Source organism: Salminus brasiliensis, chromosome 13 (genome assembly GCF_030463535.1).
Source record: "Salminus brasiliensis chromosome 13, fSalBra1.hap2, whole genome shotgun sequence".
In the NCBI taxonomy this organism is placed as follows: Eukaryota; Metazoa; Chordata; class Actinopteri; order Characiformes; family Bryconidae; genus Salminus; species Salminus brasiliensis.
The window spans coordinates 24,030,097-24,174,275 of NC_132890.1; the positions used below are offsets into that span (position 1 = coordinate 24,030,097).

Here is a 144,179-nt window from a genome sequence, read left to right on the forward strand (position 1 = left end):
CTTCTGCTCTGTGTCCTCATTCAGGAGCAGGTCACCCTGCTATCCACGTTATCTGTGAGGCTCGCTCGCTCACAGTCCGGATTCTCTGGCTACCCACGTCCCAGCTAGGCGACCCTCGCTCACGGCAGCACGCTGAGGTTCCAGGTTTGGTCGGCCTAGCCCTTTTTGCTCAGTAGCTGTTCCCCCAGCTCTCCCCCCTTTGTCGTTATAGCACCGTTTGAGCGCAGTTTACATTAACCCCTGCCTGTAGGATTACTTTCTTTTCGCCTTTTGGTTTTCCCCCTAGCGCTAGCCGCCCGCGCCAGCTCAACTCCCAGTCCCAGGTTTGTTTTGTCTTGTTTGCCACGTTTGTGTTGTGTTTGCGTTTGTACTCCTTAGTTGCTGCATCATTTGCCTCGTTTTGCTCTTTTATGGATCCTTGGTTTTTGTTAATAAATCTGCTTGCTTTGAGACCATCTCTGCAATGTTCATCCCATCTTGGTCTGGCCTAGCATGCCATGACACCCTCACACTGATATTATATTTAAAGCATTTTTTATTGCAATAGATGTCATTTGCTGTTTGAGTTGTTGAACACATTTGGGTTTTGTGTTGGACAGATTCCCATCTCTGATTTTCATCATAAATTCTGTACTGCCGGCTTCCCTAACGCCCCCAAAATCTACTATTCTGTTCATCCCGTCTCTCTGATCTGTTTGAGTACTTTCCATTTAGAGCTACTACAACCTTTTCTGGACTTCTCTCTCTGTAACAGCTGAAGAATAGCAGTGTTCCTTGTACCCACACTCTGGTCTTCTCCTCAGCCCAGCTCCACCTCTCTCTCTGTTGTGCTGGATCCCAAACCACACAGTTCTACACTTTTCGCACGACCAGAGGTGACAGAATTACATATACTCCACTTCAAAAATACTTTAGTAAAAGTTGAAACATGATTTACATTTTCTTCACTTAAATGAAAGGACAACCCCTGTGCATAAATAATGGTTTGTGCTGGGACTGCAGATCTTTCAATCAGTATCACACAATTGTCATCACTGTCAGTTGTGTGTCATTGCGCCCTCCCCCGGGGTGGTCTCGAGACGCAGCCCGCAGGCTCACTTAAGGACTTGTGTTATGTTTCAGTATGTATGTGTGTTACGATTCAAAGACTCGGTTCATGTTCATTTACGTTCATGTGTGTTCCGTTTTTTGATTGCTCTCTGTCTCTTGTTTTAATCATGCATTTCACCTGAGACTGGGGGTACTTAAGGGGCCTCGACGCTCTGTTCGACGCTGAGAATTAAATGGTTTGGAACCATTTAAGCGCAGCTTTAGTTCTCCCCTGTTCTTTCCAGGCCCTGCCTGCTGGCCCTGCCTGCCTGCCTGCACTTCGTTCAAGCTCAGCTCCTGGAGTCCCCCAGTCTCAGGTGTGTTTTATGTTGGCCCTTTGATTTGTCACGTTTGGGTTTAGTTTGTCTTTGTGCCCTGTAGTTGCTGCCGTTTTGTCTCTCTTGCCCTCTTTTGTTTATCTAGTTCGGTCAATAAATTCCTTGCATTGGACCAATCTCTGCGAGTGTTCCTCCCTCTGTGTCTGGCCTAACCCATCATGACATTCACATTTATATTTTTTCATGTTTAACTAATGTACTTCAGCTCATTTTTATGCAGTTTCATATTTATCTCATGGATGGTAAATCTGGTTATTTATTGCTTCCTCAGCTGTGATTTCCAAAACATGTGATTAATACTAATAGTCTGTCCCTGTTTTGTCACTTAGGCCATAAGCTTGACAATTTTTCATTTTAATTTATTTTTATTTTTTGGCATTTCAGTTATATCAAATCAAACTTTTCAACTAGAAAAATAAAAATTATGCCACCCATCCAATATCAACAACCCCGCCTCTCTAGTTTACATTTTTTAAGCTCAGAGCAGCAGTTATTTACTGTTTTTAGGATTCAGCCTTTGCAAAAAAAAAGGTCATCACTGAAAATCTGCTTCTCAGACTATCATTATTATTATTATTATTATTATTAGAACTAATCACTATTAATCACTGTAAGCTCACTAGGCAGAGTGTTTGACTACACTACTTATAACAGTGAGAAAAACAGAAGATTAAACGCTAGTCTTACCAGACTGTTAAATTCAGTACAGCCCCTCAGCGTATCTGATAGAGCCTCCTTGACTACACACATCTCTGATACACCTCTGACACTTATTTAACAGGACAGATAACAACAGTAATCTGGGCTACATAAAGGTAGAGTCGAAGAAGACATTTGACTGTTTTGTTAAACATCACGATGCAGTAGAAACATCAGAACTCATTCGCTCAAACCCTTGGGACCAAAGACTGAACTTGAGGTGCGAGAGAGAGGCGTGCGACTGTGTTAAAGGTTATTTGTCAGTCCCGTTCATCACATTAACTAGTTGAATAGTTTCACGAACAATTATACTGGAAACCGAATCTCAGCTCTGTTCACACAAACTGAAGCTTTTGTCAGGCCCTCGTTCATTGTTGTTCGTGTTTGCTCACAGTTCACTCATGGTTCATGTGTTTCACCTGGGACTGGGAGTACTTAAGAAGTACTACTACCATCATGCTTTGCCGTGAATTGACTCTCTTGTAATATAAGTAAAGCTCTGTGAGTCCTCATGCGGTTCTGGTGTATTCAGGTCGGCTAGTGTTTTGGTTCATGTTCAAGAGTGATTTTCAGGCATGCAAGGTACGTTTGCTTCCTGCTCAGTTCACAAGGCGACCCCAGTTCTAGGCAGTTCTCTGCAAGGTTAGGTTAGGTTGGCCTTGTTCTTTGTTCTGGCTGCTGGTTCCCCAGCAGCAGCTACACTACCCTTCGTTCTGTTATTTACCACGTTGCCCAAGCACGGCTTGTGGCTTTCTGTTTGGTCCCCTCTTTGTTTATCCCTCTAGTTTATCTCCTACTTAGCTCCCTGCTCCTCACAATCCCAGGTTTGTTGTGTTGCCATCTGGTTTTGTCACGTTTGTATTCTGTTTGCTGTTTTACCCACAAACGCTGCACATCACGTTTCGTATTCCTTGGTTTTGTGTTTGGTTTCGGTTAATAAATTACCTTGCTTTGATTCTGTCTCTGCAAGTGTTCATCCTTTCAGGTCAGGCCTCACACGTCATGACAGCTTTCACAACAACACACAGATGCTTTAAAAAAATCTATATACGTACAGTAATTAAGTAAGTACTTACACTTCTTATGGTGATGCACTGGTTTTGGATGTGCTGTTTAGTGTAGTAGTGTGCCATCTGAGACACAGCCTTTGTGTTGGGCAGCACATAGCAGCAGGGGTGCTGCCAGGGATTTTGGACCCCATGAACAGATGTAACACTGCAACTGACATTGCTGCCAAAATAATAACAGGCCCTCAGTATCGCAAACCCCCCACTTACGGCGCCCCCCACACAGTGCTCCTGCATAGCATCAATGGTCTCCAGAATTCTCAGTAGTACTGGGTACCTAGTCTGAGGGGGGTAGGTTGATGATACTAATGAATCCCACTAAGTAGGTACCCAACATAAGCCTTTTTCATTTCAGCTAACCAATATACTGGATGATATAACATTTGTGCTCTATATTGTATGTACTATTTTGTGTGCGGTTATTGAGATGCTGTTGGTTGTATGAGACATACGGTCATTCATATGGACTGTAATGATATCTGGGAGATAGTATTAAGCTTTTCAATTTTCTTCAATCAGCTGAAAAATCTGTCTTAATTTCTGGCCAATTTTCTCTATTTGGAAAAGGAATTGGGCTTTTTAGCCAGTGCATAGTTGGCTCTGAAAGTCCTGCTCATCACACAAACCAGCTTTTATTGACATTTTTAAGTTCTTCCACTTCCTTCTTTAGGAAAGATGGGGTTCTTCCTTGTAACTTAGGCGCACAAGTCCTAGAAAATAATATATATTTAGTTATATGTTAAATATTTCTACAAAATGACTGAACTACCATCTGTACAAACCAGGCCTATCATACCAAGCCCAACTGTCCCCAGTGCTCCTTTAAAGTCAGAGTCTACTGTAAATCCATCTGTAATCCTCTAGATTAAAAATGGGTGGTTTAGGACTCTGTTGTTCTAAATATTAGGGGCATTATTAAGCATGGAAAATATGATCATCTTAAAATATTGGTTGAAAATGTACAATTTCTAATTTTGTTTTTTTTTTTTTGTCTGAAACTTAGTTTGAGATTTTGAGTGATTCTGAGGTAGCCTTCAGATGACCACAACCTCTTAGAATAGCTGTCTACACTAAAATAAAATATAGGTGATGCATTTGATGTACAAATTCTTTACTAATTTAACCCCTAAACCAGGTTCATGATTCAGTTAATAATCCTAAAGCGAAAAATGGAGTGCAGTGCTGCAAGGTTCAATTTTAGGGCCTATTAAAGTGATGCCCATTGTAATAGTAATAAAGTAAGGGTATGCATACAAGGTTTGAAGGGTTTAAGGGGTTAATAGGTCTTCATATGGTTCTTTATTGTTTGTCTATGACAGTTATTTATATTATTTTTAACATTGCATGTAAGAGCTTTTTTCGTATTTGCACTGTTATTAATTGCACTATTGATTTTATGTCCCTGAAAGTGTCTACTATACAAAATAATTGTTATTGTCGGGAGGAGTGTTGACCTCCTTCTGCTCCCTCCTCAGCTATTAATGAATCAGCTGCTCTTTTAGCTCTGTATAAAAAAATCAGTTATTATTCTAGATAATTTCAGCTTAAATTGCTGGTAGCTTACTAGGGTTCGATTCCAAAGCACACCACTCCACACCAATAAGAGTCCTTGGGTAAGACTACTAACTCTACATTCTTCTACCTGAGTGACATAAATATAATGTATATGTGTGTATATAGCAAAATATAACTATATTAAAATTAAAAATTCTGTGGCAGTTTTCATTTTTCACAGAGAATGATTGACCTAACCAGAGCAAACTTTAGTCTAAGTCACTCTAAGTCATCACTGATTGGTCTAATTTTAACAAACAGAATATAGAGAAAATCACTGACTCAGGAGTATTTGAGTTTGGTTTTAGTGATCGTTCCCCAATAGCTTCTGTCAGAAGCACTGGGATAAGAAAAACTGTGTCCACATTAAGTGATTAGAAGGAATTTTGAACATTTTAATGAGCAGGCCTTTTTCAATGATCTTCACTACACTGCTAAAATTCCTGATGTTGAATTAGCCTTTGACCATTTTGTAAATCTTTCAATTTAGCACTCAGTGAGCATGACCACTTTAGACATGCTGAATACGAAATAGGTTCTGTTCCTGTTTCTCAGCTGCGATAATAATATTGCTGCTCTTCTTGTTTAGTGCTTCCTGTTTTTTCCCTGCTATTTTAACCAGTTTGCATTGCTTTGCATGGAGCTACCGATTAGTAATACTTAGATGTAATAAAAGTCACAAAGCATAAGGGGTTAACTACCTCCAGCCATCTATTGCAATACCAACTGCTGCTGCCATGTAAATGTATATACAAATATACACCGATTAGAGTAGGTCTCTCTTGTATCGCCACAGCAGATCTAACTATTTAAGTCATGGACTCTGAAGTTGTCCTGAAGACATCTTGTGGCATCTGGCATCAAGACATTAGCATCAGTAGTGAGGTGGGGCCCATGACCCTGTCACTGTTTCACCGGTTGTCTTTCTTGGGGCACTTTTGGTAAGTACTGACAACTGCATACCATAAAACCTCACAAGACCACCTTGATGTTTGAAGATGATATGACATCACAGTTTGACTCTTGCCAAAGTGGCTCAGAGTCTTACACTTGACCATTTTTCTTGCCTTTAACACATCACTGTTAAAAACGGACTGTTTACTTGCTCTCTTATACATCCCATCCCTTGTCAGATGCCACTGTAGATGGAGATAATCAGTGTTTTTTTACTTCACCTGACCAGGCACTAATGTTTTGGATGATCGATGTAAATACATGGTGCAGCTCAGTGGCACAGCAGGTAGCATGTGTGCCGTACAGCCCCAGGGGCCTGTTTGGTGTGTTCTCCCGATGTTTGCATGGGTTTCCTTCAGGTACTCCAGTTTCTAGAGCTGCTAAATTGCCCCTAGGTGTGAATGGGTTTGTGTGGTGTGTGGCGATGGACTGGCGCCCAATCCAGGGAGTATTCCTGCCCAGTGCTAGTGGCTTTACCTGCAGCTTCAAATATGGATTGTATGGGCCTGTTTTTTTTTAACTGTGCTTTCTCTCTGTCTCTTTCTCTTTCTCTCTCTGCTGTATTGTTGACTGATATGAGGGAAATTGTTTACATGTATACAGAAATGTGCTGTTTGTCCTATGCAGGTGTTTACAAACATTTTGGTTACCTGCCATGTTGTGCCCACTTCCTGAAAAAAATGGACGAGTCCAGGCCATTTCAGACTCTGTCTTGGCTCGTCCCATGCTGTGAATTGATGCTAGAACATCATATCTCCACTCTGAGCACTTAGAGCTATTGTGATTTCTGTATAACCCTGGCTCAAATACAGATATCCACTATTGAGATTGGCTTGTATTTATTTGTACTGTAAAATGACTGAATTCAGAATATGGTCTATTAGATGGCACTGAAAAGAAACCTACACTATATGGCCAAAAGTTTGCTCATAGTTTTTTCATTGCTCCAGAGAATGCAGTTTCACTGCTCCACAGATTAATGCTGACTTAATACTCTTCTAGTAGGCAACATTTGGCATGGTGATCCTAGGCTCATGTGCAGTTGCTCCAGAGCATCGCATTACTGAACCTGAGAATGGCTTATATACATTTGTACTGTTAGATGACTGAAATCAGAATATGGTCCACTTAAAAACATTGCAAAGAAGCCTACACAATATGTCCAAAAGTTTATAGACACACTTACACTTAATTTCCCATGAAGTCAAGGGAGTTTGATATGAAGTTTGTCCTCATTTGCTGCACTAACAGCCTCTACTACTTTGGAAAGGCTTTAGGCTTTAGTTGTTGGAACATTGTAAGGATTTGATTGCATTGAACAAGAAGAACATCAGTAAGGACAGGTGCTGATGTTGGATGATTATTTCGTGCAACTCATCCCAAAGGTATTAGACGGAGCTCCATTGATCCGGAGAAGGCTGTTCCACTGCTTCACAGCTAGTAGGCTTCATAGGACATGTTGACTTAGGCTTATGTGCAGTTGCCCTAGAGCATCCCATTAGTGAAACTGAGACTGACGTGTCTGCATTTGTACTTGATAACACTGAAAAGAAACCAACACTACTGGTCCAAAAGTTTGCAGATACATGCTTATACTTCAAGGCCATTTGACAGGGGGTTTGTCCTCCTCTGCTGTAGCCTCTACTCTTCTAAGTAAGTTTTACATTAGATGTTGGACCATTGCTGCAAGCATTTGATAGTATTGAGCCAGAAGAACATCAGATGGTCAGGTCAGGTGAGGTCAGGTGTTAATGTTGATGATAAATCTGGCACTCCAACCCACTGCTGGCATGATGACCTTAGGCCTAGGCCTTGCAATTGCTTCGGACTGTCCCATTATATATAAACTGTGTTTGTAATTGAACTCATCTGTGGCTGAATTTCACGAATTGGAAGAAGTGTCTGGATACTTTTGGATATATGGTGTTGGTGATCTTTCTAAATGTAGTAAAATGTGTTTATGACATGTTGGATTGTGTTTTGTGTTTGATTTAGGCCCTATTTCAGTGAACTCCACGGGTGTTTTATGAACACATCTTCAGTCTCCAGCATTTACAGGTTTCTGGATACATTCGACTCAGCTATCTGTCGTTCAGACAAATTAAATTAGCGCAGAGCATTTATCTGTAGCTGGCAGGGCCCTGAGTCTGTCTGATCAAAAGGCTGGTGTGCCAATTCTCACATAATGCCTCGTCTCACAGTGTCAAATCAAATAAGCTGTTTGAAAAATGCTATAGAGGTTTTAATTATAGTAATGATCTCATCTCGCACATCAGCCAACCTGGCTGTTTCCAAAAGCAGATTAAAAAAATGGATCTCCCTCGCTGATGCTTTCTCGCTCAGAAGGAAGTGCATTGTAATGTACATTCCTGGAAATAGATTGATGAATTAATGTGTACATGAAAACTGTCAGCCGTCTGAACCATAAGCCCACTTTCGGTTCTCTAAACATTTATCAATGGATGGTTTTTCAAATAAATAAGCTTAGAGAAATTAACCTAAAGAACCTTTCTGAAGTTCTACACCAATGACAGGTATGCCCATGGCAGGACCATTTTCTTTTCAGGACTGGGGCTCTGTCCAAAAGGTATTCCGACATTATGCCCAATGATTTCCAGTAGGCTCCAGACTCACCATGATCCTGACCAGGAGGAAGCTACAGGGATGGATGGATGGATAAATATGGTCACCTGAAGAAAGGTCCCAAAGAGGTGATCTACTCCATTGTACTGCACAACTAACCCTTTTTAGAGTATGCAGTATGCAGTCCTTCCTTGATCATATCAAAGCTTTTACACACCACCAACCGCCCATCTCTTTTAACTCAGTCCTCTCAGTACCACATTTTTAAAAATTAGGGGGGTTCAAAGGGTTTTTAGAGTCATGCTGTAGAAGAACCACTTATGGTTCCATCAAGAGCCACGATTGTAATAGAGATGAGTGTGAAGGTTTGAAGTCAATTTATGTAAAGATTCTTTCCCAAGTTAAAGGTTCTTCACACTCATAGATCTTGCATACAATAACTGTTTACAGTAAACACAGTAAAGAGATTTGTGAGCATGAAGAACCTTCAAAAAAACGTTATATGAAGTGACTTTAAGCCCAGAAAGGGTTCTTTAAATTCTCATATTTCTTCACCAGTTCAAGAGAGTAGCTCAACTCATCAGAGGAGGCCTGGCCTTCTAGCTGAAAGCAAAAGCCACCTGATCTCCAGCCCAATCCCCCACACCCCCCCTCCTCCTCACAGTATGCTTTGTTGATGGAATGGTCCGAACTCCAAAGCCTACAGTGTTCTGAACAGAGAGTGCTGGAAAGAGCTGTATGTACAGCATAGATTTTGGGATGCCTTTCCTCACTTAGCATCCCTTTACATGAGAAGGTCTAACCGCAAACACTAAACATTGTTGGGTTGAAAATCATCCTGCAAAACAGTGGTGCATATTTTAAACACAGAAATGTAGGTGATGGCCAACAGGTCGAGACAGTCCCGCATGTGTCCGTCTATCCACACACTGCAGAGAAAGCAGCCTGAATCGTTCATCCCAGTGTGAAATGGACTCCGTGCATCATAATGTCATAAAGATCCACATTAGGCAATTACCCGTGCATTAACCCCCCCAGTGCAGGATGACAGCAGCCCAACACACCCTGCGGGACCTCCACACACGCCGCTGCCCCTTACAGCCACACACTTTAATTCACTTTTAACAGGCGTCGCATCCATTTGGAAAGCAGTACATCAGCTTCTGGCCTCCGCGCTCTCAGCACTCACAGCCATACACACTAATAACCACTCTACACACTACAGTACAGTTCCGGCTGAGGGGATCAGTGTGTGCACAACACCAGCGCTGAGACAATCCCTCCACACATGGTCTTCACTTTTACTGTTTCTGTTTCTGATGTTTATATATGCTTGTGGTGGCTATTAAAGCTACTTAGAATGCAGCATACTGTACCATATATCAATTTATAATGACAATGATGATGATGATTATTATTATTATTATTATTATTATTATTAGAAATAATACCCTGTAGAGAAGTATTGCCAATAGAATAGGGCTCTCTGGAGCAGATCACTATGAACCTATTAGCACCATGCCTAACACCAGATGGGGGCTAGAGGGGTATATTATTATTATTATTATTATTATTATTATTATTACAGCAGGACCAAACAATATTTACAAGATGCAAATATTATTACAATTAAATATCCATCCATCTTCACTATCCGCTACTTCCTGTTTAGGGTTGTGGCACGTGCAGAGCCTACCCAGAAGCACCAAGCACAAGTACAACAAACATAAATGGATAAATATAAATTTTGTAGTAATTCATGGTAGAACAATTTATTTTTAATTTATTTATATTTATATTTAATATTTATTGATATTTAAGATTAAGATTATATTTCAAGATTATTATTTCATTGATATTTCAAGTTTATTATTATTATTGTTATTATTATTAACATTTTATTGTTGTAATACAATTTTTTCTTATACAATATTGTAAATAAATGGTTTATTTACAATAACTCCAGTGCAGTGTGATCAAGCGCTGAGAAACTGTTTATCTGAGTCATTTCCCTTAAAACAAGCAGAGGACAAATTAATTTCCATCCTCTTGACGTAGAGCCTTTCAGCTCGTCTCCGTCTGAGTCAGAAAGATCATTTCAGCCGCTCTCGTCACTTCTGTGTCTCTTTATCTTCCTCCAAGACACAAAGAGACACACTACCGTGCACCCAGACGTTCGATAGGTTTCGATCGGTGGACTCTCGCATCTTTTTAAACCATCAGATTTGGAGCTGTCTAACATTTCTGTCTCTTATCAGTGTGAGGAGGCTGATTAGCATCACAGTGATGTCAGCGATCAAATCTTCTGATCAAGGTTTAATACAGCTATCACTGCTCCTCACACCAGCACTGCTCTGCGAGAGATTAACTGGGAACCGGTCGCTCTGTACCCATTTCTTCCCCTTTCTGTCTTCTTCTGAGCTTATCTTCACATTCAGACTCTCCTCTTCTGAGGCATCTGGCTACTTTGACGCCCGCCGGACCACCAAGCACGGTGAAAAATGACGCAGAGACTTCAGGCAGCCAGTCTTAGAAAAAGGGCAAATTTATTTAAAGCACTTTTGTCCCCTACATAGAAAAATATGATTGATTTGAGTCAACAATAATAAATAGAGTACCTCTTGCGGGCCCCGCTGACGTGTACAGTAGTACAATCAATATCCAGTTCACAATACAGCAAAGGCACAGGCATGTACTGCAGGTTTGTGCAGTCTACGCAGTGGAGGGATGTGAACAATGCAAGACGGATGAACATTAATGACTCAGTGGAACATCCCACATGGTGTCCTAAATTTACTCCTCCAAATACAATGAGGTTAACTGATCCATCCATGATCCGCCCACAGTTGCGTTCTTTCAAAATCAATAGTACATAGCAATATATCTGACCTCGTTAGAATGGAATGGCCAGGCTAGCCTAGCTAACATGTCCAGGTGGGGCCTGTATGGGTAGCTCATCTAAGAACCTGAACGCTTTGTCCTCGTGGGACCCCACATATGGATACCCACCGGGGTTAGTGATGGGAACAGGAGGGGTTGCCTAGATGGCTAGACAGAACTCATGTGAGATCAGGGTGGGCTGTAACAATAGGGCCCATGCCCACCTGGAAGCCACCTAGCACACGTTCCAACAATGTGAGCCCCATATGAGCATGTTGGCTGGGAGGTGACTAGCTTAACCAGCACCAGACCAGCATAAACCAGCAAGAACCACATGGACTTCAGCCTGGAATTCAGTAGCATAGCATTTTAAAAAGGTTTGTCCAATGTATGTCCAGTGACGGGACCAGGAAGGGTTAAACACTAGCCCCATCTGAGTTGTACACTGCACACTGGGTCTTCGATAGGAACCCACGTGGAACCTATCTAGCCAACATGAGCATGTTGGCTGGGCTGTTTATTAGATTGAATGGGATGTCTCAACAGTCTGAAAAACTTGGCCAGTCTGGAAACAGTAACCAGGATGTGGGGCTTACATGGGTGGAACATAGGATAGTTGGATCCCGGATAGGGAGGAGCTCTGAGAGGGTTTGTACATGTTTTGTAACTGTAACCCAGCCCATGCTTAATCCCTCCTGGTCCCATCACTGACCCTGGTGGGCATCCATATCTGAGGCCACCAACATGGAACCCGAGGACAAAACCTTGTTGTTCCCAGCTGGGCTACCCATACAAGCCCCACATGGACCTGTTAGCTGGGTAGCTAGAAAAGAATGTCCCTGTGGGTGAATCCTGAACAGATCAATTGGTACCACTTTGGTGGAGTTATCACAAAAATTGTAGATCTGTGTACCATGTTCTAGACTTTTTGATATAGATATATATTCTTTTGTAGTGAATTAGGTGCTTGCAACACAGTTTGACTGATACAGTAGTTTATCAGATTTCACCAGTAATGAATAAAGCAGTGTAAAATCAACAATTAATTCCAAAAGAGGGCAAAAAGCGGTTCTCCCCTTTGATGGTCCCTAATATGAATATCTAATTATGTAATTATGATGCCCTAAAAGTAGCTATTGTTTTTTAAATCAATATTTCTTAAAATGTATATTTTGGATATTGAATGATCAGAGTGAGTCTGAGGTGAAAGCTGCTGAAATCTAACCACTATGATGCTGGATATGGAATAAGCATGCCATAATATGTGGCAACTTTGTCAAGTGACAGTCATAAATGCAGCAGTAACGCACATCCAGACAACCCATCATGCCTAACAGAAAGCAAATACGCGCCGCATGGTTTTCTTTAGCGTCTGCAGTCGACAAGATATGAGATCTCCTTCAAGCATTCATTCACTCTCAGTCATCTAAGGTACTCTGTTTATGGAAATTAAAAAATAATGTGATTTCCCCCCCATATAGTCTCATAATCAAAACATATACTGTAGGCCAATGTCCATAATTCATTTATCATATTCTTTAAAAACAAAACAAAAAGTCATAAATATCTTAAATATTTGAGGAAATGATAAGGCTTCATTTGTTCCTCTTGTCTCATTGACCTCTTCAGCCTCTGGTCCAGCAGAAGAGGCAGTGCGAAGCTCACTTGTCTTCTCTCCAGCCCAGCTCAATGGACCCACCAGCTTGAACGGGTTCTCATCTTCAGGAGCAAAGCTACCCCATGCCCTGGACTGTTCCGTTTCAGTGGAGAAAAAGCCCTGATTGTCAAAAAAGCCTTGATCATAATCTTTGATGCTTTTAAGCAAGTGGTTGGCCAGACTTCCAACAATACACATACAGTAGACTTCACTTGGGGCCTGCTGAGCAGCAGCTGAAAAGTTTGGTCAAGTATCCTTTGTATGGGATTCTGAGTTTCTGAGGATTCAGAAACAAGGTTTAAAGCTCCAGCCCTCCTGCTCCCAGCAGAGATACAGGTGTGTGTGTGAGAAAAGGCAGTTCTGTAACTTCAGACCTTCAGACATTTTGGACATGTCAGCCTGTCCCAGAGCAGCATGTGGCCAAAAAAAGAGTTTAGATGTTCCTCTGAGCAGTGAGGTACTTCAGAGCAGCAGAACCATACTTTCGAGAAAGGTCTTGATGGAACTCGTCCTTCAGCGTCGTCAAGCAGTACCGGTAGCCTGGGCTGGAGCGGAACTTTGAGATGTCGAAGCTGGGTGCATGGGGCATGTGAATCATGAAGGCGTTTGGTAACACAGTCAGGTCGTACTCCTGCCAAAACATTAAGAGACCATTTAAATGATTGGTGAGGGATAGAACACACTTGCATTTTAAAGGACTACTGCAATCAGTCTCTAACTAACATGGACATTTTTTCAGATGTTTTCCATAGTATATAGGGCAGTTGCTGAATTCTGTCAGTACAGTTACTTTTGCTTTCCCTAAGATCATCTAATACAGTGGTTCCAAACCTTAGTCCCGGAGGACCCCCTGGCCTGCACAGTTTAAGGTTTACCCTGCTCCCAACAAACCTGGTCCAGCTAATCAGCTAATTTACAAGCCCTTACTGAGTTGAAGGTGGCATGTTGGAGCAGGAAACCACTAAACTGTACAGGACAGGGGCTCCTCCAGGACCAGGTTTGGGAAGCACTGCTTCAATGGCAATGCACAGTTAAACACACCTGAGAAAACCCCACCCACACTCAATAGTATTATTAATTCATTTTTGTTGTAGTTACATGGTATTGATATTGGTGGCCTAAAGGTTAGAGAACAAAGCTTGGGACCAGAGGGTTGCAGGTTTAGTTCCCTAGACTAGTAGTATGTGGGGTAGGGGAGTGCAAGAACAGATTCCTCCCTCAATGTTCATGGCTCAAGGTTGCATCCCGGCTGCTGAGTAACCTGTATCCCGGGTGCTGAGATGGCTCTGGGTGTGTGTTCTCACTCACCCCTATTCACTATTGCCACAGATGGGTTAAATGTGAAGGCAGAAATCGGTTTCTATGTGGTAATCCAGTGTTTTACAGATGTGACAGATAGAGATTAGTCTGAGAAGTGCTGGATTATAAAAACTTAAATCTTACCTGTGCATCGAGCTCCATGATATGGGAGACTTTGTTCCAGCCAAAGCCCACAAATCTCTGATCATATTCAGGGCAATCCCTCCTGACTACCACATAGGGCTCAAAATCTGCCTCCCATTCCACCTTGTAGGGTGTAGTGGCCGTCCTCCATTTGGCATAATTGGTTGGTGCATGACCCTTGGTCCAAACATGGTACCTGCCGGTTAAAAAATGTAAAAAGCTGTTTAGTGACCATATCTATTCTGAAAAGTGCTAGGTATAAAATACCCTCAACCAAACTGAACTGCACAATGAAACAGATAATACGTTAAATTATCTATAGTACTGGTCAAAAGTTTTAGAACACCCCCAATTTTTCCAGTTTTTATGGATGCAGTCCAGTGAATAAACTAAAACGGCACTGTCCTCAAATAGTACAAAAGAAAGAAAGCAAGCAAACTGCCAGAGCTTTAAATGGAAAAACTCTTAAAAGTGAAGCTCCTCTCTTTAAGGAAATACACAACAAACCAATTAAACACAATAAACAAATAAAGCCAGAGTGCAGTGAGTACAGTTTCCTACACCATAAAAAGACTCCTGGAAACTGAAGAGGTCTGGTACAGAAAGAGGCCTGACAGACTCAAATCCACAACAGCATCAGAAGACGATTTTCTGAGAGTCAACTGCTTGTGTAATTGTGTAAAAGCTGAACACTGTGCCAAGGCTTGAAGTTGCAGGTCTGACAGGAGGAGTGGCAGTTAGAAAGTCACTGCTACTGGACTACAAAAACACTGAAAACACTGGGGGTGTTCTAAAACTTTTGACCAGAAGTGAGGATTTCCAGAAGTGTTTCTGGAAATACCGTTTGTGGAATTTTTTTTTCGCACTGATAAACTGTGTATGAGGCTTACACTGTACCTGAAGGTGTAGAGAGTTCCCATGTCTAGCATGGACAGCAGTTCAGCTTTAGATTTGGGGAAAGACAGGCGATATCTCAAAGTCTCGAACGCTGGCACCACCAGAGCCTTTTTGGTGTTAGCCATGTCCAACTGGACAATGGATTTTCTGCATAAACAAAACAAATGGACAAGCAATACAGTCAGTACGTACTAAACTCTTAGTGTTCTGTTGTTTTCATCCAACAGTATGGGTAGCCCAACTGGGAACCAGACAGTTTTTCCTTGGATTCCACATTGGCCCCACATATGGAAGCCATATTAAACATGGGCCCCATCTGGGTTGTACACTGCGAACAGGGCCCAGATGGAACCCATGTAAGATTAAGGTGGTCTGTAAAGATGGGTCCCATTTGGGAAGTAAAAACACATGTACAAACCCCACAAACATAACATAACTAAGATCATAATTAATAAAGTTTAATGCAGAGTGAATAATTATTTACAAATGTCTTATTCAGATCTTAATAAACTCCTAATTTGTGTTCCCTAAAATAAAGTTTCACCATCAGTGTTATCAGAGCTACTCATTTGATTAGTTACAATATGCAGTCCGTCTTACCTGAGGTAATCATAGAGTCCATACATAGGCAGGAAGTCGATGTCAGTCAGAAAGACGTAAGGTGTTTTGGCGTTGCGTAGGGCCACATTCCGGACCAGGTTAACAGGGTAGAACTGGCCCTCTTTGTAGACGATATGATAGCCCACATTCTTGCGGTTTTTGAGGACCTCTGAGGCCTGGGCATACCTCAGGAACTGCTGGGCTTCAGCATCGGACATGTACAAAGCCAGGCTAATCGGCCCCTCCCAGTGTTTACAGATGGCTTCTAGCATCTGCAGCCTGAAGAAATACAGCAATTACAGTTTAATTCCAAAATGTAATAACCCCCTTTTTGAATGCTCATGAATCACAATGTACATGCTTTAAAAATACAGATGTTGAAGAGGTTCTTTGGAGCAAAGGCATAGAAGAACCACTTATAACTATTTAATGAGTGATTAAACCCCTTAGACCCTTTATGTATGCCCAGACATCTTAACTTTCATAACTACATAACTGTCAAAATTGACATTGGTTCCATAGGCCTTAAAATAGAACCTTGTGGGACTCCAAAAGATATGCAAAACTGAACAGTTACCCAATAATTTATAATGTAGTTTATGCATTAGGATCCATAACTAAACAAAAAACCTAGGGTACAAGAGGTTAAGGAACAATTTTTCAAATGAAATGTGTGAACACCCTGGTATGGAAGATCTAAAAAACCATAAAATGTAAATAATGTAAATAAAAGGTTCTGTATCAATTAGAGAACCATTCATTCAAGCCCTGAACTATTAAAAACATATATTTATAAAGGGCCCATATCAGGCAAATTTTTATTTTCCTTGATGTGGTATGTAAAAGCTATGATATTTTGAAAGTGTTTTGAAAAGGGCTGTTTTTGTGATGTCACAAAAACCAACCCATTCACATTCAGTATAGCCACCATTTCGGCCTACAGCAGTTTAGTCCCACACACTCACACTGAAGTTATATGGAGTGTTTTAGGCCAGAATGCTTTTTGAAAAAGGCAGTACAATACAGTGTAACCAGTCAGAACAGGGGTCATTTACATATATCAGTCTTAAAGGCGCAGTAAACAAACATTGCCTAGTTATGTAGTCATGTAAGTATCCTGACTGTATTTGGCACATAAACCCCTAAAAATATCATAAGTGGTTGTCCTAAAGGAAATAAATACAAGACAAGACATGAAACGTGATTTTAAAAATGTGTTCCTGCAAAGGAAACATGACATAATAAAGGCATATATATGCTATATCAGCTTATAACCATGTTAGACTCTTGCAATTGTACAAATCTTCAATTTACAGAGGCCAACCTGGTGGCCAGTGCAGGATTACCTATTCTCTAAGCTGTGCATCCAACTCAAATCAATACTACTATAGATTAACTCTTTAAGACTGCTCTCTTGAGGCTATGCTTTAATCTAATCTGACTGACTTGAGTGTGTCCACCTGTGACCATAAGCACTGTGGTCAGTCAGCGAGCTAGTCTTCCTCACCTGTCCATGGACAGCTGGGCCACCAGTGTGACGTCCGTGTTGTCCTCAGTGGACGTGTACTCATACTGCAGGAAATAGAGGTGTACACGGTGCACCATGATCCGCTCCCGCCGGAAATCATAGCACTGGTCATCTTCGTCCAGCTCCTCCAGCGCATTCTGGAGCTAAAAGAAAATTAAAAGTTATTAAACAAGTTTGAATGTTAGTTAGACTGAGGAGAGTGTGTGATGATTTAGGCTTAGCATCACAATGATTTTAAAGCTGTTATCTTAGAAAAATGCTAAACCTGATAAAAATGCTACCTAGCATTGCTTTAAAGAGGCACACTTCTGACAACAAACATGTCTTGACTGATGGGCAGGTATGACGGCCACCATTTGCCACCAGTAGTTTGGGAAAGTGCTAGGCAAGTTCATTAGGCTACTATTTGGGTTGAGACAAACCGACTCACCTTTGTACTCTCTGAGCTGGCCTGACTCGGACATCCAAAAAGTTCCCGCCGCAGGAGATTCCCATCATACTCAAGGAAAGTCAAGTAAAGATTGCGGAAAAATTCAACATGCTTGTTTTTCACTCGCAGCTTTTTAGGGGAGTTCCAGTGAATCACCTGCAGAATAAAAGTCAGCAAAATTGGAAAACATATATATATATATTTCACTGCCGTCCAATGAAAAACATATATCTCCATTTTGTCCATTTTTATTTTTCTTCATGGTTTGAACCCTGTAGCTGTACACTGTGTAAATAATTGGATGAATAGACCTATAGAAATGCTCTAAATGACTTTTATTCAAAATGAATATTTTTGCCATCTTGTGTAATATCATAATTTTAGAGATACATGTTTTTTCAGTGGACAGCGACGATATATAGCCAGGATAAAATATTAAATTCTTATTCAATTAAACTCCCTCACCAAAAGAACTTAATGAATAAGTGTTTGGAGAACCAATTTTGTAAATGAGATTTGTACAGAAATTAAAATGTTTACAGAACTTTCACTTCATGTAACTGTTCTAGGAAGAAGCCTTAAATTGGTACAGAACCTTAATATTTTTTGAAAAACCTTTCAAAAGTTCTCTCTTTTTCAGACATGGTTCTCAGGGAACGCAGCAGTACTTTCTAGGAATTACTTAAAGCACATTTGACACCACTGGCACCTTTTCTTTAGAGTGTACCCCTGTTTGTAATGTCTTAAGATTTAAAGCTCAATTACCAATATTATCTGGTGATTTATTAACAGAAAGGACACCAAATGTCCTTCATTCTTCTTGTGATTGTCATAAAAACAGACTTCAGTGAGAATCATATCAACCCTAATCTCTGTATTATTACCTTAAGGTCAGAGACTTCGGTGTAGCACTGTTCAGAGCGAGTGTGGTCTGATAGCTGAACGTTCCAGAAGCAGGGCAGCTGGTGTACCAGCACGGGGTTCTGCTTGATGAAAGCGTTGAATATGTCCTGCAAACATAGTACAAGATACATGATATATATATATATATATATATATATATATATATATATATATATATATATATAAAGAGGCAGGACTGTACAGCTGCAATCAAAATGATTCAACCCCCCAATCTGGCGGCAGCTTCCTCTTTCTGCCACGTTCATTAAAAGTGGCATTTTCTGTTGAATGTGGAGAAAGCACTTGTTATAGTAAATCTGTTGAGCTATTTAAATTGGTCTTGTTTGATTGGTTTATTGTAGACAGCTGAACGTTTGTACATTTTGCTAATAAACCTAATTACCAATGGGGGTTCAGTCATTTCCATTACAGCGGTATATAGTACTGTGCAACTGCTGGTGTTGAAAAAATGCACTACCATGCCTCGTAGAGGTACATGACTAATGGTGGCATGCATAACTGCCATTACTATGGCAGCAATGCTATTACACTGCCATAGTAATAGCATCGCCGTAGTAACAGCATAGTAATAGCCATAGAAATAGCATAACTGAAAGGTGGTTTTATTGTCAGTAAATGGGTGTGCATGGATTCAACTACAAGCACTAAGCACCCAGGCTTCCAAAAAGGTCTGGTTTATTCTGCTGAAAACGTAAAGGCTACACAACGCTCTGCTGACCACTGAGGTTTGCTGCCCTTGCTCTGCTGACCACTGAGGTTTGCTGCCCTTGCTGCAAGCAGAGACGTAATTTCCTGTTGTTGGTTGGTAAAGCTACTGAGACGCTGGTTAGAAAAACACAGTCAGAAGAGGAACAGAGGTTTGGGTGCTGATCTTCTCTGTGAACTGTGTGAACTTTGTGAACTGTTCGCTTCCACCAGCAGTTCACCTGATCTACGTTAATGAAGGACAGATTAGATAAACTAGGTGTTGGATGGGAACTGGAGCAATCTGATCTGATTTGATGGTCACAGAGATGTCTCTGGGATAATGAAGATAGGCTGCTAATGGCTCACTCACCTGGTCAGCGAGGGAGGTGGAGAGCATGCTCATTAGCTCTCTCTCTGCTGTTAGCCTCCACATCTGCTCCCAGCCAATCCTGCGCAGCCGCTCCAGATATAGCAAGATCACCCCTACAGAACACATCATTAAAAATGCTTAAAGTGTGTCTCAGTGAAAAATTAAATATATATAATATATATATTAATATATTTCTTGAGTAAAGTAGCAATCTGTCATATAAATAATTTTTAATGGAGAATTAACCACGTTTTCTATTCATTTAATATATGTTTAATATTCCCATGGAGTCACATGGAGCTTCATCACATCTTTCCAAAAAGTTCTGTTCAGCTTATAAGGTATAGACTATATACTAATCCTAACCCGTTTTCTACTAACAGGAAGTGATGAAGCGTTGCTATACCAACATACTGTAGATCATGGCACGTTCTCCAGCCACCACTGCCTCTGGACTTGCAACGTTATCCGCCATTTTTCTAATAATTGTTCCAGACATGAGTACCCCCCCCCTTTCTATTTTGCATTGCATTGTGGGATAATATTGTCCATTGTAACCACACTCAAAAACCAAGCACTGGTTCTGAGTCTGTTCTGACACTTTTATCTATACTACAAACATCATATTTATAAACTTATTAACATTAGTACACAATCGGGCACACCCCTGGTCATGTATGGCTGTAGCAATGATAGGGCCATTGGGGACTTCCGAGGGGATCCGATTTTAATCATGGCGGTTACGTGATTTCAGATGTAAATATTCACAGATTTTCTCCTCCTTACCTGTGTTGAATCCACGACCCAGAGCAGGCCAGGGTTTGTGGTTCTTCCAGAGATTACCCAGATACCAGTCGCTCTGATTCTCCACCAGTCCAATCACCTGTTTCTCTGGAATAAACACATCACTGTTCATCTGTTTCCCTCTCAATAAAGCGCACGGCTCTACAGAAACAGTCATCAGAGTAACTACCTGTGAACTTCCTAAAGATGGCCCACAGCTCGGCGATGTCAGTGGCGAAGGTAATGTCTGTATCCAACACGATGACCTTGGAGAGGTCAGAGGGCAGAGCTTTGGTCAGGGTGAGCTTCATCAGGCCATAAATTCCTGAATAGTGTTTATTAGGTATCCATGACACCTCCGACTGAATGGCAGAAGAGACAGACAGAAAGAGAGAGAGACAACAAATAAAATGTTATATCTTTTTTTTTCACTGTAATATATGCAATATATATAGTCGCTTTCATGCAAAATCCTTGTGTGTCCTTTTTGCTGTTGACATAATGTAAATCTGGCAGGTGTTCTTTACATTGTGACAAAATTTCATGATTAATGGATAAAAGTTTTTTTCCCTCTCCTGTAAAGAGAGAGAGAGAGAGAGAGAGAGAGAGAGAGAGAGAGAGCAGAAAGAGAGAGAGAGAAGGGGCAAAAAGATAGAAAGGGATAGAAAGAGAGTGTTTAGGGAGAGATAGAGATTGAGCAAAAGAGAGAGAACAGGAAGAGAAATTGAGTGAGAGAGAGAGCAGGGAAAGAGACACCGGATGAGACAACAGGGAGACAGAGATATGGAGAGAGAGAGAGCAGGGAGAGAGAAAAAGAAAGAGAGGGGAGAGAGTAGGGAAAGAGATAGAGATTGAGTGTGATAGAGAGGGATAGAGAGAGAGAGATAGTGGGAAAGTGAGAGAGTGAGTGACAGGCACACACTGCACATGCAGTGAATATGAAATATGTTTTTTGAATCAAGTACTTGTTTGCATAATTTTGTAAGACTGTGTTTGTGTGTGAATACTCTACACACACACACACGCCACACAGAGACACACTGAATAATTTAGAAGCGCAGCAGAATTCACACTCCACACCTTTAAAAAGAGAAACAGCCACACTGTCTCTTTAAATGCATGAAGTGAAATGAATAATTCTGTTTAGCTGCTCTTTGCAGCGAGGTTTCTGCTGTTCTCCTGCGAGAAAAGGTCTCTTGGGAATGCTGGAGCAAACGCAGCCTGACTGTTTCCACCTATAGCAGCATCCTCCAGTGGCTCTGAAGCCCCTGTTATGATCTAGTATACGCAGCATGTGACGCTTATATACAGAGAACAGGCATATCCGAGCTGAACTTCCACTAGCTTCTCAATCAAGGCTTTCATCAAGATGGCTGGCTGCGAGGGTCATGACCTGCTCGTATGTGTGTGTGTGTGTGCTGGTTTATGAGAAGTGGCTTTACCTTCAGTTCATCGGCGTCGTAGAAGCTGACCTGCACTGACGGCACCATCCACGACTGGAACAAAGTGCTGAGGATCTGATTGGCCACCGTGTCGGTGATGAAGTGAAAATGCAGAGGGTTTCTCCTGGAATTGAGAAGAAGAACATCAGTTCAGTGATGAAAGAATCTTCTGCAAGGGTTCTTTATTAAAAACAATGGTTCTTTAAAGAACTTAAAGACCTTAAAGAATCCAAAGAGCAATTTGAGTGATTTAGTGGTGATTTGATTAGTTAAATTATTCTTTATAAGCACCTCAACAGCACTGGGTTATAAGCTGCCATTGTTGGATCCTTGAGCAAGGCCCTTAACCCTCTCTGCTTCAGTAAGAACATGACTGACTCCTTTCGAACTGCAGCCAATGCTGCGTCACCGGGCTTGGAGGAAACAACCAGGAACCCAGCTCTGATGCATCTGCTAGCAGACGGCAGTTTCCAGCCAGCACACCTGAAGTGACGTAGGGGGCGAGAGCGCCATCTACCCACCCGGAGTGAGAAAGGGCACTTGTGCTATCTCGGACTCCGGCTGCTGATGGCAGGCAGCATGACCCGGGATTCAAACCAGCAATCCATGGGTCATTGTAGCGGCACCCTAGTCCTCTGGACCACCACTCTGACTTTTTAAGCTGGGATAACGTGAACCTGTGTGATTTTTTACATGTTTAAAATATTGATGCTGTCCAATGCAAACCATGTATCTCCAAAATGGTGATTTTACAGCTGATGGCAAACATTTTCCAAACTTTGAATGAAAACTAATGTAAAAAAAAAAGAGTTTATTCCAGGTGATTTATAGCATTTCTATTGGTCTATTCCTCCAGCTACAGGGTTTAAACTGACAAAACTGGAGAGCCATGTTTTTCATTGGACAGCAGCGATCTAAACATTTGATATTCATCTGAACAATATGGAGAGAGACTGGTTAAAATAACTAAACACTGAAGAAACTGGTTGTGAGTGGTATCACCATGGGCTCCAAAGGGATTTCTGGGGGCTTCAGAAAGAAGGTTGTAGACGTATATGACTCTGGGAAAGGATCTCAGAACAATTAGAAACCAGTCCAGTTCCACTGTCCACTAAATCATTTACAAGTAGAAAAATATTTACAACTGCCAACATCAGGTGACCAGGTCAGGTCATCATGGCAAATTGCATCCTGAAATGTCATCACAAGACATATGGGTAGTTCTCTAGCCACAGTTGATGTCAAAGTACAGCATCTACCATCAGTAGAGACCAAACAAACTTGATTTTCATTGGAGGAGTGCAAGAAGGTAACCCTTGCTGTCTTTCTGGTTGGGCTACAGATCTACATACAGGCCTCACATGACCTCATGTTAGCTGGGACTGTTCACTTGCTGCCTAACATAGCCATATCTTGACAGATTACAGTGCAGACAAAAATAATCAATGTTTTTCACTTCAGTACTGCCCGGTACTAATGTTACAGCAGATCTGTTTTCATTGGAGGAGTGCAAGAAGAAAACATTAGGACAAGAATCTTGAGTCTTGCCCTGATGTTTTTTTGACAGCTGATAAAGATCAAATGTCCATATGTTTAAATATGTTTAAATAGACACACAGTTTTCACTGGGTGTCCTAATTTTCCACCTGACTGTAAATATAAGATGTATAAATGTAATATATAAAATATATAAAAATATATATTAAAAAAATCCACTTTTGTCAAAGTGTTATTTATGCAAATATTCTTTAATACTGTTTAAAGAAATGTCCTTCTATGTTTTTAAAGCAAGCTTAGCAGTGTTACTGTAGGCAGCACAACTCCATTTACAGGGTCTCATAAAGCAAAGAGGCTAATGGGCTTAATTAAACATGGTGCTCCTCACCTGTGGAACAGGATAGACTTGACCAGGGTGACCACATCTCGGCTGGCGTTGTGACCCGCACACACACATGCGACATGAATCAGCTGTGTGCACAAAGAGAAAGAACGCACATTCAGCTTTTGCATGGCCAATGAAGAGCTAAAATATTAATATTGATATGAAAAAATATCTTCCCAGTCTAAGGCAACACCCATATCACAGTCAATCTCACCTCACACTTCTCTGCGGTGGGTGACCGTGCACACTCGCTGTGATTCGCTCGCTCCTCTGCAGTATTCTCCACGTCTTCTGGACCCGTGTCCGCCGACGCCACCCACTGCTGATTGCCATAATTGCCCTCGGCGGGCTGAGCGGCCAAGCCCTGCGACTGGCTGAGCTGGAGGCGTATTTGCCGGTTCTCCTCCTCCACCTCTCGGACCCGCGACTCCAGGACGTCTCGCTCCAGCAGCCGAGCCTCAGTGGACTCCACCACACACGGTGAGAGGAGCAGGGAGCGTCCGTCTAAAACACACATAAAGAGAGAAGAGTAATTAACCATGTCCTATTGTATTATAAGCAGTGTGTTTACCATAGTTAAGGGGTGTTATTTTCCATGTTGAACAATGGAACATACCAGACTCCTGACTTCCAGACTTCATGATAAGTAGTATCGAACCCACAACCCTGTCATCAATAACCTAGTTAAACACTGCCTGTTTTGCATATCCCAGGATATCCCCAATTTTTCAACATGCCAGGGTCAGAGCACCTCTGAAAGTGAGAGGGTTAAGGGCCTTGCCCTTAGCTTAGCAGACCTGGGCATTGAACCAATTGGGCCACCACTGCCCTAAGCAATCTAGAACATCCAGCCAGTGGGACGTTTTCAAATACATGAAAGTCCCACCTTCATTCCTGTAGACTGGGATTCTTGCCACTGCTGGTGAGCCCCTACAACCGTACACTTCAATACACAAGCAAATTTAGCTACTCCCTTCACACTATGACCTTTGGTATGCCCAAATGCAATCCCTCCTGTTTGCCCATTATTATCATCTGCATTGCCTCCAACGAGACATTTACTGCACTGTAGCACCATGACCCACAGGTATTTATAGCCCAATCATCCTTATGCAACGCCATCTGCAGGAGCCTGAAGTCACTACCATTTCAACCCCTTAAACAGCTTATGGCCGAAAGTGTTTTTACAACTTCTGTTACCATGACATAACCCCACCAGTTCGAACAGAAGTCCCTGTAGGTACTAAGCAATCTAAATAATGTGGCTTAGTGTGTGATAAGCCTTTCTGCGTTAAGGGGTTAAGCATGCAAGGGGCAAGTTTTTGGTCTGGGGAGGTTATGTTGCCTTTTAAAAACAGGCTTTGTAATATTAGATGGGAGCTTACATACAGATCTGGACAAAATAAAGAGTTTTTTTTCTTGAATTTGCATCTCTACATGTATGGCAGTCATTTTATTCCAGGCATTTCATCAAACAAAGCTGAGTTACCTGAATTTGCAGACTATGAATGGTATAAATTCTCCCAACAGCAATGTGAAAGACTAGTGGAGAGCCTGCCAAGACATGAGAGCTGTAATTGGAAGTCAAGGTTATTTCACTATAGTGATTTTTGAATGCTCTCAAAGTTTAAATATTAGTACTGTGTTAAATTTCAATAATTTTGCATTATAATTATTATAATAATTTCTTTGCATTTTTTGAGCAGTTGTTTTTGAACAGTTGTCCTTTCTGCAAATAAATGCTCTAAATTGGGGAATTGTAGTCCATGGTTTATGAAATACAACGCCAATGTTAATTTCCCTAAACACACTGCCTATAAATAGTAAAACCCGAGAAACTGATAATGTAGGGTCTCATTATTTTTCCGGAGCTGTATGTACAGCACTTTGGTCGGCTGTGTTTTCTTTTTGCCCAAAAGCATCTTGGTTCACCTTCGAGTAACAGCTAAGTGCATTTCCTGGGACCGTACACTCCGAATCATGCCTTATTTAATGTTGTGCTAAGTGAACTCAGTGCAGTGACAGGAATATTGATGGTCTAATGGTCTCTGATATTTAATCTGATTACTCCAGTGTCCCTAAAGGGGCTGTAAAATGTGATCTCCTGCTTATTTTGCTTTTAAGGCTTTTTCCTCACTGCACTGCTGACTTTCTAACACTACTCTCTGCTATGCTGGCAAGATTCATCAGCCTGTTCTCCTGCTTTCTTTCTCTTTATACAATTTATTGGTGTACACAGCCTACACACACACACAGCTGCCACCAGGCATCATTCCTTTTATTACCACAAGAGAAAGGGAGCAACTCTAGAGGTATTCACACTGCAAGAGTTCCAAGAGACTAAGTAACATAACACACACACAAACACACATACACACACTCTTGGAATGAAAAGAGCCTGGGGTTCAGAGGGGAATATTCATCTCTGTTTTGATTCTGATAAGAAATTACACAAACAAGCCTTGCAGTTCTCATCAGCGGTGTAACGCCACAGCAGCGCAGCTTCATCTGCATCACCGGCCCATTAACCACCCAAACCCAAACTGCACCTTATGCAAATGACTCTAATGAATTTAGCACTTATTTTCAGATTAACACTGACTCTCTAAAAGAGCGCTCCATCTGAATTCTGTTCTGAACACCAGCCTCACTCTCTTTCTCTCCCCCTCTACCTCTACCACTCAGGTGTAAACATCAACAACGCCGTCCTCATCTGTTTGCGCTCAAAACACTAATGGTGTTCAGCAGTTCTTTATTTATTTACTGTTTGTTTGTTTGTGCTGTTTTTTCTTTGTTGGAGTTCAGCTTTTCTCCTTAGACGCACTCTGTAAACTGGAGCGTGTGTCAGTGTGTGTGTGTGTGTGTGACTGAGAGAGAGAGAGAGAGAGAGAGAGAGAGAGAGAGAGAGAGAGAGAGAGAGAGAGAGAGAGAGCATTGTTTATGTTCAGGATTGTAGCTTTGAGTTTATATTAGAGACATTGGTATTGTAATTACTTAAGAAGCTGTGTAATGCATACAGTGTTCATATATGTGATCACAACAGTCACTGACATCAGCATGGAGTTACTTGCATTACTCACTTATAGCAAAAAGCTTTGTGTATATAGTAGTCAGTAGGTAAGTAGTTAGTAAGTAAGTACATAAGTAAGTAAGAGAATCAGTAAGTAAGTCACTTAATAAGTTTGTTTATTTGTTAGTCTGTTCATTGATGGTTTGCTGATTGGGTGGTTGTTTGCTTGGTTTGGATGGTTGGTTCATGGTTGTTTGGTTGTTTGCTTTGCTGTTTTCTAGGTTCTTCAATTGACTGGTTGGTTGTCTGATGGTTGGCTGGTTGTTTGGTTGGTTAAGGGTTGGTTGGTTGGTCGATGGTTGGTTGGTTGGTTGTTTGGTTGTTTTTTTGCTTGATTGGTTGTTTGGTTGTTTGTTTGGTTGGTTGTTTGGTTGTTTTTTTGCTTGATTGGTTGGTTGGTTGGTTGTTTTTTTTTTGCTTGATTGGTTGTTTGGTTGGTTGTTTGGTTGTTTGTTTGGTTGGTTGTTTGGTTGGTTTTTTGCTTGATTGGTTGTTTGGTTGGTTGGTTTTTTGCTTGATTGGTTGTTTGGTTGGTTGTTAGGTTGATTGGTTGTTTGGTTGGTTTTTTGCTTGATTGGTTGTTTGGTTGGTTGTTTGGTTGTTTTTTGCTTGATTGGTTGGTTGTCTGCTTGTCTGGTTGTTTGGTTGGTTGAGGGTTGGTTGTCTGTTTAGTTGTTTGGACCGTTAATGGTTGGTTGAGTGGTTGTTTAGTGGATGGTTGTTTGGTTGATGTGGTGTTTGTTGGTTGAGGGTTGGTTGATTGGATGAAGGTTGGTTGGTTGTTTGGTAAGTAATCTGGCTGTGATTGGTTGAGGGTTGGTTGATTGGATGAGGGTTGGTTGGTTCGTTGTTTGTTTGTTTGGTTAGTTGCTTGGCTGCTTGGTTGTTTGTATGATTGATTGATTGTCTTGTTGATTGATCTTTTAGTTGGTTGGTTAGATCTAAATGCAAATGGTTTGTTGTACTGCTGGGTGGATATTTGGTTGAGCAGTTTATTTTATTTAATGGTGAATATGATTGAAACAGACTGAACCAAAACTGTGTTTCGAGTTGAACTGAAGTAAAAACCTGGATTGCTCCAAGGGTCCTTGGGGACCAGGTTGAGAACCATTGATCTAAAGAACAGCATGGCTCTATAATCCTACTGAAGAATACCCTGTTTTTCTTTGTAACACTTTGTTTTAAAGTTTAGGCTGTAAATGGGTAAAAGTGTGAGGTACAAACTCCTATAAAAAGTGCTGTGAAAAACAACATCTAACAGATTTGCTTATGTGGTTTCTGCCACTCTATAACACTTAAAATTAAATATCTGTTAAATAACTGTTATCAATAAACATGGACTTAAGTATATGTTACCTTTGTAGCTTTAGTGCAATACTAAAAAAAGTAAACTAAATACACCACACATGTCTCAACTGTCTACACTTGGGATATGGAGACATTGGGTAAATTATTTGATATGATTTTTTTAATTCAGTGAAGAGGCTGCACTCACTCTCCAGGTTGCCCGCCAGCAGGTAGAGCCAGGTGAGCAGGACGACGAAGCTCAGAGATGCTAGCAGCAGCTTCAGCTTCCCTCTGCACGGACAGTGCATCCTGGGATGGTGAGGGTGGAGGGCCGGGCAGTGGGGAAGGGGGAGAGGGGGCTTCAGGTGGGACTCAGCCTCACTCTGACTCCCTGCAGCATCCTCTTACCTGCACATGGGGGACATAGGGAGGACACATTCATTATTGTTGTATTCAAACAATTCATACAGGAGCTCAGTTTATCAGTGTTTGGTTGATATCAAGGAGTAAATTAACATCTGCCCAGCTTGGATGCTGTGTAATAGACACTTTAGGTGAGAAAGGTTCTGCTTATCACCTAATTACAAACTTAACAGCATTGAATAACCTGCATAACAGGGTGGTATTACTGTATAGTGTAATTATCAGTGATTTTTACATAACATGCCAGCAAATATGTACTAATAAAGATCATAATGAATAAATATGTTTGTTTGACAGTTTGATTTGTTGTGAAACACAGCTCTAGAGTTCACAGGTTCTAGAGAGTGGTGATAAATAGAGTCAGACATCTGAAGAGCTTAATGCCTCTGAAAGCTCCAAGTTCAGCCATGTAACTCCTCTGCTGGGTTTCCTACACTGGCTTCCTGCAGCGACTTGCATCAGGTTCAAAACCCTGACGCTGGCCTACAAAGCCAAGAATGGACCAGCTCCTCCATTCTTAATGGTCAAATAGTCAAAACCAAGAGATCTGTACCAAGAGCCCTACAAACTGTAAGTATGGATCGGCTTGACCCACCATCCTTCAAGATGCATGGAAGACAATCATCCAGCCTTAGCACCTAAACGTCTTCAAGGTGTCCGAACGGTCACAGAGTCGCTTGCTGTCTTTAAATCCCGACAGAAGACCTGTATCTTCCCAGAGTATTAGGCAAAGTCTAGTGTATGTTGAGTGTTGTGTATCTAAGCATTCATACTGACTTTTGTACTGGTAGCATCTAGCCTGAGGTTGCTTTTGGACTTGAGCCTATACAAATTAGCTAAGGTTATTTCCAGAGTAAACAGAGAAGCACTTTTGTAAGTCGCTCTGGATAAGAGTTAAATGCTAAGTGCTTTAAATGTAAATGTAAAGGCTCCCTCACAAAAACTTTAGTACACTAAATGGTTCTGAATACACACCTATCTATTCATAGTAGGTGGATACGTGCAGGGTCGTGCCGCCAAATTGAGAACGAAATACAAGCATATATATTTAAATATACAGGTTTTAGTTTTGCTGACATCTCAAAAACATTGAATTTTACTGTGCCTTTAAGACTGATATATGTACAAGACCCCTGCTGGTACTGTGCCTCATTCTAAAAGTGGTCCTGATTGAGACACTCATCGTACCTGTAAGCCATCGCACCCCATCTCGTCCTCAACTCATCCCAAAAGTACTGGATGGAGCCCCATCATTCCAGAGAACACAGTTCCACTGCTCCAGAGCTCAATGTGTTGGTTTCCATGACATCACAGAAGCGCTGCTTGCCTGCTATTCATGTAAGGGGGGAAATTACATTTTTGATCTAACTATCGCTTTAAGTCCACCACAAGCTGAGCGCTCGTGCTGTTCTCTTCGCTCCGGGCTTTACGACACGCGCCTCTCACCACCCTCCCACAGACCCAAACACACCAGCACCACTGTTTACATCCCCCTTAATTACAGAGCACCCGGCAGGAGACCCTCCATCACTCCAGCAGATTAAGAGAGAGAGAGAGAGAGAGGATGAAAAAAAGAGGGAGCAAAGGGGGAGGGAGACAGAAAGAGAAAAGAGAAGAAAGAGAGAGAGAAAAGGAGAAAGAGAGAGAGAGAGTAAAAGGAGAGGGGGGGAGAGAGAGAGTGAAGAGGGAGAGAGAGAGAAAGAGAGACAGAAAAAATGAGAAAAACAGAGAGTAAAGGGGGTGGAAGCGAGAGAACAAGAGCGAGAGAAAAGTGGAGAAAGAGAGAGAGAGACGGTGAGAGAAAGAAAGAGAGAGAGAAGAGAAAAAGAGAGAGTACATGTGGGGAGAGAGAAAGAGAGAGAGAAGAGAAAGAGAGAGAGAGAGAGAGAGAGAGAGAAAAGAAGAAAAAGAGAGAGTACATGTGGGGAGAGAGAAAGAGAGAGAGAAGAGAAAGAGAGAGAGAGAGAGAGAGAGAGAGAGAGAGAGAGAGAGAGAGAGAGAGAGAGAGAGAAAAGAAGAAAAAGAGAGAGAGAGTACATGTGGGGAGAGAGAAAGAGAGAGAGAAGAGAAAGAGAGAGAGAGAGAGAGAGAGAGAGAGAGAGAGAGAGAGAGAGAGAGAGAGGGAGAGAGAGAAAGAGAGAGAAGAAGAAAAAGAGAGAGAGAGTACATGTGGGGAGAGAGAAAGAGAGAGAGAAGAGAGAGAGAGAGAGAGAGAGAGAGAGAGAGAGAGAGAGAACTTGTGGGGAGAGAGAAAGAGAGAGAGAAGAGAAAGAGAGAAAGAGAGAGAGAGAGAGAGAGAGAGAGAGAGAGAGAGAAGAAGAAGAAGAAAAAGAGAGAGAGTACATGTGGGGAGAGAGAGAGAGAAGAGGAAGAGAGAGAGTAAAGAAGAAAAAGAGAGAGAGTACATGTGGGGAGAGAGAAAGAGAGAGAGAGAAAGAGAGAAAGAAAGTAGAAAGGGGGAGTGAAGAGGAGAGAAGGAAAAAGGAGAATAAGACAGTGTGAAGGTGGATAGAAAGAAAAGAGAAGGAGAAAGAGAAAGAGAGAGTGAGGGACAGTGACAGAGCGTGAGAGAGAGAGAGAGAGAGAGAGAATGTACCTTGTCCTTTTTTTTTATTATGAGCTTAATTAATCATGCTTCAGTTTAATTAGACACTCGCCTGCAGGCAACAAGATTGGATGCTGCCAATAACAGAAAACATCACGTTTATTAAAAGAGGGACACTGAGGAGCGAGAGAGAGACATAGAGACTGAGAGAGAGAGAGAGAGTTAGGTTTCTGTCCGTGGGGGTGTGTGTGTGTGTGAGGTGCTGACTGTGCGCTGAGTGTTATGTTCATTAATAAAGGACTGAGTGAATGTGTGTGCACTGAGGCCTGTAAGCGTCTGGAACGCTGGGAGCTGGGCTGCAGTGTGTGTGTGTGTGTGTGTGTGTGTGTGTTTGCTGTCATACTACACAAAAACAACCTCGTTCAGTGAGTACTGATCACACACTCCAGCTCAGTGTGCTGCCTCCACTAAAAGCTGCTGAATCCCCCGTCAGGAGCTTTCAGCACATGTGGTTCAAACACTACTGAGGACCACAGTGATCCAGAATGGGACCGGAACGTTCGTGCAGCAGGTGACTTAGCAGCTTACTTAGCTTACAGCTTTCCAAAATACAGCAGCAGTCAAATGTTTGGACACACCTGCTTGAATGTGTGCTGATCCATCATTTTTAAAACATGACCATATTTTTAGCTTTTGTGATGGCATAAGGGGGGCCTACTCAATATTTGACAGTATATGTGGTACAAATGTTATGGCTGATTGGTGTATATCCTTACTGACGAGACTCCAGACCAGCTTAGACCATTTTAGCTTTGTCATTTTTTACATTCAGCCAAATGTTTCCTCCGACTCATGGCAAACCAGTCACCGCCTCTTTACAAACTGCTACCGATGCAACGGCATGGGCCAGCAAGCGCTTTTGCAGAAAAACGATGGGCACCCAGCTCTGATGCAGACACATCTCAGCTAGCAGACTCCCGTGCTGGGCAGCATCACACTGATGATGTCGAGAGGGAGAGAGAGAGAGACATCTACCCACCCAAAAAGTGCAAGGCCAATTGTGCTCTCTCTGGCTCCGGCTGATGATGGCAGGCTGGATTTGCATGTAAACTGTTGTAAAAATCGATGCTGCATTTCAATATATCCATGCTATCTTACACCCCGGCTAGTTAAGCATTAGCAAAACTGCAGTGTGTCCCTTTCTGTAAAATGGGTGATGGATAAAACTCTTAGCATTTAGCATGACATCACTGTGTCCAGCACATGATACTGCTTAAAACTGAACGTGAGGCAGTGTGTGAGTGCATCTTGTCCTTGAGCACCTGACTCTGTTTCTCCTGCCTTTGTTTGGCTTCCTTTCCACATGTTTGTTTCCTCACACTTGCAGTGTTACACTCTCTCTCAAGGCCTTTTCTCGTGTGCTGACTGTCACTTTTCCACCCACACACACACACACACCATCAAACAGACACACACAATTGCCTGTGAACATACACAGGACTTGCAACACACCCACTCTCAGACACTTCAGGGGCAGATGGACGAATGAGCTGTGGAAAAAGCAAGAGAGCATGGAGGAAACTTCAGAAGAATGCAGAGTTCAAGCATGGCACAGTGGCCCTGAGTGGAGACAGAGAAGCTAAAGCCATAACTGACTTACAGTGCAGCTAGAAAGCATGTGAGGCATTTAAGGTTTTTCTGTAGTTCTGCATAAATTTGACCTAAAATGTGATAAAATGTCCTTAAACTTGATTAAGAGAACCTAAATAAACAAACAAAGGGGGAAATCAGTTAAAAAACTTATCCAGTTAAACAAATAATGCAAAAATGTTTCCTTTTGTAATTAACTTATTTGATAAATTAATTAATTCATTCATTGATTCCGTAATTATTAATGTGTTTTTGTTCTCCCGTTGACTCAGGGGGCTATAACATCACTCACTAGGTTTCACTTGACCAAGGTGCCTGTGTTCAGTTATGCTAGATATGACATAGCACCGTGATTTCACCTGCCAAAGAATTTTCTCACTATGAGCCCAGCGCCCAGAAGCCTCTGATGATGTTACTGTGTGTGGGTTTGCATGATTGGTTCATTGATGAATTGATTAAAAGTTAAAATAATTATTTTTATTTTATTTATGCCTTTAGCAGCACTAAGTTCAGTAACTTTTCAGTAACTGTTAATCAATTTTGGCCCATTGTTGCTTTAACTTGAAATGCTCTTTTTTTAGGTCTTCCTACAACATTTATGTTGGTTTAAGGTCTGGACTTTCATTTGGCCATTTCAAAATGTCCCATTTCTTCTGCTTTAACCGTTTCGCAGTTGTGAGCTTAGGGTCATTGTCTTGCTGCATGGCCCACTCACAGTTAACCTTTAGTTCACAGACAGATTTCATGACATTTACCTGTAGAGAACCTGCTGGTACAATCCAGAAATCACAGGTCTAATAGCAACCGCAAGCTGTCCTGGAGCAGACCAAAATAATGATACTGCCACCCCCATGCTTCACAGCTGGGATGAGGATGTACTGCTTGTCATTTAAAGCAACACTATGCAGATGTTTTACCTTAAAATCAGCTTTAAAATTATTGTGATGTTCCACTGACCTGTAATAGGGACAACAGCATCGCAGTCATTGCTACTTCTAGCTGTATGTGGGCAGGAAAACTGTGTTTTTTGTAACATTGGATAACCTAACAGTCATATTTGTGTAAAATCTGGAAATATTACTTTAATATTACTCTGCATGTTTCTTTCACTTTAGATCCCACTTCTGTAAATGTGTAGTTTATTGGTGCCTCAAAACGTGAATTACACTTCCCGACTGTAGGGGGAGCCCAGGAGCAAGAAATGTACATTTACCATAGTGTTGCTTTAAAGCAAAAGGTTCTAAATATGTCCTAAATATAGACACTAACATCATCTTCAACAAGTAAATGAATGAATGACTTAAACTTGAATTGTAATTCATCACCCTAAACCACAGGAGAATAATAAATATCCACTTAAACCTGACATTGAAAAATGTAAGTTTGGAAATACAGATACAGATATTTTTAGCAGTAAACAAATACAGAAAGAGATAAAGATAATGGTCTAGCAGTAGCTGCACCCCCTAGCACCCAACTACACCCCCAGTGAGCAAAAAAAGGTTTAAAAGATGTGAACAAGACACAAAAGTGATTTGGTGCGGAGGCAAAGTTTATGACATGTCTCTTGAGGACGAGGAAAAGACCACTGTTTAGGTAGACGTCTTTACTGGACGCTAAATTTAGACCCAGCACTTCATTTAAAAGCATAAACAGGCTGCCAAGATAACTTTTAACTTGATTAACTGGCATCCGTACTTTGGTCAGAAATAACGGTGTCTTTTTATGGGCTAGTTTAGGTCAGGCCAGGCTAAATGTATCTAAAAATGAATCTAAATGCAGTGTATGTTAAATTATTTAAAAAAGAAACGAATATAAACTGCCTTAAATATCAGTCTTTCTCATTCTCTCCCCTTTCCTCTCTATTCCTTTTCCCCTTCCTACCCCTGGCCCTCCACAATCCCCCCCTTCCCAGTGGCTGCTGTCCAGTACAAAAGGTCAGCGGTCGTGATACCAACTGGTCAGGTAACCGCAATGTGGCCCTTTGCAGCCGGGGGGCGCCTTTCAACTCCTGCCAGCCTCCCGCCTCTTCCAAGAGCCCCTACAGCTAATTACCCCCGGCCTGCCTCATCTGTCCCCTAACGAAGTGGACATAACGAGGAAAGGCTCAGTGGGTGCTGATCACGGGAGGAGTAAGAAACAGGCGGAAAACACAGAGTCGGCCTCAATTCCTCACGCGTGTGCTCTCCTTTTATTTCGGCTCAGCCAAGTGAGAACTGAATGCATGTCATGTGACGAAATGAGCACGAATGCCAAACATAAAAAATTAAAATTATGAGAACGTTTGACTGGCATAGTTTTCAAAGGTCTGCATTGAATCTTGAAAATATGTCAATATTAGGTCTTCAGCAGTAACTAGAGCCAGGGTTCACAACCTTCAGCAACTCCTGGCCCACGCAGCCGATCGCTAGAGCTTCTGTGGCTCACAAGACTTGATCATTTAAATTGCAAACAAATGTAATAATCAATGCAAGCAATTTTTGGGGAATTTTGCTTGGATGTATAATCACACAACATAGTAAATAAACACAGCAACATAGCTTAAACTCTCTGACTGGATCCATTTATCCATAATGGTATTATCCATAAAGTAATGTTCAAGTTACACTGAAGTGAACACTAATGCAGCGTTCACACTAGTCACTCCAGCTTCCAACAAGAAAATGCAACAGCCAAAACAAACCCTAAATCTGTATGTTCCACTAAAATTGTTGAAAAATCATTTCCTGTATATGTGCAGAGATGCATCATACAAAATAGGAAAAGAAGAAACTGCGGTTATGGGGCCTATTACATTTACATTTACATTTACGGCATTTAGCAGACGCTCTTATCCAGAGCGACTTACAAAGTGCTTTGCTATTTACCCAAGAAAGAGCCTTAGTTAGTTAGAATAGACTAGTAATAGCAAAAGATACCTCCAAGCTTAGACATTACCAAACACAATACAATAAGGCGACCATAGAACTATTCGTCCAAGTACTCTCTGAAGAGGTGGGTCTTCAGTCTGCGTTTGAAGACAGCGAGCGACTCGGCCGTTCGGACATCCAGGGGCAGCTCGTTCCACCACTTTGGTGCCAGGACAGAAAAAAGCCTGGACGCTTGTCGTCCGCGGATTTTGAGGGATGGTGGGTCGAGCCGAGCCGTACTTGAAGCTCGAAGGGCTCTTGGTGCGGAGCGGCTTTTGACCATTGCCATCAGATACGGAGGGGCTGGTCCGTTCTTGGCTTTGTAGGCCAGCGTCAGAGTTTTAAATCTGATGCGGGCAGCTACAGGAAGCCAGTGGAGAGAACGCAGCAGTGGAGTGACATGGCTAAATTTTGGGACATTGAAGACGACCCGTGCCGCTGCATTCTGGATGAGTTGCAGGGGTCTGATGGTGCGCAGAGGGAGACCAGCCAGAAGAGAGTTGCAGTAGTCAAGTCTGGAAGTGACGAGAGACTGAACAAGCACCTGGGTGGCCTCTCTAGAGAGGAAGGGTCGAATTCTCCAGGTTTATCACCACACTCTTGAGAACAGGGACCAAAGAAATGCTGGTAAAACATTCCTAGAGCAGAAGCTGGACACTTTAGAATCCTGTGTCTATGATTCTGTTACAGATAATAAATGTAGAGCAGAAGCTGGTTGAAATTAGCTAGGAATTATATAGGCTACTGTATATCTCTGAGACCTGAGGAAAATGTAGAAGAGCGTCATAAAGTGTCATCGACTATAACAGTGTAGAACAGTGTCAGAAACCATGTAAGTCTGTTTGAAAGAGCTTGGATCAACGGAAGCAGGTGATGGATTTAATCATGAAGTTTGAATGACATTTGTTAGCACACATAGCCCTCCATTACTCTGCTAATTAGCCTCGTTGCTCCAGTGTTAAACTAAAGACGCAAACTTTAGACACCAAACACATCTTTTTGACTTAATTTTTCACTGAGTAAATATATTTTTTTACTTTAGAGAGACATTAGCCGCTCTGTCAGTCACTGTGATAACGGCCTAATGAGCACCAAAGGAACATGAATGACAAAGAAAGCCATTTAGTCGTCTGATAAGAGTGTTTGATTACACCGCATTGCATTAGCGAACAAGCTACTGTTTACCATTATCGTCTCGCACACACACACACACACTCTCTAAAGCTGACAGGAGTTCAGAGATCATTCTTAGGATTAAAGAAAACAGTCCTTCAAATTTCATAAAAATGACTTTTCCTTTTAATTCAAATTCAGTCAAAGTTGGTTTCTTCAGTTTTGGAACTTCATGGCTAATATAGCTAACAAGTAATGGAAGCTTTTTAGCAAATTAGCATTGAATAAACTCACATAAACTTCACAGCCTCCATACCCCATCTACTCCCTATGATACTACTAGTGCTGGGAGGATGAAGGCTAGGGAGGACAACAGAACCAACGCTTAGACTGTTGTGCCACCTTAGAGCACACTCTATGATGCTACCAGTGCTGTGAGGGTGAAGGCTAACACATACTACCTCCAAGACACAGGAAGTCATTTGCCATCATCATTTTGAACATTTGTTAATGCACCATCACTGGACAGCTAAATGGCCAACTATGCTGTCTTGGACTTCCACCCAGAGGACAACAGAACCAACGCTTAGACAGTTGCGCCACCTAAGTGCCCACCCTATGATGCTACCAGTGATGGGAGGGTAAAGTCTAGCACATACTACATCCAAGACACGTAAAGCCAGCTGCCATCATCTTTTTAAACATTTGTCATGGCAACAACATTGAACAGCTAAACGGCTGTCTTGGACTCCCACCAACAGAATCAACGCTTAGACAGTTGTGCCACCTAAGAGCCAACCTGTGTACATCCTTAATAGGTAAAGGGGGGGGGGGGTATTTCTGTAGTAAGATCAGCAGATCTGCCCACTCTCTCTGTTTAGTCTGGAGCACGTAACTCGAAAAATCCCCTCTCTCCCTCCCAGCCTTTTGCATCGGCACGTACAGCTCACCTGCCTGTCATCTCTCATCTGCTCTTCATTAACATTCCCTCACAGTGCAGTGGGCCAGGACACACACCTTTACCCATGAGCTCACACACATGCTGGGTCAGGCTTTGACTCCTCAGGGCCTGCCTTTTCCTGTTCATGCACTTTCACCATTATATCAATATCAGCAAACAATGAAGTTTGACCTTCTTTCACCTCCCGTTACCTTTAAATGTACATCTGTCTGCTAAAAAAAGGCCATGGAGCCACATTTAGAGAACTTTGAGGGGTTCTTTAAAGGTATCCTGAACTTAATGCTCAACCTAGGCTCCATATCCTGATCTGAACTGGTCGATTAGTTATCACAGACAGTCATTTCTAAACCTTTCCCTCCTCTGAAAACAACAGGAAATATCTCTTCTAATGGAAGTCAGTGGACAGTTGCCGCAGGATGTGCTCTTAGACTAAGCAAACCTACACCAGCAGGATTTCATGAGTAGCTATGAATGCTGTCACAGTCTGTGTGTGTATGAGAGGAACAGAAAGGCTAGAGAGAGAAAGTTGAGAGTAGGGAAGAGAGAATGAGGGAGAAAGAGAGAGAAAGAAAAAGGGTAGAGAGAGAGAAAAGTGGGGAAAGAGAGCGGGAGCTCCATAAAACTATGGAGAGAGAAGGTGGGGAAGAGAGAGAAGGGGTAGAGAGAGGGACAGAAAGGGAGAGAGAGGAAGGATAAAAAAACAGAGAGCTTGAAAAAGGGTAGAGAGCAACAGCAACGGGATAAAGAGAGAGGGATAGAGATAGAAAAGGGAAAGAGAGATAGCAAGAGATAGGACAGAGAGAAAGATGAAAGAGAGAGAGAGAGAGAGAGAGAGAGAGAGAGAGAGAGAGAGAGAGAGAGAGAGAGAGGGATAGACAAAGAAAAGGGGTAGGAGACAGAAAGTGGAGAAGAAGACAGACGCAAAGTGAAAGGGAAAGGGAGAGAGAGTGGGAGAGCAAGGATAGAGAGCTAGAACAACTGGATAACAAAGAGAGAAACAGGAAGGGGAAAGAGAGAAAAGGAGATTGGGAGAAGGGGGAGAGAGACAGGGGGAGAGAGAAAGATGAGAGAGAGAGAGAGAGAGAGAGAGAGAGAGACTGAGAAAAGGTGTATAGAGAAAGAAAGTGGAGAAGGAGTGATACAAAGGGAAAGGGAGAGAGTGAGAGAAGGTACAGAGAGAAAAAGAGTGTCCGAAAGGGTTGAGAGTGGGGAGAGAGAGAGAGATCGAGAGAGAGAGCAATAGAAAGGGGTTAGAGCGAAAGAGAGGATGAGAGAAAGATTAAGAAGAGAGCGAGAGACAGAGAAAAAGGTTGAACACCTAAAAAGTAGAGATGGAGAGAGCAGGAGAATGTGGGATAGAAGAGGTAAAATCCAAGTGAGAGAGTGAGAGAAGGTAGACAAAGGGTAGAGAGAGAGAGAGAGAAAATGGAGAGAGAGAGAGAGAGAGGGTGTATATGAACAGGACTAGCCGGGCAGCTTTAATGAGGATCTTTTGTTGAACAAGCAACAAAACAAAACGCTTAGGGCCCACTGGGATAAAAGCTCCAGTAAAGCAGGAATAACGGAGGGAGCGTCACAGAAACGCTGCGGAGGTAAAATATAGATGTGCAAAGACCACCAATGACATTTACACCCCCTCCCCTACTCATCTCATCTCATCTGCACCAGGGGATGCACATAAACCCCCCCTCAAAGCCCCAAGCATGCAACCTTCTGTTCATGATCCATACGATCCATACAATCTGCTCTTGCTCTCTCCTTTTATCTCCCTCCTTCACTCCTTCCCTCTCTCTCTCTTCTCAGCTGTCATTGGCCAGACTACATCCTGACCTTTAATGGGAATGGCAGTGACAGTGACCGACCCCTGAACCGGCTGAGACACGTGAGTTCATGCTTGCTGCTGTTTTAAGCACGGCCTTGCAGCTCTTCTCTTTCACTCTGTTGTTTGTTGTTGCTCTCCCCACCGCTCCCCTGCCTCTAAGTTTGGAAAAATCTGCAAGAGTCCCGATGTTGCAAGACCTAGGCTGACGACAAGGCCTATGTCAAAGATAATCAACAGTTTTAACCAGCTAACATTGTTTCAGTCTCATTATTTCTCAAGAATAAATCTATAATTTACTGCCCTCATGTCTCTAGAGTCTTCTGGTAGAACTGATAAAAGAGTGTTTTAGACGTTACTCAACTTGATTCAGTCAAAAGTTCTCCTAACTCAGATTTTTTTCCTATTGCATCTCAGTAAATGAGTAAATGAGCTGCAGCTGAAACTGATTAAATACTGTGTAAGATGTTTAGTCTGTGGCTTCTCCCCCTCAATTTGTTAACTGCTTATTCCCATCTGCAGTGGAGAGGCTTTCCTATTTTCAGACTCATGACCATGGTTGGTTGAGGTGTTGATGGGATTTGAACATACCTCCTGTCTCTTGACAAGCAGGCAGTGAGACAGTTGCGCCACTCTAGAGCTGTGAAACCATGCACATATCTAAGGACAGAAAAGTGAATTTACATGCTCACACACACAGGCAGACCAAAACACACCTAAAAAAACAATTGCTGCCACCATATACATCATAGAAACCATCTAGTAACACCCTACCAACCACCCATCTGCTATATGCATAATAAAAACACTAGCAACCATTTAAAACACTCAAGCTACCAAATTGGAAGCCACTTAATAACTACCTAGCAAAACTCAAGCAACCACTAAATACACAATAGCAACACTCTTGCATCTAAAACCCTCTAACAACTGCCCTAGCAACAAATTAGCAACCACATAACTACCTACCAAAACTCCAGAAACACTCAACACTCACCCTACCGGCTATCTAAAAACCTCTGTCAACCACATAGCAATACCCCAGCATAAATTCAGCAACCTTCTAATAACTGCCTAGCACAACACCAGCAACCACCAAATATACCATAACAATAGCCTAGCAACAATCTAGCAACAATCTAGCAATACCCTAGCAAAAAATAGGTAAGCACCTAACAACTAACTCGAAAACTTCCACAAACCTTTGAATAAACTATAGGAACAACCTAGCAACAGCTTGGAAACTATTTAAAACACATTAACAACCAACTAATAACTGCTAAGGGCTGTCCTTGCAACCATTTGAAATACCACAGCAACCTAGCAACCACCTACATATCAACCATCTACAACATACACCATAAAAAACAGCCAAGCCATCACCCTACCAATCATCTAAAACACTCTATCAATCACCTAGCAATTTCCTAGCAACAAACTGGCATCTCAGTTTGGTCAAAAATATATATAAAGTTCACCTTTACAAGTTCACCACACAATATCCTAGCAACAAATGCGTAAACACCTAAAACTACATGGGAAAACACCCAGGAATCTGCCACCCATGAATACATCACAGGAACAGCAACTGCTTAGCAATGTCCCTGCAACCATCTACAATGCCATAGCAACATAGCTATCTAGCTATCATCTAGTAACACCCTGCCAACCACTAAAGCAACCACTGAGCAATAACCTAGCAACGGGTTGGCAGCTACCAAGAAAAGTAGACAACCCCTCCAGCTACCAAATACACCATAGCAGCAATCTCAAACACCACAACATTCATGTAACTGCCTAGCATCCATCTAAAATACCATGTCAACCCTGCTTAGGAACTGCTTAGCAACAACATTGCAACAACCCAAAATACAGAATAGTAACATTGTGACTACCTGGAATAGCAAAGCAACTGTCTAGCAGAGAAACACCCACAAACACACACACCTACAAATACCAAAAGGAGAACAACAGCTGATATGCAAGGGTTAAACAGATTTATGTTGCTAAGTGACCGTCTCTAAACTTTCTAAGAGAGTGAAGGAGTGGACACTACGTCCAGTCACCTTAACAGCTCCTTCAGACTCCTCAGCTTCTTCTTCCTGTTCTGTCCTTTCCTTTAGGGCAGCGAGAGGAAATACAGGACTCCGGCAGGGCCGACACCACTGTGCTGCTGATGTCAATCAGACGGTGCCACAAAGTATGATAATGTGATTAAAGTGGGCTGGAATAATCTCTGTGGAGTGGACGCAGCATTAGTGCAGCGCTGCCCTTTTAAATGAGGGGCTTTTTAGCTGTGCATATAATCAGAGACAAGAACGCTCTGATTAAGACATAATCACCTCAATGCCCACACACACACTCCCTCTCACTCTCTCACACACACACATACTCACGAGTGCACAATCTACTAGGACTGTTCTACATACACTCACCAGGCACTTTATTAGATACGCCTTATAGCGCCATTATGTCGGTGTACAATTACAGCCTGTAGCCCATCTGTTGTCCTCTTTCCAATTCAGCACTGGTCAGATTCTGACCTCAGGACCACTGCTGATGTTATTTCGGTGGTGCACTGTTCTACTGTTTCACTGCAGCTACACTGTAGTTAAAAATGCACACTGCAAAACTAGTCACAGGAAAGTTACCACTTTAGCAACCACTAAATCCCCATACAACCATCTAATAACACCCTAGCAACCACCTGAAACAATTTAGAATACGCCCAGCAACTCCTTAGCAACAAATTGGCAGTCACCTTAAAAACTTAAAAACACCAACCACCCAATACACCATAGCAACCATCTAGCAACACCCTAGCAATTATGTAAAACACTCTATGAACCACATAGCAACGAATCGGAAGCCATCAAATAACTACCTAGCAGAACCCCAGCAACCACTAAATGCGCCATAGCAAAACCCTTCCAACCATTTAAAACCCTCTAACGGCCATCTAACAATGCCCTAGCAACAAACTGGCTACCACATAACTACCTACAAAAAAACCCAGTTACAGCCAAATATACTACAGCAATAACCTAGCAACCATGTAAAAAAAAACTTGCAACCACCTACAAACAAATTGCCAGTTAATTACGACCTAGCAAAACCCCACACAACCACCAAATACACCATAGCAACAACCTAGCCACACCCTAGCAACTATATAGCAACAAATCGGAAGTCACCTAATAACTACATAGAACAAAACCTGCAATCACTAAAGGCACCATAGCAACATTCTAGCAACACCCTAGCAACCATCTAAAACACCCAAGTAATCATCAAGCAACAAGATGAAAGCATGCGAATAACTGCCTAAAAAACCCAAGCAAACACAGCAACAATTTAGCAACATAACCCTAGCAACCATTTAAAAGACCATAACAACCACCAAACAACAGCCTAGTAATGCCCTCACAACCACATTAGACTAATGTGGAATGTAAATTCAGGAAATATTAACTTGATTTACTGATAAAGCCACTAACTAGGGTCCACCACCAATCCAGCCAAGAGCAGCTCTGCGGTCAGAAACTGACATGGATCATACCGATCTCTAACTGTACACTAGCTTTCCTTTAAAAACATGCACTGAATCCTGGCCTCGAGCATCAACAACACCAAACATACAGTACAATCAATACCAGTGTGTTTACACACTGAGTACACTTATAGACTGCAGCTCATCTGTTGACACACAGCATGTGTTCGCCATCCCCTTCATCGATAGTCCATTTCTGACCACAGAGCTGCTCTCCACTGGATGCTGAGGTAGTGGACCCACTGTTAACCTAGCAGCGATGTGTGTAAAAACCCCAGCAACACTGCTGTGCCTGATACACTCGTACCAGCACCTACACAGTGGCCCTATTAGGTAGGTGGAGCTCGTAAATTGGCCACTAAGTGGAGCTAAGCAAAGTAGCTGTTTCTAGTAAAGTGGCCTGTGAGAGCATTAATACAGAAAACAGGAAGCCAGACTGAGCACCTATTCTCAACCTAGACGCTTCTGATAAATGAGATGATATGCAGGGTAGATGCCTTGGGGAATGGCTTTTATGTGCCCAGCCACATGGGGGGGGCATAAAAACCCAAGCCCAAGCACTGGTAAAGTTGGATTGTTGGATTCTAAGATGCTTGGATCAGTCTCAGCAAGAACAGATGCTTCTGGTGAGATCTTGTGACCTAGATTGACGAATAAAGCTCAGTTCTAAATTTCTCCTTAACGTCCCAAGTCACATCACATCACATTTACATTTACGGCATTTAGGTGACGCTCATTTCCAGAGCGACTTACAAGGTTACTCGTATTACAGATGTGGGCCAATGTAGTGTTAGAGTCTGGCCCAAGGACACTTTGGACTTATTGGTGTAGCGCAGCACAGTCATCCAGACTGTGAATCGAACCCTCCATCTCCCACATGGTGCAATGTCTCATTGGCAGATAGTGGTGTTATCTGTTGCGCCACACCAACCACCCGTCAGCACTGATTTACCAAACCAGGTGTTGAATAACTTGAGCAAAAAAATCAAAAGGAAAGATCCAGTCGATCAGCCAAGACATGTTGAGCATCTGACATTGATTCTTTAGGTTGCAGAAGATACAACATCTAGGCTAACATTGCTAACAAACACTAGACTCAGACCATCACCAATCTCAGCATGGTAAACACATCCCAAACAAATCCTAATTTATTGTTATTATTGGTGAGTTGTGATTAGTTGGTCCAGTGTTGGTTAGCGATATTAGCCTAGCATCTCTCGTGCCAAGTTATAGAAGGAAAAAGACACCAAACATTGAACACATTTTTCACTGGGCAGCAGTACTTGGATTAATACCAGTTGAAAATGGTTCTGGTAATGGTGGTAAAATGCATGGCTCACCATTTAAGCCATGCAGAATTGTTTGCTTTTGACTTTTATAGACTAAAGACTGTGTTCACAAATGAAGACCTGTTCACGTTTTAAGCAGGTTGGTTTTTGGCATGAATTTGTGGAGATGAGATTGGTGATCGTCTAAGTCCAGTGTTGGTTAGCGACATTAGTCTAGCATTTCTCGTTCTAAGCTATAGAAGCAAAAGTCAGACACCAAACATTAAATAAAAAAACTGTCAAACTGTATTTGTATGATTTATTATGTAAACCCATTGTTACTGGCTGCGGTTCTTGGAATAATACCAGTTAAAAGTGTTTCTAGTTATGGCGGTAACATGGCTGCCCCACCATTCAGCTTTGCGGATTCTTTTACTTTTGAGTTTATAGTCCATAAGTGTTGGTTAGCGACATTAGCCTAGCATCTCTCGTTCTAAGCTATAGATGCGAAAATTAGACACCAAAACACAAAACAATAGAACTTTAGGTTCTGAGCAGGTTCAGAGACATTTTTGGAATACATTTGTGGAGATGAGATTGGTGACAGTCTACGTCCAGTGTTGGTTAGCGACATTAGTCTAGCATTTCTCGTTCTAAGCTATAGAAGCAAAAGTCAGACACCAAACATTAAACAAAAAAACTGTCAAACTGTATTTGTATGATTTATTATGTAAACCCATTGTTACTGGGCTGCGGTGCTTGGAATAATACCAGTTAAAAGTTAGCAGTTTTCAGTTATGGCGGTAACATGGCTGCCCCACCATTCAGCTATGCGGATTCTTTTACTTTTGAGTTTATAGTCCATAAGTCCAGTGTTGGTTAGCCTAGCATCTCTCGTTCTAAGCTATAGATGTGAAAATTAGACACAAAAATACAAAACAATAAAACTTTTGGTTTTGAGCGGGATGAGAGACGTCTTTGAGAGATGATAAGGAGATGGATGTTAGCAATGTTAGCCTAGCATCTCCTATTCTAAAGAAGCCAACGTCACACACCAAACATGTCTTGTGGATTGACTGCATCTGCGGTCAGTAATGAATTATGCTAATTTGATATTTCACCAAACTGTTGCTTAAAGCAGCAGCCTAGAAAATTACTATCCAGCTTTGATTGTAATAAAAAACCCAGCGAATTTCTACAAGTCTGGATCTCTTTGCCTGGATTGAGGTAAAGAAGGACTCCCCTCTGTGTTTCTAATAAACTGTCCGCTCAGTGGGCAGCCAGCGGCAGTCAAGATTCATTATCACAGAAGTCTCTGTGCTTTATGGATGCAGAAAAGCAGAAGTGGAAGAGTCTAGTGCCAAAACTCTGAGCCTCAAAGTGTCTTTTCCCATCTTTAAGCCACCAGAGGAGAACAGACAGCCTGTAAGAAGTGCTCTTCAGAGGCTTTGCACTGAGGGATCATGGGATATCAGTCATCCAGAGTCTGTGTGTGAGTCTGTCCATGAGTCTGATGCCGTGTGCATTAGGAGGCTAATCTTCAAAACCTCTCTCACTCCTTCTCCCTCTCTCCCTCTCTCCCTTCCTCCATCAGTCTCCTGCTCTCTCTCTATCCCTCGTTCTTCTCTTAATATCCCCTCACACGCTCCAGACGTCCCTTTGAGGCTTTAAAACCCAGCTAATCCCCCCCCCCCCTCAGTCACTCACTCTCTTACGCTAAATCTCGCAAATCAGTTTTACTCGTCTCTCAGCGTCTCAGACCCCACCAACCACCACCACACAAAAAAAGAAAAGAGAAAAGAGTAACACAACAGTTACATAGACATTACTTAGCAACACACAGATATTACATAGACACAGTTTAAATAAACAGGCATAAGTAACCATATGATAACACCATAGCAACCACCACAAAACACCATGAAATCAACCATATAGCAGTACCCTACCAACCACAGTGGGGCAGTGGTGGCTCAGCGGTTAGAGCGCCGGGATATCGATAACAGGGTTGTGGGTTCGATTCCCGGGCTCGGCAAGCTGCCACTGTTGGGCCCTTGAGCAAGGCCCTTTACCCTCTCTGCTCCCCGGGCGCTGGAGTTGGCTGCCCACCGCTCTGGGTGTGTGTGTACTCACTGCCCCTAACACATGTGTGTGTGTGAGTGTGTGTTCACTACCAGATGGGTTAAATGCGGAGGACACATTTCGCTGTACAGTCTACACTGTACAGTGACAAATACGTGCACCTTTATCCTTATCCTTTTACCACTTAACCACCAAATACACCATGACAACCATCTAGTAACACCCTACAAACCACTTAACCACCAAATACACCATGACAACCATCTAGTAACACCCTACAAACCACTTAACCACCAAATACACCATGACAACCATCTAGTAACACCCTACAAACCAGTTAACCACCAAATATACCATTACAACCAAGACAGATAGAGAGAGAGAGAGAGAGAGAGAGAGAGAGAGAGAGAGAAAACAGTATAAGAGAGAGAGAAAGAAAAGAGTGTGAGATAAACACAGAGAGAGAGGAATAGAAAAAGTTAGGAGAGGGAGAGAGAGAGAGAGAGAGAGAGAGAGAGAGGGGAAAGAGTTGGGGTGATGGTCTGCAGTACTGTAAAGTGGTGTGGGTCTCTCAGTAAGGAACGTCTCTGGGTCAGAGTTCACACCTCCTAATGTAAGAGTTCTTACTTCTTAAATACCATCAGTCAGCAGCACCACCCCTCCCCCTCCCCTCCATCTCTCCAAAACGCAGGAGAAATGCTAATGGAGCTGAAGAGCAGGCCACTCTCTCAGTGCCTTCAGCAATGCTGATCGTCTGCCAGATCTGATCTGAGCAGAGAAAGTTTACGGAAACAGATTTATTTTTATTGATTATTCGCAATAAATGGCTAATTGGCTGATTGCCAGCCATATAGTTACACACTAAAACGGTGCACTTTCTCAAGGGCTGCTGGGAGCTTCACGAATCCCTTCGGCGGAGGCCTCAACTACAGACTACGCCGCCCCTTCCTCTTAGGCTCCATCCACACGTATCAATGCTTGCATGAGCATGCTAGCCCTGTATGGGGCGATAGCACCCCATAAAGAGAGACATTAGGACGCCACAAAGAAGGGAGAAAACACAGAGGTTTAGTCCCAAATTACACACTACTCCCTATGTAGGGTACCATGGAGGTCACAAAATTACAGATTCTACATAAAAAAGAGATTTACAATAGAACAGTATTTACATTTATTCTCATAGCTAGAGTTATCTATGTGTAGACGCTGTAGTTTTATGACTGATGTAGATTTTGGATTCAGTCAAAAACATGCCAGCGTTTTCATAAAGCTCAGTTTCCTCCGTTTTCAGAAACCTCCACCATGAAGAATGTTTTCAAAAAGCTCTTTTTGTGTAGACGTGAGACAAAACCTCAGTTTTTCAGAATAACCCGGATATGCGTGGATGGAGCCTTATTCTGTCTTAAATAACGGAAATAGTTTAAAGGGCCAGTATCAGGAAAAGCTGAATTTTCTTTGTTTTTGACAGAATCCAAAACCTACAGCCTTGGCTGCCCTGTATATTTCATTGGTCTGACGAGACGTGCATTAGTGCACAGTGGGTTTTGGTTGCCACACAACAATGGGTTTGATTATAACAGCTATTAACAATTTTATTATTAAGTTATTTTAAACTTTTAATGCCAAAAAAACCCCACCAGTTTGTACAGAAGTCCCTGTAGTTACTGAGTAATACAAATTAGTGTGTAATAAACCTCAGAGTGTCAAGGAGTGTTAACCACAGCTTATGGTAAATCTATAGTCAATGAACATACAACACAAAAAACCTTCTTAACTTCCAATGGACGTCATTTTGAAGCATTTCTATTGGACATTATGACACAACATAAAGAACAACTGCCAAAAGGTGAATAATGAGAAAAGGTGCAAGGCAGCAATGACATGTATCATACTCGTACATTACATATGTCCACTAACTGTACCTATATATTTACTACATACGATATGTCCATAATGTATATGTATTTACCTGTCAATCAAAAATATCAAGAGTATATCTACTGCATGGTACCATATAGATACAAAGTATATACAGTATGCACATATTATTTATGTACATATCCTTTATGATGAATATATTGCCATATATCATACTTATTTACATATTTAACAAACAGGGTTCTTTATGGAAAGAAAAGAAAGGGACCCTTTTGAGTTTTAGTAGAAGTGCTTATTAGCAATGTGACAACCAGCCCCGGCCTTAAAATCCATTCAGAATGACGGGTTTTGGTAAATATGTAGACCTCAGTGCACAGCAAATATGCAACACTGGCCCTTTAAAATTTGTATTAATACTTATGTTAATGTTTTACTTACTCCTTAGATAAATACAGCCTCTATACACACACACACACACAGAGATACATACACCGCCTTTACCACAACTCTAACTGCGAGAGCGGACAGCATGGCCTACTGTGCGGCCTGCTCCAGCTTCTGGGCTACAGCTTCACACACACACACACACACACACACAACTCTGCGTAGCCCTTGGGGGGATAAAACACCTTTCTGTTCCCTATTAAAGCACAACTGTAGTAACACTGCATTCACACTGACAGAAGAATAGGGAAAGTAGGGCTGCAGTGAAATCTGGAAAAGCATAACAGAGAGAGAGAGAGAGAGAGAGAGAGAGAGAGAGAGAGAGAGAGACAAAGGCTGCATTCAAAGAGCAGAGAAAGGAGAGCACAGTAATCTTTACCTCAATGCAGCACCAATCCAGCTTTCCTTCTTTCTTCATTTCATTCTTTCTTATCCTCTCTCTCTCTCTCTCTCTCTCTCTCTCTCTCTCTCTCTCTCTCTCTTCGGTATAGTTGAGTAGAGCAGGTCGGACGACCGCTCTGACAGCTGAATGAAACTACAGACTGACCTGCAGAGATTTGGAGTCAATACAATTCGCCACTGGCAAACTTTGAACTTTCCTACCTTCCTCTAGGAGTGTGTCAGTGTGTGTGTGTGTGTGTGTGTGTGTGTTTGCTCCTCCCTCTCCCCTTTGCTGAAAGCATGCCTTGGCAGGTTTGCGTCTGGCTGAGGGATCAAAGACTCCTCCTTCACCTTTCTCTCTCTCTCTCTCTCTCTCTTTCTCTATATCTCTCCTTTCCTACTCCGTTACTCACCCTCTCTCTCCTTCTTAACTCCCTCTCTCCTTTCCATATCCTTCTCTCTCTCTATCTCTCTTTCTCTCTCTCTCTCTCTCTAATTTACTCTCTCTCTCTTTCCAATCCTTTTCCTTTACTCTCCTTTACTCTCTCCCCCTCCTTCTTTGTTGCATGGATTTTATTTGGGATTGGTGTGTGAGTGTGTGTTTCAATGTGTGTGTGTGTGTGGGGGGGGGGGGGGTATCTGAGGTGTCACCTTCCAAATGGCCTCAGCTGCATGACAAAAGTCAGGGGAGTGGTGGAATGCAGCAAGTACAAAGTCTACATCCAGCATTAACCTGAGAATCTCACAGTGCCGTCTGTGTGTGTGTGTGTGTGTGTGTGTGTGTGTGTGCACGCATGCATGTGTGTGGTGCAAAGAAGACTGTAAACAGTAGCTTATGCAGCACAGTTCAATCTTCTATTCTTATCAGACAGCTCTACTGTTATCTCCAGACCTGGACAAAAGTACACAGTTCTTTAAACATTTAGGCGACAGTTCAGCAAAAACTCCAGTTCACCTCAAATGCAGTCGATCAGCTGAGAGGCTGTCTGAAGTTTCCTTCTTTGCTTTTGCACTGAGGCAAGAAGACGTACTGTAAATGCACAAAACCACACAGTACTGCTAAAATCGGTGTTTTTATTTCTACATGTTGCCCATGCTTTTAGATGATGCTGCCAAACAGTGTCAGAAAGCAGACTGCTTAGGTCTGTATTAGGTGTGTTTTGTATGATGTCAGACACTTCTGCAAATTGTGCATTACCGCTCTGTCTCTTTGACAATCGCTTGGATAAAATGCAAAAAATCTAGAGTGGAAATGCGCAACGATGTTGGGGGTGACTATTGTTGGGGACTAACTGCTAAATTACTTCTTGCAATCATTTGCCTTGTAGCATTACTTTTTAGCTATATTAGCCTTGTAACTTTACTTATTGGCTATAGTAGCCTTGTAGCTTTTGTTCTTAGCTATATTAGCCTTGTAGCTTTTGTTCTTAGCTATATTAGCCTTGTAGCATTGCTTTTTATCTATACTAGCCTTGTAGCATTGCTTTTCAGCTATACTAGCCTTATAGCTTCAGTTCTTAGCTATATTAGCCTTATAGCATTACTTTTTCACTATACTAGCCTTGTAGCATTGCTTTTTAGCTATATTAGCCTTATAGCTTTAGTTCTTAGCTATATTAGCCTTATAGCTTTAGTTCTTAGCTATATTAGCCTTATAGCATTGCTTTTTAGCTATATTAGCCTTATAGCTTTAGTTCTTAGCTATATTAGCCTTATAGCATTGCTTTTTAGCTATATTAGCCTTATAGCTTTAGTTCTTAGCTATATTAGCCTTATAGCATTACCTTTTCACTATACTAGCCTTGTAGCATTGCTTTTTAGCTATATTAGCCTTATAGCTTTAGTTCTTAGCTATATTAGCCTTATAGCATTACCTTTTCACTATACTAGCCTTGTAGCATTACTTTTTCACTATATTAGCCTTATAGCATTACCTTTTCACTATACTAGCCATTGTAGCATTGCTTTTTAGCTATATTAGCCTTGTAGCTGTACTTCTGAGCTATATTTGCCTTGATGCATTACTTTTTAGCTATATTAGCCTTGTAGCTTTACATCCAAGCTATATTTGCCTTGTAGCTTTGCTTTTTAGCTATAAAAAGCCAAGTAGCTTTACTTCTGTAGCATTGGTGGTATAGTGGTGAGCATAGCTGCCTTCCAAGCAGTTGACCCGGGTTCATTTCCCGGCCAATGCATGGCTTTTGTGGTTGGTGTGGCGCAACAGATAACACCACTACCTGCAAGTGAGCTACCACACCACGTCACCCAGACTGGGGTTCGATTCCCAGTCTGGGTGACTATGCTGTGCTACACCAATAAGAGTCCTTGGGCCAGACTCCTAACACTACATTGGCCCACCTCTGTAATACAAGTAACCTTGTAGGTCGCTCTGGATAAAAGCGTCTGCTAAATGTCATAAATGTAAATGTAATATTAGCCAAGTAGCTTCAAAGGAAAAGTGTTTATGAAGTTTGTGAGTCAGACTATCTACTTCACCCCAAACCCCCCCAAAAATGATCTCTCAACTGCTGTCTGCTTTTGAGTGTGTGTGTGTGTGTGTGTGTGTTAGACACTAATGGTAAACAGTAGCTTGTTCGCTAATGCAATGCGGTGTAATCAAACACTCTTATCAGACGACTAAATGGCTTTCTTTGTCATTCATGTTCCTTTGGTGCTCATTAGGCCGTTATCACAGTGACTGACAGAGCGGCTAACGTCTCTCAGTGAAAAATTACCAGCACTGAACTGCAAATGTAGCTGATCAACCAAGACATGCTCGGTGTCTGAACTTCACTTCTGTAGTTTTGCACTGGAGCTACAAGGCTAATGTAGCTAATAAAATGTGGAAGTTGATGTATGCTAATAACGGCTAAATCAGGACACATGTTTTAAACTGTGTCAGGCTTTTCATTTATGCTTAATGCAGTGTTTAAGGTGTAGCGGGGGTTGATGGCAAATGGTTCACTGTAGGGACCATCTCAGATTTCTTTACAGTCGCCAAGCCATTTTATTTACTATCCAAAGCCACCCAAGAACCTACCACCACCATGTCTTTTTAGTTTTGTATGTAATATTAATGTAAATGCAATGATAAAATAAGAAATATATGATTTTTTGGGATGTTATGCTTAAAAAATAAGGGGAGTCAGTACAAACTTCTCAAACTATCATAACACTGTCATAGACATCAGAGAACATATTCATAAGCATTTCGTGTGATATCTACAGAGGCATTAAACCGTTCAGACTTCCGGTTCCATTCACCACCGGCGTGAACAGTCCTGACTGTGTAGGTTTCTGGAGAACGGAGCGTTTCACCACAAAACCCCACTCTGAGTGACTTTGTTCAGGGTCTCTCAGATTTGAATGGTGCCTCCTATTGAAGGGTGAGATCTATTCACAGGTGTCCTGTAGGATTTAGATCTGGACTCAGAACTAGGCCACTTTTTGAATTATGCTTTGAGTCCCCATGGCCTGGAAGACCCATGACCTCTGACAGAGGCCCAGCTTTCTGACACTGCGCCCTACTTTCCACTCCAAAATTCTTTGGTATTCTTCGGATTTCATGATGCCATGCACAACCAAAACCAAAACATCTTAGAACATCTTAGTCTCCCGAGTGTGTGTGTGTGTGTGTGTGTGTGTGAGTGTGTGTGTTTCAGACAGATGCTGTGAACAATCCTGACTGTGTAGGTTTCTCCAGAACTGAGCGTTTCACCATCACACCCCACTCTTAAAGACTTTGCTCACCTCTTAACAATTTAATGGTTTTAATGAATTTAATCAATCATTTAATGAATTCCGTCTTACGTGATTGCTAACAGACTTGCGTATGCTAACGGACGTTAGCAAAAAGTTAAAAACAGCAGCAGCCATCGCATGGAAGTCTGAATGGAAGTATGGAAGTCGTTCCTCAGTCCTGGTCCTGAAGGCACCCTTCCCTGCATACTTTTGTGATTTCCCTGCCTTAACACACCCCCTCCAACTCTGAAAGAGCTTATTCATTAACTGATTAGTTGAACCAGGTGTGCTGGGAGAAGGGACAGCAATAACCGTGCAGGGTTGAGAAACCACATAAGCCTAAGCATAGGTCTGTCGATGTATGATGTTGGCGTATGTCGATAGTAATGCAGTCAGCACCATGCTAATTAGTGTGATATATCGGAGCTGGCTTTACCTGTTAGCTGCATTAGCATCACAGCTCCTGATCAGTTGGAGAATTGGCTTTGGAGAATTTGTGAGAATATTTCATTTAAATTCACACCTTCCTGCAGATCATATTCAACTGCACTTTGCTTGAAATGTCATTTTTTTGAGGGGTTTAGATTTTTTGGCTTTTGAGCTCCCCCTACTGTTGTGGAGCATAATTCACTTTTACACCACTGCAGTAAATACAAATCATGAACAGCTGTACACGTGCATTTGTTGACAAGCAAGCGAGAAACCAAACACATATAAGTATAAGACATATGTGGACTGAGCGGCGGTGGAGTATTATTGCAGCATTTTACTCAAGAAGGACTTGCGCAGAGGTCCCTGTAACAGTCAGTGGAGCCTCAAAAAGATTCGGAAGCTAAATCTGCTACATAATGTCGCTTTAAGTCGTTAACACTATGGGCTGTTTCCCTCTGCGCAGTGTCAGGTCACATCCTCACGACACCAGGTTTGTTTTTCTCTTCAGGATAACAGCCTGCCAGACAGAGGCCTGATGGGTTAACACGTCTTGTTCTTTCCCCGTTAACAGTGTAAAGGTCACTGCACTGGTTGGGGGGTGGGGGGTCAGACACAGTGAGGGGGATAGGGAGATCTACTGACACTGAGCAACCCCCTGGGGGGGTGTTACAAAGTGCATAGGATAGAGTTTCTACAGCACCTGTTTAAGCTCCTCTCTCTCTCGCTCACTCTCTCTCACTTCACACACACACACACACACACACACACACACACAGTCGATATCTCACACACAAGGACAAAGACATATGTGTATTCTTTCTTCTCTTTTTCCATTCTTTTTTCTTTCTGTCCTTTCAATCGCCCTCCATCTAATTTCTCTGTCCCTCTCTATTTCTCATTTCTCTCTCACACACCACTCTATTTCTCTCTCTCTCTTTCTCTCTCTCTCTCTCTCTCTCTATTTCTCTATTTCTTATTTCTCTCTCTCACACCACTCTATTTCTCTCTCTCTCTTTCTCTCTCTCTCTCTCTCTCTCTCTCTCTATATTTCTCTATTTCTTATTTCTCTCTCTCACACCACTCTATTTCTCTCTCCACTCTCTCTCTCTATTTCTCATTTCTCTCTCTCTCCACTCTATTTCTCTCTCTCTCTCTCTCTCTATTTCTCATTTCTCTCTCTCTCTCTCTCTCTCTCTCCACTCTAGTTCTCTCTCTTCTTTGTTTCCTTTTCTCTTCTTTTGCTCGCCCTCCCCTCTTTCTATTTTCCTGTCCTCTCTTTCTGTCTTTGCCCCCCCCCCCCCTCTCTCTCTCTTTATCTCTCTCTCTCGCACTCTCTCTTACACTCCGGGGATGTGCAGCAGCTGGTGATGTGCACTCCTCAGCTTTAGTTGCCAGACGTTTCCCGATTGTGTGTGTGTCAGACAGACGCCTCAATCAGCTCAGCATTCTACTATCCCACACATACACACACACAGTGTTCTGCAGTCAGCAGCACAATGCAAGCGTGGCCTTCGGGGTGCATTTCTTAAACCCTGAAAGCAGAACATGTATAGCAGTGCATTATCTCTGACCCAACTGCTGTAAACACACAGCACATACCGTAAACAGGAACTCACACACCTACTGTCTTCAGCAGCAGAGCTCCGGAACCTTTTAGCCTAGTCTGCATGGGTTACCCTGCTATTTCAGAAAGCACAAGTTTCCTACACCTCTTTACTGGACTTTGGGACCACTCTTCTTTTGCCGACTGCTCCGGGTCTCTCACATTTCAAGGGTGCCTTCTCCCAACTGCTGTTCTGAGCTCTATCCACAGGTGTTCTGATGAACTTAGATCTTCACTTCAGAACTCAGACATTTTTTGAAGTATGCTTTAGGTCCCCATGACCTGGAAGACCCATGACCTCTGACAGAGGCCCAGTTTCCTGACACTGGACCCTACTTCACACTCCAATTTACCAAAAAAGAAAAAGTGGTCTTATCTGTCCACAGAATGTTCTCCTGAAAAGACTGTGGCTTCCTCAGGTAAGTTCTGGCTTCTCTTTGCTGACAGTGGGATTCTCCTAGGCCTCCTACCATAGCATCCATATACCAAATACCAAAGCATGGATAAGTGCAGGGGTGCCAATATTTTTCTGGCTAGTTAAAAAAGAACCGAAGACATGCTGGTCTTTGAGTTAGGTGTCCATTAAAAGAACACTTCAGCATTTAACTTTCATCCGCTGCCTCTGACGCATAACATCCCTTAGCATGGACCATCATTTCAACACATTTGGCTGAAGCAACTGTCCCCTGAAAGATGTTATAAATGAATTTCAAGTGAACAGGTAAACCCCAAGTGTTATAACCAATGTAATGACAAAGTAACTACTATTAACTCACTGTTACAAATGGATCGCAATAGTACAGCTCGGGTAATTACACATGAAGGACCTTCATGTAGTTCTGACTCATGTAATTACACAAGTGTAACTCAACAGCTGTTACAGCATAGTCTCATTTATGTGGTTATGCAGGTGTAATAAGTGGTAATTGCTTCTCTTATTACAGCTATTAAGATGGACTTTTGTAACTGTTAAGTCAAAACTGAAGGGGCTACACATTTGTAATTACACAAGCTTGAACTGCTGTAATGCATTTGTAACTAGAAATGTATTACCAGTAGTTACACTGTTATTACACAGACTTAACTGTAAGTGTGTAACTATACAGTTATTAAATACACTGAATACTAACTGGGGCCAGTTTGATAACTTGAAACATATTTCTTATAACTTCTTGTTGGGCAGCTGTTTCAGCCAAACATCCTGAATTTATTGTCCATGGTAGTGGATGGCTTTATGGTAAAAGTGATTAATCACATTCCTTTGAATTTTAATCAAACTACTGCTCTTGATATCTGCTAATTTAATGTAAAAAAAAAAACCTAACACTTGATTGGTTTGTTTTTTAGAGTGTATTTTGGTCCATTTGTCATGAAATCCAAACAGCTGCTGCTGCTTTCAAATGATGAACGTCTTATGACAGCAAAGACTGATAACCCACAGTAAGAACACCCACAAGCCAAGAATCAACATTCCTGAGGTGTTTGCTTGTTTGTGTGTGTGTGTGTGTGTGTAACAGAGATTATACTATCAACCACAGTAAAAACTAAACTCCAACAAAGATCTGCTCAGGTCAAGAGGTCATGAGCTCCATGCAGACCCTGCACTGTGATTGGCGTGTGTTTTCTGTGTTCTGTGTGTGTGTATGTGTGTGAGTGTTTGTGTGCATGTGTGCATGTCCATTTCTCCTTATATTTCTATATTTATATGTATTGTTCTAATATGCTTTTAAACCTTTCCCAGACTCATCTACAACCTTCTTTCTGTGGGCCTCAAAGAGCTCTTTGGATCTGGCCATGGTGATCTCACTCACTTCAACAATCACAACCAAGCCACACTAAACATATGAAGCCACAACGGTACACTATTCACTATGTAGTGCATAAAGTAACAACAGGTAGTGTACAAACAATGTCGTTTGGTTCGAAGATTAAAGACACTGAGCTGGATTTTTACAGTTGTAGGGAATAGTGAACAGGGCACAGTTTCAGACACAGCTTGAGGTTCAAATAAGACAGGCTCCTCCAGAATCCTCTCTAGCCATGTTCCAATCTGATTCTAAATCTAGACTATCTTTTTAAGAGAAATAAATGTGGGGATGTCTATCTATTAATTATATATTAATATTTGATATATGAAGTATTTCAATTAATTAATATAATTCCTCCATCTCACAATCTTATTCAAATGAGGAATAATGTCCAATTAAATGTGTCAAATTACAAAACAAAAAGAAGCTCTCTTCCGCACACACACAACAAACTGATGAGAACTGTCCACCTATTTAGCTCTGACAAGTAAAGGTCAGGAATGGTCAATAGTTTTGGGGCTGCTGCACATCACTACACTGTCAGCCCCCTATCTACAGCTCCAGATAGCTTTTCTAAATGGACAAGCCCACAATCACTGTATCTCCTGCGTACATCCTGTGTCTGCTCTCTATCTGATAGACAGACAGGCAGCATTCACAGAAATGACTGAAATAACTCACACTCACAGTCATTTCACTTCCAGAGTCGTGGCAGATGGAACTCACTCACTTTCTCAAACTCTCGCTTTCTCCACATGACAGGCCTTCATTCAGCGTTGCCCAATCACACTCCAGGGAGACCCTAGGCCTGGTGCATTTGAAGTTTCCTCTAAAGTGTGACACACCTGATTCAACTGAACCCTTACGACCCAGCTGAGCCTTCGTGTTACTTGGTTCTTTAGGGAAAGTTGCTGGTCGTCTCAATGCAGAAGCTAAGTTAGTGGATAAACACGCTGACAAGGGAACAGAAGCCACATAACGGGAGGAGAAAATAGAAGATTTTTTTATTAATATTATATTGCTCACATTTTTGTGTGTATGTGTGTACATGCGTGTGTGTGATGTGGAGTGAAGGGTTTCTAGCATGTGGTTTGGCTCTAGGGGGTATGGTACATTGCCATAGGTTTGACAGGCTTAAAGACATGGACGGTTCGGACAACAATGCTAATGTTGCTAACACTGAATGAACATGAATAGCCAGGGATTAGCATTATTTGAATGCCTTAATGTGAATAGGTTGCTAATAGCATACATTCATTTATTGTTAGCGAAATTAGCACGTATGGTAAGGTCTTTACTGTAGCAGTGACTGCCTGCCAAAGTTACACATATGCTTCTAAACGCAACATATATAGAGTCAATCTGTGCACCTGGACCACAGTACCTTACTGTGTATCTACATTATTCTCTCTCTCTTTCTCTCTCTCTCTCTCTCCATCTCTCACACATACACACAAAAAAATCAGCAAATCAGACTAAGACAAACAACACCTTGCCTTATATCAGCGGCAAAATACATAAATAAATAAATATAGCAAAAAAAAACTGCCCACATCTCACTGTGTGGAAGCAAAAAGCACAGTGATGTATAAAAAGCCCAACAGGGAGCCAAGAAAGGTTTATCTCCCCCGACTCCTACGCTCTCCGAATGGATATCTGGAGTGACCTTTTCAAATTTAAGTGTAAGTGGATGTTTAAGAGGGACGGCTTTTGTTCCACATTACTGAATGCTGCTTTTTCTTCTCTTGTTTTTTTTTTTTTTTTTTTTACGGTGAAGGATGCATACCAACAAAACAGGCTCAGCACTGCAAGTCAATACTTCTATTAACAAGCTCTTAAAAGCCAGGCTGTTTATGAATAGGAGACTGTGGCCTTGAAGGTCAAAGAAACTTTAGTTAAAGTCTCACAAGCCCTAAATCTATATTCTTACATTGTCTGTGCCATGCTGCTCAAATAATTACTGAAATGCTTTTCCAGAGTAGGACCGAGCGCCTGTGCCATCGACCCGAGCCGGAAAGGTACAGCATATGTATGGAGATTGTTATTGTTTTATAAGATTTCTGGACATGTTTGGTCCATATGAGGAGAACATACCAGTCAGTGTTTGTATAAGAGGCAGCTTGCACCTTGTGCTTCATCTCACTGCCCTCCACCTGCCTTAAATAGTAGTCTAATCTGGACCGTAAATCCAGTTTCTGGTCCTGGATTTTGTTTTTGCTGGGTGTTAAGGGAACAGTACATGTGAATGATTGGCCACTTAGTGTCACACCTACCAACCTGCCAAGGATTAAAAAGTCCAGGACTGGAAACTGGATTCAAGGCTTAGATTTGACGTCGTTCCCATTTTCAAGCTGTTGCTAGGCCGTTGCTCTAGCGAGACTATGGTTGCTAGATGGGTTATATAGTGTCTTAAAATGGTTACTATGGTCTAAAAGGTGATTGCTAGGGTGGTTGCTAGGCACAGGTGGTAAATTTTACACAGGAAGTAAAACTTCTCCCTAGGAACAGCCTTTACAGCTCTGCTGCTGCTTTAGCCATAGACCGTTGGAACTAGGTGGTTGCTAAATAGGTGGTATAGTGTTGCAAGGTGGATGCTATGGTATTTCAGGTGGCTGCTATGGTGTTGCTAGGCACAGGTGGTAAATGTTGCACAGGAAGTAAAACCTCTCCCTAGGAACAGCCTTTACAGCTCTGCTGCTGCTTTGGCCATAGACCGTTGGAACTAAGTGGTTGCTAAATAGGTGGTATAGTGTTGCAAGGTGGATGCTATGGTATTTCAGGTGGCTGCTATGGTGTTGCTAGGCACAGGTGATAAATTTTACACAGGAAGTAAAACTTCTCCCTAGGAACAGCCTTTACAGCTCTGCTGCTGCTTTAGCCATAGACCGTTGGAACTCGGTGGTTGCTAAATTGGTGGTATAGTGTTGGTGGATGCATGGTGGATGCTATGGTATTTCAGGTGGTTGCTATAGTGTTGTGTAGTGGTAGCTGGGTTGTTGCTACGTGGTTTCTAAGCAATTGCGACAATATTCCAGATGGTTGCTTTACTATCTCAAACTGTTGCTAGGGCGTTGCCAAGTGGGTGCTACGGTACCTGCTTGAAATAAGAGGGCACACAAACCTTTGCACCTCATTTATTCCTATGGGGGATAAAACAATCTGTCTGGCTTAAGGATTTCAAACACAAACTGTGCATCAGCACATGAGCTACAGTCTCTAACTGTACAGCAGCACAGTGGAGCTGCAAGGGAGGGGTTTCTGATAAAGTGGCCGATAAGTGGATGTATCACTCTCAGCTACCTGTAGCACCACTTAACCTGAGAGGGAGTTCTTCTTGGAATCCGGAGAAAAAAACCCTGAAAGCCGATCCTTCCCAACGGAGCACAAACATGCAGTCATCCATCATTCGCCAACAGGCTTGTCCACACACAAAGGCAGAAATAGGCCGAACCACTCCTACACTCACACTCAGCAGCCTGTGGGCTGTACAGGAGTCAGAGAGCAACACTGGTGCGCTCAAGGCTCTTTCGGCAGTTTATTAAGCGGTTTCTGTTGGAGTAGATTAATAAGCAGTTTAGGTGTGATTTGCTTCCAGACTGAAAAAGATTAATTTCCTGTGCATGCAGAACTGACAATGGTGGCACAGCAGTTAATGTGCAAAACGAACATTCAGAGCTTTGATTTGATTGTGTGTGTGTGTGTGTGTGCATTTTTGGGGTGTGGTAGAAAGAGTTCAGTTGGCCTGTAAATGAAACTGGCAAACCTACTTGTGTTGCCAGGTGGTTGCTATGGAGTTGCTTATTGGTTTCTAGGGTGTTAAGTTGCAGTTAATATGCAAAAGGAATAGTCAGAGACTGGAGTGTGTGTACGTATGTGTGTCTGTGCCTTTTTGGGGTGTGTTGCGTGAGTTCAGGAGCTGTAAGATGAAAAACCATGTAAATTGAAACCATGGTAATGGTAATATGGTAAGTGGTTGCTAAGGTGTTGCTAGGTGATTGCTATTATTCTGCTAGATGGATGCAAAGGTATCCCAGGCGGTTGCTAGTGTGTTGCTAAGTGGTTGCTATGGATGGTTGTTGGTGGTTGTTAGGGTGTTGGAAGGTTGAAATTAATGTGCAAAAGGAAGTCAGAGCCTTGAGTGTGTGTGTGTGTGTGTGTGTACGTTTGTGCCTTTTTGGGGATGTATTGCAGAGATGTCAGGAGCTGTAAGATGCCCTGTAAATTGAAACTGGCAAGCCAACATGGTATGGGGTTGCTAGGTAGTTGCTAGGTGGTTACTCTGGTGTTGCTGAGTGTTTGCTGTGGTGTTGCTAGATGGTTGCTAAGGTGTTGCTTAGTGGTTGTTAGGGTGTTGATAGGTTGCAATTAATGTGCAAAATGAATATTCAGTGTGTGTGTGTTATGGAAAGAGTTCAGGAGCTTTAACATGTCCTGGAAATTGAACAGACAGGCATATTTGGTATGGGGTTAGGTTGCAATGATTTTGCTAGATGGCTAATGTGGTATCCCAGGTGGCTGCTATGGTAAATCAAGTGGTCGATAGATGGCTACTACAATGGTATCAGGTGGTTGCTATGGTATTCCAGATGGATGCTATAGTCTTGCCATGTGTTTGCTAGACGAGTGCTATAGTGGTTGCTAGGTGGTTTCTATGGTGCTGCTTAGTGGTTGCTAGGGTGTTGCTAGGTGGTTGCAGTTAGAAACGATGGTGTGCAAAAGTAATATTCAGAGCTTTGCGTGTGTATGTGTGCAGTTTTGGGATGTGCTGAAAAAAGCTCAGAAGCTGTAGCATGTCCTGTAAATTGAACTGGCAGGTCTACAAAGCCCTCTTTTTCCTCCAGTGAAGCACGCCAGTGAGGGGCTCACTGTTTGAACTTTGCTTGAATTGATCTGAGATGCATTCCAGACCAGTGGTCTCCAGGACTGCATTAACCCCTAGAAGCTGCGGTTAGCATCAGGGATAACTAAAGTATGCTGTAATTCTTAAGCAGTTCATGTAGTGTAGTAGGTAACACTCTACTACACTACGGGGTGGCAGGACAATTCTAAAGGCCTGTGAGTGAAAGGGCCCCTAAAAAGCAGAATTATTAGAGTTGTGGAGCACCAGTGTAATATACTACAATCACTGTGCAAGACTCCTAACTCTACATCCTCCTACTTGTGTCACATGATACAAATGTTATACTGCTCCGAAGCAGAAATCACTGGCAGAACAACCCTCCCTGAAGCTGTTCCATGCGATACTGTTAAAATGGGATACTTCTACTCTTTACTCAGAAAGATGGACATTGGCGGATACTTCATTTACATATTTTAATTACTTATTTTGTTTGCAATATTCATAAAAATGATGCTCTTGGCTGATTCTGTATTTGCATGGAATAAATTCAGCAGTCAGATTCAAGCCTCTGGATCTCCTCTCAAGGTCGATACCCTTGGCTGGTCAGAAGTTACTGTTGCTGTTGTTGTTTTTATAACCATTACTGTTGTCATGTAAAGAAATAGAGCAATATTCACCCACAAGCCTCCTTAAAATGAATGAATTGAGTCCTTCTCTTAGTTTACCCAGTTTAATACCCTGTATTAAGGAAACAAACAAAAAGCAAAGCATGAAAACTATGTGAGCTTTTTTAATCCATCAGGAAGCATCAGTAGAATGTACTTATCTGTTTATTGTCACATGTTGATAAGAGTAAACCATTAAAAAATAGGCCACATGTGAGGAAGGCTGCATTTTACGGATGCTACGTCATAGAAGTCTATTCCAAAGTGAAGAACATTTTCGTGGTGCTGTTCCTCAAAACTGCTGCAAGCGTAGGCTGCATTTTTGCGCTATATCTGAAGGTTTCTTCACTTTTAAAATGGTTTTAGAATTATATTTAAAACATAAAAAATGGTTTCAGAATTATAATTCATTTCCATGAATAAATCAAAAAGCACATTAGTTTCACACCACAACCGCAAGAGGTGGGAGCTTTCCAATGCCGAGACCACTCAGCCTGGTTAGACTGTTCCATTTGTGTGACCAGTAGGCTACTAAAAAAGAGTCTTCATAGGACAGTCCTACCGAGGACCTTCCCAACCTTGGCTGCAGCCTAGGCTTTGGAATGCAGCAAGTATTATTATTAATACATTTTTAATGTTTTTACTCAATCAAACATAAACCTGTTATTGTACCTAAATTCTGTTAAGATGCTGCCTGTTCATGTTGGCACCACCTCACCACTATCTATGTGCTGTTTTAGCCTTTTTCTCTTTTAGCCATAAACCTACTGTCAAAGTGCTGTTTACTATTTTCAAAATTCTTAAATGGTGCACCTTTCCTTACACAGGAATATAACCAAAAAGATGGAGCACCATGATCTAAGACCCCGTTTACACCTGATCACTTCATGTGACAAGTATCTGGATTGTCTCCTGCTAAGATTTTAGCCACATGCATTTACACCTGTCTCCGCTTAGTCAGACTGCAAATCTGGCTTGTTGTGTGGCAATGATTACAGGTGATTCGCTTGGACTGGAATGGGTGTGGGCTGTCGAATGCGTCTTGGAGAGATGGATGTGTTTACACTGCTATAACAAGTGGCTCAAATGTGGTCTCTCGGACTACCTCCTGAATTGAGGCCTGAAAATGAGGCCTAATGCACTATGCCTAAGCTAGCCTAAACAAATATTTGAACAGGCTATAGAGCTCACATGATACTGATACTGTCTGGGACACAAATCCAGAGTTTAGGATCCGTATAAGACACACATTGTCCACCACACGCTCTGTGAGAGATCCTAGAATAGTGTACAGCTTTACTGACTCAAGCTGACCCCCCTGAGACGTGGCCTGAACCTGCTGCAGTCTGGAGGAGGTGGGTTTAGCTGAGTGATAAACGATCAGAGTGGAGTTTATTTCATTAAAAAAGCAGCAGAAAAGAGGAGGGAGGAGAAAAAGCAGAAGCTCTTCGGCACTGAAGAGCTATTATGTATTTTGTGGAGTCCTCCAGCGGCATCTGAGCAGCTGGGAGAGGAAGTATTTCCTCAGGCTGAGGGAGTGGAGGGTGTGTGTGCGTGCGTGCATGTGTGTGTGTATGTGTGTGTGGGGCTGAAGCAGCTACTCCAGGGCACTGAGAGCCGTCCATTAGGAGCGCATGAATCATGGCTCATGAGCCTGCTCTCCACTCCCCTTCAAAAACAGACCCATCTCCAGCGGCTCCTCTGAACGAGCCGCCACAATCTCTTTCTGCCAGAGATGGCTCTGGAGCAAACCGGCGCCGCCCTGGGACACTCTTTAAGAGTTGCCCGCCTCTTCCCTGCCTCTTCCCCTGTGGAAAACACTGTTAATCCCCGCTGTCACCACAGAGGAGCTCCTCCAGGCTCAGAATTAGAGTTCGTACCAGACGGGACGAGGGAAAAGCCGACACAATAGCCGACACAGAAACGTAGCCAGCTGTTAATTTCACGGTGGCTGCAGATCCCTTCGATTTGGCCAGGACACATCTTCCCTCTGAAAGCTGGGTTTTAAAGGTATCAGGTCCATGCAACTAGTTGGAAGAGGAGTCGTGTACCTGTACTTACATGACGTCACAAAAAACCTGGTAGTTTCTTGGTAGTTTTTACACTGTTAAAAGTATAAGTTCCTTGAGGAACTTGTGTTAGGAGTTCTTTAATTTGAAACTGTGAAAGAACCTCTTATGGTGCTTTGAAGAACCATTAAGGAACAATTATCTTCTAAAAAACCTTTTCATGAAGGTCCCTAAAAACACCTTAAGAGGTTCCTCCACAGTTTCAAATCCACCTCCAAAAGCTTGCAGTGGTGTTGCTAGATAAGTTATGTAGTACTGGAAAGTGGTTGCAATAGTGTTGCTAGGTGGTTGCTATAATGTTGCTAGATGGGTTCTATGGTAACCCAGGCAGCTGCTGTGGTGTTGTTAAATGTTTGCTTAGAGGGGTGCTCTAGTGTTGCTAGATGGTTGCTTGGAGGATACTACAGTGTTGATAAGTGGTTACTACAGGGTTACCTGGTGGTACCCTCCCCTTGACAGGAGCCATTGGAGCCAGAGAACTTCACTTCTCCTCTCAGTGTTTTTTAAGTTAAGGCCAGTAATGATACAGCTCAACCCTGCTGTCCCAGAGAAGCACCTAGGGCTCAGAATTAGACTAAGGACAACTGCGATAACCAATACAGAAATATTCCAGTGTATAAATTTCACTCTATTCAGCCACAAAACTGTTGAATTGTTGCACATCTTAAGGTTAGCTTCACCACAATGTGCTTTTCTACACCCTGAATAGCAAAAACTGGCAAAAACAATAGACTAACTATGTGATTCAGCTTGCAGGCAGCTGGGGTTTTATTGGCCAGCAGTGCCATTGTTACCTGTCTTAGCCCAGTTTTTATATTAACACAAAGCGACCAGTAAAGTTGCAGTTAATCCCTGTTGTCACCAAGGAGGAGCACCTCCAAGGCTAGGAATTACAAAGGACATGAGAAACATTGCTGCTGCCGAAACTAATAAAAAATACCGCCACTGTTACCAGGGCCCTTCTGTTCACATCCAGTATGTACTATGTTGCCGCTGTAATGTCAAAATTTTTTTGACACCATTTGAAACTATCAACTGCCTTTTAGACTGTGTGAATATTTAATGGTGAATGGACCAAAACGAATTATTCAGAACGACTTTGAATAAAATAAAAAAACTTACATTGACTTACATTACTTGGTAACAATTACTATTGGTGAATACTGAAGGATGGAGGTAAAAAAAAAAAACAGAAATGTCTGTTGAAATAATTTGAAAATCCTGTTTTCCTCTGAGTAAAAAATTAGGACACCCCCACATTTATTTATACTTAAAGTGTCTAATATTAGATTCAGGTGCAGAACATCAGCTGCAGCTGATTAAAACATCATTAGAGGGGATTTTGAAGGAGCCTGTCTTATTTAACCCTGACATTTAGTTTGATTTGCTCTTGTTGGTAAAGTAATTGTTATTACCATGGTGACATCCCAAAAAAAAGAAATGTGTAGATGCATATGAGTCTGGGAAGGGATTTAAAAAGAACACTTTGAGCTTAGAAATTAGCCGTTCAACAGCAGACCACCTCAATCAGAGCAAGTCTAAAGTCCTTGGTTACCCACAGTTCTCTGCATACATACAAAAAAACATGAAAGTTGTGGAAAATGTATACAAATGTTGTTTTTAATTTATAATTAGAATTAATTTGCCTATGGAAATAAAAAAGCAGACAAGTTTCGCGCCGTAATTGCAAGAGACGGGACCTTTTCTGTGACGCCATCACTCAGCCTGGTTAGACTGTTCCATTTGCGTGATCAATAGGCTACTAAGAAGAGTTTTCATAGGACAGTCCTACAGAAAACTGGTCATACCGCGGCCACAGCTCATATATAATCTAAACATTTTGTTTTAAAGCAGCAGTATGCGAGAATTCATATGATTTGCTCTTGGGCCCCCCCTACAGTTGAGGAGTAAAATTCACTTACGCCACTGCAGCAAATACAAATCATGCTTTGAGCGCACATTAATGGACAGCTTTTTGACAATTTAAGAGATACAGAAGCGGCATCTGAAGTAGATGAAGCGGTAGAAATGTGGACTGAGGTGGTAGAATAATATTACAGGATTATACACAAATATGACTGTCAAGAGGTCATGTGGAGCTCTACCCAAGTTCCATCGTTCATCATAGTGTAGTAGTAGTTCCAGACCAGAGTGGCGATGACAGAGACGCCATTCTCCCTGTTACAGTCAGTGGAGCATCAACATGATTATTAAGCTGATGTTTTAAGGTGAAACTATATAAGGCTGCTTTAATGGACTTTGGTGCAGTTAATCCCTGCTGTCACCAAGGAAGAGCACCTCCACCTTCTTTAGAATGATGCTTTTTATGAGACAAATTCAGACAGAAGACACCACAACAGTCACCACAGAAATGCCAACATGGAATTCTCTGTTGCTTAGGCTCAGTTTAAAAAATGGGCAAAACAGGAAGCTAGCTGCAGCAAGCTAACACTGAAGCAGCTAGATTTTTACTAGGTAGCAGTGCCATGCACACTTTTGTAGCTTTTATTTGAGCACATAGCAACAAAAACGTCGGTCTGAACATCTAATATTTATGCTAAGAATGTTTTATTGGCATTCACTCAAAGAAAAGCGTATTATTTGAGACAGCTAGTTAGCATATTTGCTAATGTATTGTTATTGGCTAGTCAGGGTTCACAGGGTTCAACACAGTTGGCTAAGCAGTTGCACCATTTGCTGACAACGCTAAATGCGGTTTCAGAGATACAAACGTAGCTAGAGTAGCTAGCTAATGGTATACATGTTATAGCATTATGTGCACGGGCTTCGTGTCTGATAAGGTCGCCTTAATGCTCGTTCAAAAATGGATATTAGTAGCCAAATGGCCTCAGATTAGATAGACTCACAAGAGTGAGCCATTCAATAAGTGTGTGTTCAGCACTTCTTTTACCCACTCACACACACAAACACACAATAATCATTGTGGGATAGCCAGTAGGCTGACTGAGTCACAGGTGAAGGGGCAAGGGTCAGGCCACTAAAGCACCGTCAGCCTCCCGAGTGGCCAGAGCTTCAGATTGCTGACCCGCTTTTGTTTTCCTGGCCTCCCCTAACGCCTCCCCTGCAGCTCCAGCCAAACCTCCGCCACGTCCCTAAAGCCTATTGTCCTCTCACAGCCTTTCTGGAGCCAAGGGCAAGCCGAAGGTCAGAAAAACACAGCAAAATACATGGCCTGACACAGATGCGAAGGTGGCCAGAGATAGCAAGCAAATCAACAGACATGAGGGCTTGTGCAGTTTTTACGTTTGTACCAGGTAGCTAGTGATTCAAAAGGGGTTGAATAGCTGTTGTTTATCATAGTTAAAAATAGCAACAACAACAACAACAGTAGTTATGATTTAATTTTAAATACATTATATCCATATCTTGCTACTAGTGGCTGGTGTTGGATATGTTTTGCATTGCTATAACCTTTAATGAATTGCAATGATCTGGATTATCTCTTATGGAATACTTCCAGACTAACAGTAGCCAGGTTTCCATCCAGCAAGCAGAATTACCAAGCTTGCAGACCAGCATGACCATCAAGACCCTATGCCCATGCTGGTTGACCTGTATGACCAACCCAACTACACTGGTCAAGCTGACCAATGCTGATAGACTAGCTAGTCCATTAAGTTCAAATAGACATACTCTATTGTGGTTAAGAGTTAAGGGAGTCAACCAGTTTAACCAGCTGACATTGCCTAGCCTAGATGACCAGCTTTTTAACCATCTTGACCAACCAATTAGTAAGTATTACCAATTCTACCAGCAAAGGCTTCTTGTTTGTTTAAATATAGATGTGTTGTCAATCGGATAGCATGCCCATGTGGGGCCTGGATGGTTAGCCCAGCCAGAACCAGAAAGTTCTGTCCATGGGTTCCATGTTGGTCCCACATATGGATGCGCACCAGGGTCAGTGATGGGACCAGTAGGGGTTAAACATGGGCTCATCTGGGTTGGACACTGCACATGGGGCCTAGATGGAACCCATGTGAGATTGGAGTGAGCTGTAATGATGGGGCAAACTGGTTTCAGTAGCAGCACTTGTATGAACCCATTCAGAGCCCATGCCCACCTGGAACACACCTAGCCTACATTCATCCCATGCAATGCCTAGTTCCATACTTTCGCTTTTATTAAAACTATATTTAGACATTTAAGCTACTTAGTTGCATCAAGAACCACATTTGTAATACAGATGTGTAAGAGTGAGGAACCTTTAATAAGGTTCTTGTCAAGGTTCTTTACCAATTTAAAGGCTCTTCACACTCACGCTTCTCTATTACAAAACCTTTATTTGTAAGCGTGTATCTCTTGGGCTCTTTACACTTTTGTTAGCTGACTAGTCAATACACCAACTAGTCTAAGCTACTCCTAACACACATTGCTGAGGCTTCCCTTTGTGGCAAAGAATGGGAAACATTATTTGATGGATATTCTGAAATACAGCAAAAAAAAACACTCTCCTCAGCAAGCCTGGTCACTGCAGTGAGGAACACTGCACACATCTGCTGCTGAAAGCGAACGGGCCGTGAATTCCAACCTGAACGTGGTAAAAGCACCCGTACAGAGAGCACAACAAGAGGCAAAATGTGGACTCTGAAGGGTTTAATGGGCAAGTACCCAAACCCATTACCATGGATAAAAAGAAAACAATGTGTGATAATCAATATTTCATGAGTGCGGCTAATGCATCCTTTTTATAGGTTCTGGATATGAATGTCAGGGCTTTGCTTGTTTACTGTTGAGTGGGGGAAACATTCGCTACAGCAGAACTTAAAGAGAGGCTGAAGCAGAGGCTCAGAAAAACCTTTTAGAGCGATGTGGAATATCTTGTACCCGAGCAGTCGCAAAGTATAAAACGCTGTTCGCTCATGACTTCGTGACTTTCCGGAACTGCGGAAAGAAGACGTCTTTAATGACTTACCAGAACTTTTCTTCTCTGAAGCCACAGTTTAGGAAGAAAGCTCTTGCTCGGCTCCGTCAAACCTAGACCAGAGGAGAAAGACACACTGTGTGAGAACAGTTCCACCTGTTTGTCTAAGCATTTGCTCAGATACGCCTCCACAAGTAAATACCCCTGAAGTGACGTAGTAACAACAACTTCTGCTGAAGGCCAGGGGGACTCTTTCATGTCTCTATGATGTTTGTGGACTCAGGCATTTCATTCAGATATGTACACATCACTTTTCCAAGTTAATTATGGGTGCTAAAGGCTGTGTTTGAGTTCATCCATGTGTCTCTCTGTGTTAAACCGTGTGCCAGGCCACCTTGGTCGCGCCCCTTTCCCAGGGGTTGACCCCTTAAAAAGCCTGTGGCCCGCTGGTGAGCCGAAAGTGTTATTACAAACTTCTATTACCAAAGAAAAGCCCCACCAGTTTGTAAAGAAGTCCCTGTAGTTCCTGAATAATACACCTTACTATGTATTGAATACTATATAGCTCCTCCCGTTCACAAATCACAACTTTTAAACGTGTCTTTCAGGAGCTTTGGCAGACTACTCTGGAACCTGTGGAAAAGTCAAGCAGCTAAATAACAAAAGCAACTCCAGTTCCCATATGTTGTCCACTCATGTAGCTATAACACGCTTATAACTGCTTATGAATGAAAAAAATGCCTTCTTTCAGGTCAGATTTGAACACTTTCAGTTCAGTATTTGTTCAAATTTGACCTTACACCCACTCTTAAGAATGGCGATGCCATAATTAACCATGTTTGCATGGTTGTTTATAGAATCAGAAGTGGTACTTTTATGGCAACAAACCATTTAAAGCACCTTCATATTTAGATAGTACCCTGGTGTTTAGATGGTATCATATATTTTCATGGTCATGAATATTTCCATGGTTACACTAAACCCATTTCAATGGGAATGTTCTATACATCAGTTTCCCTGGTTTTACTAGATTCATTTCCATAGTTACACTAAACCCATTTCCGACATTACACTACACTCTGTTAAATGGTTATGCTAGAAAGGTTTCCATGTTTACACTAGAACCATTTCCATAGTTACACTAAAGCCATTTCCAAAGTTAGACTACATCCTTTCCCTTTATTATACTAGACACATTTCTATGGTTACAACAGATCAATTTTCATGGTCACACTAGATCCATTTCCAAGGTTACATTACACCATTTTGGATGCTTTAAATATTTCCATGGTTACACTAAACCCATTTCTGAGGTTACACTAGACCCAGAGACCCTTTTTCATGGTTACACTAGATCCACTAGATACTAATATCCATTACAACAATTGATATGGTTACATTACACCCATTTCTGTGATCCTTCATATTTAAGATGGTATCCTAAAAAGAGTGTTTAGGGAACCTGTAAGCCAGTTTTAAATAACATTTTGAGACTAATACTACCAACCAATCATAGCTTGAACCCCATAGCCTATTTGAGTACTGTTGCTGACCATGCGTTTTGTTGCATTAAACAACGCTACAGATCCAATCCAGAGCTCCCGGATTCATCACAAATGCTACTTTTAATGACGACTGCAGTCTCAGAATTATTCAATCCATCTATGACAAGCGTCTTTAGTACTTAGTTTTGCTGCTATAACCTGCTTAAAACATGATACATAACCAGACACCAGTTTCTGTCAGCGTTCCTTAGGACTCTTAACCTATTCCTCATGGCCAGTGGCAGTGGCCATTCTTGGTTTTGCGTGCTGCAACCGCCTTCTTCAAATCCCACCAAAGATTTTCAAGTCAGACGACCACTCCAGAATCTTCCAGGACTTCTTCTGAAACCAAGCCTTGGTGGACTTTGAGGTATGCTTGGAATCATTGTCCTGTTGAAAGGCCCAATGACGCCCAAGCTTCAGCATCCTCACAAAAGGCATGATGTTTTCTCCTGGGATTTCCTGATACTTGATCAAATTCATCTTATCCTTCAGGTTTCTAGTGTTTGAGGAAGCAAAGCAGCTCCAAAGCATCACTAAGTCACAGACAACAAACCCCTATCCAGTCCAGGTATTTGCTGTTTTATCTCAATCACACCTGATGCAACTAGTGAAGCCTTTAATTTGCCATCTGATTTGCAAGTTTGTGCTCTTATGAAGGATGCTATTCAGAGGGCTACATAATTCAGAGACTGCAGCAGTCATTAAAAGTGGCATTGCATTAGTGGCGTTGAGCTGTTTTTAATTGATCTTGTTCAATTGTTTTTTTAGAAAAATGTGAACAATTTTGATCACAACTGTACTGTACTGTACTGTAGTCTTTATGTAGAGCTCTCACAGTAATCCTCCCCACACGAAACACGGGAGTGAACACTGTGACTGTTCCAATCCGCCCACAGGCCCCCGAGCCTGGATCATTATGTAAAAACGTAGCTTGGCTCAACTTCCTTCCCAAAAACTTTTGATTAAATCTTATAATGTCTTACTGGAGCCCCGCAAAGCACAGCATGAACCACGGTTAAGAAAGTGAAATCTAGCAAATCTCATTTATTCTAAAGAGAGTCTTTATGTGACCATCCATCCTGGCCACTGCATATAGCCACTGTTGTAGACTATCCCCATTATATTAGCTGCTACATGAAAGCAAATTCATACTTATTTTGAGAGTTTGACAACAGTTTTCTTAGATTAACACCTAAAGTGTGTGTGTGTGTGTTGGGTTTTTTCTCTCTTGCTTCTTCTCTCATTCATATGATTATGCTACACCCATTTCCATGGTTGTTCAACACCCATTTCAAGGTTACATTTTAACAATCCTAAGGATACACTACACCCCTTTCCAAACTACATGTTCCGAATTTCCAGAGTTACCCTATACTCATTTCCATGGCTACACAACATCCACCCCTATGATAATGCTACATGTATTCCCATGGTTGCATCACACCCATTTCATGGTAATGTTTTACCATTCCAAGTCCATGGGTATGCTACAACAATTTTCCATGATTGCATTTTACCATTCCTATGGATACACTACACCCATTTACGAACTACATGCGAACTACAACTGAATTTTCGCAGTTACGCTACAAATATATATATGGCTACACTACACCCATTCCTATGATTATCCATTACCATAGTGGTATTACACCCAGGTCTCATGGTTATGCTACACCCATTTTCCACGATTTAATTTTACCATTTCTATTGATACACTTTTTCTGAATTTCCACAGTTATGCTATACTTATTTCCATGGCTACACTACACCCATTCCTATGATTCTGCTGCACCCATCCATATGATTATGCTACATGCATAATCATGAATGTTTCACACCCATCTTTACAGTAACATTTCACCATTCCTATGTATACACTACACACATTTCTGAACTATATTTTCCAAATTTCCATATTGATGCTATACTCATTTCCATGGCTACACTACATCTATTCCTATGATTACGCTGCGCCCATTCCTATGATTACGCATTACCAGGGTTGTATCACACCCAATTTCTTGGTTATGCTGCACCCATTTTCCATGATTGCATTTTACCATTCTTATGGATACACCATACAAATTGCCAAGGTTACATCATACCCATTCCTATGATAATGCTACACCCATGGTTACCATATACTTATATTCATGGCTACATTACATGTATTCACATATTTATTGCACACTGTTTCTATTGGTTACACTATTCCCATTTCCTATGGTTACATTATAGTAATTACAGTGGTTTTGCTAAAAGTAGAGCATTCTGATATGCACCATTACTGGCTGACATTTATTACAATAAAGATAAAGAGGCAAAGACATTTAGCTGGCATTTACACTGAAGTTAAAGCTCTGTTGTCTTAAGTGGTACTCTCGCCCCTACCGCTAAAGATAGGCCTGCATAACATCCACAGCAAGAATTAATGTTGTTAACGTATGCAAAGAATAGCTCTCAGTTTTCAAAGAAACATTGGATGAGGTGTTTGTATGTTGAGCTGTAGGAAAAACCAATGTTAGCAAAGCAATGTTAGCAACCAAATGTGGTTCTTCTATGGCCCTGCTAGAAAACATCACTTTTCAGCACCTTTAATTTTAACAGGGTGTGTGAGATTTCACTCCCTTCAGGATCTCAGTGGGAGTGCAGAGCAGATCTCACGCAGCTGGGGAAGGGGGTGATAATATCCCCCCAGACGATGGCCTAGAGAGTGCTTTAGCACAGCAGGATGGGGAGTCAACAGGGGTCCTGTGTTATATCTCCCATTCTGCTCTTAATTGCTCTGTGAACGCCCCTGTTTGAGCGCAAACAGCTCAATCAGGTGTGATTACAGTCCCATACTGATGGCACAGCATCAGAAGCCCAGGGGAAACCAACGTCTTTTGATAGAGAGAGGGGCCGCCTCGTCTGCTGCCCTAAAGGTGGTATGGGCAAAAAAAAAGGAAAAAATGGGGGAGGGTAAGATTTGCAAGGGAGAGAGAGAGAGAGAGAGAGAAGAAGAAGAGAGAGAGGGAGAAAAAGAAAGACCTCTCCATCTTTAGTCTAATTGCACTGTAATGTAATGACCTGTAGATCATTCACAGATCGGCAGGCGATACGGACTGGACTCATTGGTCAGTCCTAATCTCCAATCAAACAGCTCATCAGTCATGCAGTGTACTGATCAGTCAATAATCCAATCAAACACTGAAGAAATCAGTGACCTGCCATGGCTGATCAACCAGATCGATTGACCAAATCCCCAGACAATTAACGCGTTTCCTGCCAAATTGCTCCAGGAGGAAAGAAAGAGTGTTTAAATTGCCTCATCAAGAGGTGTATATGTGTGTGTGGGTGTGTGGGTGTGTATTTTAAGAACAGATTTAGGGGGAAAAAATCCTGACCTTGTAGAAAAAACTGAGAAATCAGCAGCACAATACACAATGCCCCTTACTGGACTGCATAATGCACAGACATAGAAAATAATACTTATGGGACACATTTTTTCTACATATAGTTACTTGTGTGTGTATGTATGTGTGTTTAAAGGAAGGGAAAAAACGTAACTTTCAATGGAAGTCAATATAAAAAGATCAGCCAAGTCATTTTGGAGCATTTCTATTGGTCCTATGGCATGTGGAAGCACCAATATATATATATATATATATATATATATATATATATATATATATATATATATATATATATAAACCTACACATAAGTGCCCCAAACAACACAAAACACTACTTCTCCAAACCAGTCTGTAGCTAATGTCCTCTCTCTCATGCTGGCAAGAGCTGAGCTCATTTAAGTTGATATGCGGGCTTCCCGCATTAAATGGCAAGAGAAACAGTGACTCCGCCTTCTTCCTGGCAGGCTTCCCTTTTGTAAGAAGGACTACGCCCCAAACCTCTCTTCTTGGGCCTCTTACCCTTTTTATATACCTTGCTTGCTTTCTCAGTGCAACTACATGCGAACTACAACATACGTGCGAAGTACCTTCACCCCATCCCCTCTTTTTTTTCCATCACTCACCACACCAACAAGGGTGGGGAGGTTGAGGGGGGTGTTAGGTTCATGCTCTTATTTAATATATAGATCTATATTATTTTATTTCAAGTCATTTTGAAACATTTATATTGGCCCGCTGATTGTAATAGTGCAAAGAACTAAATTCAAATAATGTCAACTGTATATATATATATATATATATATATATATATATATATATATATATATATACAGTTATTTAAACAAATGTATAGAAGGTATTAAAAGAAATGTGTGTGTGTGTGTGTGTAGGTGTGTGTATGTATGTTCCACACACCTTATTTGCACAGCATCCAGCTAAGCTGAAGCACGAAGGCGATATAAACCCACCATGCAATAGAATACACTGAGGCAGCACAGGTCAGGTAAACATGCTTCCTAATCAGACAGGTAGAGCCACTCTAACTGTCTCTATAACTACTGCTTCTCTTTTTCTACACCAGCTATTTCACACCATCCTCCAGTCCCAGAGTTAGAGAGCATTCGAAAAAGTATGCATGTGTGCGCGTGGGAGTGTGTGTTTGTGTGTGTGCCAGCAAATTACAACTGCAGAGTGAACGCGCCTCACATTTCCCCCGAATTAGTCCCAGCTATTTGCAGCTGTTCAGGGAGGGCACAGCTCCCCCCCCCAAAAAAACACAAATATATAAATAAATAAGAAGATATATGCTTCATTGAGTAAAGCTAAACAACAAACGACAGCCTCGGCCTTCAAGTAGAACAATGGTTTCGTTAGATAACAGGCTGTTCTCTTTTCAGGAGCGACCCCTGGGTTAATGAACATAACTGCATCTCTTCATGCCTCATTAGATCTTTACATCTTCCCTCAGCGCTAATGCTATTGACAGCGGCACTAGGCACAGAGTGCTACACTAAGCAAGCAGACTACAGCAGCCACGAACTGCCTGGAAACAGTCAGGAAAAATCAGCAGAACATGAAATACTTTCTCTGGAGGACTGATTTGGACTGAAAGAACCCAGGCCAGTTTAACCTTTTCAGCTATTCCTATTTCAAATTAGATACCGTACTTTTCTTCTAGATCAATGGTTGCTGTAGAAAAGCTACGAGAACGACAGAAAGTGTCATTCCTGGTCATTTCTCACCTCTAGGATGACACATGAAGCTTTGATGGCTACCAAATCATGCAGAATGTAGAAGAGGACAATTCAGGAAAGTATTCGAATGCTGCAGGCCATCAGCAGTTCGTTTCAGTAGCCTGGTCTAAACACTGCCTCACTGAGCTCCATAATAAAACCATATTTCTGTACAAACTGACGCCAATACACAACATAATTCTCAAAAATATGGTCATATATATATTAACATGAACATGTTAATATATGAATGTTTTTAATGTTCTTCATTGCTAAGTCCTACAGACATAAATGAAGTCGCAAAGTGTAAACTTTAGGGTTAGGCCACGCCCACTTACAGTACAGATCTGACTACAGGTACAAATACAGATATTCTGAGCACAAAACAGATATATATATATATATATATATATATATATATATATATATATGTAAGTGTAATATGAGATAAAACAGTGATGTTTACACCAGCCACAAGCGACAGATCGTTATGCAGTTTGCCTCCAGCCCATTAAATCCAGCCACATTTCATCAAAACATCAAAAACAAGAAAGCTGTATGACCTTTCCTCTCATTTGTCATAAGAACATGAACTAATACAGTGGAAATCACTAGACTATTGGAATGTTGCAGGTAGTCACATAAACATTTTGTTATTATTTGTTATTATCCATCAAAGCAACATTATGAAAAACTGGCATTTCTTGGTCTTGGGCTCCCCTTATGGCCAAGAAGTGTAATTGGCACTTTAAGCCGTCACTAAAGGACATGTTTTTCTGGGTGAGCTGAGAGATACAGAACCTTCACTGAAATGGAAAGAAGCATGCAGACTGACTGGATTTACACAAATATGACTCAGGTTATGCAGCATTATAAAATCATTGCTACCATTATCCATTCAGTGGAGCATTACAATGATTTTAAAGCTGATATTTTAAGGTAAAATGGTGTTTTTTTGAAACCCCAAATATGTAGCAGAGCACAGAAAGAGATCCCCTTCCCTTGAGAAATTCCCTTGTGGTCATTCGGCCAGTAGAATAGAATGGAGACGTGGCAAAGGACATAGTGTGAACGACGTAGCTGAATTTGCAGGTATATGTGTATCGAAGCGTATGGTCATACAGGTCTACCAGCCGTGGCCAAGATCCCAGTCTACAGGAAATTCCTGCTATTCGAAATTAAGCAAAGGCCTGCCACTCTGCTTCATATGTTCATGGTATGCAGTTCTTTTGTTCTTTTGAGAGTTTAGTTGGGGAGGACCAGTGTTGACTTCTAAAAGCAATTCCTGACTTAAAGGTAACAAATTTCGACCCATTTTCCACTTATCCAACGAGACATTCACTGCACTGTACCACCTCTTCACATTCTATGTACATGCATGTTCACAATGCTCAAAGCAAGGGCATCATTGGACCCGGCAATAAAAAGTCAATTTTATCAGAGCACAACTACAGGACACAGCACACAAATTCACTACATGCCCTACATTTTCCATAATGCTCCAGTACGAGAAGTAGTCTAGAAACGCCCCTGGCTCATAGTGAAACAAATCAGTGTGTAGAATCCTTCAGCACTTTCTGTCAGTTGCCATGTTTTTATTGGTGTACGAACAACAAACAAGGATTCGCTCTTGTTGGATGCGCTGTGTTTTTCTTTTTGAATAAGTAAGGGAGTTTATTCCGAGTGCAATTCTGATGGGTAATCGCTTAATTAATTAATTAATTAATTTGTTTGTTTGTAATCTGCACTTGACACCCGGATCGCCTTGCCCTAAGTCCTTTTTAGATATTATACAGACGTACAATCATCCTATACACAGTCACAGTATGTAAAACACAACAATAGCGTAAGTGTGCTGCTGTTTAGCTGTTTACTCAGATGAGTCCATGAGGTTTTGTTAACTAGCATTTCTTGCATGTGTGTGTCTATTTGTAGAGTGTTTTAGGCAAAAGGCTTGAAATCACATGCAACCTCAGCAAAGTGCAATTTCCACTGTGTCAACAGACAACAAAATATGTTTGTGTTCAATGGAGTTTAATTACAGTTTCTCAGTTTAACAAAAGCCCTTCAGAGAAGCACTAATCCAACAAAAACAGGCATTTTTACATGTCTAGCAGCTTAAATATAACACCAGACACAAAAGAGTGAACAAAACCTCAGTTTACCAGCATTAGTCATCATCATCATCATCATCATCACCACCAACATTGTCATCTTTCAGCTCAGGCCTGGAAAAAGTATCATTTCTGTGTCAATTTTATGACAGAAATTGAATCTGCCTTTTCTTTCCCTCTCTCCTTACCCTCTCACTACCTTTCTCCACCCTCCAGCTCTCTCTTGCTCTCTCTCTCTTTCTCTCTGTCTTTCTCGTTCTTCGCCGCCTCCTTCAGTTTCTCCTTTACTTTTCCCAAATGTAATTCGACCCGCTCCCAGTGGCTAAATTAGATCAGCACCCAATAGCCATTAGCTCCTTCATTTAGAGATCTATGCAGTCATAAGGGCTGTTTGGAGTTAATTACGCTGCCTGTCTGCGTGTCGCCTGTGGCCACGGGCCACTCAGATGGGGAGATTATTGAGTTTTATCGCACTTTTAATGGACCCCTCCCCGTCCCCCTCGTCTCTCCTCGCCTCCATTCAGCTCCCAGAACAGGCTGTAAACCCCCATCTAAAGCTTTAACGCGGTAACACTGGGCCCTGTCCCGCTCCGATAAGGAGCCATGACAAAAGACATTGATTTGGTCCATAAGGATTAAAGAAAGCAGAAGACGCCTGCGCTCCTGCAGGTCGATGATCACCGCATGCACCATGAAAAAAGCTCATAGAGCTTGAGAGCGCCGTAAACTGTGGTGGGGTTGAACATGCCACACAGATACAAGAACAACTTTTGTTGTGAGTGACCTCCAGAGTGACCCTGCCACAGGTTACTATGATGGGAGATGAGCTGGATCTAGGGGATAAAAGAGGGCCAATCAATTAAACAATTAAAATCTGGTAAATTATAATTTCCAATTGATCTGTAGATATAATCCAAACGCTATCTTCTACCGAAAGGCCTCTGCAAATTGACCTCGGCTTATGATCGGCTTAGAGCAAAACCTTGGCAAATGTCTGCTGACAATCATCTTAGGACTAGTTTAGATGGTCTAAGCTGGTTGAAAAGCTGGTCGTCCAGGCAAAAACAAATAAACATACCCTATGCAGGTCTACCAGCTGGTTAACTTAAAATTTGACCAGCATAGTGCCTGTTTGATGGACTACATGGTTTACCAGCATGGCCAGTTTGACCGAGCTGGTCATCAAGCTGGTCATATTGAATGACACGTTGGGTAAATCTGGTTGAACAGTTTGTCAAGGTGGTCCTTGTGGTCATGCTGGTAGAAAGCTTCCTCAAGCTGCCTGAAATACTGAGAAAGCTTTAGCCTGAAGCATGTTCTAAATCAATAAATCAAATCAATGGAGGAGGGGTACATGCAGACCATTATATGGCCAAATAGTTTATTTTTTTATATTTTCCAATACTTTTCCATCATCAACATTCCGTGTAAAATTCAGAAGACACATGTAGGTTCACTGGAGGGTTTGGAAAGTAAATAACATTGTGTTACAGTCATTTGGTTGTACTCATGGTGACCCCTTATTTCGATCACTACCACTGTATATTTCTCTACTCTGTTAACCCCCATAGTTGTTTGAACTCAAATAAAGGAAGTCTGTTGTACAAACACTGTATCTTCCCACATATCACTCAACTATTCTGAGTAAGGTGAACATTTGTGGTCATTTTGAACATGGAATCTTTGAGTTGAGTCAACTCATAATTATTGAGTTTCGTTTGTTGCCATTGGCAACTGGATAGAGATTGGCCAATGCAAGTTTAAAAACTGCACACATTCAAAATAGAAACTGCACTGATATTGGATTCAATCATTACACACTGATCTGTAGGGTTTGTTTGTGCAAAATATATCTTACCCATTGACTTCTGGCACCCTCTATTTGTATACTGGGCGTGTCCTTCAGTCACTGACGCTCACAGGGCTGTGTCCTCTTTAAGTAGCCATGCGTACATTGTATTATGGTTAAGCTGTAGGAGCAAGTTAATGGTGTCTGTGGTATTGAGTGTGATGCCGTGATAGCTGTAAGCTATGGTGTTCACTCATGTGCTAACTGGCAGTAGTTAACGTTGGTCCATAAATGAGTTTTCATCTAGTATGGCTTGACACCACATCTACAGTTTCTTCTTAATTCAGTTCTGTTTTATTTTTCTTTATTCCTGTTTTGATTTTTATTCAGTGTCGACCTCAGGAGGATGGGTTCCCCTTTTGAGTCTTTGTTCCTTTATAGATTTCTTCTTCTCAACCTGAGGGACTTTTTCCTTGCCACTGTTGCCGCTAGCTTGCTCCAAAGAGGCTCGGACCCGGATCTCTGAACTGAATTTAGTTATGGTTGAGTTCACAAAGTGCGGACCACGCTAGCTGAGGCAAGGAAGAAGAAACTTGCGAAATTTGGGCTGGAGTTCTGGGGGGCTTCGAGCTGAAGCCAGACCCCTCCTTGCCATGTAGAGATTGAGTATAATTGGATCATCAGGAGGAGCAGGGGCGGTGGTGGGGTGCAAGTTTTCATCATGAGAACGAGAAGGGAGAAGAACATAGTAATGGAGGGCAGGGGTTTGGGCGTGGTCCTTCTCCCAAACTTTCAGTTATTACATAACTCCTTTTTAACGCAAACATTCAATTAAGAGATTAGGATTTTGAGAGGTTATAACATATGAGGCTTAGTTACATTCATAAGTTAAGTAAACCTATCTGGGCTTTGACTTTACTGTAGATTTTCAGTACAAATATCTTGGATTTAAGTTACAGGAACACAGCATTTTCCCTTTTCTCAGCATTACACTCTTAAACGTATAAGACCCTTAAGGACCTTTTGGAGGTTCTTCAGTTTGAAACTGTGGAAAAGCCTCTTAAGATGCTTTGAGGAACCTTTAAGCAACCATTCTCTTTTACAAACCTTGAGAAACCTGCTCGAAGGTTACTCAGTGCACCTTAAAAGGTTCCTCCACAGTTTCAAACTGAAGAACCTCCTATAGGTCCTCAAGGGTCTTATACTTTTAACAGTGTACTTATGGCTTGTTGGTTAATTTATTTATTCCTTAATTTCCTTTACACTTTAACTTTAACTTTAGGGTTTACAGTGTAGTGTGAATGAACCAGTTTACACTAGGCCTCACCCTGATTGACTCTTCACAGCTCAACCACTCGTGAGGGATGGAAGTGTCCTTTAAGGATAGACGGACTACTGCTCACACACACTTGTTCTTAAAGACATCTCTCTCTGCGGGATGGATGAAGAGTGTTAAATGATGGGGGCACCAAACTGTGGCATATCTAGAACCAATCAGCTCAATATAAGGGGTGTCCGGTATGCTGTGAGCAATGTTCTTACTTTGTCACAATGTAAAAATATTGTAGACAACTGATATAAAAGAGAAAGTATACTCTCTCTCTCACTCTCTCTCTCTCTCACACACACATATACTGTATGTGCACAGTTTGACATAAGTACACACACGTAGCTGAACCTCCTGTGAACCCTGTTAAAGCTGCCCAGATTGCTTCTCTGCCTGAAGTCTACTGACTCCACAGCATTGGGCAAAATGGATACTGAATAATTTAGAGCGCCATTAATAGTGACATAGACACACACATGGATACACATTCACTCACACGCACACACACTCATGCTGTTCACATAATTCCATCACTTTTTCTCTTTTTACCCCCAAACTGCATTTCTGCTCCTTAATTATTCTATGTAACGAATGCCTTTGCGTCTGCAACGTTTGATGAAATACATTAAGCACAATAATATTCATGTTTCCAACTTTTTTCAAAGCTTAACGCTATTAATTAAAAAGGTTTTGTTAACATGATATAAAATAATTTACTTATTTCATATCAAACCTTTATTATTTTCTGGACTATATGTGTGTCCCTGTTAGTCAAAACAAATATATTGTATATATTGTATATATATTGTATATATAAATATTTTGTATAAATCAAATTATTTGTGCGTATCCCTCAGTTTGACTTACCACCCCGTCACACTAAGCTGTTTTGTCTAAAAATAATGTTCTGTTGCTCTAAATGACTTTATATCGGAAGGGAGTTTAAGTGAGCCCTTAGGAAGGGTCCGTCAAACTCAACCCAACCACCCCGTCACGCAAAATCGAAAAAGTTTTTTTCTAATTACCTTTTTTACACTAATACAATAATTATGACATTTTGAGTTGATTGGCATGCGTGCATGTGTCAGGAAAAACCACAGACATTTTCAGATGAAATTTACCAGCCCGTCACATTTTACTGTAAATATGGCTCCCCATGTCTGAATAAAAATATTAATGTCAATAAGGATTTTATGCCTGAGGTGGGAAATATATGTTTTTATGATGATGAACATATCTTTCATGCTATGTTTGTAAATTTACTTTTGACGAAAATGTTCAACACTGCAACATGGAAATACACGTGTTTTGTAGAATGACTCCCCTAATAGCAGTCTTTACAGGAAGAACCACGCATGTGAGTCTGTCAGCAGCTGACGCAGTTCTACCATCCACCACATGCGCACATACACATGCACACACTGCTCCTACTCCTCTGTACTGTGGCCTTTGAGCTGGAACAGGAATGAGGATTCTATTTAAAAGCCTCGTCCACTCCCACAGCCGTTCCGATGCCAGTGCTGAACGAGTGTGTGTGTGGGAAAAAAATCTCGGCACAATCACAGGAGCCTCCTCTTGCTGCTCTCAACATAGCAAAGGTCACACCTTCCAGCTGAGATCATATACATTTAAAATAAACCTCACCAGGAAAAGTTGCCTTTAAGAATGCAATGAAGTCATTTTATAGGGCCCATAGTGTCCATCAGTGATGTCCAATCAGATGTAATTAATTCCTACATTACCATTTTCTAAACTTTCTTTCTTTCTCTCAGTGACCTCAAAACCATGGTAAATTTAAATTCAAAATTCAATTCAATTCTTCTTGCAGCTTATTGCTTATATATGCTGTCCAATGAACATGTATCTCCAAAATGGTGACTTTACAGGAGAAGGCAAAAAAATACATGGAATGGAAGTCAATGTAAAATAAGTACTTATTCCAAGAAATTGGGCACATTTCTATTGGTCTGTCCATCCAGAGCAGCTACAGGGTTCAAACCATAAATGGACAAAAATGGAGATATATGGCTTTCATTGGACAGCAGCGATATGAACTGTAGAATAGATTAACCCTTTAAAAGGTCCTCTCACTTTCAAGATACACCATCAAGAGGGGGATTTCCTAGGCTGCCTGGACTGCAAGATACATCATCAGAAGGAAATACTCCCAGACTGGTCAGAGTATCCTTTTAAAAGTCCTTTCAGCTTCATGATACATCATCAAAAGGGGGCTTTCCTGGACTGGTCTACAGCGTCCCTTTAAAGGTCCTCCCACTTGCAAGATGTATCATCAAAAGGTTTTTTCCTGGGGGTCATAGTGTCCCTTTAAAGGTCCTGGCACCTGCAAAACACATCATCAGAAGGGGGGTTTCCTAATCTGGCCAGAGTGTACCATTAAAGTTCCTCCCACCTTCAAAACACATCATCAGAGGGAGATTCTGCTGGGCTGGCTAGAGTGTAACATTAAAGAGCCTCACATCTTCAAGACATAGCATCAGAAGGGGATTCTCCTAGGCTGTCCAGAGGGTAACATTAAAGTCCCTCCCACCTTTAAGAAACATCATCAGTCAGGGGTTCTTCTAGGCTGACAAGTGTGCTCTATTAAAAGATCTGGGCTCACCAAAGTATCCCTTTAAGGTTCCTCCGACTTTTAAGATGTATTGTCAGGCAGGGGTTCTCCTAGGCTGTCAAGTGTGTACCATTAAAGTGCCTCCCACCTTCAGGACACCATCATCAGAAGGGGGTTCTCCTGGGCTGTCCAGTGGGTATCTTTAAAGTGCCTCCCACCTTCAGGACACCATCAACAGAAGGGGGTTCTCCTGGGCTGTCCAGTGGGTACCATTAAAGTGCCTCCCACCTTCAGGACACCATCATCAGAAGGGGGATCTCCTGGGCTGTCCAGTGTGTACCATTAAAGTGCCTCCCACCTTCAGAACACCATCATCAGAAGGGGGTTCTCCTGGGCTGTCCAGTGGGTACCATTAAAGTGCCTCCCACCTTCAGGACACCATCATCAGAAGGGGGATCTCCTGGGCTGTCCAGTGGGTACCATTAAAGTGCCTCCCACCTTCAGGACACCATCATCAGAAGGGGGTTCTCCTGGGCTGTCCAGTGTGTACCATTAAAGTGCCTCCCACCTTCAGAACACCATCATCAGAAGGGGGTTCTCCTGGGCTGTCCAGGGGGAACCATTAAAGTGCCTCCCACCTTCAGGACACCATCATCAGAAGGGGGTTCTCCTGGGCTGGCCAAAGTATTCCATTAACATTCCTCCTACTTTGGAGATACATCATGTGTGAGATACATACAGGATGTTCCCTTAGGCTGGCTGAAGTGTACCATTAAAGTTCCAACAGAGTTCTCAACTTCAAGAGAGGCATCATCAGAAGGGGGTTCTACTGTGCTGGCCAAAGTACTCCAATAAAATTTCTCCCATGTTCGAGATACATCCATACCTTTTCCTAGTCTGACTGGAGTGTAAGCCTACCTACACAACCTTTTAAACATAACCCTTAGGGACTAGCAGTCAGTACATCCATGAAAAACAATGCCGTGCTATTCTTAAATTACAGTAATGAAGGATGGAAGTCTGGAACTGCCAGATATTGTACTAGTGATACTGAGATCAAATGAGTCTGCTGTACATACAGCTGCTTTCATTTGTGAATGTGTATCTGCTCTGTGCAGCAGTGTCTTCACCACAGATTCTGCCGTCCTGCTTTGTGTTGGAGCGTCTCTCTGGCACTGGCCTGTAGGCTCTTGCTGACCGGGGCTAGGGTCATTAAACCAGACTCGTCACAGAGCGAACAGCTGCTCACTACTCTTACTGAATATTTAATATGCACACCCTCGCTCTTCAGCGCCCTACTTTCCCAGTCTGTCAGCCCAGCCCTTAGTCAGCACTAGACTTCAGTGCTCTGAGGATTCAGGCTGTGATTTGTCATGCGATCTGTGGGATGGGGAAAGTGGCAGCAGAGGAACGACTGAGTTCAAGGCGAGAGAGTGACAGAGTTCAGAGAGGTCTGGGCAACAAACCAACCATTCCAACAGCCCACCAGGCAGACACATGACACAGAGAAGACACATGTGTGTGTGTTTGTGGAGTGGTGGCTGAAGTGGGTGCTGTGGAGTGACAGTTGCAGTGGGCACTTTAATAAAAGCCTCTCTCTTGTAGCTTCCTTGCTCGTGTACAGTTAGAGACTGCAGCTCATCCTTTGATGCACTCCTCATGTTAGGCATTATCTAGTCTTTCGTTAATAGACTGATTCTGACCAAAGAGGCACCCTCAGCCACAAAAAAACACCAGCCACGTGCTGTGCCTGACACTAGAAGTGTTCACAAGTTCACAAGTCATTTGAGTAGAGCCTGGAGTCTCTGAAGTGCATGTCTGAGTCACATCTCAAGTCAAAGGAAAGACACTAAACAACTTGCCTATTGTGGAATATCATGGAATAGGTTGAGCAAATCCAGGTTGAGTCTTAAGTTTTTGAGGTGTGAGTCCCAGTCAAGCCTTGGGTCTTTGGGGTGCAAGTATGAATAGAGCTTTGAGCCTCTGGGATGCGAGACCCAATTGAGTATTGGGAATCTCGGGTACAAGTTCAAGTCCAGTCTCTAATTTCAGGGATGTGAGTCAGAGTTGAGGCTCGAGCCTCTGCAAAGATGAGCCTGAATCAGGTCTCAGGTCCTTGGGGTGCAAGTCTAAGTTAAGCCCCAAATCTCTCTGGAGTCTTGAGTCTCTAGGGTTCAAGTCTGAGTCAACTTTTAAGTCTCCGGTCTTCAAGCTGAGCTCTCAGGTCCCTGGGGTGCGAGTCCGAATCATGTCTCAGGGTTTTGGAGTTAGTCCAAATCAAGTCTTGGGTCTTTGAGGTGCATGTCTGAGACTAGTCTTCAGTCAAATGTTTAATTCTGCATTGAAACTCGGACCACTAGGTTGTGAGTCTAAGGAGGTTTGAGTCTGGGTAATTTCATAAGTCACTAGGATGCAACCTGAGTCTAGGTCAAGTTTAAAGTCTCTGGGATGCAAGTTAAGTCTCAGGTTTTTGGGGTGCAAGTCTGAATCTCTGGGGTCTAATCTTGAGTGACTGGGGTGCAAGTCTGAGTCTTAGGTTTTTTAGAGTGTGAGTCTGAGTTGAATCTTGAGTCACTGGAGCACAACTGCTGGTCATGTCTCAAGTCTTTAGTGGAGAAGTAGTTTAGCCTGTAAACATTCCATTGTACAAAAGGAAACCCTGTTAAAACCCTGTCGATTTGACACAATTATACAACAAGCTAAATAAATAAAGAACAAACCTTTCATTGTAGAAAATCCTTCAGTCTGAAAGACAGAACTGAAGCTCTACATGCAGTAAACACAGTTTTTAGAAGAAGTAAAGAGGCAAAACAACTTGCAAGTAGATATGAAGGTTAATCCATCTGAAGTCTTAAAGGAACTGTAACCTTAGCTAGATTGGCTGTTGCGTTAGCTAGCATACTTACTCTTTAAACAACATTATAGCCAAGTTGATTTGCCTCTTTTCTTCAAACACCACTTTTACTGAATGTTGTGCTTTGTTCTGCTTCTTCAGACTGAAGGATTTTCTACAATGAAAGGCTCGTTTTTTGAAGCCATGTTGAACCTGACAGGTTTTTATTTAAAAACCGTGTTAAACCTGATGTCACTGTGAGCTGTGGGAGAATGGATTGCAGTAATGACCACACACTGTCAAGCAAAGTCACACAAGTCCGGTGTCAAATTAAAGGTTTAATTCATTTAGTACATTACGTTGACAGTCTTAATTTAATTAGTTTTGTTCAGGCTGAAATTTCACCAGTCCTAAGTCTAATTCACTAAGAATAATTCACATGACCGACTCGCGACTCAAAGCTCCAGATTGGCCATATAGTTCTATTTGAATGCCACTGCTGTGTTAGGTATGGAACCCTGCTGGTGACGTCCCACATAAGTAAAAGGGCCATGGTCACTATTTTTTTTGTCATAAATATTAGTTTTTTCAGTTAAACTCATGGATGTTAAGAAGGACTTTCCAAATTATTAAGCAGGCCACAGGTTTCATGCAACATGGAAAAGAAAAAGTATTTCTCTGCTGCCGAAAAGCGTCAAATAGTGCAATGCCTTGGACAAAGTATGAAAAGATTCAATGTTTTACAAAAAGTTAAGCATGATCATCATACTATGAAGGTGTGAAAATGACTTTGTCAAAGTATATAGTTTCTTACTGAGTGCTTTCTTCCATGGTACAAAAAGAAGAACCATGCCTTCCGTAGTAAAATCATCTTCATACAGGACAATGCACCATCTCAGGCTGCAAAGAATACCTCTTTGGAATACGAAAGAATACCATTATGGGCATAAAAGGAGAGAAACTCTTGGTGTGGCCATCATCCTCCCCTGACCTCAACCCTATTGAGAACCTTTGGAGTATTCTCAAGCAAAGGATTTGAGGGTGGGAGGAAGTTCACGTCAAAACAGCAGCTCTGGGAGGCCATTCTGACATCTTGCAAAGAAATTTAAGCAGAAATTTTCAAATTCACAAGTTCAATGGATGCAAGAATTTAATTTGCATAATCATTTGGAATTAGATTGTTAAGTCATGGGAAAAAGATCCTATGTCGTGGACGACATCTTGTTCCCACACCTTTAGTCATGGCCACAACCTAATGTTAAAAGCGGGTCTCTGGAGGGGGGCGTTTGATCATGGTCCACCACCCTAATATTGTAGATGGCTGGAGGGTAACTGTAGACGACTGGTAACGGTGTAGCTGTGTAAACGAAAGATACTAAGAAACATGACTGTGGAATAGAGCATAGCTGCTATAGCTATTCCTATATCAATCTGTGAATTTATACCTATATAATCCCGGTTTATTATCTTGTTGACATGATGGACGTGGACTTGATGTTGGATGACCAAAGTTTGATGTCAGAACATATTGATGTCTAATGCCAACATTAGTTTGACATAGAATAGTGATGACAGCTTATGATATTGATATTTTATGTTAAGTTGCAATGTTAAGTAATCAAAATCCAAAATCTTCCAAACGTCACATACCATAAGTGTATACACTATACATTTAACATACACATATCCAACCCTTCCATTGTAATTTAACCTGTAAATTACTTCATCTGTATATCATGTCTATAGTATTTTTTATTCCATCCTGTATATTATGTTTACAAACACTCAATAATTTATTCACATGTATATTTGTCCAAATCTGCCTATATTTGTGCCAAAATGCCTATATTTTGTATATACTGTATTTATTGTACGTTCTGCACTTGTTGCTATTTGCACTTCTGGTTCAATGCTAAACTACAGTCCTTGTACTTGTACATGTGTAATGACAATAAAGTCGAATCTAATTTAATCGAATCTATAACATGTCATATTGATGAAAAATAAACATTTAGTTGTGAGGTATGATCACCAAAATCCAACATCTGCTTAACTTCATAATGTTAATATCCACACAACGGGTTATTTTATGTTTTTACACGTTGACATGTTGTTGGTTTTAACTTAACCAAAATTCAACAGCTGTCTAACACTGGAGGCCGATGTCAAGTCATATTGTTTTTGGACGGATATGAGACTTAGATTTCCAACCAAAGCTGGAATGTCTGTACAACGTTGGTTTTTGACGTCTACCCGATATTCATTTTCAACTAACATTCAATATCTGTTTGATGTTAGAATCCGCCTGAGTCTGATGTTTGAGTCTTTCTGATGCCTGCTGGGATGGGTCTACGTAGTAAGTAAAGCAGTGTTTCGGAGTGCATTGTTGGGGTTTCTAATAAAGTGGCCAGTGAGTGTATATACTACATATGAAACAGAACGTATGAAAACAGTTGTATGAAATTATAACAGGCCCAAAGCATACATCTCTCTCTCTCTCACTCCTGGTCCTGAGGGAGAAGGGCTTCTTTAAGGACTGATCTCAGATCTCCATGAATCTGAAATAAATCCTTGTTCTTGGAAAGCTTCCCCCGCTCTGTATCCCACTCCTCACCTTCTGGGTCTTTTCATTTTCTCCTCTCTCATTCATCTCCCTCTGCATGTGCAGAGAGAATGGATGAATGCAGCTCGATATAGCTCACTACGTTAGTGAACAGCCTCTGTGTGTACTGAATCATTTCCTACCATGCAGCATGTGACCATGTGTGTTTATCTTTTGAGATGTTTTAAATAAACTACTGTGGTTGAAATTATGAAATCTCTCTATACATTAAAAGCTGAGATACATTAAAGGGTTTTATTGTGCTTTTTTTTTTACAAATGAGATTATCCCCTTAATGCAGAAAGGCTTATTACACGCTAAGGCGTATTACTCAGTAACTACAGGGACTTCTGTATAAACTGGTAACAGAAGTTTGTAATAACACTTTTGACTCATCGGCAGGCCATAGGCTTTTTAAAGTGTTAATCTGGTAATGAGTGTTAATGAGCTCATTGTTTTCATAAAAAAATAATCTATGCATTTAGGTGCACTATATGGACAAATGTAATGGGACACACCACTTAACCATTGAATTCATAAAATCAAGCACCTAGCCATGCAGTCTGCCTTCACACACATTAGTGGAAAAATGTCTGGCCCTAAAAAACTGTAATGCATGGTACTGTAATAGGATGCCACCGCTGCTACAAGTCAGTTGGTTAAATTTCTTCCCTTCTAGATATACCATGATCAACTGTGAGTGGTATTGTTGAAAAGTGGAAGCGTTTAGGAACCACAGCAACATGTAGGTGTAATGAGCACATGTCCCAATACTTTTGTCCATATGGCGTATGTCCACCCATTCAGCCTTGAGCAGTTTAGGCCTGACCATTTATACAAAAGTTTCAGTCCGGGGTGCTTTTTGGATGAGGTACAGGCAACCATAACAGAGGTTAACTGCATATACAGTACCGTACCAGAGGTGATGAGCCCATTGCTGCTGACTGTTGGGACAAGGTTTGAGGAGTCAGAGTAATTATAAAGCTTTGAAATTTGCATCACCTGGCCTTTCGTAATGAGGACTGTGAACAAGCCATAGCCCTAACAAGCTAATTAAGAACTGAGAATCAGGAAAAGTTCAAAATCGTTTGGGGTGCCCAATATTTGATAAAGTGCGTCTATTTTCCTTAAAAAAACAAAAATAATACATAAATCTTGCTTTAAAGAATGTTCAAGGCTTTTGGAGATCAGTTCATCTTCTACTCATTTAGCTATTCACAGAAGCAGACATTTTGACCAGGCATGCCCAAACCTTGAGTATCAGTCTTAAGAGGAAATCAGCAAAAACAACCTGTTTAATTCAGCTCAAATTTCCATCCAAAGGGATAAATGGCTGTTTATGGCCATGTGGAACTGAACAATAAAATGGTCTCTGGTACATAAACCCACACAAGTGTCCTAAGTGGGCTTCTCTGAGAAGGATAAAACAGAGTTGTAAAATTTGACCCCATTACATGCAGGGTCATTTACCTGAGCTGTGAACATCAGGGCTATGGAGCAAGCAGTAAACTCTCAGAGAAAACGGGGGTGCGGGAATGGCATTTTAAAAGGCATGAACGCATGCCCACGCGCATGTGTACGCCCACACTCATGTACACCATGTCCGAGGTGAAAAATGACCTTGGTAACTAATGCGTTGTGACAAAAAAAAGAGTGTATAACGCATGCAGGCTTGCAGGGGCTGATGAGGCACATTCTGCAGCACCTCCTACACGAAGCAAATACAGCTCACTCGTATAAAGGTCAACAATGAGCCTTTATATATATAGGCCAAGCACAGCTACAGCAAGCTGGACCAGAGCGAGCGTGAGTGAAACTAAAAAGGAGAAACACACCTTGCCTAGATATACACTGTAAAAACGGCCCGTCAGTTCAAACCAAAAAAAAGGCTTCATGAAAGTGCATTAAGCTTTAAGAAAATGCAGCTTAAGAAGTTCCCATTTCCAGGCAGTTGCCATGTGGCTAATAAGGTGAAACTGGGTATGCTAGGGTGTTGCAATGCGGTTTCTATGGTATTTCAGGTGGATGCTAAGGTATCGTGTTCTTAAGTGATTGTCATACTATACCAGGCGGTTGCTAAAGTATTTCAGGTGATTCCTAAGCTGTTTTAGGATGTTACTATGGGAGTTGCTACTGTATGTAGGTGGTTGCTAGGTTGCTGCTATGTGATTTTTATGGTATTTCTGATGGTTGCTAGGGTGTTGCTATGCAGTTGCAAAAGTATTGTAGGTGTTTGCTAAGTTACTGTGTTCCTAAGATATATTCTATACTATACATACCTAAGAGGTATACTAGTTGGTTGCTATGATGGTTGTATTGTTATTTCAGGTGGTTTCTAGGGTGCTGCTGAGGTGTTTCTGGAAAGGAAATATGATTTGAACATGATATGATTTGTTTAATACGTTTTTTTAGATTATTTAATATGTTTGATGATATCGCTATAAGCTTTCGTCTTCGCTCCACCTCCAGTCACTGGAAGAATAGGCCCTCACCCCTCACCTTGAAGACAAAAGCTTTGACCTCAGCAAGTGGCCCCCGAGCCTCTACAAAGGCCTCTTCACATCCCAGCCAATGCGGACAATGACCCACATCCCCTAACAATGTACCGCAGAATGTGTTTCTGATAAGTGAATTGGCGAGTCTGTCATAGTATTTTTATTAACAGCAAACTGTATAAATGTAAGTTATATCTGTTTGGTGTACTCTGTAGAATCACTACCCTGTAAATGCTGTAATGCAGGATGGTTACAGACCAATCAGTTAAAAACTTAAGCTAAAAGTATCTTTAATGAAATGCATTAGAACATTTTTGCATTATGTTTGAGGTGCTGACGGAAGGACAGATGGCAGTTCCTGTTGGTATACATTTGTACAGTACAATAAAATGCTTCTATTGGCATAGTCCAGCTTAGAGGACCTGGGTGTTGAACCCACAACCCTATGATCAGCCCAGCTGAGAAAGCTGGCTTCAGAGTACAGGGTCAGCCATGCTAGAGCACCCCTGGAGTAGAGAGGGTTAAGTCTCATGCTCAAAAACCCAACTCTAGCAGCTTAGTTAATCAGGGTACCGAACCCACAACCCTGTGATCAACCCAGCTTAGATAGCTGGGACCAGAACAGTCAGTGATTCTATGGCATACCTGGAGCAGAAAGCGTTAAGGGCCTTGCTCAAGGGCCCAACTGGGATGCTTATTGGACTCAGGATTTGAACCCACAACCCTGTGATGAACCCAGCTTAGAAAGTCGAGAATAGAGCACAAGGTCAGCCATACTACAGAGACGATTTGAGACCTTGTCCAGGAGCCCAACATGGATGCTTAGTGGACCCAGGTTTTGAACACACAACCCTGTGATTAACCCAGTTCAGAAAGCCAGGGGCAGAGCACAATGTCAGAGATTTTATGGGAAAAGGACCTTTCTCGAGGGCTCAGCAGTAGCAGTTTAGAAGACCTAGGTTTTGAACCCACAACCCTGTGATTAATCCATCTTAGAAAGTCGGGGTCAGAGCACAGGGTAAGCAATTTCACAGCATCCCTGGAGCAGAGAGGGGGAAGGGCCTTGCTCAAGGGCTCAACAGTCTCAACTTAGAGGAGCTGGGTATTGAACCCACAAACCTATGATCAACTATAAGCCTAGATGTCTTTCCCAATGACTCTTACTGTGTGACCAGTGAGGATGGTGTTAGGGCCTTGTTTGACCTGCTGTTGAACGGAGCGAGCAGAGGGATGATTACAGCAATTCTAATCACACGCCACAGGAGGTTATTGACGACAGTGGAGAAAAGAGCCTCTAACAGTTTATCATCTGCTTTGGGGCTCGATAGCCCAGTGTGCCACACCACAGGAAAACAAACAGCAGCACAAAAAAACTAAACACAAACCAGCAGTCGATAGAGCTTTCAGAGCCTCATCATTTAATGCCGGAGCACAAGTGTGTCACTCCTTTCAGTGCAAATGAGCGAGCAAGCGAGGCAAGAGCACTTGGGGAAGTATTTCGTGTCACGAGCGCACCGTGGCATCAATGTTGGATGAACGTCAGGACGAACACGCTGTAAAGACTGGGGTTCTGTTCCAGGCCTGATGTCGCTTTCTTGTAAAGGAGAAGGAACAAAGGCAGTTAGTGGTTAAATATTTAATGGGAAGATTTATATCAATTTTTAATCCTCAGGACTGTTTCCCCCTCGCTTCCTCCTCGCCTGGCCCAGGTCCCAGTCCGAGCTGCTGCGGAGCATGCAAACATCCATAGCACCAACGTCTAATGAAATAATTGAGCGTGGTACAGCGCCGGGAACACTCCCGCACACACATGCACTGTCCTATAAATCTCACACTGCTCTCAGTTAAGATGCTGTAAAAAAGGTGCTGGCTGTGCCGTTACTGCCAGACTGACTGACATCAGCTTTGTTGCTTATCTTAGCCACTCTGCAGTCTGTCTGCAGGAACATAAACTAGTGATTGACGATCACTTTGTGATTACTTTTATTTATTTATTTAGCTGCTTAATTGTTTGGTACCTGAATTCGTTAGTGACTCCTCACTCATTTGTGTTTGTTCGTTTGTTTATTTATTTATTTATTCTGAAGTTTTATCAGCTTAATTGTTTATTTGTTTGTTCAGTTGAACAGAAATTAAGTCATTATTTTGTTTATTCATGAATTAACTGTTCATGTAAAGAATTCACAGATTGTTTCCTTAAACATTCATAACTAGCTAGTTAGTTAAGTTAGTTAGTTAAGTTAAGAATATGGTTTAGTGGTTACTCATCAATTCTGTCTATTTATTTATTTTAAATAGACATATTTTACATTATTTATCTATTATTTTATCTATTTGCCATTGTTAAATGTAGTTGTTTAATTCATTAACTGTACTTATATATTTCTGCAAATATTTAACTGTATAGTTAAATAATTTGTGCTTTTGTGAATTACTCTAATATATTTAGTTATTTAACTAGCTAGTTAGTTACTTTATTATTTATGCATTTGTTTGGTTAGGTAGTCGAAAAATGATTTATAATTACTAATAATAATGTATTAATTTATCATTGTTTAATTGCTCATGATATTGTTAATTCTTTATTAAATAATAATTAGAATGTAATAAAGAACAATTTCTATTTATTTCTTTTTTTATTTATTTATGTATTTATTTAAGTACTTTTTCTAATTATTATGGAGGCTATTTCATTATTTTTTGTCAATTTAATTTATTTATTTGTTAACTTAGCTAGTTAAACAATTCTTTCAAATTCATTTTCTTTATTTATTGTTGAAATGTTCTTATATAATTGTTTAGTCTATTGTTTGTTTTCTTATATGTTCCTTTTTTGTGGTTATTAATTACATACTTTTATGTACTTAATTATGTATATTATTTGCATGTTTTTATTTTTTTTTTATGTATTTATTTTTTTTATAAACAATAATCAATCCATGTTTAATTTCTTATTTAAGTTATTTTAAATAATACTGTGGTAACTACTCGATTAATTTTGTGATTGGCTGATTTATTGCTTGATTTTGTTTAATAAAATAAGGTTTAATATGGAGGTACTTTCCATATCTCCACTAAGAAAACCTGTTTTTATCACTCTGCATAATCCATTGACCTCAGTGGCCCTCTTAAAGTGTTCTGCACTGTACAGTATGTCCTGTGTGCATTTTACACTCACACACACACACACACACACACACACACACACACACACATATATATATATATATATATATATATATATATATATATATATATGGTGAAACAGTATTTGAAGTGTACAGCAAACACTGACCCCATCCTCTCATAATTACGGCACAAGCATGTGATGCTTTTCCGGTGTGTGTGTGTGTGTGTGTGTGTGTATGTGTGTGTATGGAGTGTGCGTGGGTGGTAAAGCAAGTCCAAGTTCAGCATGTATTGATTCAGATCTGAGTGTGATGTTGTGTAACGCTGTGCGCACGCTGAGCTTCACTCTCGTCACTATGCAGCTGTAAGGCAGATTTCCCTCATAAACACAGCCACACACACATACATGCTGCTGAAAATGGCTTTTTAACAGACTGATAGGAGCTTAAAGCTCCTTGCTGACCTCTGCACCCACAGGCCAAAAGCACCACTCAATGAAGCCCTGAGTTGCATAATTCCCTCTCTAAACAAAGACTGCCCTCATGTTGAAGCTACAGGCCCTGTGGGGAGCTTTTCCATTAGGACAGAAGGACACAGCGATGGCCGTGGACCTGCCAGGAGGAGAGTGAGGCTTATTCACCAGTGTGAATTCATCCTCGTCACTACATGGGCTTTCGATAGAGGAGCTGATTACAAATTATATACACACGTCACAGACTGCTGGTGCGTAGGTACGTGTGTTTGTGGGTTGTGCATGTTTGTGCTCATGTGTCATAGTTTGTGAACTACAGTTCAGTTTAAAGGAAATATAGCCCCCCCCCAACCCCCCCGACTCTGCTTCCAGTGGGGGAGGGTAAATACACAAATATATATATCTCCCAATTTCAATGTGCCAATAACCCACCCGTTTATAGCTCACCCTAGCACTAGCAATGCTCCCAACACTACAAGGGCAAGTACTTAACACATGATTTTTCCACTACATGCGAAGCCAGGCAGCCAACACACTCGGCGCTAACACCAGCACCAGCATCCAGCACTAGCTAACAGACTCCTGTGCCAGCCACCATCACTTTAAGAGAGCATCATCTACTCACCCAGAGACAGCACGGATAAAAGTGCCATCTCAGACTCCGGGCACTGATGGCAAAGTAGTATGGTTTAGAATTCAAACTCACAACCCTCCCGGTTGCCACAGTGGCAATGCATTAGACCGCTGAGCCACTCCTCCACACCTTTTCAAGCTGCCGCTTGAACACAGGTCACTGGAGTTTAACACACTTGCTGGAGAACACAACTGCCAGCTGACAGACACCCACATTGACTAGCATCACACTGACTGATGGGGCTGGGAGAAGGTTTTTAAGGTCAGATGAGATGCTTCAGCATAATCTCAGACTGATGCCAAACATGTCAGAGCTGAACTCAACATGGACTCTACTGTGGCATCTAATCACAGCATGAGACGCAAATGCATATCTACGGTCCCTAACCACCACATGGTCAGAACATAGAAGCACGGCACTGAGGTGCATGTGTGTGTTCTGGGGTCATGCAGCTCTGTTTTTAAATCAGAATAGACTGTGCTTGATTAAATGATAGAGTCTCTCTCTCTCTTTCTCTCCAGGGAGAGCCATCTGTCATTCTCTGTGCGTCAGAGGAAAGGTAAGACAGCGTCTGGTGACCCAAAGCAAAGCAGTGTGTGTGTGTGTGCGTGTGTGTGTGTGTGCAGTAGGTGACCACTAGCTGCACGATATCAAACAGTGCTACTGTCCTGATCTGAATACTACTGAGAGTAAAATACGTACCTGTGACTGTGGAGATGCTGTAGTATTTACACTCATCAAGAATGACAAGTCAACCAATCAGTCACAGCTCTCATTCATTTGTTCATTATATGTTCGTTGGTTGGTTTATTTGTTTAGTTGCTTGCCAGTGAAGCTGTGAGCATTACTTCATGGAAGATGTGCAAGGAGGTGTGGAAACCCCCGCCAGAGTTTGCCAGAGACCGCACACCTCCCATGAAAATCACACTCACGCAGTCTCTTTCTGAAGGTAGTTGCTATAGTCTAACCTCAACTGAGACAAGAGAGCTAACTGTAGGTGCCTGTGATGTCATTTTAGGATTATTGGAAAACTCTTTACACATCTTGTGGTCTGCCTTTGAGCTGAACTCGCTAGGACGGCTTGTCCTGGCCATGTTGGCAGTTGTTTTAACTGTTCTCCACCCGTAAATGATTTAGTGGACAATGGAACGGCTGGTTTCTAATTGTTCTGAGATCTTTTTAATCCCTTCCCAGACCCATATACATCTACAACCCTCTTTCTGAAGGCCAGAGAGCTCTGGAGCTTTGGATCTGGACATGGTGATCCCACTCACACAACCACACTAAATGTCTGAGGTTTAAATAAGACTGGCTCCTCAAGAATCCTCTCTAACCATGTTCTAATCATCTGCAGCTGATGTGCTGCACCTGATTCTAGGCATTTTAAGAAGTGACAAATGTAAGGGTGTCCAAACTTTTTTTCTTACAAGAAATTAGCATTTTTATTAATGATTAATTCATTTGAAAAGATAGAAAAATAATTGAATTGGACGTCACTGGTGTTGGATATATATTTTTATATATATATATATATATATATATATATATATATATATATATATATATGCAGTATATGCAGTGCCCCTTTTAGGTCAACTGGCCAGAGGGATGGGGGGTGTGAGGGTTGGAGTATATATAGAGAGACATAATAAGAGAGAGTGAGAGCGAGAGAGAGAGAGATACAGAGACAGAGGGGGAGGTGAGAAGGTGAAAGAGGGGAAAAGGCTGAGAGGAAAAAAACTGATGTAGCTTTCGAGGCTCAATGCTCCACAAGCTCTTTTGTCATCAGCAGTGAAAAGAGATACACACCCACACCTTACACACTCCTCCCTCAGCGGATGCACACTTCACACACACACACACAGACACTCCTCCCTAAGCGGATACACGCAGCAGGTCCACCACACACATATATGCTCTCTATATAAGGGTGCTGAACAACGCTCCACAGACGGCAGGGCGTGCAGGATGGTGTTAAACGCGGAGACAAAAAGAGAGAGAGTTTAGTTCTCGGAGGTGCTGGGAGCGTAACAGCTGCTGTAGGATCACACACACTCAGACCTCTGCGTTTTGCGCTCCAGTGGAGAAGAGTGTGGTTTAATTAGCAGTACCCTTCCTGCTGTATAGACCAGGCCATTACATAGCCATTAACTCATATGCATACTCATACACACACACACACACACACACATATGTATACACACACTCACATTCACAAGGTAACATTCAGCAAGTTCTGAACTCTAAGCTGGACCCATTTAAGACAGTTTAATACAGGTGGCTTACAGATGCTCAAACTGTGAACTCACTATGTGGAGAAGCTCGGATAACTGTCAGCAGCTCTAGAGGAAAGGTGAGAACCGTGTTTACAACTCAGCGAGGTGGAGTTTGGGTTGCGGTTACCCCCTTAAATATGAAAAACAGCATTTTAATCATATATAATATTACATAATATGTCCCATATGTATCTACACAGCGCACTGTTGTTCTCCAGACCAAACCTAGTACCTGTTGTTGCTCTCTTTTATTTGTTCTACATAATTAAAACATGTTTCCATTGCGTCCAACATCCTTCATGATTGGACCAATAGAAATAGCCATACAAACAGTGAGCAGACTATCTGGAGGAGCTCAGATGAACGTCAGCAGCTTTAGAGGAAGGCGAGAAACAAGTCAACGATTCTGTCCTAAAGTAGCTACAGACTGCATTACTGGTCTCCAGACCAAACCTTTTACCTCTGTGTTTGCTGTCTTACATTTATTCGACATAATGGGTTCATATTGCGTCCGTACTTTTTCACAAATTGACCAATCGAAATGATCCGTCTTCAGTTTTTAAATGATATTTTATTATACTAACTTTCTTTGACAGATGAGAAGGATTTCCCTTCTTCTGTAAAGTTATTATTTTGACAATTCAAGGTCTTGTACCAACAGCATTGTGTATATTACGTGTAATACGTATAGACTATGTATATATATATATATATATATATATATATATATGTACATTAATGTTTATCTACAAAGCATCTAAATGTATATATATATATATATATATATATATATATATATATATATATATATATATATATACAAAAATCTCATATCTCCAAAATGTCAACTTTCCATGAGATGGAAAAAACTGCTGGTCCATTCATCATGAAATTCTGACATAAGAACAAGTGCTCGGTATCGAAAAGGATAAGCCACAGTATTACCACTTAATTAACACTGTCTTGCTCTAGCACATGTTCATATTAGCCCCCAAAAAGCACACTGATGATGCAAAATGTGTGCACAGTTTCCATACAGATCAGATATACCCCATCCACACAGTGTTGTCTCTCAGTTTTTATTTCTATCCTTGTATAGAATAATGTGAAGTACTTTATTCACATTTAAGCACCACTTATTTCCATTGAATAATATCTAAATAACAAACCAGATAAGCAAATATTAGAAACAAACATGGGGAAATATGATAGAGGGTGGGAGTTCATGCTGATGGCTCTTACCTCACCGCTCCTTAGAAGTTAACTTCAGAGTTAAAGCAGGAAAGACAAGCAGGAGCACGAGAAATCCAAAAGGCCAAACATCGAACTCCTACAATCCCCCAAAAAGCCCAAGTACATCCACGTGGAGGAGTCAGTGCAGGGATCAACGCATGTTCATCCAGGTGTCCTATATCAGGTGTTTGCGTCTGAAACACTGGAGCTTGACCATGGAAAGCCAGCAAGAGAGATTTGAAATCTTTCTGGGAACCAGGAATCACACACACACTCACACACACACACACACTCAGTCTTTGCACAAAAGCAAACCAAACATACCCTCACTCTTTCAGTCCACCAGGGTGAAGAAGGAATAACCTCTATTTACGCAAAGCAGAGTTTGTCCGATTGAAGAACCCCACTGACAGAGTCCCACTGTCATGGACTGAATCCATCCACACACACACACACACACACCCTACACAATCACTCACACACACACATATCGGAATGCACTCGCTCATATACAGCTGCAAAGTGAGAAATGCTCCAAAATTCTCCAAATGTCCCTTCTCTTCCCTTCTCTCTCTCTCTCCCTCTCTCCCTCCCTCAGTCTCGGTGTGTTTCTCTAGCTCTCACTCCGCTGTGTTCTGATCTGCTGCTGAAAAGCTGAGCCAATCCTCAGCCCCTCCCCCACCAGCACTAATCCACCCCCTCCAAGCCAGCCCCTTTAAATCCGGCCATTCAGAAAGAGGCTCCCTCTCTTAGCTCCGCCTCCGTCTTCGCAACCACCCAACCTCCTCCCCCCCCCTTCTCTGCACTACTGAAGCCAGCACTGCCACAGGTTGGCAATGTACCGGCCAAAGCCAGACTGCACGGGAAAACACACAGTCATGCTTCAGCACGCTTGGAAGGAAATGAAATGCTGACTGCTGTTCGTGGCTGTCATTGAAATTGTGGCAATGCCCAGCCCGTGCTCTATTTATAACGATAAGCACAACATTTGTTTATCTCCTTAAAGGTTCCTCCAGAGCAGAAAACTGTATTTTTCTTGGCATAGTTGATAATAATGAGAGTTCGCTACATGGAGGTGACAAACTGTGAATCTTAAACACTATTGTTCCTCCTTCAAAAGCAAATCCAACCAAACGAAAACAGAGCTGTAAAGCGGGCCATTTCCAAAACCCTAAAACTGTTATGTAACAGTCTTGACTCGTTATGTTTATACCTCCCAAATTTACATAAACCTAGACGGTGACTTAAGAAGAAAATGGTGTTGATATTAGAAAGCAGCTGATTACCCCCAGATTCTGCTAGTTATGAGAATGCAGGTTGCTATGGGAACCAGGAAACCTTACCTGAACCCTTACGCTAAACCTAATCCAAACCCTAACCCTAGGATTAGCCATACGCACAAGGAAAATACCTAATGTTTATACATCAAAAAACAACTTTAGATACTCAATGTTTGGTGTGTTTATTAAAATGATTCACTGAATAATCCAATGTAATCCAATTTATCCTTTGCCCCAAATACAAAACTTACTCAACTTGGAAAGTTTTGAAAATGAAAACACGTCTTTCTCACCCCAAACCGAGGGATTAAACTCAATAGTCAAGTCAAGTCAAGTCAAATTTATTTGTATAGCGCTTTTTACAACTGTTGTCGTCACAAAGCAGCTTTACATAATTATTACTTAATAAAGAACAGAGACAGAGAAGAAAGAAGAAATAACATGAAGCGTCAAAGACCCCCGTGAGCAAGCCAACGGCGACAGTGGCAAGGAAAAACTCCCTCACAGCTGGAGGAAGAAACCTTGGGAGGAACCAAGACTCACAAGGGGGACCCATCCTCCTCTGGCCAGACTGTTTTAAACATTAATGATAAAAATTACCAAAGCAGATACAACAGAAAGTTAATAGTTGTGATATTAATAGTGTCAGACAGGCACGAGTCCATCTAGGTTTCAGCACGGCCACCAAACAGGCAGCAGCGGCTGGCGGGTGAGCCATGGGTGGTGGTGGGTTGGGGGGGGGACCCGCTGGCTGGACTGGTAGGTGGCAGCTGGTTAGATGCAGGTAGAGGGGACCTCAGCGGGCAATCTTCCTGCAGATCGGGCTGGGTGGCCATTTACTCGGGGAAGGTAAAGAGAGAGAAGTTAGTTCTAAGAGGAATTTTATGGAGTGCAGAGAATGTTGATCATCAGCATCTGGGTATGTCTGATGACTCCGGCAGGTCTGATTATCACAGCATAATTAAAAGGAGAGAGCCAGAAGGTAACACGGACACGGGCGTACCCTGAGAACACCAGCATCTATCTGCTCCACCGTCAACAAACCTGAGTGATCGCGTGTAAGCAGCGAGGCGACAGCTCCAGCATCTCAGAGTACTACAATTCCCTGGGTCCGCGAACCCCTGGACCTGCAGCCCTTATCTAAGAAACATTAATTACCAAAAGCTAAACTAAACATATAAGTTTTCAGTTTAGATTTAAAGATTGAGACTGTGTCTGAGTCCCGAACATTATCTGGAAGGTTATTCCAGAGCTGGGGGGCTTTATAGGAAAAGGCTCTTCCCCCTGCTGAGGTTTTCTGAATTTTGGGAACGCGTAAGAGGCCAGCACCCTGAGATCTAAGTAGTCTTGATGGTTCGTAATATACTATAAGATCCTGCAGGTACTCAGGAGCGAGGCCATGTAGGGCTTTATATGTTAATAAAAGAATTTTGTATTCAATACGGAATTTAACTGGGAGCCAATGAAGTGCTGATAGAACTGAACTGATATGGTCAAATTTTCTAGTTTTAGTAAGGACCCTGGCTGCAGCATTTTGCACCAGCTGAAGTTTATTGAGGTTCCTGCTGGAACAACCTGACAGTAATGCATTACAGTAATCTAGCCTTGAGGTAATAAAAGCATGTACTAGCTTTTCTGCGTCTTGTAGTGATAAGGAGTTTCTTAGTTTGGAGATGTTCCTAAGCTGCATAAAGGCTGTTCTACTAATATTAGCTATATGTTGCTCAAATGATAAATCTGAGTCGAATGTGACGCCAAGATTTTTAGCTGCTAAACCAGGAATGATGGGAGAATCTGCCAAGTCTAACATTAAGTCTGATAGTTTATTTCTAGAGTCTTTTGGACCTAAAAGGAGAACTTCGGTTTTGTCACTGTTAAGGAGAAGGAAGTTATGTGACATCCAGAGTTTTATATCCTTTACACAGTCCTCCATTTTCTGTAATCTAAATTTATCGTCAGGTTTGGCTGATATATAGAGCTGTGTGTCATCTGCATAGAAGTGGAAATTAACGCCATGTCTGCTTATAACTGAGCCCAGTGGTAACATGTATAATGTAAATAATAGTGGTCCTAAAATTGAGCCTTGCGGAACTCCATATCTTACTTCTGCGTAGTTTGAAGATAAATCGTTTATCTTTACAAATTGGAAGCGTCCCGTTAGATATGATTGGAACCATGATAGGGCTGTCCCTGTGATTCCAACCATTTTCTCTAATCTTTCTAGTAATATAGAATGATCTATTGTATCAAAGGCTGCACTAAGGTCTAGTAGGACTAATAAAGATACGTAGCCTTGATCAGAGGCAAGAAGGAGATCATTCGTAATCTTCACTAGGGCTGTCTCTGTGCTGTGATTGAGTCTAAATCCAGACTGGAATTTCTCATACTATATACAATATAACCCTTACCCCAAATCCTAACCATAACCATTACCTAAACTTAGACTAACCCATACTCTAACCCTTACCATAACCCTTACCTTAACAATAAACTAAACTTAACCTAACCCATACCCTAACCCTTACCATAACCCTTACCTTAACAATAAACTAAACTTAACCTAACCCTAACCCTAACCCTTACCATAACCCTTACCTTAACAATAAACTAAACTTAACCTAACCCATACCCTAACCCTTACCATAACCCTTACCATAACCCTAACCTTAACCACTACCTAAACTTAACCTAACCCTTACCATAACCCTAACCTCAACCATTACCTAAACTTAACCTAGCCCATACCCTAACCCTTACCACAACCCTAACCTTAACCATTACCTAAACCTAACCTAGCCCATACCCTAACCCTTACCACAACCCTAACCTTAACCATTACCTAAACCTAACCTAGCCCATACCCTAACCATTACCATAACCCTAACCTTAACCTTAACCATTACCTAAACCTAACCTAACCCTTACCATAACCCTAACCTTAACCATTACCTAAACATAACCTAGCCCATACCCTAACCCTTACCACAACCCTAACCCTAACCTTAACCATTACCTAAACCTAACCTAACCCTTACCCTAACCCTTACCATAACCCTAACTTTAACCTTAACCATTACCTAAACCTAACCTATCCCTTACCATAACCCTAACCTTAACCATTACCTAAACATAACCTAGCCCATACCCTAACCCTTACCACAACCCTAACCCTAACCTTAACCATTACCTAAACCTAACCTAACCCATACCCTAACCCTTACCACAACCCTAACCCTAACCTTAACCATTACCTAAACCTAACCTATCCCTTACCATAACCCTAACCTTAACCATTACCTAAACGTAACCTAACCCATACCCTAACCCTTACTATAACCCTAACCTTAACCATTACCTAAACTTAACCTAGCCCATACCTTTGCCCTGGCCATAATCCTAAACATAACCATAGTATCCATAGTAGAATGAGTTTCCATCAATAAATTCCTGTTTTAGAAGCTACATAACAGAGAAAAAAGAATACAGTGACTTGTGCATTGTAACATATGTACGAAATATCGGACAGGAGCTTGTACAAATGTTACAGATTTCTTGGGGTGCATTTTAGTGGTATATGTATGATCTTGTTGCCATCCTAGTTGGTTCATGCCCACAAAGAACAAAGAAGTTTATGAGAGCTGTGGAGTTTCTAGCCGTTTGCAGAACACAGTAGGAAACTGAATACTTTGTCTCCTCCATTTCCCATGTGGACCACAGACTTTACCTGAAGGTACGACCCAAACAAGGTAGAAATGAAAACACCCTAAAATATTTAGATATATAAATGAGATATTTAGACCCCAAATTTAGACATTCAGACTAGATATTTACATATAAATGAGATATTTAGATATAAATATTTGACATTAAGGCCAGATATTTTAATATGAACATTAGATAGGCCAGATATTTAGATATAAATATTAAATATTCAGACCAGATAATAAGATATAAATATCAGACATTAAGAGCAGGTATTTAGATATAAATATTTAGACATTCAATTAAAGTAATTTCACTTGCAAAGACACATTTATTCCAGACCTTTAATCTGCAAAATGTGCATTTCCCTTTAAAACAGTTCAACCCCCTCCATCCAAAGGACGAGAGGAGGATGTAGATTGGACACCAGAAGGTGAGCAGAGAATCATAGCCCATATGGGCCTGTCACTATAGCATGCAGGGGGGCAGACCCTCTTTGACAGTGTGTGTGTGTGCATGGCTGTGTGTGACTGCAGTGGTATGCGAAAAACAGTGACACAGGCTGTAAAGATGCATAATAGAAAGAATCAGCAGTCCTCTCTTTACCCTTTTCTGTTAAAGCGATAGCAATCAGCCCAGACATTATTATACTATTAGAGACACTGAACTGAACCTCCTGGCAGTTTTGGCAGAGAGTGTGGTGTATTAGGCCTGCAGGTTACACAGTGCATACACAGTGCTAACTGGTGGGGCACTTGTTTTTATTACTTGTTAGCAACATTAGCCGTGTTGGATACTGTGAGGAAAAGCAGCAAATTTTAGACAAATGGGAATCCTCAAAAGACTCAGAGTTATGACCTGCTGTAACCCACCTTCACTACCTTGTCTTCTACCTCCTCTCATGCTCTCTCTCCCTCTCCCTCTCGTTTTCCTATCTTTCCCCCCTCCTCCCTTGCTCTCTCTATCTCTCTATATATCTGTCTCTCCTTCCCCTCCGTCTCATCTGTTTCTCTCTCCCCTCCCTCTCTCTCTCTCTCTCTCTCTCCTCTGTTTCTCTCTCTATATATCCTTTCCCTTTCTGTCCTCTGTTTCTCTCGCTCTCTCTCTCCTCTGTTTCTCTCTCTCTTTTCCCTTTCTCTCAATGAGAAAGAGAGAGAGGGGGGTAAAAGAGAAAATGGGTAAGGAGAAAGGAGGACACCTCTCTTACCACTTCTCTCTCTCTCTCTCTCTCTCTCTCTCTCTCCCTCTCCCTCTCTCTCTCTCTCTCTCCTCCCTTTCTCTCTTTCACTCTCTCTCCTTCATCTCTCTCTCTTTCCTCTTTCTCTTCCCCTTTTTCTCCAACCCTTCTTTATCTTGCTCTTTCTCTCTCACTCATTGTCTCTCTCTCCTGCATCGCTTCTCTCTCTCTCTCTCATTCTCTCTCTCTCTCTCTCTCTCTCTCTCTCTCTCTCTTTCTCTCTCTCTCTCCATTTAACTTCTCTCTTTCTATTTCTTTGTGTGCTCTTTCCTTTCTCTCTCTCTCTCTCTCTCTCTCTCTCTCTCTCTCTCTCTCTCTCTCTTTCTCTCTCTCTCTCCCTTTAACTTCTCTCTTTCTATTTCTTTGTGTGCTCTTTCCTTTCTCTCTCTCTCTCTCTCTCTCTCTCTCTCTCTCTCTCTCTCTCTATCTCTGTCTCTGTCTCTCTCTCTCTGGGCGCAGTCAGGAGGCATTACTCTCAGCAGTGCGGCCACAGACGTCGGCCATCGCGCTAAAGCTTTTCACGCTCCAGAAAGCGCTGGGTCTACGAGCACAGGTCAAAAACAGCCACCCAGAACACACACCTGCCTCTATACACAGACACACACACACACCCTCACGTCGTCCGTGGGCTGTGAAAGCGGTCAGTTTGTTGACAGCTGTTTGCCGAGCCAGGGGGTATTGATTATCTCTTGGGGGACGACCGAGGCTCTCTGTCTCTCTCTGTCTCTCTCTCTGTCTCTCTCTCCTCCCTCCTTCGGTCCTTCTCTTGCTCCATGCGGGACAGGGAGGGCGGATACACGCCCACTCCAGACGACTGCTGAATTTTTTATGCTTCCCCCGTGGCAGTGCAAGTGTGTTAATGGCTATCTTTAACACACGACCCCGAGATCAAAGGCCTGTCACTCACAGCCCAGACAGGCTTTATCAATAATGTACCAGCACAGACCAAATTAATATAGCAACACACACACTCACACACACACACACACACACACACACACACACACATTGAAAAAATGTCTTCTTAAAAATCATCAAATTATGGATTAAAAATGACACTTTCATATTTTGTGCTGTCATATTTCATTTTAAAAGGCCTTTAAAATCAATCAATGATGCAAATCAATCTGCAACTGTATTGTTATGCATATGTTTTTATATATTTATTATTATTTTAAGCTGTAGGCTAGCAGCAGATCCTTTCAGTCCTGTAAGTTGTGAGGTGGGGCCTTCATGAGCATCATGACCCTGGCACTGGTTCACCGGTTGTTCTTCCTTGGAGCCCTTGTGGTAGGTACTGACCACTGCATGCCAGGAACACCTCACAAGACCTACCTGATGTTTTAGAAATGTTCTGAATTTTAGAAATGTCGTGGACATTACAGTTTGACTCTTGTGTGTCTCACTTGCTTGACCATTATTCCTGCTTCCAGCACATCACCTTCAGGACCTGACTGTTCACTTGCTGTTCACCTTCACATGAGGCATTGGAAACAGATCACCAATGTTATTGACTTCTCTTGTCAGTGGGTTTAAAGATATGGCTGATCAGTAAATGTAAAATTCCTCATCTATTATATATACACAAGTACTATATATATAAAAGAAGTAGTACAGTCCAGTGAAGGTCTCGTCTGATGTGTGGTAAAGGGGCACAGAGCAGATGTTTGCGACAGGGAGTGATTGCATTGCTGGTAGACCTGTATGACGTACCCTTCGATACACCTGCAAATTTCGCTACTTCCTTCACACTATGGTCTTTGGCGCGGCCAAATGCAATCACTCTGCAGTCATTAACATCTGCTTTGTGACCCATTTTCCACACATCCAACGAGACATTCACTGGACTGTACCATCTCTTCTCTACTTTTTAGCCCGTTCACCCTGGTGCAACAGGAGGCATTGGAAACAGATCATCAATGTTATTGACTTCACTTGTCAGTGGGTTTACAGATATGGCTGATCAGTGAATGTAACATTCCACATGTATTATATATACACAAGTACTATATATATAAGAGATAAGATTAGCTCGTGTGGTCCACTGTGGCGTTGATATTACTCTGTAACACTGGCCTCAGTTGTCTTAGTCTCTGCCATCAATGGCCTGTGCAAGGATTCCATTCTCAGTACACCTTCATGATGGGGGTCTCAGATTCTACCATTCAAAATATTATGAATTTATTATTATCAAATATTATGATATTATGAATATATTTAGAATAAACCTGGCCCGGGACATCACAGATGCCATGTGACAGGGTTTGCTGCATGTATAAATAAGCGAGCACACCTCATATATATATATATATATATATATATATATATATATATATATATATATATAGCATTGGCATGTACATAAATATCTAGACAATAAGGTTTTTATTATAAATCACATAGCTTTTGAAAGTCAGGACATGTGTGTCGCCAACAACGGTGTGATCATTTCTTTGAGATGTGAGTGAGAACAAACAAAAAAAGATGAATCACAGAACAGGCTTTATTTTCAGGACTGGTCAGCATGTGTTTTATTATTAGTTCTTGCTGGGCTGTGAATCGTCCCTCTCCGAAGCTGCTGTCTCTATCCTCTATTGATAACCCCCGCATCCATATTCATGTCACTGCATCCCTCTCTGCATACCATCCATTTCAATGGGAAGTCTCTCTTTCATGTGTGCGTTGTGTAAGCACACGATAGAGTGAGCGCACAGGGGCCGTATATTGCCTGACAGGAGTGTGTAAGGCTGAAGCAATTGCACACACACGCACGCACACACACACACACACAGACAGGAGATGGATGGCTCCGACCGGAAAGTCAAACAACGAGCGGCAACAAAGCAAAAAAGAGCAAAAAGTTTGAGCAACCAAGTGTAACCTCATCCACCTCCCCCGAGTCATTCTGGGGTTCAGGGAGACAGGAGAGAGAGAAAGAGAGGGAAAAAGAGAGAGAGAAAGGGAGAGAGAGAAAGTGAGGGAGAGTGGCTTCACTTTGACACAAACACAATCAGTTAAACTTGGAAACAGCGAGATGACAGAAACCCCGCAATGAGTCACCCAAACATTTATGAATCCAGGCACAATGCAGAAACTCTTTCTCGCTCTCTCGCTCTCGCGCTCTCTCTACCCAGCAGGCACTGGACATCAGTTTGACGTCAGAAATTGAGTTGTTGTTGAAAATGAAAATCGGTTGCTTAACACCATGACTTAAAAGCAACAACAAATCAACGTCTAACAATGTTCAAATTTCAGGTTGTGTGGACGTTTACATCATGTGAAGGAATATATTAGTTTAGCAGATGTTGGGTTGTAGTCACCATACCTCACAACTAAACTGTATTTTATGGTAATGTGACGTTGGCATGTGACCTATAACAGCTTTACCATCATTGTAATGCTCCACTGACCTGTAATACGGAGCATACTGTCGCTGTCATTGCTGCTCTGGGTTCGGCACGCTGAATTACACTCCCTGACTGTAGGGGGAGCCCAGGAGCAAGAAATGCCATTTTTCCATAGTGTTGCTTTAAACCAACAGCACATCAACGTCTGCTGACGTCACTATTCTGCGTCCAATTATGGCTGTAAATTGCATTTATCCATATAACAACATCTATTAACGCTATCAACAGTCTTTCACTCTGTTGCTCTCTCGCGCTCTGTCTTTCTCTAACTTTCTCTGCCTTTGCTTTCTCTCGCTCACTCTCTCTTCGCCTTGCTCCCTCTGTCTCTCTTTCACTCTTACTGTTTCCTCTCTGTCTGTCTCACTCTCTCCCTTTGCTTTCTCTCTCTCACTCACTCTCTCTTTGCCTTGCTCTCTCTGTCCCTCACTCTGTTTTTGTTCTCTCTCTCATTGTCACTCTCTCACTCTTTCTTTGCTCTCTCTCACTCTGTCACTCTATCTCTCTTTTTTTCTCTCTCTGTCTCTCTCTTACTCTGCTGCTCTGTCACTCTTTGTGTCACTCTCGCTCTGTCTTTATCTTTCTCTCACACTCTCTCTCTCTCACTGTGTTTATGTGTATTTACACCATGCCATTATTTCCAGCCACCAGTCACTGACCGCAGTGATGAGACCTTCACATTTACACACATACAGACACATTTACACACACACATAAACACACACACACACACACATTGAGGAAATGGGTGAAAAGAGCATTGCCAACAACCCGTCAGAATGGAAGCACATGTGACATGTGTGAGTAACCCAGCAGCCCACTGACATCAATTAATGAAGCTATGAGGATGGGGGCAGTGCTGGGGGCAGAAACAGGGCAGTTACAGGTCAGGGGCAGCGGAACACTGGGCACTGCAGCACATTGAGGGCTACACAGGCAAGGACACTTCCCTCTAGCGAACACACTGTTCAATTAGCATAGCCTGGGACACACCAGACATCAGCAGAGGCACAGTATGAGGTCCCGCAAGGACGTTCAACTTCTTCCACAAACTTTCAGCAAGTTCACATTTAGGGATGGAGAAAGGACACCGAGCTGAGAGGGCATCACTGAGAGAGCGAACGTTAAGGCCAGGAATTTGAGTCTGAGGCCAAACAAAGTGCTCGATTTTCATCAATCTTTGTTTTTAGGTGTCACAAAGTTGTCAAGAGTGAATGGAACACACTCAAGGCAGTCCAGTGCTCTGCCATGATTCATTTATCCACCATTATTAGAGCAGTCTTAACCCAAACCCTAAACTTAACCTTAACTGTCACTAATCAAGAGGCCTGTTCACATCTGGCATAGGCATGTGGTTTGTATCCGGAAAATGTCTGGATCTACTTTGCCCAGATTCTGTTTACACTTGTCAGTAAATTGTGTCTCCAGTGTGACCAAATGAGAGTCGCTGCAAGAGACTATTTAAACCGCAAGGGTCAGGAAACACATCCCATTATATTCATAAATGTGGACGAGATCCTCAGACCACCTACGAACGTCACGACACAATCTGATCACAGTGTGTCTTAAGGGTGATTCCACTGGGCTTTTCATGCAGACAAGTGAAATCCGAACGTGATCTGATCTTCAATGTTAATGCCAGGTGTAAACAGGCTCAATATAGGACCACATGAAGTGGGAAACAACTGAACACCTGAGAAAACCATATGGCTAATGTTAACAACCATTATGCTAGCTTGTAGTCCATCAAAAAAAAATCATTATCCATGTAATCATTAGTCATTGCCTTTAAACAATCCCAAGAATTTGTCATCAGAATAACCAATGTCTGATGTCTGATTATTAATGCTAGTCTCCAGTTAGCCACATTCAAAATCATCTACAGTCGCCCAAGAGTAGAAAACTGTATCTAGCTTGCCATAGTTGAATAATGGGAGTTCGGTATATGGGAGTGATAAACTGTGAGCCTCAAACACAGTTTGAACCAAAACAGAGCTGAAAAACAGGCCAATTCGCAAACCCCAACTATCAAATATTTAAATCCCCCCTCTACATAAACCCCGCCCGCCAAAACGTGATGGCGACTTCAGCAGAATATGATGTTGTTGATACTGGAGAGCAGCTCATCACCTCCAGACTTCAGACAGAGGTATTTGAGTATGGGTTGCTAAGAGAACCAGGCCTCATGACCACAGCTTTTCCTGTGCCAGTGTCCGCAAAAGGGTGGAGAGCAGCACTATCCAGTAAGACTAGTAAATAATTACAAAAAATAATTACAGAGCTGAAAAACAAAGCCATGCTACATGGCTACTGTGGGCTGACACAGTGCTGAAACCAGCCAATCAGAGCAGGGCAGAGCAATTTTTTCTCGAGCCCCCAGTAAAAGGGAAGTCGCTGTGTTTTATTTGAAAGGAAAACAACAGGGTGGTAAATTTACTTGTACAACTGTGTCTAGGCATTTTTCACCCCAACTAAAGTCACACCCTTACTATTTATACCTGAAACAACAACCTAAATACACAATAAATGCATTCTATGCAACCTTTTAGTCAGTGCTTGGAGTGGACATTTTTCCATTGGATCTAATTTATTTTTTAAACCATTTATTTGTCAAATGTCTCCCAATTTGGTGCTGCCAGTTAACTTACCCATTCGTAGCTCCCCCCAGTACTAGCAATGCTTCCAGCACGACGAGGGTAAAGACTTGATATATGCTTCTATCTCTTTCTACCAGTACTGCCGATGTGGCATCGCCGAGCACATTCAGAGGAAAGTGCTGGGTTCACAACTCCGCCACACCAGCTAACACCAGCAAGTGCTGGCCAACATCACTTTTAGAGGGGAGAGGGGAGAGAGCACCATCTATCCACCCAGAGAGAGCATAGCCAATTGTGCTCTCTTGAATTCCAGCTGCTGATGGCAAAGCGGCATGGCTTGGGATTTGCACTGGCAACTCCCGGGCCATGGTTGGAGCAAACTAGACCGCTGAGCCACTCAGAGCCGACCTACTTAATTTTTTTTTACGTATTTACATCAATGTGTAAACCAGGGCTGTCCGCACTTGTTTGTTTGTGTTGCACTTGTGTTTTGTATGCACTGTCTATGTTGCACCATGGTCCTGGAGGAACGTTGTTTCGTTTCACTGTGTACTCTGTATGTAGTTGAAATGACAATAAACCCACTTGACTTGACTTGACTTGACTTGACTAAAACCAATAAATAAAAGCAGTCAAGACTGAGTCTAATACTGAAAAAAAAGCTATAATTGACTGCATGAACACGTCCCATATCACTACCCCAATTAATATCAGTTTCAATGGCTCCAAGGCTTCAGCAACAACTCTGCAACGGTCCTACACTTGGCACCAGCTTAGCTTCAGTACCTCCGCTACATTAAGTTCTCTTATTCCCAGGTTGGCTGTGCGAGCCTTGGAGGAGAAAGTCTGGAGCGATAAAGTGAGTTTGAGCGGTGGGTATAAGTTTGTTGGCGTGGGCAGTGTGTAAGAGGTGTTTTGGAGCTGTGGTATGTCACAGCAGATGGAGGCAGATGGCCATTCATATTCCTGAATCTCATTACCACCTCCCAGAGTTTCATATGATCACAATAAAACTCCCAAACAGATGCATCAGTCCATCAGCCTTCAGCCCAGTCAGGCATGCGAGGGCAGTTTACCGGCCAAGAGGGGGACTTTAGACATGTCTTTCCCAATTTCTCTCCCTCTCTCTCTCTCTCTCTCTCTCTCTCACACACACACACATACACATGCACACAACTAATCCCTTATCACTCTCAAACCCATACACCTCCCCATGCACTTGGAGGATGGTATCTTCTTAACAAATTATTTTAGGAGTTCAGTGAAGACATTTTTAGGACAGTACAAAACTGGGCTGCCAATTTTTTACACTTTTCTTGGAGCGAGAGTCAGGTATGTCCAAGTTGTTTTTTAGAAGTATTTAAAGTCAATTTTATACATGGGTCCACATCACTGAATTTTGTATTTAGGAATACAGGCACTTTTATGTGCCAGTATAAATGATTACTGAAATTCCATCGCTAATAATTAAAAAAACAGGATTACCAACATTTTTTTTACCATCCTTAAATGATGGGTGGATGTTGGATAGTCAGGTTAATGGATGGATGGATGAATGTGTGGATGGATATCTGGATGGACAATGAACAGATGAATGATTGTATGAATGAATGGATATTGATTGGGCAGGTCAATGGGTTGGTGGATGGATATTGGATAGGTAGGTTAAAAGATGGATGGCTGAATATGGACAGATGAATGGATAGGTGAAAAGGTGGAAAGATAGATGGATGGATGGATGGTGTGTGCATAGATGAGTGGATATTGGATAGGTAGGTTGGCTGAATGTGTGGATGGATACCTGGATGGATGGATAGACAGGTGAACGGAAATTGAATGGATAGATAATAGATAGATTGGCGAGTGGTTGGACAGATAGGTAGGTAGATAGGTAATAGACAGATGGATGATGAACAGATGAATGAACAGTATGAATGAATGCATATTTAATGGGCATGTCAATGGATTGGTGGATGGATATTGGATAGGTAGGTTAATGGGTGGATGGATATTGGATAGGTAGGTTAATGGGTGGATGGATGAATGTGTGGATAGATACCTGGATGGATTAATAGGCAGATGAATGGATATTAAATGGATAGATAAACAGATTGGCGTGTGGTTGGATTAATAGATGAATGGGTGATGGATGGATGGATGGATAATAGACAGATAAATGGATGTGTGAATGAATGTATATTGAATTAGAAGATCAATAGATTGGTGGATGGATATTGGATAGGTAGGATAATACATGGATGGGTAAAATAATGGATGGTTGGATGAATAGATTGATGGACAGATGACTGATGTTAAATGGATAGTTCAATAGGTGGATGGATGAATGGATGGATGATTGTGGTTGGTCAAATGGATGAATGGACAAACAAACAGATGGAAGAATGAGTGGGTGGCTGAATATTCAATGCGTAAGTTTGTGGTTGGATGGGCGGTTAGATGAAGAGATGAATGGATGAATAATGGATGGGTGGTTGGTTAGACTGATGGACAGATGAATTAATATTGAATGGGTAGGTCAATGGGTGGATAGATGTACATATGAATGGATGGGTGGATTTTTATATAGACAAATAGATGAATGAATAGGCAGATGGATATTGAATGGGTGGGTTAATGGATGGATAGGTGAATAGGATGAAAGGATGAATAAAGGATGAATAATGGATGGATGCATGGATAGATGGAGGGACAGGTATATGACTGGCTGGATGAATGGAGGGATGGACAGATAGGAGGATGACTGGGTGATGTTGGGTGGGTAGGTTGTGGATGGATGAGTAGACTAATGGATAGAGTGACTGACATACTGTGTGACTTATCTGATGGTCAAATAGAGGCATGAATTGGTAAACAAATGAATGGATAGATGGACAGACAGACTAGACAGTCTGGAAAAACACAGACAATCTGGTCAAATCAGTAACAGTGTGAGCTGTGAAGAGTTTCTTTTTTCTTCAGTGCAGAAACGATGCTAATAAAAGTTCTCTTAAACCGTTGGCAGGACCTCAGCCTTCCTGGTGGAGATAAATGTTCACCTTTCCTGAACAAAGGCTGTTTTCCTGTCCTCACTGCAAAAAGCACAATAAAGGTATTCACTACCTTGCTCCCTGTAGAGGCCAGTTTACAAACGGCAAATCTCCCTGGCCACCTAGTGGAAATCGCACTGAGAAATTGGGTAAGATTATATTGGCAAAACGTCTTTGCAATATGTACAAAATCCCCCCAAAGCCGAGATGTCACCTATTGTATTGCATCTGACCACAGGCCTTGTGCAGTGCCTCTCCTCTGTGTGATTTGTAACCCAGGCTTCAGTGATGATATCAGGAGAAATACAGCAGCTTCAGGGAGTAAAATGTGAGTTCCGAAGGCATCTGAGGAAAAATGTAATAGGAAAACCCTCAACACTAGCCTCTTATTATGGGGTCTGAATGGAGGAGTGGTCGCCAGATCTGTCAGTAACGTCACGTCATGTGCTGTTAGTGAAGCGTCACAACACATTATGGCCACATATGTCGGAAGTGATTTATAGAAAACTGGCGGCGTAGCTGCACATTTATTTTGACAGCCGTTTATTACTGAAAGCAGGACTTGCTAAAATATTACGTGTGTACAGATCCATTGCAATAAAAGAAATGCAATGATCCCATTAACGGCACTCTTTGGAGGGAATGGTCAGCGTACCTGGATGGATAAAGACTGGTGTTTAGATCATTGCATTGCTGAGAATGGAGGTCAGTTTTAACCCCCTGAGCCTAGATTTGAGCCTGAACCTAGATTTGTTCAACTGTTAATATTTCTAATGCAGAAACTACTTATTTGGCATATTTGGACCCACAGGGTTCTATTTTAGGGCCTATGAAATTGATGTTTATTATGATATTAATGCAGTTATGAGGGTGAAAAACTGAAGTGTGAGCATATGTAGAGCGTTTAAGGAGTTCTTAAACCCAGAAACCCTCCTGTTATGTTCAACTATTAGGGACAGCAATAAAATAAAATGTTCCCAGGTCAAACTGAACACCTGGTTGTAGGATCCGAAAAAAATATTGTTCTCCATAAACATTTTTATTTCAGTTTATTTCAGTTCATAGTATTTATAGTATCATAGTTCATGGTATATTTTATTTACTAAAATGGATGGTTAGTCTTTTAGACCTTCAGCCCCAGCATTTGACAATTCATCATGATCAAAATCAATTTCATGATCATCATCACTTTTTTGGGGGGTGGGCAGGGGGGTTGCAAACACATTAAATGAGACATTTTCCATGTACATGTTCATTAAACTAATTAGGCAACAACAAATATTTTCCCTGTATTTTAAAACTTTAAAGCGGGTCAATTTGACCTGCGGCAACATAACAGGAGGGTTCATATTTTCCCCTCTGTGTTCATGGCTGTTCTCATGGGACAAAACTACATAAATAACTTTCTACAGAAATAGTTGATTTCTTCCTGACTCCCCCCTGGCCTGGCGTGTATGTTGTCTGTAAGGGTAATTACGTTTTTTTTAAATGAATTTCTTTATTTAATTTGATTTCTGAGCATCTGTTTGCCTCGAGTTTGGCTGTGCTGTCAGACTAAAATAGTGCCTGGGTGTTAAAGCTTGCTGATGGAGACGGAGCTGGGGGGGCAGTGTAGCAGGTGGGATCCAGTGCTGTTTCCAGTGTCACATACAAATGTGCTGCACATTCCTACTGTTCCTGATCTTTCTGTCGTCTTGGGCTGTATTGAATACAGACCGAGTTGGGTGGTGCTTCCAAATGGCTGTTTCTGTCAGACAGTGTAATTTAAGGATGTAGCTGATTTATTGAGATTTATTTTAATGTCTTCAGCAACTCCTCAACTGCCTAAATCCTGCAAAAACAGCTGGAAGTGTAAGTACTGTTAGCTCCAAACTTGTTGTGTTGATATCAAAACTGAAAAAGTCTTTTACAAAGTCTCCTTCTGTCCGTTTCTGCTTTGTGTGGACTGTGTTGTGCTTGTGGCTATGACTGTAACTTATCCATTAGTTGATGTTTTCAGGATATCTTATGCTTACCACTGTTTTCTGGAGAGCGCTGGGCAAAGAAAACGTTTTTTTGTTTTTTTTTTTTAACAAAATATTATTTATGTATGTGGCCCCATCGAGCATCACCATCCTCTTTTTTAAAATGATGGATTGGGGCCACGGAGGGCCAACCAGAAATGATTCAGTAACAGCATGGGGTTTGTGACTGGGATGAAGTTTAGAAACCTAGACTATGTTTTTACTGAAAGTTCACTCAGTGGTTCTCCAGTTTTGCCTTTAATGTATTGACAAAGTTCTGCAATTAAATCTGCACTTCTCTTAAAGTGAAGAAAAGGCAGGGAAAGGCTATAATTACCAGCTTCTGTTTTTAACAACACAGACTGTTATTAAGAAATGGCAGTTCAGGGGAACTGTGGAAGTCAAAACTCCCATAACTCCCCAAACTCTCACATGACTGCCAAGAGGGTGTTGCACTGTTGCTTGCACTAATATAGTCTTTATGATTAAACTGATTAAACAGAACATTAATCAGCTCTTTTTTAAATGAAATCATCCCACTGTATCCAACAATAAAACAGCGTGTAGCTTCTTTTATACAGTGATAGAAACACAGCTGAACGCAGAAAGTTTCAATTCCACATGGCAATCCGATTTACCAATATGCACATGCATGTGTCAGACCTCCTCTGAGGCTTGCACTGATAAACACCAGCTGGCTTGGTTTATTATTGGTTGAATTCTTATTAGTGCTGCATTTGGAGGCCTTTGTTACCCTACTGTGAAGTTTTATGCACACGTCTTAACATTAGACCGGACTAATGCGCTGTAACTATGATCAGAGAATTGCTGGTTCGAATCTTGGTCATTATGCTAGCTATCTGCAGCCAATGCCCAGAGAGAGCACAATTGGCCTTGCTCTCTCCAGAGTGGGTAGATGGCGTTCTTTTCCCACATTGCTTTTCTCTGCTGCTGGACATCGCGTGCTGATGCGTTGGAGCCAGGTATGCCCGGTGATGAGAGGGCGTGTTGGTCCACTCTCACTAGTGTTGGGGGCATCGCGTGCAATAGGAGATGAGAGAATGTATGGGTCCGAATTGGAAATGGGCGAAAAAATCGGATAAAAAATATATATAAATAAAATTATGTGAGATATACCTGTCAGGTTCTTAGCATAGCATTAAAATAACTAAAAGCTTTATTTTTCTAAAGTTAGGCCTTTTCTAATCCAGAGTGATGCTGGGAAACATGTCTTAACATGCATTATTATAAATGATAATAGCAGTACACAACATTTTCAAATATACAACAACAAAAGTATCTTCACTTTCTCATCACACACAGTACAAGAATTCAGGTGTAATGGCGGTTAAGGGTGTATATGCGTGTTACAGAGCAACCCTGCTGTTCGGAACAATAACGCATTTTGAAAAACACCTCATCTTATGATTACCTGCATTTCCAAGCAGCCGCTGCAGAAATGACTGGCTTCTTTCTGTTGCTGTTCATAGTAACTATTGCACCCAGAAAGCAACTGTGCCGCTTCCTAGCCTCGGTTGGTAATTTCAGGCCTTGCATTCAGCACAGTCGTGTACACACCCGTTTAAAGGAATCTACAGTGTGCCGTCTGCATAAAAGAAGTCTGGGAGAGCTCAGCAGGTGGTGTCTGCTAGCCTTCAGCGTGTTAGCAAGCTAGCAAGCTGCTCCACGCATTCAAAGCAGACAGCAGTAAGAGGTCCCCGCTGTGAGGGTGAAAGAAATGAGGAGACACCCACCATAGGCATGCTGTAGAGTCTCTCTCTCGCTCTCTCTCTCTCTTATACACACATACACACACTTACTGTATACTACACAAACACCCCCACATCCAAAGATTTATCCATGATTGGAAAGGACCCATCCTGGTTAACCTGCCACCTTCAATTGAATGTCTGATTAATTCCTCCAGTGTTGCACACCATGACTGAGCAGACTTTCAATGATCAAGTTCTTTAAAAAGTGCAGAATTTAATCTTTCAATCCAGACCACATGACGCTGCTGAAAAATCCAGCTCAACAGCAGCTATTGCTGGTAGCTGGTTTCAGGTGGCCTAAGCTGGTCTTTGATGGTCATGGCGGTTAAAAAGCTGGTCATCCACACAAAAATATACCCTATGCTAGTAGTGCATTTGATTTTGGTTGAAATCGGCCATGTTGGTCATGCTGGTCGACCAGCTTGGTCATGCTGGTCACTCGGCTTGGTGATACTAGTCATGCTGGTAAAACCGGCTTGGTCATGCTTGGTCGTACTGGACGTCTAGCTTGGTCAGGTTGATCATGCTTGTATTCTGGACAAACCATCAAACTCAAATGAAAACATAGGTTGAGCTGGCCAGGCTGTTTTTTTCAGCAGTGTAGTGTTTGTTAGAGGAGATATTTTATTATCGTTAGAATTTGGTGGAGGTTTGTATTGTGTGTACATTCTTAAACCTGGCCGGCAACATTTGTAAAACATCCCGGTGATGTTGATAGAGAAATGATAGAGAAACAACATTGCAATGAACGTTCTGAAAACATATGATGCCATAATGGTTTGCATCACAGCATTATTAGAACATTTCCCTGTTAGACAAACACTAACATTATGGAAACGTTAGTAGTTAAATTCCCAAAACAAAAAATTTAAATAATTTATACAACTCCAGCTAACAATTTTTCTGAACATGGTATTTTTTTGTTCTTAAAATCTGTCTTTGTTTTCTGGATGTTTTTAGGATGCTTCTAAAATGATTTTATTTTTTCTGGTAATGTTCTGACAATGTTTCAAAATGTAAGGTAGGTTCATCATTTGAACATGTTATTAGCAGTGTTATTATTCTGAAAATATATAATTCTATTTTGAAATAAATGTTTTCCAAATTGTTTAGTTTTTTTTAGTAAATTTATGGTTAGTAAAATGAGTGCTGAATTTGCTCAATTTACTCTGCTTTAATTATACAGTAACATATATTTATTTAATTAGTTAGTTCATTTGCAGATGAATTTGAGCTTTTTTACATTTGACTGACATATTTCAAAAATAAGAGAAAAAAGCTTCACTTACACTTCATTTACACTTTTTTAAACATTGTCTGAATATGTGAATATTCTGAAAATATTCAATATTGAAATAAATGCTCAAATTCTTTAATTTGGTAAATATTTTATGTTGCATTCATTAAATATTATGAATTAGTGTGATATTTGTGTGATGCAGTATTAGTTAGAAATGTTATTGTAAGGTTATGATGCCAACCATAATTACATCATGTTTTCAGAATTTCTGTAACGTTACAGCCTTACAACTGATACATAATCACACTAATATTAAACGTATACATAATGTTGAATGAATGTGACATAAAATGTAAAAGCCTGTATTAAATTGAGAAAAAACAAATAACTGCTGCCAGATTGTTATAAATCACATCAAATAATAATAATGTTCCAGGAACATCCAGAAAACCTCAGAGACTGAACATTCTAAGAACCAAAAGTCAGGATGTTCAGAAAACCTTTTGCTATCCATAAAGTGTTAGCTGGATGCACTCTAAAAAGCATAAATGATGACACAGAAGAAGCATTTTTGATTGTAATGACTTTTGTGCAGCACTGTATGACTTAAGATTAATAACTAAATTATAAACTTATTTATAATTAAGTTTAAGAGATTAAGGTGATATTAATTGATTTTTAATGGAAAGTAATTGAGCGGCTAGTTAAGCATCTGCAGTGGCTGTCGGCCATCCAAATAAAGCCATATTGAACTGAACTGAACAGACGGGCTCACGCTGTGGTCAGAGAGAGTAATATCTGGGCCTGTCCATAGCTGCCGGTGTCAGTGGCTAGGATGTGAGCTTCCTTTTATCACCTTTGAGAGTTTCTCAGAAACAGATCCATTAAACATTTTGACAGATGGTGGAAAGGTTGAACAGAATCCACTGAGTGTCTTGGAGGTAAGCTCACACCTGTCTCTCCTTTTTGCTCCGGCGTGACCTGCTCTGCCCGGTGTTATTTATACTTCCCCACTCTCTCACTTCTCAGCTTCACTTCACCTCTCAGCTTTACTCCTTTCTCTTTGCATTCTGCATTAGTGGTGTAATTACGACTGCATTGACCCTGTAAACACTTTAACCCCTTAAAGCAGAAAGGCTTATTACTAAGGTGTATTATTCAGTAACTACAGGGACTTCTGTACAAACCGGTGGGGCTTTTCTCTGGTAATAATAATAATGCCTTTAAAATATTAGCTTAAAATACTAGCGAGATATAAACTACTGTAATGGATGTCATTTTTTGATGTTAACTACTCTAACGGAAAGTAGCTAGATGTAAACTGCTCTAGGTAATGTAAGCCAGATGTTAGCTAGATATGATCTAGACGTTAACTACTCTGACTGGTGTGTCTGAAGATTAAGTAGTCTATGTGATGTTAAGTAGATGTTATCTACTGTAGTTGATGTGTCTAAATGTTAACTACTTTAACTCATGTTAGCTAGATGTTAACTACTCTAACTGATCATAGCCAGATGTTAACTAGATATGACCTAGATGTAAACTACTCCAGCTGATGTTGGACAGATGTTAGCTAGATATTATCTAGATGTTAACTACTCTAACTGGTGTATCTGAATGTTAAGTAGTCTATGTGATGTTGATTAGATGTTATCTACTGCAGTTGATGTTAGCCAGGTGTTAACCAGATCTTAACTAGATGTTATCTAGTCTAACTGATGTGTCTAAATGTTAACTCTAATGCTAACTGATGTCAGCTAGTTGTTAACTACTCTAACAGATCTTAGCCAGATGTTAGCTAGATATCTAGATAGATCTAGACGTTAACTACTGTAGTTTAATTAGGCCAGGTGTTAACTACTCTAATTGATGTTAGCTAGATGTTAACTACATGTTCTCCAGATGTTCACTAGTCTAGCTGATGTTAGCTAGATGTTGACAACTCCATCTGATGTTACCTAGATGTTGGTTAGCCGACTGCAGCTACGTCCAGAAACACCAAAAGTATTTCTCTGAAAACATTTTGGCATATTGTCCACCAAGGAGAAAATATCTTGGGTACACATTTTGTGTAAAAAGTTTTTGTAGTTTAGATCTGAAGAGAAAGCCTCTGATACTTTTGAATACTCCGATATAATGCACCTTAGCTTTTTTTTAAATAATAAATTAGAATTTTAAGTGTACAGTCCCACATTTATTTTCCTCAACAGTTAATCAGATGCTGTTCAACTTCCAAAAAAACAAGAAATGTTGTACAGTAAATAAAATATAGACTTGTTTAATTCTATATAATGTAATCTACCTGATGTCCTATACAGGTAAAGTTTTTCACATTGGATTCACACATAATTCAGCCATGTTTGAGAACTGGAACTGGTCTGTTAAGCATACAAAAGCCCACTTTATGAGGAATCAGCAGGTCGGTAAAGCCCGGCAGCGATTTTCTGCTTGGCTCAGATATTGATGGCTAGGTTCAAGTTGATGATGCTTGCTAAGCAGGCATCTCATGATGCTGATTGATTTTGGTTTGGGGCAGTGTTGGGGAGGGGGTGTTGTGGGTTGCGATTGTACAAAGCTTTTCTCAGCAGTGTAATTGGGTTCCTGATAAAAGGAAAGAAACACAAAGCGGAGGAGGAGATTAGCGAAGTGTCCGTCAGTCATGCAGGCTGTGAACTTGTGGAGTGGACAGGTGTATGATTAGCCAGCCTCATAATCCCTCTCCAATTTGAGGGAAAAAACGTCCTGGCTGTGGTCAGGGCCTGGTGGTGTTCCGGTGTTCTGAAGCAACAACAGGGACTCAACAGGAACAGGAACAGAGGGGATTAGAGAAATCGAGAGCGGAAAAGAGATTATTAGGTGGGAAAATAAGAGAACAGTGGTCTACTCTATCATTTTACATCCTAATTGTTGTCTGGTAGACAATGCTTTTTTAAGCATTACACTAAATTGTCTTGGGTTAAATGTGTCAAATGTGTAGATCATTCCTACATTAAAAAAATATGTAGGAGGCCTATATCAGCATTTTCTATTCTTGTTCAGGGTATGGGGCAAATAGTGATGGCAGGGGTATTTGGTGATCAAATGTAAAGCTTTGTGAAGCTTTAAAGCTTCACTGCTTTTTGATCACTGAGTATAAAACTGTCTTACTGACAATGTGGGGCAGACCAAATTTAATAAGACATGGATGATTCTTCAGTTTGGGCCTCTTTTAATTATATTTAACACATAAAATAATGTTTACATGCTTTAAAGTTAGGACTTGGCCTTACTTTAGGGACTTGGTAACGACGGCCAAGACTGAGCTTATATAGAAGGAAATGAATTCCTTGAGTGTCACAATGCAGAAATCCAGGTTATTCCAAAGGGTTCATTTACCTTTTCATACTTTACTTTTTACTGTATTTTGTAACTCTTTGTCTGTATCTTGTCAGCAATGTTTGCTTGTCTTACTGCCATTCACTGTTTTCTTTGGCCCTAAGGCATCGATTTCCTAATACTTACATACAAATTATGTGATCATTTCATCCTTTATGGTAAAATATTGTCTATAACAGTATAAACGTGATCCATGATTAAGGGGAATACATTGTAATTACTCACTTTTCCAGACATCAAAATGTCACTATTCTCTCATGGCTAACATGTGCTACCTTGTCAGGACTCACTCGTGGGGACCCAGAGCAGGAGAAAAATACTAGTGCTATTCAAGGTGATGAAGCTTCCCTCACCAAACCAACAGGAAACTGTTATATCTCATTTATTACTTGTGTAAGATCTCAATGCTTTTCCTGCTTGGCCGCAGAACCATGTTGGTGTAGCTGGAGGTCTATAGCAGGGCTCTTAGTAAGGGTATTGGGGTTGCATGAAAGCACATCTTGTACCACCCCAGTGCCTCTATGTACATTTGGCCTTCAGTGTCTTAGAACTTCTCAGAAAGAGACATTTTCTGTCAGTTAAATATGTGAAGGACAGAAGACTGGAGTTAACGACTAAGCCTGCAAATCTGAAAATGTGTAAACTCACAAAATCGAACAAGTCCTGCGAGGCCGTGTGTACTGGAAGACTGGAAGAATGCTAAATGTGGTTAAACATGCCAGATATTCCATTATTCATCTGACGATCCAGACGATGCTCTTGATAAACTGATTGAAATGCAAATGGTAAAACCCAACCCACCATTTCTTGCAGAAACGTCTGATAACTGTGATTAACAGTGTTTTACAATGAGCAGAATAAACCGAAACATGCATAAATCAGTCCGGCTGAACTTTTCACTTTTAATTAAAGATCTTACACATTTTAGTGCTTATTTCGCTACATAAGGCTAAATTTTTCTTCATGAAGAAAAGTTGAGTTAATGAATAACAGTAATTATTAAGCATCATGACTTTAGCTTTGTGTGTGTGTGTGTGTTTTTGTTGTGCTGGGCATGTATTAGTGAAGGTATGTTCATAATACTCAGGCCAACAGTAACAGGGATGAACAGCAATCCAATATTAAAGCAATCCGCAGTTGCTGAGAGCACAAGAAAGCCACAGTTTTTTGAGAGCAAACAGCTCGCATGCTCCGAAATCCTGGAGCCGAGATAATCAGAATTCATTAGCCAAACATGTGGCTGTATAAAAGTGATATAAAATCGTTTGCTTCCTTTAGTTTGTTTAGATTCATTTTTCTGACCCACACACTCATGTGTAAACTTCATGTAATCAATGGCATCTCTAAGGCCCAGGTTGAATAGTGTGTATTGGATTTTTGAAACTGCAGTTATAGTAATGAAATTACAGCAAAAATAATAACAGCAGTAGTTTTTACTGCATCCCTGAAACGTGCAGTGTGGTAACACATTGATCTGTATCTTCTATCATACAGAAGTGGTTGGAAGTTTACATACACTCATTGTGGACATAAATGTCATGGCAATTTTGGTGTTTTATGCGATTTCTTTGAACAGTTATTTTTCTAGAGCAGAAGGAGTGACAACACACATCATCATTTCATGCATAAGTTTAAGATTTTGGGGTTTTCTGAAATCAAAAGGATCAAAACTATACATACAGCACAGCTAATTTTTTGTTATAAATGTCCCTCAGCAAGCTCCACCTTGACCAGACGCTTGTGGTAGCCATCAACAAGCTTCTCGTTGTGGATATCTAAAATTCTGACTGGATATCTGATGGAGAATTGGTTAAGTTCAATTAAATATGTGTCAAAAACCCACAGGCCGAGCCTTGGCATCATGGAATTAAAGCAAACCGAGCATAGAGCCGCGCTCTATTAACTAGAGAGGGGTAGCTGGAGAACCAGATGCTAGACAAAATGGGAAGGCCGACCTAACCTGGCTGTGCAGCGTGCTGCCTTGAATGTCGCCTTGGAACCTGAGCAGGAAGCGAACGTACCTCGCTTGCCATGAGAGTTGATTGGTGACCTACTCCTGAACGTGAGTCGTGAACTAGAGCCGACCTGACCTGGCTGTGCAGCGTGCTGCATTGGACATGGGTTGCCTTGGAACCTGAGCAAGAAGCGAACGTACCTCGCTTGCCACAAGAGTTGACTGGAGATCTACTCATGAACGTGAGTTGTGAACTAGAGCCGACCTAAACACGCCGGCAAAGCGCGAGGAACCTCACAATATGTTGGAATCCTGGGATGGACCTGATGTTTAAGCAAAGTCAACACCCTCTATTTGAGGTCAGGACTTTGGTGTTTAGCTTAGTGTTAGCTTAGTGTTAGTGTTAGCTTAGTGTTAGCCATTTCACAGCTATCGTTGAATTGTGTTTTGGGGTCATTTTCCTGTTTTGTCCATGTCTCAACCTTCTAGCCAATGGTTTAAGATTACATGCTGAAGAATTCTGAGGTAGTTCTTCTTTTTTCTTTTAACTTTCCCATAACTTTATCCTTCACACTTAGGCCCTTATTAAAACAGCTCCAGAATATGTTGCTAACACCATCATACATACCTCGTGCAGCTTTACTGGGGTCAAACATCTCTAGCTGTACTTCTGCAAACATCTTTGTCTTACATGACCATGAAAGACCTTTTCTTTGCCCATGTGCTCAGCAGACAACTGTAGTAGCTCTTGAAGGTGTCAATTTTGGAACACTGGTGTTCTAGCTTCTTCCAGTTTATGGAAGGCTTGTGCCTTGGTGGTTCTTGGGTTATTCCTTAGCATCCATCAATCATACCTTAGGCATCAATATGCCTTGGGTGCCTATGACCCTATTGCGGGTTCACTGGTTGTCCTGCCTTTTGGTACATGTTCCTTTAGGAGCACCTTTTGTAGGTACTGACCACTGTATACCAGAAATACCCCAAGGGACCTGCCAGATGTCTACCCATCACAATCTGGCCCCTTATCAAAGTGGCTCAGATCCGTTCGCTTGACCATTTAATCAGCTTTCACTTTTGGTTCCCTAAAGCACCACTTTTGTAAATGAGAGGTATGAGTGTGAAGAACTGATGGAAGGGTCCTTCTACACTATGTAGAGGTTCTTCATGAATTACAAATCCTGATACTCACTACAAAAATGTCTTTAGGGAACCAAAACTGGTTCTTCTATGGCCTTAACTCACACTATTTTAGACTGTACTCATCCAAACCCTAATAGCTATTCATGAAAGCTACTAAAAGCTATCATAATATTTCTTGAGGACATTGAGCTACCAACCTCTGGCCCTTAATCTCTACACTTTAAGAAGAACAGGAACCGTAACTGAAAAATTTCACTGATCATTACGGCCGTAACCGTTTAAGAGCAGCGCTCCACTGGTCCACTCCCGATCAATACACATATCAATACAGCTAAAGTCATACATAAACAAGCAATTTCATGCCCCATGGCTTCTGTATGTAAAATCCTATACCTGTGCAAAGAACACTGCTGCACGAACACAGCCAGAATACCTGTGTCCCAGGTGTGGCTCTCTGTACGCCATCCAAGGAGAAATATATGACATGTCAAGTTCACTTTGCCTTGATATCTTCTTTCAAGTATAATTAAAAAACTGCCAGGAGACGAGAGTCTTTGGAGGCTCCCGTTTGTCAGCGCAGACACAAAGACGTCAGGGACCCTTGACAGTGATGTTCCGTCACTTTAGTTCACTTCTGGTTTTCTCTGGCCTGCAATTAAGTAACAGACAATAACAGTTGAGATAAGTGCGCCCATCAAACTACAAGTAATTCAAGGCATTCAACAACTTGAGGGATGATGTTCACACAAAGCTGATCATACAAATGGTTGCAAGAATAACAAAAAAAGTTGTGTGTAACTATCATTATTTAATCATTCACTCTAGCCAAAAGGTTCAAAATAGTACTGCACAGAGGTTCTTTGACTCAACAACCCTATCTGAAGCTATATAAAACAACAAATGGTTCAATAAAGAAACATCTACAGGCGGTTAACCATTGCAAACACAAAGAAAAAGCAGTTAAATGATTCTTTGCCCTTTGGTGGTGCTCCAGGAGCAGGATTGAAGACTACTGATATAAAATTTCCACTAAAGAGCCCTTGAAGAACCCAAGTTTATTCACGGGGTGTAGGCCATTTTGATGTGTAGCATTTCATTAGGTGTTTTTTCCAGGTTGAGTCAAGAGTTGTGGTGCACTATTCCACTGTGCAGCATTTCTTGAGCTAACACACATCTTCATGAAAGTGAGTGTGATAAGAAGGAAACCATACCTGAAACCTTGTCACAAAACTTAATGTTGCCACAGAACATCTAGAGAAGCTGCTGTGGACTGATTAAGTCAAAATAGAGCAATTAGCAAAGAAACGTTTGGAGTAAAAAGGAACTGCATTTCATGAAAAGCACGCTTTGACAACTGTGAAGGATTGCAGGGGTATAAGGGAAGATGGATTCCACAAAATACCAGCAAATCCAAATTTCCAGCTCAGCTGAATTCAGTGCCAGTATTGAACCCAGTGCTATCATCTCCTCCCCATTTATCTTGATCTTCTCACTCACACTTCCCGCTTTACACTTCAATACATTAATGTTCATTACCAGTCAAAAGAAAAAAACATCAAAGATGGCTTTCTTAGCGTGGCGCAATTGCCTCTATTCGGCAGTCGTCTGGTCTTGAAGCTGAGCGAGGACGCTCATAACAGCTCTCGCGTTCATTATGTTAGCTTTAAAAGGGGTTTGTTAATGACCTGTGAAAAAACACCATTGCAGATGTTATCTGAGGCAGCACCAACATGTTGGAAAACCATTTGTGATGAGAGAAAAGGCAGGACATCAAAAAAAAACTCCATCATCACGAGGTCAGTGTTTGGCGACTGATATGAAGTCCAGGCCATGTAAAAATCACAGCGATTAGAAACACTTCTCTGCTTAGCTTGACGGTGAATCTGGGTTAATGGCTGTTTGGGAGGTCTGAGGGGTTTTAGCACGAGATACACTGAATCGAGAACATTTTCGGTTCTCAGTTTTCAGTTCTCTGTTTTTTTAACCAAATTAGGTCTGAAAGTAAAGCCTCCGAACATTCTTCATGTGAATAAGCCACCGGTGTTATCTCTCGCTCTCTCCTCTCTCCACTCTTTATCTCCCTCTTTCTTGTCTTTCTTCCTGTTTCTCTCTCTCTCTTTCTCGCTCTCTCTCTTTTCTTTCTCTTCTCCCCTTTCTCTCGCTCTCACATTCACTCTCTTCTCTTTTGTTCTTTTTCTTTCTCTCCTCTTCACTTTGTATGTCCCTCTTCCTCTCTCGTTTTCATTTCTTTCTTCCTTTCTCTCTCTCTACCCCTTTTTTATTTTCTCCTGTCGCCTTACTCTCTCGCTCACTCTTTCCGTGCTCCTTTTTCTCTCTTTATTTCCCCCTTCCTCTCTCTCTCTTGCTCTCTTTCTTTTTCCCTCTAATCTTTCACCTCACCACGTTGTTACCTCCTTCTTGCTCTCTTTCCTGTCTTCTTTCTCTTCACTCTTTATCTCTCTATCTCACTCTCACTCACTCTTTTCTCTTTCCATCTTTTCTATCTCGCTCTCTTCACTCTTTATTTCCCCTCGTCCTTCCTCTCTCGCTTTCACTCCTGTCTGTCTTTCTCTCTCTCTCCTCTCCACTCGGTATTTGCCATTTTCTGTCCCTGTCTTTTATCTCTCACTCTCTCATTCATTATCTTCTCTTTCCATCTTTTCCTTTTCTCCACTCTTTATTTCCCTCTTCCCCTCTCTCTCTCCTCACTCATTATCACTCTCTCACTCTTATCTCTTTCCCTGTTTCTCTCTCCCCTCCTCGCCACCCATTATTGACCTTTTCTTCTCTCTGTCTTTACTTCATTGCTTCTGCTACCTCTTTTTCATGCTCTCTCACCTTCCTTCACTTTTCGTCTTTGACCTGCGTTTCATGAGAAGAACACCTTGCCAACTGTGAAGGGTTGTGTTGCTGTCAGTAGCTTTGGCAGTACTGCGTTTGGACAAGAGGGCCCAAACCTCCACATACAGCTGTGCTGCTCAGTATTACACCAGTGCCATCACCCTCCTATCATCTCCTCCCTAATTACCTAAATCGTCTTACTTCCATCACACACTCTACACTTCAATACACTGATGTTCATTAACAGTCAAATGTGCTCTCTCTCTCTCTCTCTCTCTCTCACTCTGTTTTCTTTTTCTTTATTTATTCTCATCCTGCTCTCTTCTTTTTTCTCTGTTTATTTTAATTTCTCTCCTTTCTCATCTCTTTTTATCCTATCTGCCTCTCTTTACCTTTTTCCTAACCCTTTATTGCTCTCGCTCTCGTTTCCTATCCTGTCTGCTTCTCTTTTCATTATAACTTCTTACCTCACTTCTCTTTCTCTTGCTTTCTGTTCTCTTTCTATCTATTTCTCTCTCTCACTCTCTCTCTCTCTCTCTCTTCTCCCTGTCTTTCGCTTGCTCTCCTTCTTTTCCCCCCTAATCTTTCTCCCCAACACATTGTTACCTCCTTCTCTCTCTCTTTCCTGTCTTCCTCTCTCTCTCTCTCTCTCTCTCTCTCTCTCTCTCTCTCACTCCCTTTCTTTTCTTTTCACTCTTTATCTCTCTATCTCTCTTTCCATCTTTCTCTCTCTCTCACTCACTCTTCACTCTTTATGCTTTCTCTCTCTCTCTCTCTCTCTCTCTCTTGTCTTTTTCCTCCTGTCTCTCTCCACCCATTATTTACCTTTTCATCTCTCTCTGCATTCTGTACTTACATGTTTCTTCACTTTTCCTCTTTTCTTTTCTGCTCTCTCTCTTCCTTCTCTTTGCTCCCTCACTTCATTCTTTCTCTTTTCAGTTCCTTTAAGAAGCAAAGGTATATTTGGAGTAAAAAGAAATTGCATTTAGTGAAAGAACACCTTGCCAACTGTCTCTCATATGTCTGTCTCTTCAAATTTTCTCCCTCACTCACTCTCGCCTCTTTCTCCATCTATCTCTCGCTCACTGTTCACACTGTTTTTTAACCTTGTTTTGAGGCCTGTTGCCCTTTTTCTTTCTCCCCTTCTCTCTCCCCATGTCTTCCCCTGTATTTTCTTCCTCCCACTCTCTCCCATATCCTTCCCAGACAGAGGTCCCTCAAATCCTGTCGCCCTTCGAGGCTGTGTTATCAGCCAAACTGGCTTGTTCAGCGTGACATTAATTAACCTTGTTTAATGAATGCTTTTGTTAGAGTGCCAAAAGCATGACCAGGCGCCTGAAGAGCGCTCAGGTCCAGAGCAGGGGGATAGAGTGGCGCCAAAGTTTCCAACCATCCCCGTTACCGTCTCCCGGCGCGCCCCCGTTCATCTGGAAATAGATTTGATGCTTCGCAACACCTTTCAAACCCGCTGCATTAAGGGAGCTGATGTACGTGCGCGTCTGGCCTGGGGCGCAGCGGCTGTGCTGGATTGTTTTGGCAGGTTGCTTCCAAATCACTGCGTCCCCCACCGAGCTAGCGCACAGCAAAATGATGAGAGAAATGAGTTTTAATTGACTGTCTTGCTCGCCAATAATGCGCTGAGTGATTTCTAAGTGGCCTACTTGCTCATCAGTTCAGGGCAGAGCGATGCTCCTACTGCCTGCCTGCCTCTTCAGACGGAAATGTATGAAAAGAAGGGAGCTAAACAAGCTCTAACGACTGACATTCAGAGTTAGCGAGGCGCACTCACTCTTACCTTTCAAAAGTTTCCTCTGCAGAAAGTAGAGTGGAAGGATATCAGCTAAGTTTGCAGATGATATATGGGGTATTTGTTTCATGCCGTTTCTAGATTAGATGGATGGATTTTGTAACCAAAAACACAGTACTGTGCAGAAGTTTTACACACCTAAGTACATTATATAAAAAACAAGAATTTCTAATTTTGAACAAAGCTCAGTTCCAGGTTTCTCCTGGACTCCACAGCCAGAGCAAGGATGTGTTTAATTCCATCACCAGCTCAGCTGATTTAACATCACTAAGCACTGATTTACCAAACTCCTGTGAGGAGAGCTTTGGAGATTCTTAAGGATCGTTATCTTACCGTAGAGGACACCCTTTTTTCAACGTTAGGCTTTTAACAGCTGATGTGATGTTTGCGTCCAGAATCTGCTGGTATTTCATTGAATCCATACCTCCATCTACCAGTGAAATGTTCCTTGTGCCACTGGCTGCAACACATCCCAAAGTATGAGTGGTTCAGCCAGGACAAGGACACTGCCACTAAGCCCTAAGTGTCGCTGGCTCAAAACCATCAGCAGCCAGAGTCAGAGAGAGCACAATTGGCCTTGCTTTCTCTGCGTCATGCTGGCCGACACAGGAATATGTTAGCAAGGTACCCAACATTTTCTCCTAAGAGTGTTGGCTGCTTGTTGACGTTGCATCGGGGGCCGTTTGAAAAAATGCGGTGGCTGGTTGCAAATGTGTCAGAGGAGGCATGTGTCAGTTGATACATGTGATAAGAGGGCAGTATTGTTTATTATTTATTTAGTGCCACAAAGACCTACTTGCAAGATACAAGTCTATTATAGTAACATTTTAAGCCAATTGAACATTTACTGCAAATGACTTTGTTTGTGATCAACTGGTTGGATGCATACCCCCCTTAATCCCCCACCCCATGACAACCACCCTTAATTACTAGTACACCATAAAATGCTGTATACAAAAGCAATAAATCTAATAAATACAATAAATTGAATACAGTACAGAGGTTCAAAGCAAATCGACAAGCTTCTTGGCGCTGCAAATGACTTGTTAGAAATGTAGTCAAAGCAGCGAGATAACAATCAAAACATTCAAACATGCAGATTAAACATTCCTGGGAGCCGGACTACTTGTGAAGTCAGAGTATTTATTTTGTCTAGAAGACTGATGTAGTTGATTGGCTGACAGCAGTGAATCACTATACAGTAATGTCAGCGGGTATTACACAGCAGTGACTCATGAAACACATACTCACATCCACTCTCACCCTTTCTCTGTTTTTGGTGGATGTCAGTATGTTTCCCATCTCCTGTCTCTCACATCATCTCTTATTTCGGTAAAGGCCTTGTTGATGCAACTATATGCATTACATACAGTGGCATGCAAAAGTTGGGGCACTTTGTCTACTGCAAATTGTAAAGTGAGTAAAAGATGACCTGATTTCTATAAACGGTGACACATTTCTTTAATATTTTGAGCAAGATTGCTTTTTATTTCCATATATAAAAAGGATAGGGTCTTATTTGACAAGTATCACAGCAGTTAACACTTTTTGTAGCAGCTAAGAGTCTTTCAATTCTTGTATGGGGGTTTTCACCCATTCTTCCTTACAAAAGTCTAGCTACAGAACAGAACAGAGAATATTTAGGTTGGGTGAGTTTGAGGAACATGGCAAAACTTTCAGCTTGCACCTCTTGGAGTAGTCCATTGTGGGTTTGGTGAGGTGTGCTTAGGATCTTGCTGTAAGAGCCACCCTTCTCATCTTCAAAATGAGAAATGTTCCATGTGCCTTCTCAACACAAGCCGGAAACTGACTGTAGATGAAGGCCTGAAAAATGGCAAACACAAATGTGCAACAACAGACAGGTTACAGTCTCCAACTGTACACCAGCAAAGTATGGCAACAAAGGGGTGGTTTCTAATAATGTGTGTCTGATCTGTAGTTTGTTTGTAATGAATAGAAACAATACAGCTGTAAATGGCACCATCTGGAACTGTCAGTCAGTGGCACTCAAAGCAGAGCCAGTAAAAATCTGCTTCAAGTCTCATTACATCTGAACCCTTTAATGCTTCCTGAACAGTCACATTTAACTGCAGCAGATATTTAAAAGAATGGATTCAGTCAATATTTCTCTTTATACTGTAGCATTTGAAGAGACTGAGGGCTGAATTTGATTCATCGTTGTTACGCTACGTTCCTTCAAAGCCGTCTTTTATGTCTTGCTGAGAATCCTTTGCTCTATCTTTCTGATTCGGATCTGTGCAGAAGCGCGAGTCCTGCGTGTCGGCAGCCTCTTAAATGCAGGCTTCAAACAGCGGCGCTGATTTTGTATGCCCCAAACAGGCTGATGTAGGCTATCTGTGCTGTGAAGCGCTTATTAAAATAATATTTAATTTTAAGAATGACTTTAGATGCGGCTGCTCTGACAGGCTTCACCCAAGAGGCATATCTCATTTTTGAGCTGAGGATTTCAACTCCATTTGCCTCCTGCTTACCTTACCTCTTTCATTTTAACCTTTAGAAGTTACAATTATCAGAGATGATAAAAGCATGATGTAGTTTTTTTATTATTAACAATTTCTCACTTGTAACCAAAGAAGCAAAGAAGTTGTCTGGACAGTGTGGATTGTAAACTTTCAACTCAACTGACCAGATTTGGGGAGGTCATTTATATTACAGTTTGCATAACTAACTAACAAACTAACCATGTAATTATTAGAGATGGACTGTTCAGTGTTTTTGGGCAATTGGACGATTGTCGATATCGATCGAGGGCAAGGCTGGATGCCACATGAACCTTTCCAGGCATACTTGGTAATAGATCATCGCACATGGCTGTAATGTTTGTCTCTAAAGACAGAATGTACTTTGGTTTTTGGAATCAACCACCTTTAAAACGCTGTCAAACTCTGTCAAGGACCAGCTGCGAAAGTCTGTGAATTCCTGCTCAGCACTGTACTGTAGAGCCATTTTACTTATTTTTGGAGGTTCTTTAGTTTCTTCAGAAAGTGTGAAGAAAGTCTCAAGGTGCTTTGAGGAACCTTCAGGAAAAGGTGTTTAGAGGAAAAGGGTTCCTCCAAGGCACCTTAAGTGATTCCACCATAGTTTCAAACTGAAGAACCACCAAAAGTTCTTCAGGGATCTATTATTTTTTTAACAGTGTAGACTGTTGTTACTTGCTGATACTCTCTGTACTGGGCTGAGTGATGGACTCTCGAAAGTGATATCCAGTTCACACGAGGTTCGTTAGTTTTCCGCATTCTACAGAAACAGAAAAAAAGAGTGAACTGATGTGCAGAGAGCAGATTTCTACACTGTGGCCATGCATGAGATCTGTTTAGCGGTCTATCAGTGAGACATCTAGCCTTTGAATGAAAAACTGCAGCGTCTTGTTTCTTGAATCTGGTGCAGAAGATGAAGCCATGGTTAGGGAGGTTTTTTGCCTTATTTACACATCATACGTTTAGTTTAGGTTGCTCTTGATTGTTGAAATGACTGGTGACACCATGGCCCGATTCAAGGAGCTCTCAGAATGATGGTGCCTTCAGAAGGAAGGTTCTGGGAATGGATTTAAAAAGATCTCAGAACAATTTGAAATCAAACCAAACAACTGCCAACATGCCTAGAAAGTTCAGCCCAAGTGTCTCCAACAATTCTAAAATGCTATCATGGGATCTACAGGTACTTCTTGCCACAACTGATGTGAAAGTACAAGTAAATGGAGGAGAAAAAAATAATGGCAATAACTCCACACTTCTAAAGGTACAGTAACCAAAGTGGTTCTCCAGAGGAGACGGCTGAAGGAGGTGTCTGGCAGCTGCAGCTAAATGCAGAGCGATACAGTACAGCAGGAGAAACTGGAGAAAGCGCTGACAGAAGAGAATATAATAAAGCAAGCAGCCGCTTCTGTTACACTGTTTGTTAAAGTCCAATAATATCTTGGCCCCGGAGGAGAGGAGAAGGAGGAGGAGGATGTAGACAGTTTTTATTCCAGTCGTCCTCACTAGGCTAGCGTTCCACCATGTATCAGAAGTTCATTACCTTTGATTCTTTATTCAGACTCCTTACGATTTTAAATCTTCACCAGGAGGAGATACGGAGCATGCAAGTTCACGCATGTTCTCACTGCTCATGGTAAAACGGATTGGGGTGAAGAGTCTGGTGTGCTTTCTGGGAGCTAATATGTTTTAATTGCTGTATAAAGGATTATACAGAGTCATTGAGTAAATGCAACAACATCAGTGATGCGTCCTGTTACTAATAGAGAAGAATACGTTCCAATCTTGGCCTTTCAGAAAGAGGTCTACAGGCACCTGAAACTGCCCCCAGTAATCTGTTACCTTATGATCCTAAAAACAAACAATGTAAGCTATAATCCTCTGATCCTATCAAACCTCCGAATCCTTCAAGGCCAATGCAAAAGTATCATTCTCAATTCTGTCGTTGCATAAACGTCCTGTATATAGCACCCTGACCAGCCATAACAATAAAACCACCTGCCTAATACTGTGCAGGTCCCCCTTGGGCCTATGGATCACATCACTGAGTCTTGGGTGCCCATGATCCTGTCCTGCTTTTGACCGGTTCTCTTTCCTTGGAGGACTTCTAGTTAGGTACTGATTAAAGCATACCGGGAACACCCCACAAGACCTTCTGTATGTTTTGAAGATGTGCAAATCCAGTTGTCTAGCCATCATAATCTGGTTCTTGACAAAATAGCTCATATTTTAATACTTGTCCATTTTTCCTGCTTCCAACACTTCAAGAACTGACTGTTTACCTGCTGTCTGACATATCCACTCCTTGACAGGTGTCATTGTGACCCAGATAATCAACGTCCTTCACATCAGCAGCGGTAGCTTTTCTTTTAGACCTATTGTGAAAGCATGCATAAAATTCTTCTTACTTTTTTGATTAATTTCAAATTTGATTAGTTTGGTAGTTAACAAAAAGATACAATTCCAAAGTCTTTAGTCCTTAGTCCTTAGTGTCCTTAGTGAAGATATGGAATTCAGTTTAAGATGCTTTTGAAGCCCCACGAGTTACAAAGATAACCTCATCCTTTTGCCGTTTGTCAAAAGCTGCTGGAACACAGCTGATCCATCACCTTGGTTGTCACTATGCCAATGGCAGTGACTTTTTAGATTGGTTAAGGAAGCTCTACAAAATCTATGGTGAATAAAGGATTGTTGCAGTTTCATCCTCATAAATTGGATTCAGTGTGCGAGACATTTTTTTAATACTAAAAATTATTAATAAATACGCCCTGTGAAGGTCCTTGGATGTTAATTAACCCCTTAACACTCCAAGGCTTATTACACACTAGGGGTGCACTACAGGGTCTTCTGTACAAGCTGGTGGAGCTATTCTTTGGAATTAGAAGCTTGTAATAACACCTTCTACTTGCCAAAAGGCCATAGTCTGAATGAGGGGTTCAATATTTTTCTGTGTTTTTACTAATAAACACTGAGTGACAATGGCAGAGTAGTATATCTGTATCAAGCACTTAGGATTAGCATTGAACTCGAAATTCTGGTTTCATGACAACCCTACACCCAACTGCTGGCACTGACTGAGGACAGGTGGTCACTCTGCTGTGTCGGGCAGAAAAGCAGGAAGGGGGTTAGTAAAAGAGGGGGAAAACAGGCTAAAGCTGTAATCCTCTATGACAGAGCGGGCAGGGTCATCGAAGCAGACACACACACACACCGTATGTGTTGAGCAGTGTGCTTGCATGGAAACACAGAATCATTAAAACCAACAAACAGCTTCATGTTTCCTTCAGAGAACCTATTCTTACAGCGGCTTATAGGGTTGAATGAGGCAACAGTCCTAATAGTGCCAAGCTGGCCTCAGGAAGGAATTACCAAGACTTTGTGTAAGTCAAACTGAGAGCAAAATAAGTCTTAAGGAGCAAAAATGATGTACAGCTGCCAAAAAAATTAAATGAACTGTTCGTTACCTCGATTTTAGCAGCAGAAATATGTCAAATTGATCCCTTGCCCCCTCTTGTTGCCCTAAAAATTGTGAAAGTTGTGGTCTCCACAATTCTGAAAAAAGTCCATGTCCACAATCGAGGCATTACTAGAAAGCTCAGCTTTCCTCTTAATAGTACAGTAAACAGTTCAAATAGACGCCATGAATTGTGCCTAACTATGTAGTGGACTATGTCTCAGACAATGTCCACTACAGAGGCTGAAAATGATTTGCTGGGTCAACCTGACAGAAAAATCAGTCTTAAGAAACAATGTTTTAATTATGTTTTTTAGAAAGTCTTACTGTTTATGTTTTATATTGAGCACATTAAGGAAACATCCACAGTGTAGGCTAGAAAATGTAAGTGTTGCACTTGTGTTTTGTATGCACTGTCTATGTTGCACCATGGTCCTGGAGGAACGTTGTTTCGTTTCACTGTGTACTCTGTATGTAGTTGAAATGACAATAACACCCACTTGACTTGACTTGAATTTAATAACCTATAAAGCCTGTTTCCTGTAATGCTGAGGTCGAATTTTGGACCATTCAGTTAGTTCAATTAGACTGTGTTTGTTTGTCTATAATTTAGATAACAATCAGACCACATTTTTAAAGTAATCAATGTAACAATCAAGGTACTTCCAAAAAGTTCACTCACATTTTCTTGCAACTGTATAAACCAGAACAAACGGAGTGGACAAACGAACGAACATAAAAGCTGGGTTGGTGCACCAGAGGTGTTTGTTCGCGATTGTCCAGAAATATTTGGATGAATCGGCAAGTTAAATTTACGTTTGATGATGTTCGGGCGGTTGGCCATGACTTCGAACAGACACGCTGCTGCCCACCCACTGAAACTCAGCTAGATACCATAGCTACTGCTCAGTGATTCTGCTGTTTAGATCTATTTATTTTTATTTTTTTTGCTAAGCTAAGACATTGATAATGGCATCGTTTTGGATGGAGAGGACTTACTTACTGCCAAAGTACCTTTCAGACGCTCACCTGGGTAATGCAGTTCTGTTAATGTATCAGTGTATGGTTTATATGAGGGAAAGCTAACCTTTAAAAAGGTGGTGGTGCTGTTCCGGTGCAAACTGTGAGAACAAAATGTTCCCAGGTTTGTCTTCATTTTACAGTTTTTCTTTAGCGATTCTGAAAGTTTTACTAGCAACTGGAGGAGCTCTGATGAGGGCGATTGGAGACTTAATACACTTTTTTTTTCCTGAAATGAGGTGACATCTGCCTGGAAAAATACAGAGATGTTTATCCGGACATGGCTAAAATGATCATACGGTCACCACTGAAAAACAGTAGGAAATTTAGCTTGTATTTAGCTTGTAGGACATCGAAGAAAAACACATACATGGTCGATCCAGATGGGAATAAACTCACAGAGGAGCCCCTGTGAAAAAGAGCATCATCTCAGGACCCCATGTAAATTTAATTCCATATGAATGTGGCTAAACCCCTTAAAAAGCCTATGTGTGTTATTACAAACTTTTATAATATAATAGACCCACCAGTGTGTAGTGAAGTCCTTGTAGATAGTGAGTAATACTCCTTAGTGTGCAATAAGCCTTGGAGTGTTAAGGGGTTAAAACATGCAAGTCTTCATCATTCTCCATTCATTTTCCAATAATGAAAATCTGCTGTTGTGTTCGATGGTGTTTTACCAGTGAACCCACTGAGAGTTATTTTTCTGCACCTTCTAAACCAGCTGCCAACATTAGAACATTAGATTTGATTTTGTCCTAGAATGTTTGGTTGGTGATCTCTGGTCTTAAAACTATTGTATTCCTCATGTTTGATCATGTCTATTGATGCATTCATCATGACCATGACAATGCAAAGAGCAGCTGGCCTTTTGAAATTACAACAGTAGCACAATAACACAGATGCAGATAACCAGCTTTGTCCTGAAATATACAGTGTGGCATCAGTTCCATTTTCAAAAGAATTTCTCACAACCTTTAGTGCTTCAAATCAAAAACAAAAAGAAGCCAAAACCAAAGAAACTGAAAGGCAGTCGCAGCCCGTGCCGGCTTTGAAATTTAAATGTAAAAAGGTGCTTTTGGTGATTCGTTCTTGTGTTAAGACTAAAACAAATGAGAAAGCAGACTCTGTCGGCTTATTATCTAATTCTGAAAACACAGCTATTATCCAGAGAATGAAAAGGCGTTCGAATTTATTCAGCACGGAGCTCAGAGACCTTTCTTTATCTCCGCGTCTGCACCGCAGAGAATAAAGCCAACAATGAGAGCAGAATGGCTCAGTGCTGAGCTTTAATCAAGTCGGAAAGAGTGATTGAGATGAGATATTGCCACACAAACCGCTGCTAAGAAACACAAGACAAGACTGTAGGGGGGAATATGAAAGAGGTTTGTTTTATTTCTTTTATTTCTTGAAACTAATTGAAATGTATCACAGCATTACATTTCAAGAAGTTGTTCACACAGAAAAAAGTACAGCACTGACTTTATGTGATTTGATCCACATAACTAATGTATCATTGTTGCCATGGAGAAACACCTTGTACATCTATTTTTGCCATTTTTTGCTTTTTGCTTTTTGACGATGTTAATTTGGCTGTAGTTCTTTAAAATGAACATTTCATTATGAATGAACCAATAAAAATGCTCAAAAAAGTACAATTTCACAATTTACATTGAGGGTTTTTACTTTTCCTGTAAAGTTCCAGTTTTGGAAATATTAGGTTTGTATCCAACATTTATCCAACATATATATATATATATATATATATATATATATATATATATATATATATATATATATATATATAATACATATATTGATCATAATTTAAAAGGTATACATTCATATTTTAGATTTGATTTAATGCATATTTGATACACATGAAGTGATATATTTCAAGCCTTTTGTTTTTGTTTCCACTTTTGATTTGTATTGCTGTATCAAATTATTACAATATTTCACAGATCTTACAGAAAAGGATGTACAATACAGAAATGTCAAACTTCTGACAACTATGTTCATTTAACTCGATACTTGGTTAGGGCCTTCTATGCCTTCAGAGGTCTCCATTGATGATCTGGTTTGGATATATTAGGCAGCAAGTGAACAGTCACTTCTTAAAGGTGATGTGTTGGAAGCAGGAAAATGGGCAAGCATATGAATCTGAGACACCTTGAAAAGAGCTAAATTGTGATGGCTAGATGACTGGGTCAGAACACAGGTCTTGTGAGGTGTTCCTGGTATGCAGCGGTCAGTATGCAAGGAAAGGACAACCGGAGAACCGGTGCCAGGGTCATGGGTGCCCAAGGCTCATTGATGCTCAAGGAGGTCCCACCTCACAACTTACAGGACTTACAGGACAAAAAGTATCTGCGGCTGTCTTGCTGCCAGATACCACAGGACACCTTCAGAGGTCTTATGGAGTCCATTCCTCAAAGGGTAAGAGCTGTTTTGGCGGCACGAGGGGGGGGGTTAAGCATTAAGCGTGGTTTTAATGTTATGGCTGATCAGTGTAATGTAATAAATGATTCTAAACTTTTGAACTTCTGAGCTTCTTAGTGTATCTCCACCCAGCTAGACACACTTGTCCTTGGGCACGAACCCAATAGCTAAAGGCTTTGGCAACTGATGACGAAGTAAGGAGGAGTGGCATTTTAGTCAGTGTGCCTTTTGTACGCAGTGTGTCTAACAGTGAATGGTCACAATGAGTGCTTAGTGAGCTTAAGAGAGAACAAATTAGTCTGCTGTACTCTTTCCACAGAGCGGTACTTGGCACTTTTATTCTGTCGTGTCATCATCTTGCTTCAGTGACTCTCTTGACTCTGTATGACGGAGCGAGGTTGAGATTCACAGCCGTATTCCTCAAAAAAAGACCTTCCCTTTGTACTCCAGTAAGGTTTTATGGATTTGTACTTTCCTGAGTATTTTTGAACTGCTAGAACTTTTACTTTAGTGAGGAAACTATTTCTTCTGTTCCACTTTATCCATTCATATTTAGTCCAGAATACTTTTTTTGGGGACTTGATTGATTTCAGTTAGCTGTGTTAGCTCAGCTCTTGGACTGCTTTACTGTTGCTCACCTGCCTCACTATGGAACTTTCACATCGAAAAGGGAAGAGTGGAGTCTAACAGGCCATAGTCCCCATGCTGATAGACCCTGGGTGCCCATTTATTAAGTAATTAAGTTGTTTAAATATTAAGGTTGTGACTTTAGTTGGGGTGAAAATGCCCAGACGCACATATGAAAGTGGATCTCACATTAAGGCAACATCTCCTTTCTGCCATTTTTACTCGAGTATGGGTATAGTACGCTCCTCTAACCATCTCTGGCTACAACTAGTCCTACCCGTCATGGCTCAAAACCACAAGAACCAAATGGATCAGCTGGACGGTGCGTCATGGACCACGAGGGGCCACATGTTGAACAAACAGGCCTAAAGGTCAGCTCTGTCCCCTCCTACAGCCGGCACAAAGACGCAATCCATGCTGAGGTGGCAGGGACAATAAAAGCGATGGATTTAGCTCAGCTTCAGCCCAGCCCGACCAGCTGTGAGCCTTCGACCCAAGTGAGCTCCTCTACTCATGCTGGTCCTTTTGGTGCGTTATCGCTTAGCAACCTCAGGAGTGGTAAAAGTTAGCATAGAGAATGCCTCTCATTTCCCAGAAGCTTTAGAGTGACAGCTTCAGTGGATAAATTTAACCACGCTGTTGCATAGAGTCCATCTACTGCAGCCCTAACAAGTCAAGATTCAATGGGAAAAGTTTAGCAAGGTGAAGTATAATACAGTGTAACTAGATACAGTCTTCTGACTGTATATGGGGTGTAACTGGGTTCGAACACACCCGTTTCACTCAAAAAATCAAGACAAGAGTGGGTCTGTGGTCAGAAATGGACCATTGATGATGGACTACAGCAGTGGCTCCCAACCATGGCCTTGGAGGACCTCCTGTTCTGCACATTTTAGTGTTTACCCTCTCCCAACACATCTGTCCCAGTTAATCAGACTATTAACAAGCCCTTCCTGTGTTAATTACAGTGTGCAAAAAAGAAGAAAATGTTAAAAGATTTTATTCCAAGTCATTTTGGAGATTTTATTGGTCCATTCCTCATGAACTTTTGAGACAACATAAAGAGTACCTGCCAGATTCACATTCTGTCAGAAAGTAAAAAAAAAACAGCAAAAACTGAGAATATGATATAAAACTCACTGATTTTGGTCCTGTAATTCTTTCCAGTGATTTATTTCTCACCACATTTCCTGAGCCACCACTCTTGTGTTTCCGTATTCAGTGAAAACAGTTACACTGGAGCTGTCTGAAGCTTTTAAAGGAGTGTTAGTGTCCTTGGTAGTCTTGTGTTTTTCTGCATTTTGGTTAAAAATACTGCAGCTGCTCTCATAAATCTCTGCATGCTAGAGTGGGCGTCCAAACCCCATGAACCGTACAAAGGGGTGAGTTGCAGTCTTTGCTCTACTATACAAAGGTAACAACTTTATTCAAAGGTAATTATGTCATTTGTTATAATAGCATTCAATTTACATTCTTGAAGAAAACAGTTTCAAGTGAGACTTCTTTCAATGTCATCGAAACAAACAAAGATGTGGAAAAAATGTGATGTGTTTTTTCGTTGTGCAAAACAAGACAGCTATGCGGTCATATACAATTATATATCATGTAGGATTAGGCATATATTGTTTACGTGTATGTGTGTGTGTACTGTATATTGGATATCACACAGCTGTCAGTTTTTAGTTTTCTCCATGGTTTGAACCCTGTAGCTGCTCTGTACACTGTATAAATGGATCAATAGAAATGCTCTATCTTCCTGATTGGTAGTTAAATACATATATGCACACATACACAGGAAAAATATAAGTAAATATCAATTACGGTACATATATGTAGTATAATAATATATGTATGAGACATATCTGCACTGTCCTGCAAAAACCTTTTATCTCCATTTTTACTTTTTTTTATTATTTAAATCTGGCAGTTGTTTTTAACAGTATGTTACAATTTCATGATGAATGGACTAATAGAAATGCTCTAAAAGTACTTGGAATAAAATCTTTTTACATTGACTTCCATTGACAGTTAAGAAAGATTCATATTTTGAAAGTTGGATATATGACTTAATTTTAGAAATCTTAACATGGCAAGGATTTTCTATTACATGTTGTTAAATACGTGTTACACATCTACTGTATGTCTGTACATTGTTGCTCTCTGATCAAAACCTTGAAGAAAAACTTTCTTAATTTGTAATGGATGTCAACATAAAATTATTTTATTCCCAGTCATTTTGGAGCATTTCTATTGGTCCATTTATCATAAATGAAAAATCTTTTAAGTTTTTTTGTGTATGACAGTGATGATATGTTGCAATACAGCTAAAAAAAAGTTGGCATAGCTGTCATATATATTTGTATGTATATCATTGCTGTTACACATAAATCTCCAAAATGACAACTTTCAGGAAATGAAAAAACTTTCTATCAATGTAAAAATCAATGTAAAAATATTTTATGTCAAGTCATTTTGGAACATTTCTATTGGCCATTTCATTATGATCTTTTGACACAAAGTGAAGATAAACTGCCAAATTTGAATTATGTCAAAAATTGGAAATTGGTAATCGCCATGGCAGCAACGATATGTTGGGTATAAGGGACTTCCATGTATTCTAATACATGTCATATTAAGAGACCACCCTACATTATCAGTTTCACTGGTTTTACAATTTATAGTCATTTGATTAACATTTGCATTTCATAAACCATAGACAACATTTCCCCTAAATTCCAAATTAAAATATTGCTATTTAGAGCATTCATTTGCAGAAATGACAACTGCTCAAAAACAACAAATAATGCAAATAAAATATTATTGTAATTATAATGTAAATAAGTTATTATTTAAATTTAAACAACACAGTACTAATATTTGAAAGTTGAGAGTTCAAAAATCACTATGGTAAAATAACGTTGACTGCCAATCAAAGCTTTCATGTCTTGGCAGGCTCTCCATTAGTCTTTTACATTGCTGTTGGGAGACTTTATGACGTTCATAGTCTGCAAATTCAGGTAACTCAGCTTTATTTGATTAAATGCCCGGAATAAAATGGCTGTCATACATGTAGAGATGCAAATTTAATATCTTTTTATTTAATAAATCAATAACAATGCATTACATTCAAACCACTGAATGTTTAGAATCTGTACTTTTAACAAAATTCCCACACTTTTTTCAATGGTCTACAACTAAGAAATAATTAACAATCAATTATGAATAATGAATTGTGATAACTACAGGGCATCTAAGGGTTAAAGTCATGTTAGGAAGCAACCCCCAGAGCCTTTTCTCCATGCCTTTGCTGGGCTTTTAATTCAGAGTATGCTGTTAGATGCTGTTTCACTTGAACACAAGATGC

The 144,179-nt window shown here is 41.3% G+C and overlaps 1 protein-coding gene and 1 non-coding gene across 3 annotated transcripts; one reads left to right on the forward strand and one right to left on the reverse strand.

Annotated features, from left to right (window-relative positions):
- Positions 1–10,806: 10,806 nt before the first annotated feature.
- Positions 10,807–99,991, reverse strand: large2 (LARGE xylosyl- and glucuronyltransferase 2). 2 transcript variants are annotated; one of them, XM_072695572.1, is made up of 16 exons: positions 99,388–99,991; positions 69,279–69,340; positions 28,373–28,572; positions 24,022–24,311; positions 23,811–23,893; positions 21,926–22,049; positions 20,674–20,845; positions 20,487–20,591; positions 19,701–19,813; positions 18,604–18,729; positions 17,720–17,875; positions 17,269–17,432; positions 15,762–16,040; positions 15,162–15,308; positions 14,265–14,460; positions 10,807–13,452 (listed from the first exon to the last, which is right to left on the reverse strand). In XM_072695572.1, the coding sequence occupies exons 3-16, from the start codon at positions 28,470–28,472 to the stop codon at positions 13,255–13,257; spliced, it is 2,253 nt and encodes a 750-aa protein (XP_072551673.1). In that variant the 5' UTR covers positions 28,473–28,572; positions 69,279–69,340; positions 99,388–99,991; the 3' UTR covers positions 10,807–13,254. The 2 variants fall into 2 exon arrangements, with proteins under 2 accessions (XP_072551673.1, XP_072551674.1); XM_072695573.1 differs by lacking the exons at positions 69,279–69,340; positions 99,388–99,991 and adding an exon at positions 49,186–49,247.
- On the forward strand, positions 51,311–51,382 carry trnag-ucc (transfer RNA glycine (anticodon UCC)). The gene has a single exon. It is a non-coding gene; the product is annotated as a tRNA-Gly (tRNA).
- Positions 99,992–144,179: the final 44,188 nt, after the last annotated feature.

What these genes read in the sequence shown, in the direction of transcription:
- large2 (XM_072695572.1), bottom strand. Translation starts at nt 28,472, where the DNA reads ATGCACTGTCCGTGCAGAGGGAAGCTGAAGCTGCTGCTAGCATCTCTG. An exon ending in CCGAAGTCTCTGACCTTAAG is followed by an intron (nt 17,876 to 18,603) that starts GTAATAATACAG and finishes TTTATTCTGCAG; the next exon opens with GTGATTCACTGGAACTCCCC. An exon ending in TCATGGAGCTCGATGCACAG is followed by an intron (nt 13,453 to 14,264) that starts GTAAGATTTAAG and finishes ATGTTTTGGCAG; the next exon opens with GAGTACGACCTGACTGTGTT.